Source organism: Taudactylus pleione, unplaced genomic scaffold (assembly GCF_031769625.1).
Source record: "Taudactylus pleione unplaced genomic scaffold, aTauple2 ptg000838l, whole genome shotgun sequence".
Taxonomy (NCBI): domain Eukaryota; kingdom Metazoa; phylum Chordata; class Amphibia; order Anura; family Myobatrachidae; genus Taudactylus; species Taudactylus pleione.
The window spans coordinates 742,349-886,527 of NW_028285240.1; the positions used below are offsets into that span (position 1 = coordinate 742,349).

Sequence of the window (144,179 nt, forward strand, 5' to 3'; positions counted from 1 at the left end):
TCACCACATAACTGACCCTAAGGATGACAGGTCAGCACATCCCTGTCCTCACCACATAACTGACCCTAAGGGTGACAGGTCAGCACATCCCTGTCCCCACCACATAACTGACCCTAAGGGTGACAGGTCAGCACATCTCTGTCCTCACCACATAACTGACCCTAAGTATGACAGCTAGGCACATCCCTGTCCCCAAGGGTGACAGGTCAGCACAATTTACTTCACTTTACTAAAAAAATTTCTGAATTTCTCAATAGCAAACTTTTGGCTTAGGGGTGCCGTGAAAATTATGCTGACACTCTGGGGGCCATGATTCCAAAAAGTTTGGGAACCACTGAATTCCTGGCAGCCCGTGAATGCTCGGTATGAGAATGTGATGGCAGAGCATATTATTGCAGTTACCGGCATTAATTTGTAATCAGTACCGTATAGTAGGAAAGACCCTGGAAATTCACATCCCTGTAATCACTGCGTTCTTTTGTGATGTAACGTCACAAAGATGTCACCTAACTGTAGGAAGTCGCAGTTACAAGGTCCATGTGCGGCACACCTGCAGATTAAGGGGCTATTTACTAAGCCTTGGATGGAGATAAAGTGAATGGAGATAAAGTACCAACCAACCAGCTCCTGTCATTTTTCAAATGCAGCCTGTGACACGGCAGTTAGGAGCTGATCGGTTGGGTCTTTATTTCCATGAAAGGCTTAGTAAATAGACCCCTAGGTTCTGTATATGCCGTGGGCTTGATCACACGTCAAGGCACTCTAGGAGCAAGCCGGTATAGTAGTTACACGAGCCGGGTAACAGGGACTACATCCAGCTGTGCCGCTGGTAGAAGCCAGCTGTGTCCTGTAAGCAATAGTCTGCCGTCAGCTCCCAGAGCACAGACCTAGTAATAGTACAATACCGTGTCTCCGTTGTAGATGCTACTTAGTTGCAAGACACAGGAACAATAGCAGCCTCTTTGTGCATAAGCTGCCACTTGTTCACATTGCACAGAAGTCGGGGCAGCAACGCGTTTCACCACTACCGTGGACTTTATCAATCTGTCAGCTCCACTGGGGCAGGGACTGATGTGAATGACTAAATAGTCTCTGGAAAGTGCTGCAGAATATGGACTCTACCAGTGGCATCTCCAGCACAGTACAAAATTCAAATAGGGGAGCCACCCCAACTGCCAGTGAGTCCTGGCCGGCAATGTTTGGCAGCATTTGGGGTGGCAGTTGGTGTGGCTCCCCTATGGGAATTTTAGGCCGTGCAGCACCCTCACCTCTGGAAACGCCACTGGACTCTACTATAAATAAATGTTAGTAATAATCTTTCTGATCAGATCTGTTTCTAGAGAGACTCCTTCAATCAATACCGAGAGCAAATGATAGTAAATGGGCCGCAGAACCCGGCATTTGTGAAACCATTAAGCTGCTGTCTGGAGTATGGAGGTGGCTCTATTTCTGTCTGCCTGTGCCTGAGACAAAACTCCAAGGACTAAGACTAATTCCTAGGATTAATTGTGGATTGAGGGGCTGATTCAGCAGTGCCCGCTAGTCCCGATGTTCAGGAATCTGCGCAGGCACCTGAACGGTACATTTTGCCCATAGACTCCGTATTTATTTATTGACGTTTATGTAGCGCGCACATATTCTGCAGCACTGTACACAGGGCCTGATTCAGCAAGGAACGCTGGTACTTATACGCACGGCCGATTGTTGCGTTCTGCGCATGCATACGCAATGCGTGTGCGCAAACTAGCGACAGCCATGACTGCGATCGCACAGGCTATGCAGACCCATCTCAGAGTGATTGAGAGGAAGCGCCATTTGTGGGTGGTGACGGGGGAGTGGGGGTCGGGCAAACAGGCGCAATAGTGCATTTCAACGGCATGCATAAATTATCCACTGCAATACCATACGCAGCCGAGGACTCACAGCGTGCGATGAAGTAAGCAATCCTGAGTAAGGTCTGACCTGCCTTAGCTGGTACGCAATTGTACCGATGATTTTGCAGTTTTGCTAAACATTACGGATGTGCGTGTAGGTGAAGTGGGTGTCCTTACGTAGAGCTGCGGCACCATTGCGATCGCTATGGATTAGCATACATTGGTAGTAAAACCGCGTGCGTATTCTATATTGTGTTCCTTGCTCAATCAGGGTCCGTTACACCTCCTCTGTGCAGGACGCTCGCAGTCGCTTCACTTTTCTGGGAGTTTTCTTTATCTTCAGGTCTATATTATCTGACGCCACAAATAAAATGTGTTACATTATTAACATTATTATTTATTAACAGTTATTTATATAGCGCACACGTATTCCGCAGCGCTTTACAGAGAGAATATTTGGCCATTCACATCAGTCCCTGCCCCAGTGGAGCTTACACTCTATATTCCCTATCACATGCACACACACCTACACACACAGGTTAATTTTTGTGGGGAACCAATTAACCTACCAGTATATTTTTGGAATGTGGGAGGAAACCGGAGTACCCGGAGGAAACCCACGCAAGCACAGGGAGAATATACAAACTCCACACAGTTAGGGCCATGGTGGGAATTGAACCCATGACCTCATTGCTGTGAGGCAGTAACGCTAACCATTACACCGTCTGTGCTGCCCACATAAAAACAAAACACCCCGATCATCTGGTTTATGATCAATGAAAATCTCGCAGTCACATGGCTCCTCTAATAGCAGCAAGTCCATGACCTCTGGTACTTTCTTGACTCATAGTGTCGTGTACAAGAGCTTTCCACGTGTGTAAGCCGGGGGGGTCGCCAGCCCTCTCATCCGCCAATACAGTCAAATTGAATATAAATTGATAGATGCGCTTATTAAGGATATCTTCAACTGCCAAACAGGCAAATCTGACAGGTGTGGGAGTGGGGTGCGTCTGGGGGACCGGTGCCGCGGGTAGAGTGGTTTGCACAGAATTGCATCCACAAACTACTGTATGTGCCTGAAGATACGCTCAAAACATGGCAAGGAACACTCAGCATGGAATCACTATTCGGGCACATGGAGCGTGTCCTGTCACCCTTTTTAGAAAGTCGGAGGGGTTACATTATGGGTGCCAGCAGTTCTAAGCTGACCCCTTGCACACATCCACTAGAACAGCGGTGGGGAACCTCAGGCCCCCGCAATCATTTGGTCTGGCCCTCGGAGCTTTTTTCTCCTAGCCTCATCTGTTTATCAGGGTGCCTAGAATGTCCCCTGCAGCCAGAATCTAGGCAGCAGTGTCACCTGGAGCGTCCTTAGGACGCTTCAGACGGTCACACCGCTGCCCTTACAGCTCCCGGGAGCATCCTCAGGATACTCCGAGCATTGCTGCAATCACCGGCGAATGTGGCCCCGTCCCCGTGTGACCTCACACAGAGGGGGCGTGGCCTGCACCAGGCCCGGGAAAAATATTATATATATCAAAATGGCCCTCGGCAGAAAAAAGGTTCCCCACCCCTGCACTAGAAGATATAAATGAACGATTAGGACATTGTAAACGTTCAACCGCTCATTAATCATTCACAGATCGCGCACTATAATGTCAGAAACTACCAGCGATGCACGCTCCCGCTGGTCGTTTCCGACATCAATCATCGGCTGAACATGATGATAATGACAGATTGGCCATGTTCAGGGATGAGGGAAGGTTCCTACAATGATCATATCACTCAGTGTAGGCACATGGGGGATGAGGAATGACTGTATGATTACAATGTAATCAGTGGCAGAACTAGCGGCGGTGCAGCCGGTGGCTTGCACCGGGGCCAGCTGTGGTGCAAGGGCCCATAGCCGCCGCTGCACCCGCCGCTAGTGTCCCCCGGCCCCCCCTAAGCAGGGCCGGTTCTAGGGGTGTTCGATCTGAGCGGTCAAACATGGGCCCCACCCATAGAGGGCGCACCCTTCCCCAGCATCCCGATTTCAGCGGGACAGTAGTGTCCCGCTGTTCCACCCGTGGGCCGAATTGGCCCGCGGGTGGTCAAATCGGGGGGGTTGGGGACCCCCACCGCGCTGCATCCATCCAATGCCGTGAGACTTGACCAAACAGGAAAGCCCAATATTGCATCCACACATCGGCGGCGGCGCCCTGTCTGACCAACTCAGGATACGTAACACCACAGCGGGGCATCAGGATTCATGCCAGGGCCACCCAGAGGTTTGTCCTACCTGACAATAATCGGGGCTGTTTGTTCTGTCCCCTACTCACAGGCAGAAGCTACAGAGGGGATAAAGGCCTCATCTGCTCCCCAAGGAAACCAGGCCGAGCGCTCCCAGGAAGGCGCCGCGGTGACACAGCTGGGCGGCCCAATAATACATCTTACACTTAGGAAGAGGCCGATCACTTTACATCCCTGAGTCTTCACATTGTGCCAAATTAAAATTCAGCCCTTTGTGTCCCCAGAGACAGGTTGGGGATGTAGACCGGAGAGCGTTGGAGGACATATTATATATTAGGTTTAATTATATTTCTTTACCAATTTCTGCCCATTACTGGATCCAAATGAGTGTAACAAATTCTGAAGGAGACTATGGGGCCCATTTATAATTGTATATTTGAGGTACAACGTGTGTATTTGTGGGTTAACCCCAAATACTAAGTACCCCCCCCCGTATGTATTAAGGAGAGACGGCAGCAGATATCTCCGATACCTGCTGTGATCCCCCCATTACCGCTGGCAGCCCTGTATCCTATAGGTTTATATGGGGGAAGCGATGCCGCCAATTTTATCAACATCCAGAATCCGATGCATCCAGGAGAATGGCCCCCACAGCTACCGCCATCTGAACATGAGGTTAGTCGCTGTAGCCTATGGGCTACACTGCGCATAAATAGCCAGAACCTTCCCCGGCAATGGCGGCGTATCTATAATGGGTGCAGGCCACATGGGCCCCCGGGGACCAGGGGGGCCCCGCACCACACACCCTGCACCCATATTATCTAAAACTCACCTATCCGTGGTCCCGCTTTGGGTGTCAGCGCTGCACAGGACACGGGAAAATGGCCGCCATTTTTCCGGCGTTCTGCACATGCGCAGTAGACTCTGGGCACACTCTAGTGCCCAGAGTCTACTGATTCTGCAGTGGCCAGCCGCCAGGCAGAGATGAGGGGGCCTTGCATGGGGAATGCTCACGGGCCCCCTCCTCTCTTAAGACGTCCATGCTCCTGCCCTATCCCCCTCCTCTGACTCTCCTGCCCTATACCCCCCTAACTCTCCTGCCCTATCCCCCCTAACTCTCCTGCCCTATCCCCCCTCTCACTCTCCTACCTTATTCCCTCCCCCTCACTCTCCTGCCCTATCCACACCCCTCACTCTCCTGCCCTATCCCCCCACTCACTCTCCTGCCCTATCCCCCCTCTCACTCTCCTGCCCTATTCCCTCCCCCTCTCTCTCCTGCCCTATCCCCCCTCTCACTCTCCCTCCCTATTCACCCCTCTCACTCCTGCCGTATCCATCACTCTCACTCTCCTGCCCTATCCCCTCCTCTCTCTCCTGCCCTATCCATCACTCTCACTCTCCTGCCCTATCCCCCCCCTCACTCTCCTGCCCTATCCCCCCCCTCACTCTCCTGCCCTATTCCCCCTCTCACTCTCCTGCCTAACCCCCCCTCTCTCTCCTGCCCTATCCCTCTCTCTCTCTCTCTCTCTCCTGCCTTATTCCCCCCCTCTCTCTCTCCTGCCCTATCCCCCTCTCTCTCTCTCCTGCCCTATTCCCCCTCTCTCTCTCTCCTGCCCTATTCCCCCTCTCTCTCTCTCCTGCCCGATCCCCCCCCTTTCTCCCCTGCCCTATTCCCCTCTCTCTCTCCTGCCCTATTCCCCCCCTCTCTCTCTCCTGCCCTATTCCCCCTCTCTCTCCTGCCCTATCCCCCCTCTCTCTCTCCTGCCCGATCCCCCCCTCTCTCCTGCCCTATTCCCCCTCTCTCTCTCCTGCCCGATCCCCCCCTCTCTCCTGCCCTATTCCCCCCTCTCTCTCTCTTGCCCTATTCCCCTCTCTCTCCTGCCCTATCCCCCCTCTCTCTCTCCTGCCCGATCCCCCTCTCTCTCCTGCCCTATCCCCCTCTCTCTCCTCCCCTATCCCCCTCTCTCTCACTCTCCTGCCCTATCCCCCCTCTCTCTCCTGCCCTATCCCCCCCTCTCTCTCTCCTGCCCTATCCCCCCCTCTCTCTCTCCTGCCCTATCCCCCCTCTCTCTCTCCTGCCCTATCCCCCCTCTCTCTCTCCTGCCCTATCCCCCCTCTCTCTCTCCTGCCCTATCCCCCTCTCTCTCTCCTCCCCTATCCCCCTCTCTCTCTCCTCCCCTATCCCCCTCTCTCTCACTCTCCTGCCCTATCCCCCCTCTCTCTCCTGCCCTATCCCCCCCTCTCTCTCTCCTGCCCTATCCCCCCCTCTCTCTCTCCTGCCCTATCCCCCCTCTCTCTCTCCTGCCCTATTCCCCCTCTCTCTCTCCTGCCATATTCCCCCTCTCTCTCTCCTGCCCTATCCCCCCTCTCTCTCCTGCCCGATCCCCCCCCTCTCTCTCTCTTCTGCCCTATCCCCCCCCTCTCTCTCTCCTGCCCTATCCCCCCTCTCTCTCCTGCCCTATTCCCCCTCTCTCTCTCTCTCCTGCCCCATCCCCCATCTCTCTCTCTCCTGCCCTCTGTGTCTCTCCTATTGCTGCTTCTTTTCTCCCTTCTCTCTTTCAGACTTCAGCATCTTTGCTATTGTACTGTTTGGGACGTCCTCACTGTTTATTCTTCCTGTGTCCCCGTCCCCGATGCTTTTTTTCCTTCTATACTCTTAAGCCCCCATTTATTAATGATCACAATTGCAATGCAATAACATTACCACCCATGATCGCATTGCAATATGCCATCAAAGCACCCGGATGTATCATCCAACACATACAATGTCCCCAGAGAGCTGCCGGGGCAGCTGCCTTTGCGCAGTCACGCTGACTTTACCAGGGAGAGTTCTGGAGGATCCCTCCGCCAGCTGATTATGTGCCGTATAGCCCATAGGCTACAGCAGCTAACACCATCTTCAGTTGGCGTTAGCTGCGGGGCCAACCTCCGGGATGCATCGGCGTGTACTGCTACATCTGAGAGGCATGTCATACATGTGATAGGCATGTACTGCTCCATCTGAGAGGTGTGTCATACATGTGATAGGCGTGTACTGCTCCATCTGAGAGGTGTCATACATGTGACAGGCATGTACTGCTACATCTAAGAGGTGTGTTATACATATGACAGGTGTGTACTGCTACATCTGAGAGGAGTGTCAAACATATGAGAGGCATGTCATACATGTGATAGGCGTGTACTGCTACATCTGAGAGGCATGTCATACATGTGATAGGCGTGTACTGCTACATCTGAGAGGTGTGTCATACATCAGAGAGGCATGTCATAGGCGTGTACTGCTACATCTGAGAGGCGTGTCATACATGTGATAGGCATGTATTGCTTGTTCTGAGGCGTGTCATACATGTGATAGGTGTGTACTGTACTGCTACATATGAGAGGCATGTCATACATGTGATAGGTGTGTACTGCTACATCTGAGAGGCGTGTCATACATATGAGAGAGGTGTGTCATACATGTGATAGGCGTGTACTGCTACATCTGAGAGGCATGTCATACATGTGATAGGCGTGTACTGCTACATCTAATTGGCGTGTCATATATGTGATAGGCATGTACTGCTACTTCTGAGGTGTCATACATGTGATAGGAGTGTACTGCTACATCTGAGAGGCATGTCATACATGTGATAGGTGTGTACTGCTACATCTAAGAGGCGTGCTATACATGTGATAGGCATGTACTGCTACATCTGAGAGGCGTGTCATACATGCGATAGGAGTGTAGTGCTACATCTGACAGGCATGTCATACATGTGATTGGCGTGTACTGCTACATCTGAGAGGCGTATCATACATGTGATAGGCGTGTACTGCTACATCTGAGAGGCGTGTCATCCATGTGATAGGCGTGTACTGCTACATCTGAGAGGGATGTCATATTACGGACTTAAATACAAATGTAAATGAGCCCTATTTAGTGATGAAAACACACGGATACTTATCAGAGAATACATGTAGCCATAGGGATCATTGTGCCTTATAACCAATGCAGGGAAATTATACTAATGATCCCATTTGAATGTAAATATCTGTTATTTTTTAATATAGCAGCTAAATAATGGGGGTAAGGTGCAATCAGGGAGATTGTTACTATTTCAGGGAGTCTTCCTGACAATCAGGGAGAATTGGCCAGTATGTCCCCATACTGGTTAGTAATATGCAGGGCCATCTATCTCTTCCATTGGGCTTGTTGGGCAGTTGCCCAAAGCTTGTAGGGGCCCGCCAACCCGCCCCCCTGCAGCTGCGGCCAGTTGGTAAGTTTGTAATATTTTTATAAGCCAGCCGCCGGCGCACTGTATTCTGACCGAACCCCGCCTCCCCCGCCTGGCGTTAGCAGCGTCTCATGGGACCTGGCGGCTCTCTCACACCAGGCATGGTGCGCTGCCTGGCGTATTGAGGATAGATGTAGGACACATCTGTATGTCCCTAGTCTGTAGCAGGATAGCGCGGTAATGACGTGGACGACGATCTTACCACTCTCCGTAACACTGTACCTTCTCATTCTAAATCCACAGCCACTGTGAGCGTAAAACTAGACTATCTCGAAAATCATATTCGTCATAATAATTTACATTTTATGAGAGTCCCTGGAAGTGCTGAAGATGAGACCACTTACATGTGCGTTATTGGGGGCATTGGGCTTATCAAGTGTCATCAAATGGGTGTATCACCTGGACTAGGACCAGACCGTCCAAATAGTTTGTGGTGTCCCAGACTTGCGATTGTGACATTTCTTAGCGTTAGGGCGGCTATCATGCATGCATAACGCAGGTCTTATACAGGGTATTAACATTTTGGAGCTTAGTTTTCCACCTCGGAGAGAGCAGAGGAGCAGCCCTCAAACACCTGTGCGCTCCAGCCTGACTCTGAGCCCTGCTGCTGGAGGGACGCAGGGGGAGTTGAGTTGCTGGAGGGGCATAATGTGTAAGGAGCATTACTGTGTGGCGTGATATGCTATAAGGGGCATTAGTGTGTGACATAAGTGAATCCCTATATTCAGTTGACATTTATACATTGATATGTCCAAGTGGCATTTATACACCAATATGGTCAGAAAAGTATTAGGTGAAGTTTGACACTTGTCCATCCACCCAAAGTGTATTCAGCAATGATGGTCAGTGTAACATATTGAGACATAGATAAAATTAGTAATATATTCAGAATTCCAGCCATCTGTCAGTCATTGTTCTCTTGGATATTTCTAGATCATTGAATTTATGACTCTGGGCACCACTGGTAGACTAGGATTCTACCCCTTATCTGAGGATTCCACATAGGGATTTTCCTAGTTTATACAGTATTGATACTTAGGGCAAAATTTACTAAGCAGCGGGTTCTGGGTTCTGTTCTAAACCCCAGGGTTTGGTGGCAGTTTTGCAGCGGTTTCTAAATGACAGCCATGTTCTATTCTATTCTAAAATGTGTTTTGATGGCGGTTTTGGCCTTAGTAAATCTGCAGATAGCAAAACCGTCGCCAAAACACATTTTAGAATAGGGCTGTCATTTAGAAAGCTCTACAAAACCACCACAAAACCCCCGGGGTTTAGAACAGAATAGAACCCACCGTCAAACCACCAGGGTTTAGAACCCTCCGCTTAGTAAATTTTGCCCTTAGTTTACAATCACTACCAGTCTACAAAAAAACAGTAAACATTAATCAATTCTCTATTTCTATACACTAATATTCTTATACTAACATCTGTGCAACTAGGGCCCCCCTCCTTTTCTTGTGTGGCATAATGTGTAAGGGACATTACTGTGCAGCATAATGCATATTAGGGGCATTACTGTGCGGCATAATGTTATAAGGGGCACTACTGTGTGGCATAATGCATATAAGGGCACTACTGTGTGGCATTCCACATACGGATTTTCCTAGTTTATACAGTATTGATACCTAGTTTACAATCACTACCAGTCTATAAAAAAACCCGGTAAACATCAATTCTCTATTTCTATACACTAATATTCTTATACTAACATCTGTGCAACCTGTGCGGCTAGGGCCCCCCCTCTTTTTCACGTGTGGCATAATGTGTAAGGGACATTACTGTGTGGCATAATGTGGCACTGTGTGTCATAATGCATATTAGGGGCATTACTGTGTGGTATAATTTGTATAAGGGGCACTACTGTGTGGGAAAATGTGTATATGGGGCACTACTGTGTGGCATAACATGTAAGTGGCATTACTGTGTCACAAAACCACACACCCTTTTTGGGAGAGCTCGTACAGAGGAGGGATCCCTTTGTTATATCCTCAAATTGCTGTCTCGCCCCAGGTGACAAAAATCTTAGTGTTGGCCCTGGCTTAAATGACCCTGTGAAGCAGAATGGAGTGCTCTACCATCTCAAAATACTTAAGGCTGGCATCAATTTTTTGCAGGAGACTCGGGTGATTGCTTTCCTGTTGGTCGTATAGATTCATGGTGAGCGTGACAATCCTGGCCTGATTATGGCAGATGGCAGCGGTCTCCTCCGAGAGCGCATTGCTGGTATAGCGTCTGTCATACGGGCGCCGCATCAGCATTTGCAACTGGGGGGAAGACTCTCAGCCCCTGAGCTTTCCCTACAGGTCAGAGTATTGCGGTACTCCGTCCCCGGGAAGACACCTCTACCCTGGGGCATCTAGTACGCCAGCTAACCCATAACCAGCGGGACGCAGCGGGTTTTCATTAGGACTGAGGAAGGAACTGCTCATTAATAACAGTACAGTCAATTCCAAACATACTCTGGAGGCAATTTAACAAAGGATTCAGACATCACTCACAAGGACCTGTACACCAGAACAAATTCTGCATACCAAGTGGTAGTGTGCTACATAGAAGACTCTTCCTGCTGATCAGGTCATTCTAATGGAGCATATACACGGTCAGATGAACGATTGAACGATTTTGACCAATGATTTGAACTATGAACGATTTTTGACTGCATTAAAATTACTGAAATCGTCCAAGTCTGACTGCAAACACATCAGATGTCAGATATCGTTATCTGACCATCGGGAACGCGCATCGTTCATACGTGTCAGATGTGTCAGATTTTCCTTCAGATATGAACGATTTTTTAAATAGTTATCGTTCAGATCTGAAGAAAAATCTGACCGTGTGTATGCACCATTATCTGACCGTGTGTACGCACCATTATCTGACCGTGTGTACGCACCATTATCTGACCGTGTGTACGCACCATTATCTGACCCTGTGTGTGCACCATTATCTGACCGTGAGTGTGCACCATTATCTGACCGTGTGTACGCACCATTATCTGACCGTGTGTACGCACCATTATCTGACCGTGTGTACGCACCATTATCTGACCGTGTGTACGCACCATTATCTGACCGTGTGTACGCACCATTATCTGACCGTGTGTACGCACCATTATCTGACCGTGTGTACGCACCATTATCTGACCGTGTGTACGCACCATTATCTGACCGTGTGTACGCACCATTATCTGACCGCGTGTATGCACCATTATCTGACCGCGTGTACGCACCATTATCTGACCGCGTGTACGCACCATTATCTGACCGCGTGTATGCACCATAAACTAGAGCAGAGACTTGTGATATTTAATGACAGTTATACGGTGCATGTTTTATATACCTCTTTATAATATGGACAAGTTGTTTTTTGTTGTTTTTTTTAGACATTACGTTGCTTTCTGTTTTCATACACAGGTCTGACGCTGCATTTAGGCTGAGCGCAGTAACACACATACATATATATAATTCTGTTTATGGTTTTCTTTATACAACAAATTTACTGCATGGAAATCTCTTGATACATATTTTGCAGTTGATAAAATGTATATTGTGCCTGGCTGATATCATACTGTGCGACGCCCGGTACAGCCTTATACATCAGGTTATTATTAGATGTTTGTAAACGCAGTTGAATAATGACCACTAGCTGCCTGGGGGATGCTGCAAGAGATAGCAGATACATTCAGAATATCTAGGCAAGGGGCGGATTTAGGGGTCACGTCTACCTTAGGCAATACAGTAATAGCCAACTCCCACCACCCAATTTTATTATTTATATATTTGGTTACAAGTCCTCGTTTGGCGTATTTCAGTTTAATATAATAATAAAACAAGCTACAGTATGACCTATTACATTTTGTTTTATTTTTAATTATGCATGTATACATATGTACTAAGGAGGATGGCTAACAGAGGCAGCCTGCACATGTGCTATGTGACAGCGCTCCTCGTAGGTGGTGTACGGTACTGCAGAGGGGAAAAATGTTGTAGTTACTGGTAAACTACACACATGGCTGATGGGAAATTTACCGCTGTATCTAGGGGCGAAGCTCTGTCCTCAAGGGCCCCTAACAGTTAATGTTTTCCAGATCTCCTAGCTGGTGTATTCATTGCTAGCTCATATTTTAAAAGATGCACAGGGTGGTCTGGAAAATCTGTACGGTTAGGGGTCCTACAGGTCTGAATGTAATCGCCACCTCTATGGAGACTGCCAACAATTGCATATTATATTCTCAAAAGTGACAGTGTACAAGCCCTAGCTACTGGCATCATTGGAGCTAGCTTATGCAAGTAAAATAGTTCTCTTTAGAGCATCCAAACATGGGGCCTGATTCAGACCCACTCGCGAGCGGCTGTCCGCTCGCAAGTGGGTCGGTGTTATGGACTGAGCATGCGCACGACGGAGGGAGCTCCGTCGTGCGCATGCGCCAGACGCGACGAGCGAAGGAAAGTCCTTCGCTCGTTGTGTCCGATCAAATGTTGATTGACAGCACGCCCCCTTTGGTAGGCGTTCCGGGGGCGTGCCTCCCTGACGGGGGCGTTCCCACGGGAACGCCTCCCGTCAGAAGCCGGTCCACTGACATCACTAGTGATGTCAGTGGGAGTGATTTTGGCTCTGATAGAGCCAAAATCACTCCGGCTCGCAATTTCGATGGTCGCGATGGTCTCGACCATCGCGGCCATCACAAAGCACGCTCGTATAGCCTGTGGGTGGTGACCCACAGCTATACGAGCGTCCAGGAGGATGCTCCATGAAAATGGAGCCCGGCCCTCATTCAGAGCGTGCGCTCTGCTCAGAGCGTACGGCTCTGAATGAGGGCCATGGTCCACTGGGCACCCATGCATTTCGCAACTTTAGTCACACGTTCCTCCAACACCATATCACACAAATGTGAATTCTTGTTTGAAACTAGATCAGAAATTATCATACATGTTCTCGCAAGTGCAAATTCTAAATAGATGATCCGTAGCAGAGAAACCAGGGTGTGCAGAAACCACCTGGTCCCCAGACCCAGTTATCGTTTTACAATATGCACTTAAAGTCTCAGAAAGCTGTAAATCACTGACAATATACCAGATGACATTGTGTGTTGGGAGTATTTAATTCAACAGATATTGTTTGTTGTGTATATTATATTACTATTATATGTTAGGTTTAGAGTCAGACGGCTTGGGGCAAACGCGTTTCACATAGTCCTTGCAGGTCACCATTTGTTGAATTGGTCTCTTCCATAGGATGACATCATAAGAAAGTGGAGATGTTCTGATGTCAGAGACCTGCGGACCTCTACTTTCCGGACTATTCGTGATTTTACATGGATGGGATTTCTGATGTAAGAGGAGACTAGATGGTGACTGGAAATTCTCCTTGCAATGTGAACAGGAGTAATGGAGCCAACCCGCAGAAACGTCTGTATGCGGTTTCTGGCGCTGATTTGTGGATGAATGTCCGTCAGCACTTGGCTTCCAGGCTTCATGTGTTGTTTGGTGCAGATGAAGCAGCGATTTGAGGCTGAAGCTTTTCGCGCAATGCCTACATTGGTAGGGCCTATTCGTTTGGTGCTGAAACCGGTGGATGAAAAGTTGAATCAGTTTTTTAAACATCTGACCGCACTCGTGACATATGAAGACGGTGAGGTGGGATTTCCGGTGTCTCATTAGTGACTCGTGATGTCTGAAGTGGCTTCTGCACTTCTTACACCTGAAGAGTCTCTCAGATTCAATGCTGTTAATGTGACGTACGGGAGGAGGCCGTTTCCAGAGCGCTGGTTTCCTGTCTGGGCCCATTTGAGTGTTCGCTTTGAGCAGAAGATTGCAGTTGGGGGGCTCTTCTGAGTTTTTGTTTGGTGTTGGGCCACTCATCACTATGGCGTCTTTAGAAGGTTTTTGCTCGGTCTTGGCTTGAACAGACGAACGCTTTCCATCTGCACCAGGTTTATCGGTCACACCGAGGCGAATCTTGGACTCCCCGTCATGTGGTTTGTTGCTGCTCGGTCTTTGTACTGAGTGGGCCGTCAGGTGTTTGAGCAGACAGGATAGTCTCCTGTAAACCTTCAGGCACTTGTTACACTTGTATATCTGGTCCCTCGAGTGCTCTCGCTGGTGGCTTACAAAGTCTACCTTGTTCCTGAAGGTCTCATTGCATAGAGCGCATTCGTGGACTTTCTTGTGCCCTTTGCGGTGTGAGGCCAGTTCCAGGAGGTTCGGAAAAAGCGCGCCACATTTGAAACACTTAAATTCCCTCCGTTTCTGGTGCGTCTTCTTGTGCTGAAAGAACTCCGTCCTGTTGTAGAAGGTAACCTGGCATTTCTCGCATTTGTATTCGGTAACTAGGTGGGTTCTCTGGTGCTTAACGAGATGCTGTGGTTTCCGGAATCGCTTCTCACACAAGGAGCACTTATAGGGTCCTTCTTGCAAGTGAGACCTTTGGTGCAGAAGGAGCTTGGACTCCAGCCGGTATCCTTTGCCGCAGTCAATGCAGTGGAAGTTTTTCTTACTGCTCCTCTTTGATATATTGCAATAGCAGTTATAAATGCCGTTACACTTGACGCATTTTTGCGGAAGAGGACCAATGAATTTCTGGCGAATGAGCGTTTCATCTTCGCTCTTATTCTGCGGCTCCGGTTTCCACTGGAAGTGGCTTAGATTGGAGAGTCCACCTCCTACAATAGACAGAGTTTCCATGAAATATAGATTATATAATATAATATACACACACGCACCTCCCGAGGGTGAAGAGTATATCACAGGGCGCCATAGATGTACTGAGCGGCATCGCATGAGCAGGCGCAACTCATATAATGATGTATGTTCAGGAAGCAACAGCAAATAAGGCCGATGGCTCACATCACACAATGGCACGCGGCTGGAGGGGACCGTACGTAATAACACGTTACCGATGTCACTTGCGGCATCGCTGTGATGGGGTGGCGGATTGGGAGAGGGGCGAGTAATGTGGGAGAAAGCACGTCTGCCTTCGCAGGACAGTTTTTGTCAGGAAACTAAATTCCCAGAGTTCCCTTCCCATACAAGAGGCTGAGAAGAACTTAGGACCTCATTCAGAGTCGGTCGAAGCGGCCGCATGGTCGTACACCACCGATGTTCGCTATACTGCGCATGCGTAAAGTTCGCAATGCGCGTGCGCAAACTAGCCGCTACGTTCAGAAATTTCTCTCTCCTTGAACACAGCCAGGTCGGTAGTTTGAGTGACAGGATGAGGCGTTTGTGGGTGGTAACAGGGGAAGGTGCTTGAAAACGGGGGAGTGGAGATCCGAACGCAGGCGTGCCTAATTATGCGGACGGCGTTTTATGGGAGTGCATACGGTTTATGGGAGTGCATAATTAACAAAGTAGCGTCATGGCACATGTGACATGGGAGGTTTTTACACTGACATTATCGTACAGCTTAAGAGAGGGTATGGTAAACCTTAAGCTCTACGACCAGTTCCGATGGTTCCCGATGGTCTCGATTAATCCTTATATGCCCGTAGATGACGTGCAATGCGTACGAGAAGGGGGCGTATTTCTTTGTCTTCCGACCGCTTCCTCCCGTTGGCCGGCCAACTACCGATCCGAACTTAGGGACGCAACTTGCGAGGGAATCATTTGAATATCCGGCCCCTTTTTCTGTACGACCGTGCGGCCGCTTCGACCGACTCTGAATGAGGCCCTTAATCCCGTCCATAATGGTCAAATGTACAACGACCCACCCACCCAATACCTACACCAACTTCACCAGGCCAAGGTCTCCCATGGTAACATGACAGGGCAAACCCCCAACTCACCATTACCCCCCATTCTCCGCTGCCCGACCCCCTGATATCACCGTAGATATTGGAGCAGATTACATTCCATGTGTGTTAGTTACTTACTAGATAATAAATATTCCTTTGTATCTTTCACAGACAGTTTGTCCAGACGTTCTATTTCCCGCAATATGTCGGGTTTGGCGCTCAGTGTCCCTGTAACAGACATGTTATATATCAGGCTATGAATACGTAACGCACATGGATTCTTCACTGCGAGAACGGCGATACTGGGAGAACTTGGCAGCATAACCAGAAATCCTCCGGGCACTACTGTACCTGTCTGCACGGCAGCGCTGGGGGCCTCATGTTCTCTGGCGCATTGGCCCGGTGGTTTCTCCCACTGTTCAATCTCATGGAATAAGTCCGGTTTTGCGATGTTAAGTCCTGAAATAAAAGAGACAGTGATTTGTGTCTGTGTTCCAGCTGTATTCACAGACACATGCACAAATCTGTAGTTACTGGCTGTTGTAGGTAGCCGGTCACAGCTGCTGACACGCCAACAACATGCCAACATAACACTGACGCACATACGGCTAAAATGTACAGAATGTTCATGAACCTCTGCAGCGATTTAGGGCACTCTCTAACCATAACTCTGTATTACACGTGTCCCGAGAGTGAGGAGATAACAGACAGTCCCAGTGTCCCCTCACTCTGAGGACACATGTAATACAGACAGTCCCAGTGTCCCCTCACTCTCAGGACACATGTAATACAGACAGTCCCAGTGTCCCCTCACTCTCAGGACACATGTAATACAGACAGTCCCAGTGTCCCCTCACTCTCAGGACACATGAAATACAGACAGTCCCGGTGTCCCCTCACACTCAGGACACATGTAATACAGACAGTCCCAGTGTCCCCTCACTCTCAGGACACATGTAATACAGACAGTCCCAGTGTCCCCTCACTCTCAGGACACATGTAATACAGACAGTCCCAGTGTCCCCTCACTCTCAGGACACATGTAATACAGACAGTCCCAGTGTCCCCTCACTCTCAGGACACATGAAATACAGACAGTCCCGGTGTCCCCTCACACTCAGGACACATATAATACAGACAGTCCCGGTGTCCCCTCACTCTCAGGACACATGTAATACAGACAGTCCCGGTGTCCCCTCACTCTCAGGACACATGTAATACAGACAGTCCCGGTGTCCCCTCACTCTCAGGACACGTGTAATACAGACAGTCCCGGTGTCCCCTCACTCTCAGGACACGTGTAATACAGACAGTCCCGGTGTCCCCTCACTCTCAGGACACGTGTAATACAGACAGTCCCGGTGTCCCCTCACTCTCAGGACACGTGTAATACAGACAGTCCCGGTGTCCCCTCACTCTCAGGACACGTGTAATACAGACAGTCCCGGTGTCCCCTCACTCTCAGGACACGTGTAATACAGACAGTCCCGGTGTCCCCTCACTCTCAGGACACGTGTAATACAGACAGTCCCGGTGTCCCCTCACTCTCAGGACACGTGTAATACAGACAGTCCCGGTGTCCCCTCACTCTCAGGACACGTGTAATACAGACAGTCCCGGTGTCCCCTCACTCTCAGGACACGTGTAATACAGACAGTCCCGGTGTCCCCTCACTCTCAGGACACGTGTAATACAGACAGTCCCGGTGTCCCCTCACTCTCAGGACACGTGTAATACAGACAGTCCCAGTGTCCCCTCACTCTCAGGACACGTGTAATACAGACAGTCCCGGTGTCCCCTCACTCTCAGGACACGTGTAATACAGACAGTCCCGGTGTCCCCTCACTCTCAGGACACATGTAATACAGACAGTCCCGGTGTCCCCTCACTCTCAGGACACATGTAATACAGACAGTCCCAGTGTCCCCTCACTCTCAGGACACATGAAATACAGACAGTCCCGGTGTCCCCTCACACTCAGGACACATGTAATACAGACAGTCCCAGTGTCCCCTCACTCTCAGGACACATGTAATACAGACAGTCCCAGTGTCCCCTCACTCTCAGGACACATGTAATACAGACAGTCCCAGTGTCCCCTCACTCTCAGGACACATGAAATACAGACAGTCCCGGTGTCCCCTCACTCTCAGGACACATGTAATACAGACAGTCCCAGTGTCCCCTCACTCTCAGGACACATGTAATACAGACAGTCCCAGTGTCCCCTCACTCTCAGGACACGTGTAATACAGACAGTCCCGGTGTCCCCTCACTCTCAGGACACATGTAATACAGACAGTCCCGGTGTCCCCTCACTCTCAGGACACGTGTAATACAGACAGTCCCGGTGTCCCCTCACTCTCAGGACACGTGTAATACAGACAGTCCCGATGTCCCCTCACTCTCAGGACACGTGTAATACAGACAGTCCCGATGTCCCCTCACTCTCAGGACACGTGTAATACAGACAGTCCCGGTGTCCCCTCACTCTCAGGACACGTGTAATACAGACAGTCCCGATGTCCCCTCACTCTCAGGACACATGTAATACAGACAGTCCCGGTGTCCCCTCACTCTCAGGACACATGTAATACAGACAGTCCCGGTGTCCCCTCACTCTCAGGACACGTGTAATACAGACAGTCCCGGTGTCCCCTCACTCTCAGGACACGTGTAATACAGACAGTCCCGATGTCCCCTCACTCTCAGGACACGTGTAATACAGACAGTCCCGGTGTCCCCTCACTCTCAGGACACGTGTAATACAGACAGTCCCGGTGTCCCCTCACTCTCAGGACACGTGTAATACAGACAGTCCCGATGTCCCCTCACTCTCAGGACACGTGTAATACAGACAGTCCCGGTGTCCCCTCACTCTCAGGACACGTGTAATACAGACAGTCCCGGTGTCCCCTCACTCTCAGGACACGTGTAATACAGACAGTCCCGGTGTCCCCTCACTCTCAGGACACGTGTAATACAGACAGTCCCGGTGTCCCCTCACTCTCAGGACACGTGTAATACAGACAGTCCCGGTGTCCCCTCACTCTCAGGACACGTGTAATACAGACAGTCCCGGTGTCCCCTCACTCTCAGGACACGTGTAATACAGACAGTCCCGGTGTCCCCTCACTCTCAGGACACGTGTAATACAGACAGTCCCGGTGTCCCCTCACTCTCAGGACACGTGTAATACAGACAGTCCCGGTGTCCCCTCACTCTCAGGACACATGTAATACAGACAGTCCCGGTGTCCCCTCACTCTCAGGACACATGTAATACAGACAGTCCCGGTGTCCCCTCACTCTCAGGACACATGTAATACAGACAGTCCCGATGTCCCCTCACTCTCAGGACACATGTAATACAGACAGTCCCGGTGTCCCCTCACTCTCAGGACACATGTAATACAGACAGTGAATGCTGTAAAATGTCACAAAGTAACCTACAACCACTTTATAATACACATAATTACTTTGTTATTGTAAAGTTCTTCTTCATTTAGTCCCATGTAGGACCTAGATTAGCCATGTGGGTGATGGGACGTCAGATCTTTATGACGTGGCATTTCTGTGTGTCAGTCTCTATATATGAGATAAGTGCCCCTGTAATGTGATTTTCTGTAGAGGTGAAGGTGAACCAGAAGGTGCAGAATGCATCATATAATAACAGAGGAGGCCTAACCTCCGGCACCTCGTGGGGATTAATCCTTTTGTCGGGAGAACAATGCAGATTGTAGTCACCCAGACGGCCCGGTGCACCCCTATAACTGGCTCCACACTCCTTCGTATATAAACAATCTCCTCACAAACCCTTTACATGTATTACATGCGTCCTCAGGGTAAAACTAGGTACAGACAATTTTGCGAGCAGTTCTGGCTAAAAAATAACCCAGTGACGTGGTCAATGACGCTGCTGTATTAATTATGCACACCCATAAAACGCCCGTTTTGACCTTTAAGCACGCCTGCGATCGGATCTCCACTCCCCGTTTTCAAGCACCTTCCCCCGTTACCACCCACATACGCCTCCTCCTGTCACTCAAATTATCAGGCATTCGCTATTTTGCGAGCACATGAATTTCGGCCGCACTGACTGGTTTGCGCATGCGTATTACGATCTGTACGCATGCGCAGTTGGACAAACATCGCTCGGAGCGAACGAGCGGCCGCTTACGAGCGGCTCTGTATCAGGCCCATTTTGTCTAACCCACACTCAGCATCACCAATATGCCGACTGCTTCCATTGCACTCTGCCGACAGCGCCATCGCGGCCAGCATACACCCTACAATACTGGGTACATTTGCGCACAAAAGAGCATTTCTGCAGTGGTTGGACGCTGGCTTGTGTCCCTGATGGTGAGAAGAGATTTATTACCCAGAGAGAGGAGGTTTTCATAGTTCTCGGTCATGACGTCCTTGTACATCTCCTGCTGACGCTGGCCTAGGTGCCTCCATTCCTCCTCTGAGAAGGACACGGCCACATCACTGAACTTCAGGTGCACCTACAGAGGGGACAATAGCAAATAAGAGATTAATACAGAATATGAACTGGGCGCTAGAAAGTAATGGTGTCCAACCAATAACATACTAGAAATAGATATCAATCTATAGCATTACGCTGCCGCTCATCTCAATCACTGCAGAGAGAAGTACCAATGGGCTTTCAGCTATAGCTTTAGAACAGATTAAGAACACCTCTATTTGCAGTGAATGGGATTGTATTCCCGGGGTGCCCTAAACCAAATCTCCCCCCCCCCCCCCCCCCGTGGCTAAGAGGAAGGGCCCACATCGTTCTGCATTCCTGCGACGGAATTATGGCAGGTGTCAGTATCTTGACGCATGTCATAAATCCCTAGCCGGCAGCGGGATTGTGACCGGCGGCCCCATAACTACATCCCAATTGGGGTGATCGGTTTAGTCTATGATGCAGGAGGGAAGCCTTCTGGATATTCGAGTTAGATACACTAGCCCCTCAGTCTCAATAATACCCCTTTTACACCAGAGCAAAAACCTGGGTTTTTTCTGGGTCTACCCGGGTCGCAGTTCAGTGTAAAAGGGTCCCTGAAAAATAAGTGACCCAGCAATCCAACCCAGGTAGCTACCAGGGTTGGACCCAGGATGGACCCGGGTAATGGTGCAGTGTAAACGGTGCAACCCGGGTTATCTGACCTGGGTCATGCCTAAAATGAGCTGATTGGTGGTTGTGGAGCATTCACCTCCCACTTTTTATGACCTCACAGGTTTAGCAGGGCAGACCTGAGTTCAGTGTGATCAGGGCTGACCTGGGAGTAACCCAGATCAAAGGTGCAGTGTAAATGGGTCTGACCTGGGTCTGACCAGGGTTGGAAACATGTCCAAAAACCCAGGTCGGACCTGGGTTTTTGGTGGAAAAGAGGTATAATACTGTAGAACTCAACCATTTTTAGGCACCCTGGTTTTCCATGGGTCCCCCATCCTGCCTGCCCGGTCCGACGGTGACACTTTGGGTCGAATATTGGCCACTGTTGGACTTGTTTAGACAGGTTGGGGGCTCAGGCCGTGCCTCGTCCATCCCCCTCTCTCTTTTTATAGAGCTTGTTCACGGTTTCATCTGACATAACACATTCTGTAACGGCCCCCATCCCTCTGTATTGTGTTCTCACCTTATTATTATTGTCATTTATTTATTATTTATTCATTTTTAAATAATATTCCTTTTAATGTTTACTATATATTATATACCCAATATGTATCAAGATAACCAGCATATGGGTTTATGACAGGAATTGCTATCAAAGAAACTAATATATTATTGTGATTATATGTTCATTTATGCATTGGGGCCAATTAAGGGTCCTAAATGTACCAATCTAATGCAGCCTAACCTGATTATCAGCATATTAGATTTTAATAAATGAATATGATTATTAGCATCCTGTGTGTATCGCCATCCAACCATATATTTACTTATGTACTCATTCATTTTTGTGCATATGATACATTCTTAATTGCAGATATCACGATGAACCATGTCTTATTAATTACCAATTACCTGCGGGTATAAATATCCTATACCATGAGAACACAAAGCACCTCTGATGAAACGGCCCCCCCTATTGGCCGGGAAACACGTTAGGTGACTTGCCATTGTGACCTCAGGCCAGGAAGCTGCTGATCAGATAGGGACCACAGCAGCTATAGCACTCCGGTACAGCACAATTCCCCTTCAGCCTGAGGACCTGGAAGTGACGTGCAGTGAGGGCGGAAGTGCGATTCCCTGCACATAAAGACCACCTAGAGAAGAAACTTGTCCGCTCGCCACAAGGCGATATTCCCCCTCTATGCCCACGTGGATGGTAGGGAATGACGTTGGACAGTAGCTGATGATATCAGGGTCCTCTCCGCAAAGGGCATCTAGACACTACCGTACGCCACTCCGCCCATCAGCACGAGGATACCAACTGCGAGCCCAGCAAGTAACCTGGGACCTCGGAGCTGCTGCGGCGCTGGGAGACATAGGGAGCTCAGCCAGCTAATACCGCGGGCCGGGACGCCAGTAGACACGTGGAAGTATTGCTGTGCAGAGGTCACACCCGTCGGCTGACTTTGATGTGGATTCATGTTATGTTCCTACTGTTTAACCCATTAATCTCCCATGCCGACTGCACTTACTAACAGCTAACATGCTAGGACAGACTTCTATCACTGCATCCTTGCACAACCACTTCACACATGGACAGATTTAACCATTGCATTACTGCACAGCTATTTAGTCTGACCATGTGCTCATTGGTTTAATACCGCGATCTGAGACACAAATGGACTCTCCTATATTGGCGTTATTGTACTGTATAATTCATTTATGCATTTACATGATATAGTGTGATTGGGCATTTTTTGTATTCTGATTATTAAAGGCCATCTCCCTTTACCCAGCGCTCGCTCACATTTATTTTTATTAAATAAGAGATTAGAGGTCCCAAATGTCTGTACTAGCTGCATCAGCTGGATTGTGATTCTCTTATTCATTCATCTATACCAGGGCAGGGTTGCCTACCTTTAACATTCTCTTCCCGGGAGAAGCCCGGGTAAGAGATGCAGCAGGGGGCTGACGGGGGCGGGGCTTGACGATTTGCGTAATTAAGCCCCGCCCCCGCGCGGTAAAATTGCCGCGATTTGGCACAATTTACATAGGGGGCGGGGCCAAATGCTGTGATTCATGCAGAATCACAGCTTAAGCCCCGCCCCTTCACGGAGACCCGCGATTGCCGCCGGTATTCTCCTAATTCTGCCCACTTCAGTAGGAAGTGGGCAGAATGCGGGAGAAATGCCTACCCTACCGGGGGTGCGGGGGGGTTACCCGAAAAATCGGGAGCCTCCCGCGAAAACCGGGAGGGTAGGCATGTATGTACCAGGGGTGGGCAGACATTTGGACTCTGTGATCTACTTTTAAAACTAAAAACCTTTTGTGATCTGCCGATCCTGAAAAAGGGGGCACAACCTCGCAGCAAGGAAGGAACAATACACAGTAGTGCCCCTTATGCACAATGCCCACAGTAGTAGTGCCCCTTATGCAATTCCCCCTGTAGTAGGGCCCCTAGTAGTGCCCCTCATGCAATATTCCCAGTAGCGTCTCTTATACGGTGCCCCTTATCCAATGCCCCCAGTAGTGCCCCTTATGCAATGTTCCCAGTAGTGCCCCTTATACAGTGCCCCCAGTAGTAGTGCCCCTTATGCAATACCCCCAGTAGTAGTGCCCTCAGTGGTGCCCCTTATACAGTGCCTCCAGTAGTACTGCCCCTTATGCAGTGCCCCCAGTAGTAGTGCCCCTTATGCAGTGCACCCATTAGTAGTGCCCCTTATGCAATGTTCCCAGTAGCGCCTCTTATACAGTGTCCCCAGTAGTAGTGCCCCTTATGCAGTGCCCCCAGTATTGTAGTGTTCCCACTAGGCTGCCCTCACCGCACCACTAAGACGGCCTGTGGGTGCCATCTTCACCCGCAGGTCACACAGTGTCCCACGGTTGGGGAAATGTGCGGTGACCCGGTCACTGCCAGTGAATAGACGCTTGGCGCATGCGCCCGGCATCTATTCTACATGTCACCAGCGCTTGGGGGCTGCCCGGCGTGTCCGTAAGTGCCGAGCACGTCCCCAAGAGTAATGAAAAGGTTTCGAGTCTTATAGACTTATAGTCGCACCCCTTTTTCGGGTAACGCGCGGAAGTGCCCTCTCTAGCTCTGGTGCCCTGCCTGCCGCCGGAGCTAGAGTGAACACTAGTAGTGCCCCTTATGCAGTGCCCTCAGTAGTAATGTCCCTTATACAGTGCCCTCAGTAGTAATGTCCCTTATACAGTGCCCTCAGTAGTAATGTCCCTTACGCAGTGCCCTCAGTAGTAATGTCCCTTACGCAGTGCCCTCAGTAGTAGTGCCCTCAGTAGTAATGTCCCTTACGCAGTGCCCTCAGTAGTAATGTCCCTTACGCAGTGCCCTCAGTATTAGTGCCCTCAGTAGTAATGTCCCTTACACAGTGCCCTCAGTAGTAATGTCCCTTACGCAGTGCCCTCAGTAGTAGTGCCCTCAGTAGTAATGTCCCTTACGCAGTGCCCTCAGTAGTAGTGCCCTCAGTAGTAATGTCCCTTACGCAGTGCCCTCAGTAGTAATGTCCCTTACGCAGTGCCCTCAGTAGTAGTGCCCTCAGTAGTAATGTCCCTTACACAGTGCCCTCAGTATTAGTGCCCTCAGTAGTAATGTCCCTTACACAGTGCCCTCAGTAGTAGTGCCCTCAGTATTAGTGCCCTCAGTAGTAATGTCCCTTACGCAGTGCCCTCAGTAGTAGTGCCCTCAGTAGTAATGTCCCTTACACAGTGCCCTCAGTATTAGTGCCCTCAGTAGTAATGTCCCTTACACAGTGCCCTCAGTAGTAATGTCCCTTACACAGTGCCCTCAGTAGTAATGTCCCTTATGCAGTGCCCGCAGTAGTAATTTCCCTTACGCAGTGCCCGCAGTAGTAATTTCCCTTACGCAGTGCCCGCAGTAGTAATGTCCCTTACGCAGTGCCCGCAGTAGTAATGTCCCTTATACAGTGCCATCAGTAGTAATGTCCCTTACGCAGTGCCCTCAGTAGTAGTGCCCTCAGTAGTAATGTCCCTTACGCAGTGCCCTCAGTAGTAATGTCCCTTATACAGTGCCATCAGTAGTAATGTCCCTTACGCAGTGCCCTCAGTAGTAGTGCCCGCAGTAGTAATGTCCCTTACGCAGTGCCCTCAGTAGTAATGTCCCTTATACAGTGCCATCAGTAGTAATGTCCCTTACGCAGTGCCCTCAGTAGTAGTGCCCGCAGTAGTAATGTCCCTTATGCAGTGCCCTCAGTAGTAATGTCCCTTACGCAGTGCCCTCAGTAGTAGTGCCCTCAGTAGTAATGTTCCTTATGCAGTGCCCGCAGTAGTAATGTCCCTTATGCAGTGCCCGCAGTAGTAATGTCCCTTACGCAGTGCCCTCAGTAGTAATGTCCCTTATACAGTGCCCTCAGTAGTAATGTCCCTTACGCAGTGCCCTCAGTAGTAATGTCCCTTACGCAGTGCCCTCAGTAGTAATGTCCCTTACGCAGTGCCCTCAGTAGTAGTGCCCGCAGTAGTAGTGCCCTCAGTAGTAATGTCCCTTACGCAGTGCCCTCAGTAGTAATGTCCCTTATACAGTGCCATCAGTAGTAATGTCCCTTACGCAGTGCCCTCAGTAGTAGTGCCCGCAGTAGTAATGTCCCTTACGCAGTGCCCTCAGTAGTAATGTCCCTTACGCAGTGCCCTCAGTAGTAATGTCCCTTACGCAGTGCCCTCAGTAGTAATGTCCCTTATACAGTGCCATCAGTAGTAATGTCCCTTACGCAGTGCCCTCAGTAGTAGTGCCCGCAGTAGTAATGTCCCTTACGCAGTGCCCTCAGTAGTAATGTCCCTTACGCAGTGCCCTCAGTAGTAATGTCCCTTACGCAGTGCCCTCAGTAGTAATGTCCCTTATACAGTGCCATCAGTAGTAATGTCCCTTACGCAGTGCCCTCAGTAGTAGTGCCCGCAGTAGTAATGTCCCTTATGCAGTGCCCTCAGTAGTAATGTCCCTTACGCAGTGCCCTCAGTAGTAATGTCCCTTACGCAGTGCCCTCAGTAGTAATGTCCCTTATGCAGTGCCCTCAGTAGTAATGTCCCTTACGCAGTGCCCTCAGTAGTAATGTCCCTTACGCAGTGCCCTCAGTAGTAATGTCCCTTACACAGTGCCCTCAGTAGTAATGTCCCTTACGCAGTGCCCTCAGTAGTAATATCCCTTACGCAGTGCCCTCAGTAGTAATGTCCCTTATGCAGTGCCCTTAGTAGTAGTGCCCGCAGTAGTAATGTCCCTTACGCAGTGCCCTCAGTAGTAGTGCCCGCAGTAATGTCCCTTACGCAGTGCCCTCAGTAGTAATGTCCCTTATACAGTGCCATCAGTAGTAATGTGCCTTACGCAGTGCCCTCAGTAGTAATGTCCCTTACGCAGTGCCCTCAGTAGTAATGTCCCTTACGCAGTGCCCTCAGTAGTAATGTCCCTTACGCAGTGCCCGCAGTAGTAATGTCCCTTACGCAGTGCCCTCAGTAGTAATGTCCCTTACGCAGTGCCCTCAGTAGTAATGTCCCTTATGCAGTGCCCTCAGTAGTAATGTCCCTTATGCAGTGCCCTCAGTAGTAGTGCCCGCAGTAGTAATGTCCCTTACGCAGTGCCCTCAGTAGTAATGTCCCATATACAGTGCCCTCAGTAGTAATGTCCCTTATACAGTGCCCTCAGTAGTAATGTCCCTTATGCAGTGCCCGCAGTAGTAATGTCCCTTATGCAGTGCCATCAGTAGTAATGTCCCTTACGCAGTGCCATCAGTAATAATGTCCCTTACGCAGTGCCCTCAGTAGTAATGTCCCTTATGCAGTGCCCTCAGTAGTAATGTCCCTTACGCAGTGCCCTCAGTAGTAGTGCCCTCAGTAGTAATGTCCCTTATGCAGTGCCCGCAGTAGTAATGTCCCTTACGCAGTGCCCGCAGTAGTAATGTCCCTTACGCAGTGCCCTCAGTAGTAATGTCCCTTACGCAGTGCCCTCAGTAGTAGTGCCCTCAGTAGTAATGTCCCTTATGCAGTGCCCGCAGTAGTAATGTCCCTTACGCAGTGCCCGCAGTAGTAATGTCCCTTACGCAGTGCCCTCAGTAGTAATGTCCCTTATACAGTGCCCTCAGTAGTAATGTCCCTTATACAGTGCCCTCAGTAGTAATGTCCCTTACGCAGTGCCCTCAGTAGTAATGTCCCTTACGCAGTGCCCTCAGTAGTAATGTCCCTTATGCAGTGCCCTCAGTAGTAATGTCCCTTATACAGTGCCCTCAGTAGTAATGTCCCTTATACAGTGCCATCAGTAGTAATGTCCCTTACGCAGTGCCCTCAGTAGTAGTGCCCGCAGTAGTAATGTCCCTTACACATATAAGACAGATACACACACTGGGCCTGATTAATTACGTATTTGCGCTATTGCGATAGCAGCTGCGATTACGCACACAGGTCCACTGCGAAAAAATGCTAATTTTGCAATTGCTATGCCGTCACAGCCTAACATAAGGACGTCCACATCCCCTCACCCACATCCGTCATACTTAGAAAATATCGCAATCATCGGTAACAATCGGGTACTATCGCAGCCTTACAGGTCTGACCTTACTCTGGAATTACTAACCTCATCGCCCTGAGAGAAAAACCAACCTGCGTATAGGAATCGCAGTGGCAAATTAATGCACGCCCCTGTAATGGCGTTCAAACGCACTGACACACCTGCGTTTCTCCTATCACCCCCCGTCCCCATCACCAAATGGTCACTTCCTGTCAATCACTCTGCGATGGGTCTGCGTAGTCACTGTGAGCACAGCGAGCCCATCGCCACTGCAATGCATACGCAGAACGCAACAATCGGCCGTCTGCGCACGTAATCGCAGTTGTGACCGGTAATAAAACAGGCCCACTGTACTTACCCGACTCCTCGCTCCTGCACCCGCCGCCATCCTATTGCTCCTCCCGCTCGGCACTATGGGAGAGAAGACATGATGTCTCTCCCATAGCGCCCACTGCGGGAGCCGGAAGGCGGAGCTCAGGCCGCCTCTGCAGGGAAGACGCTGCCGGGCGCCCGCTGGTAATAAAATATCAGCGGGCTCCAGGCAAATGGAGTAGGCAGCAACGGCGCATCTCCAGCTCAACGCCGACTAAGCGCATTGCGCCGGCCCAGGGTGCAGCAGCCAATATGGATCTGCCTATTGCTACCGGACGTCCACTGAGTGATATTTTGGCCTCCAATGATGACGTTTTGGACTCGCTGCGAGGGAAGCGTGACACCGAAGTAATTCATCATTGCTCCGGCGAGGGGACAACTGCTCCGAAAAGCAGCTGTCTCCATGGAAAGTATCGCAGCTACTTCTGTAGCTGCATTACTGACCTGCTTCCCGTTGTCCCGGCTATACATGCGTGACATTGGCAAAGCCACCGAGAGGGAGTGAGGAGGCGGCGGAGGGATCGGCTCCAATCCCTCTTCGCATCCCCGGAACGCTTTCTAATAAGAAGGAGCGGGGATCCGAGAACAAGCATCGCTTGAAGGTGGCGCTTGTTCTCGGCAGCAAACTTTTAGTTTTCGGAGTTTGCTGAATACCTGTCCGCATGGTTACCACGCCATTTACCGTTTGATGAATAGGCCCCTAAGTCACCTGTGCCCAAACATGGTTATCCTTAAAACCTGGGCCGTTAGGGTGCCTCGAGGACAGAGATTGGGAACCTCCTGTATTATGGAGTTTGCCAGTGTTTTGGGGAATCCCGGTGGTCTTTGTGGGTGGAGGAGTCAGAGCATCAGGCCCACCTTATCTCTTACAGAGGTCGGTGAAGAGAAGGTATATGGGCACAGATGGCCGCCTGCAGTGCGCACACATGGGAAGACTGCGCAGTAGGAGGAGTAATTAGCCAGGACCGCCCATCTCCTAGATATAAATCTCCCTATTTTAGGTCCACTACAGCGATATATCGATCCCAGCAAATGACAGATCAGTGACCATCATCATCCAGCAATTTCTAACAGCCCATATCTAGAGGGTTTCCATGGCCGAGTGGATTTTGATGGAGACCTCCAAATATGTCTGTCACCTGCGTCAGACTGAGGTTTTGGTGAATTACCAAACTGCATTTTACTTAGAAATATCAGGCAGATGTTGCTGCCTTCCCACTGCCATATCTGTGACATCTGTGCCACATCCCATGTTTTCTAAGGAAATTCTTAAGTCATGTTGTCAACCAAAAAACAAGCTCTCCTGTTATATGCAGGGTAACGTCCCACTGTCCACTGTATGTTATAGGCAGCGTAACGTCCCGCTGTCCACCGTATGTTATAGGCAGGGTAACGTCCCGCTGTCCACCGTATGTTATAGGCAGCGTAACGTCCCGCTGTCCACCGTATGTTATAGGCAGCGTAACGTCCCACTGTCCACCGTATGTTATAGGCAGCGTAACGTCCCGCTGTCCACCGTATGTTATAGGCAGCGTAACGTCCCGCTGTCCACCGTATGTTATAGGCAGCGTAACGTCCCGCTGTCCACCGTATGTTATAGGCAGCGTAACGTCCCGCTGTCCACCGTATGTTATAGGCAGCGTAACGTCCCGCTGTCCACCGTATGTTATAGGCAGCGTAACGTCCCGCTGTCCACCGTATGTTATAGGCAGCGTAACGTCCCGCTGTCCACCGTATGTTATAGGCAGCGTAACGTCCCGCTGTCCACCGTATGTTATAGGCAGCGTAACGTCCCGCTGTCCACCGTATGTTATAGGCAGCGTAACGTCCCGCTGTCCACCGTATGTTATAGGCAGCGTAACGTCCCGCTGTCCACCGTATGTTATAGGCAGCGTAACGTCCCGCTGTCCACCGTATGTTATATGCAGCGTAACGTCCCGCTGTCCACCGTATGTTATATGCAGCGTAACGTCCCGCTGTCCACCGTATGTTATATGCAGCGTAACGTCCCGCTGTCCACCGTATGTTATATGCAGCGTAACGTCCCGCTGTCCACCGTATGTTATATGCAGCGTAACGTCCCGCTGTCCACCGTATGTTATATGCAGCGTAACGTCCCGCTGTCCACCGTATGTTATATGCAGCGTAACGTCCCGCTGTCCACCGTATGTTATATGCAGCATAACGTCCCGCTGTCCACCGTATGTTATATGCAGCGTAACGTCCCGCTGTCCACCGTATGTTATAGGCAGCGTAACGTCCCGCTGTCCACCGTATGTTATAGGCAGCGTAACGTCCCGCTGTCCACTGTATGTTATAGGCAGCGTAACGTCCCGCTGTCCACTGTATGTTATATGCAGCGTAACGTCCCGCTGTCCACTGTATGTTATATGCAGCGTAACGTCCCGCTGTCCACTGTATGTTATAGGCAGCGTAACGTCCCGCTGTCCACTGTATGTTATAGGCAGCGTAACGTCCCGCTGTCCACTGTATGTTATAGGCAGCGTAACGTCCCGCTGTCCACTGTATGTTATAGGCAGCGTAACGTCCCGCTGTCCACTGTATGTTATAGGCAGCGTAACGTCCCGCTGTCCACTGTATGTTATATGCAGCGTAACGTCCCGCTGTCCACTGTATGTTATAGGCAGCGTAACGTACCGCTGTCCACTGTATGTTATATGCAACCTAACGTCCCGCTGTCCATTGTAGGTTTTAAATATATATATATATATTTATATTAGGTGATTTTGTGCTAAAAACCAACAGAGCAACAACGGAGCCTCCACAGACCACTCAGCGGATATCGGACAAAGGGAGGAAATTAAATAGCCGCGATAATGTGATAACTTTTGCCTATACACGCTCCTGTGTTTCGCACAATCCAATTCCGAAAGCCGCGTTACCTGTGAAGAGAATAGCTGAAAATGGGGAAGTCTGCCTGTAACCCCCCAAAAAAGGGAAACTGAGATAGGAACACAATATAAAAGTGTATTAGTGACACTAATAAAAGTATTAGGGGTTCTTAAATTGTGTCAAATGGCTGTTACCGCAGAAATGACATATTATTGCCCTTAAATAAGCTAATTACATTTTTTTGGGCTGAATTACTCATTAATGAGGGTGTCCCAGTCGTTCTGAACCAAGGGCCTGATTCAGAGCCGGACGATATTTGCGGTCGTTCGTTCTCAAAATAGGGGTGGCTATTCAAATGAACCGTTCGCTCTTTGCGGTCTGTTCACGCCTCTAGGTCTGAACGAGCGTACAAAACATGCGGTCGTTTTTTTGCAAACTACGCCCCCTGGCCGCTCGCATCCTTCATCATGTCCGCTATTTATTAGATTAATCGAGTACATCGACCAGCGTATGAACTGCTCGCTATTCTTGTGGTTGGTTTTTGCTACCACAATCTTGCGAGCAGTTCTGACTATACAATAACCCAGTGACGTGGTGTCAATGACGCTGCTGTTTTAATTATGCACACCCATAAAACGCCCGTTTTGACCTTTAAGCACGCCTGCGTTCGGATCTCCACTCCCCGTTTTCAAGCACCTTCCCGTTACCACCCGCATACGCCTCCTCCTGTCACTCATATTAGTAGGCATTCGCTATTTAGCGAACAAACGATTTTCGGCCGCACTGACTGGTTCGCGCATGCGTATTACGATACGTACGCATGCGCAGTTGGGCAAACATCGCTCGGAACGAACGAGCGGCTCTGAATCAGGCCCCAAGTCCAAACTTTTTTTTTTTACCCTAAAAAAGGGCTTTTGCACAACCCATAACCTTCCCAAGGGGTGCGATGTACACTTTTCGGATAAATTTGCAGATGCAAAAATTGAGGCGAATAGGATCACCCGATAAGTACAAATTCACACGATAAGCCATTTTACGTTCCAAAAAGCGGCTTATTATGGCTAATTTAATTCCCCCCATAATAGTCGTTATAAATTCTCATTATAATTTTATTCCCAAGATGCAGTTTTGTTGTCATATACTGTATATACAGCGTAAGTGAGGTTCCTGTAATACTGAGACACAGAATCCTTTCCGCTGATCACTTACTGTATGATGGGGTCTCTACACCTGCAGGTACACTCACCATTTCCCATATGGGAATAGCCCCCGCTCCTGTAATTATCCTGAGGTGCCAGCAGTCCTGACACCCCCAATGTACCAAACAGCCCCCAACTGCCACTAACTGACCTTCCCACATGTAACAGCCCTGACACCCCCAATGTACTCACAGCTGTATATTGCACAGAGCTGTGTATATGTGTGCTGTGTGTAGTGTAGCACTGCATAGTACTGGGTGTGAGTATATAGTGTATATTGCACAGAGCTGTGTATATGTGTGCTGTGTGTAGTGTAGCACTGCATAGTACTGGGTGTGAGTATATAGTGTATATTGCACAGAGCTGTGTATATGTGTGCTGTGTGTAGTGTAGCACTGCCTAGTACTAGGTGTGAGTATATAGTGTATATTGTACAGTACTGTGTATATGTGTGCTGTGTGTAGTGTAGCACTGCATAGTACTGGGTGTGAGTATATAGTGTATATTGCACAGTACTGTGTATATGTGTGCTGTGTGTAGTGTAGCACTGCATAGTACTGGGTGTGAGTATATAGTATATATTGTACAGTGGTGTGTATATGTGCTGTGTGTAGTGTAGCACTGCATAGTACTGGGTGTGAGTATATAGTGTATATTGCACAGTGCTGTGTATATGTGCTGTGTATAGTGTAGCACTGCCTAGTACTAGGTGTGAGTATATAGTGTATATTGCACAGTACTGTGTATATGTGTGCTGTGTATAGTGTAGCACTGCCTAGTACTAGGTGTGAGTATATAGTGTATATTGCACAGTACTGTGTATATGTGTGCTGTGTGTAGTGTAGCACTGCATAGTACTAGGTGTAAGTATATAGTATATATTGCACAGTACTGTGTATATGTGCTGTGTGTAGTGTAGCACTGCATAGTACTAGGTGTGAGTATATAGTGTATATTGCACAGTACTGTGTATATGTGCTGTGTGTAGTGTAGCACTGCATAGTACTAGGTGTGAGTATATAGTGTATATTGTACAGTGCTGTGTATATGTGCTGTGTGTAGTGTAGCACTGCCTAGTACTAGGTGTGAGTATATAGTGTATATTGCACAGTACTGTGTATATGTGTGCTGTGTGTAGTGTAGCACTGCATAGTACTAGGTGTGAGTATATAGTGTATATTGCACAGTACTGTGTATATGTGCTGTGTGTAGTGTAGCACTGCATAGTACTAGGTGTGAGTATATAGTGTATATTGTACAGTGCTGTGTATATGTGCTGTGTGTAGTGTAGCACTGCCTAGTACTAGGTGTGAGTATATAGTGTATATTGTACAGTGCTGTGTATATGTGCTGTGTGTAGTGTAGCACTGCATAGTACTGGGTGTGAGTATATAGTGTATATTGCACAGTGCTGTGTATATGTGTGCTGTGTGTAGTGTAGCACCGCATAGTACTGGGTGTGAGTATATAGTGTATATTGCACAGTACTGTGTATATGTGTGCTGTGTGTAGTGTAGCACCGCATAGTACTGGGTGAGAGTATATAGTGTATATTGTACAGTACTGTGTATAATGTGTGCTGTGTGTAGTGTAGCACTGCATAGTACTGGGTGTGAGTATATAGTGTATATTGCACAGTACTGTGTATATGTGTGCTGTGTGTAGTGTAGCACTGCATAGTACTGGGTGTGAGTATATAGTGTATATTGTACAGTACTGTGTATATGTGTGCTGTGTGTAGTGTAGCACTGCATAGTACTAGGTGTGAGTATATAGTGTATATTGCACAGTATTGTGTATATGTGTGCTGTGTGTAGTGTAGCACTGCATAGTACTGGGTGTGAGTATATAGTGTATATTGCACAGTATTGTGTATATGTGTGCTGTGTGTAGTGTAGCACTGCATAGTACTGGGTGTGAGTATATAGTGTATATTGTACAGTACTGTGTATATGTGCTGTGTGTAGTGTAGCACTGCATAGTACTAGGTGTGAGTATATAGTGTATATTGCACAGTACTGTGTATATGTGTGCTGTGTGTAGTGTAGCACTGTATAGTACTAGGTGTGAGTATATAGTGTATATTGTACAGTACTGTGTATATGTGTGCTGTGTGTAGTGTAGCACTGCATAGTACTGGGTGTGAGTATATAGTGTATATTGCACAGTACTGTGTATATGTGTGCTGTGTGTAGTGTAGCACTGTATAGTACTGGGTGTGAGTATATAGTGTATATTGCACAGTACTGTGTATATGTGTGCTGTGTGTAGTGTAGCACTGCATAGTACTGGGTGTGAGTATATAGTGTATATTGCACAGTACTGTGTATATGTGTGCTGTGTGTAGTGTAGCACTGCATAGTACTAGGTGTGAGTATATAGTGTATATTGTACAGTACTGTGTATGTGTGCTGTGTGTAGTGTAGCACTGCATAGTACTGGGTTTGATCTATAGTGTATATTGCAGAGAGCTGTAAAATGTGCATAGTGCTGAGTATAGTGTATACTGCAAAGTGCAGGGTATGCGAGCTCTGTATAATATATATTGCACAGTTTAAGGTATACAGTATGTGATCTCTATGTAGTGGATATTGCACAGTGCTAGTGTCCACTGTGCAATATACACTATAGATCACACCTAGTACTAGGCAGTGCTACACTACACACAGCACACATATACACAGTACTGTGCAATATACACTATATACTCACACCCAGTACTATGCAGTGCTACACTACACACAGCACACATATACACAGTACTGTACAATATACACTATAGATCACACCTAGTACTATGCAGTGCTACACTACACACAGCACACATATACACAGTGCTACACATATACACAGCACTGTGCAATATACACTATAGATCACACCTAGTACTATGCAGTGCTACACTACACACAGCACACATACACAGTACTGTACAATATACACTAGATACTCACACCCAGTACTATGCAGTGCTACACTACACACAGCACACATACACAGTACTGTGCAATATACACTATAGATCACACCTAGTACTATGCAGTGCTACACTACACACAGCACATATACACAGTACTGTGCAATATACACTATATACTCACACCTAGTACTATGCAGTGCTACACTACACACAGCACACATATACACAGCACTGTGCAATATACACTATATACTCACACCCAGCACTATGCAGTGCTACACTACACACAGCACACATATACACAGTACTGTGCAATATACACTATATACTCACACCCAGTACTATGCAGTGCTACACTACACACAGCACATATACACAGTACTGTGCAATATACACTATATACTCACACCTAGTACTATGCAGTGCTACACTATACACAGTACTGTGCAATATACACTATATACTCCCACCTAGTACTATGCAGTGCTACACTACACACAGCACACATATACACAGCACTGTGCAATATACACTATATACTCACACCTAGTACTATGCAGTGCTACACCACACACAGCACATATACACAGCACTGTGCAATATACACTATATACTCACACCTAGTACTATGCAGTGCTACACTACACACAGCACATATACACAGCACTGTGCAATATACACTATATACTCACACCTAGTACTATGCAGTGCTACACTACACACAGCACATATACACAGCACTGTGCAATATACACTATATACTCACACCCAGTACTATGCAGTGCTACACTACACACAGCACATATACACAGCACTGTGCAATATACACTATATACTCACACCCAGTACTATGCAGTGCTACACTACACACAGCACATATACACAGCACTGTGCAATATACACTATATACTCACACCCAGTACTATGCAGTGCTACACATATACACAGCACACATATACACAGCACTGTGCAGTATACACTATATACTCACACCCAGTACTATGCAGTGCTACACTACACACAGCACACATATACACAGCACTGTGCAATATACACTATATACTCACACCTAGTACTAGGCAGTGCTACACTACACACAGCACACATATACACAGTACTGAGCAATATACACTATATACTCACACCTAGTACTATACAGTGCTACACTACACACAGCACACATATACACAGTACTGTGCAATATACACTATATACTCCCACCTAGTACTATGCAGTGCTACACTACACACAGCACACACATACACAGTACAATATACACTATATACTCACACCTATTACTATGCAGTGCTACACTACACACAGCACACACATACACAGTACTGTGTAATATACACTATATACTCACACCTAGTACTATGCAGTGCTACACTACACACAGCACACATATACACAGCACTGTACAATATACACTATATACTCACACCTAGTACTATACAATGCTACACTACACACAGCACACATATACACAGTACTGTGCAATATACACTATATACTCACACCCTGTACTATGCAGTGCTACACTACACACAGCACACATATACACAGCACTGTGCAATATAAACAATATACTCACACCCTGTACTATGCAGTGCTACACTACACACAGCACACATATACACAGCACTGTACAATATACACTATATACTCACACCTAGTACTATACAATGCTACACTACACACAGCACACATATACACAGTACTGTGCAATATACACTATATACTCACACCTAGTACTATGCAGTGCTACACTACACACAGCACACATATACACAGTACTGTGCAATATACACTATATACTCACACCTAGTACTATGCAGTGCTACACTACACACAGCACATATACACAGTACTGTGCAATATACACTATATACTCACACCTAGTACTATGCAGTGCTACACTACACACAGCACATATACACAGTACTGTGCAATATACACTATATACTCACACCCAGTACTGTGCAGTGCTACACTACACACAGCACACACATACACAGTACAATATACACTATATACTCACACCTAGTACTATGCAGTGCTACACTACACACAGCACACATATACACAGCACTGTACAATATACACTATATACTCACACCTAGTACTATACAGTGCTACACTACACACAGCACACATATACACAGCACTGTACAATATACACTATATACTCACACCTAGTACTATGCAGTGCTACACTACACACAGCACATATACACAGTACTGTGCAATATACACTATATACTCACACCCTGTACTATGCAGTGCTACACTACACACAGCACACATACACATTACTGTGCAATATACACTATATACTCACACCCAGTACTGTGCAGTGCTACACTACACACAGCACACATATACACAGTACTGTACAATATACACTATATACTCACACCCAGTACTATGCAGTGCTACACTACACACAGCACATATATACACAGTACTGTGCAATATACACTATATACTCACACCTAGTACTATGCAGTGCTACACTACACACAGCACACATATACACAGCACTGTGCAATATACACTATATACTCACACCCAGTACTATGCAGTGCTACACGACACACAGCACACATATACACAGCTCTGTGCAATATACACTATATACTCACACCTAGTACTATGCAGTGCTACACTACACACAGCACACATATACACAGTACTGTGCAATATACACTATATACTCACACCTAGTACTATGCAGTGCTACACTACACACAGCACACATATACACAGTACTGTACAATATACACTATATACTCACACCCAGTACTATGCAGTGCTACACTACACACAGCACATATATACACAGTACTGTGCAATATACACTATATACTCACACCTAGTACTATGCAGTGCTACACTACACACAGCACACATATACACAGCACTGTGCAATATACACTATATACTCACACCCAGTACTATGCAGTGCTACACGACACACAGCACACATATACACAGCTCTGTGCAATATACACTATATACTCACACCTAGTACTATGCAGTGCTACACTACACACAGCACACATATACACAGTACTGTACAATATACACTATATACTCACACCTAGTACTATGCAGTGCTACACTACACAGCACATATACACAGTACTGTACAATATACACTATATACTCACACCTAGTACTATGCAGTGCTACACTACACACAGCACACATATACACAGCACTGTGCAATATACACTATATACTCACACCTAGTACTAGGCAGTGCTACACTACACACAGCACACATACACAGTACTGTGCAATATACACTATATACTCACACCTAGTACTATGCAGTGCTACACTACACACAGCACATATATACACAGCACTGTGCAATATACACTATATACACACACCTAGTACTATGCAGTGCTACACTACACACAGCACATATACACAGTACTGTGCAATATACACTATATACTCCCACCTAGTACTATGCAGTGCTACACTGCACACATACACACAGCACACATATACACAGTACTGAGCAATATACACTATATACTCACACCTAGTACTATACAGTGCTACACTACACACAGCACATATACACAGCACTGTGCAATATACACTATATACTCACACCTAGTACTATGCAGTGCTACACTACACACAGCACACATACACAGTACTGTGCAATATATACTATATACTCACACCTAGTACTATGCAGTGCTACACTACACACAGCACATATACACAGCACTGTACAATATACACTATATACTCACACCTAGTACTATGCAGTGCTACACTACACACAGCACATATACACAGTACTGTGCAATATACACTATATACTCACACCTAGTACTATGCGGTGCTACACTACACACAGCACAAATATACACAGTCCTGTGCAATATACACTATATAATCACACCTAGTACTATACAGTGCTACACTACACACAGCACACATATACACAGTACTGAGCAATATACACTATATACTCACACCTAGTACTATGCAGTGCTACACTACACACAGCACACATATACACAGTACTGTACAATATACACTATATACTCACACCTAGTACTATGCAGTGCTACACTACACACAGCACATATACACAGCACTGTGCAATATACACTATATACTCACACTTAGTACTATGCAGTGCTACACCACACACAGCACATATACACAGCACTGTGCAATATACACTATATACTCACACCCAGTACTATGCAGTGCTACACTACACACAGCACATATACACAGCACTGTGCAATATACACTATATACTCACACCCAGTACTAGGCAGTGCTACACTACACACAGCACATATACACAGCACTGTGCAATATACACTATATACTCACACCCAGTACTAGGCAGTGCTACACTACACACAGCACACATACACAGTACTGTGCAATATACACTAGATACTCACACCTAGTACTATGCAGTGCTACACTACACACAGTACTGTGCAATATACACTATATACTCCCACCTAGTACTATACAGTGCTACACTACACACAGCACATATACACAGCACTGTGCAATATACACTATATACTCACACCCAGTACTAGGCAGTGCTACACTACACACAGCACACATACACAGTACTGTGCAATATACACTAGATACTCACACCTAGTACTATGCAGTGCTACACTACACACAGTACTGTGCAATATACACTATATACTCCCACCTAGTACTATACAGTGCTACACTACACACAGCACATATACACAGCACTGTGCAATATACACTATATACTCACACCCAGTACTATGCAGTGCTACACTACACACAGCACACATATACACAGTACTGTGCAATATATACTATATACTCACACCTAGTACTAGGCAGTGCTACACTACACACAGCACATATACACAGTACTGTGCAATATACACTAGATACTCACACCTAGTACTATGCAGTGCTACACTACACACAGTACTGTGCAATATACACTATATACTCCCACCTAGTACTATACAGTGCTACACTACACACAGCACATATACACAGCACTGTGCAATATACACTATATACTCACACCCAGTACTATGCAGTGCTACACTACACACAGCACACATATACACAGTACTGTGCAATATATACTATATACTCACACCTAGTACTATGCAGTGCTACACTACACACAGCACACATATACACAGCACTGTGCAATATACACTATATACTCACACCTAGTACTATGCAGTGCTACACTACACACAGCACATATACAGTACTGTATAACACTATATACTCACACTACACATGTCAATATACAATATTTAACTTAACTAACTCCTCCCAATTGGCTTAAACATCATGAAGCTGTCAGAGGGATCCATGGAGACTGTAATGGCTCTTCCCAGCCCTTCATCCCTGCTCCGCGTCTCTGAAATGAAGAGGAGGATCTAAGGTAATGGGCTCTATTTATCAACATTATTTTTAGTAAAATAAAGTGAAAAAGGCTGTTTTGTGTTGTCACACCCTTGTCACATTATGTTAGTATCACCTATAGTTATTACAGGGCAATTGGAGTAGAATTCGTAAAATTCTACTCCAACCCCTAGTATCACTTATTTTTAGTAAAGCAGATCGCATTTCCCATAACTGTAATGGGAAATGTGATCCGACCAGAGTTACTAAAAATAAATATCGGGGGAAGCCCTGTGATAATAATGCCACCTGGAGGTGGCGTTATCCAGGGTCTCCCCCAGTTACCGGACTCCTGGCCTGCTCTAACGGGGAGAGCAGAGTCGGGTGTCAGTCCCAGTAATCAGCTGTGTGGTCTAAACAGACCGCAAGCTGATTACTGTAAAAAAAAAGAAAAAAAAAAAAAAAGAAAAAATTTACTTACCTGACTCCAGGGACCGGTGATCGGGCCTCCGGTGATGACTCCCCTCCATTCAGCTGGTCTCCCACAGTGCACTGCTGCCCGGTCATCAGGTGATCGGGCAGCAGTGCAGTATGGGAGATCATCTGACCGAAGGAATGGAGAACATCACCGGAGGCCTGCAGCATGGTAAGTATAAGTAAGGGAGAGGGGGGTGGCGGGGGGAAAGGGGGGTCCGCGATCGCGGGGGGCAGGGCTTAGCACCGGGGGGTGGGGCTTAGCACCGGAGGGGGGTAGCAGCAGCGACCGGTCAGCGCATGCGCGGGCACTTACTCACGGTATTTTTTGTGAAAATACCGTGATAAGGCTCCGAAGGGGATTAGCAGGAACAGAGCTTTATCGCAAGCTCTTTCCCTGCAAGGGATTTGTAGTAAATCCCTGTGATATTACCTGAATTCGCAATGCGAATTCACTCAGTAATATCACACTACAATCTGCATTACCAGTGCGGATTGTAGTAAATAGAGTCCAGTGAGAGAACAGGCCAAAGGATGGGCGGGTACCACCGGGGTGAATGATAGGGATGGGTCATCGAAAGAAAACATTGAATACAAAACATTATTTAGCTATAAACATTGGTTCTCTGGAACCGATGTTTTTGTTTTTTTAAAGCAAACGCTATACTTAAACATATAACAGACTAATACACTTTTAAAATAATTCTTAGACTAGGTCTATCTTCATGGAGGCAAACAGTAATATACACACACACACACAGAACACACATATATACACACACACACACACACAGAACACACATATATACACACACACACAGAACACACATATATACACACACACACACAGAACACACATATATACACACACACACAGAACACACATATATACACACACACACAGAACACACACACATATATATACACACACACACACACACGGTGCAAAAATGCTGCAGTTTTAGAAGTAAAGTAAAACCAGTTTTGTGGTAAATGTAACGTATTATTGAAGGTGTCTTATGGGGCCTATCCGTTTGCCGACTTTCTGCACAATGCGACCAAAACCAGGAGGTTTTGCTTTTTTTTTTTCTGGGAAGGGGGCATGGCCATGCCTCCTGCGATTAGGCCACGCCCCCTATTACCCGGGCACGCCGCAGCTCACAGCAGGCCTGCGCGTGCACGCTGGGTCCTTGCCGACCCCGACTATCTATCGAACATGCCCGTCAACTTGACGACGGTGGTCAGGTTCGGCATGTTAACCACTTGCCTGGCATGGTGGTATCAGATACGACCATACCAGACTGGGCTTTCCCTGACATGGCAGTATCTGATACGACCAATCAGAGGCGCCCAATGGGCGGCTTGCTGAAAGTTAAATTCCAGCAGCCGCCGATCTCAGAGGGACCTCCCGGTGACTCTGCTCCCTTGATCCTACCCCTGCGCCAATCACTGCTGGAAGCAGTGCTCAGGCAGCCCCATGCCAGCGGCCCCCCTCAACCGGCAGCTGTAGAGGAGCCGCTGGTCAAATGCACAAAGGCTGTCCTCCTCCTTTCCCCCCTCCTCCTCAGCCACCAGCAGCTGCTCTAGCCAATGGATATGGGTCCCACTCCCACTGGGCAGCAAGCACGGTGCTGTCCCTCCCACCCATGTATATACACAGAAGAGCCCTGCATATTTATATATATATATTTTACATTTTTATATTGGTATTATAGGCAATTTTGTTTTGATTATGGCGGTCCTGTATCGATCAAGACTCGATACAGGGCCTCCGATTAGGGATGGCCACTGACCATCAATGAATTACAAACTATCGATGGTCTATGACCAATAACAAGTTGTTGTACCATTGCTGCTGGTCACCAATACTGTACCATCAATGGCACCCGAACCGATGTTAAGGAAGCATCGGTGGCTGCGATCTAACACAAGCGATGATTTTTTTATTGATGGTTGCCACTCGAAATATAATCATCGATTGTTTGAAACTGCAGTCACCGATGTTTCCTTAACATCGGTTGGGGCTATCATCAATGGTGCAGCTGTCAATAACCATCACTATAGTATACCATAAATTGTGCTATTTTTTGGTATACTGTGTTTAAAAAAACAAAAATGAATTCATAAAATAGTGATGGATAAGTTCTAAAAAGATGTTCTTGACCTAATTCAGCCATAAAAAACACCCGAAAATTTTGGAGCGTTTTTTGGAAACAAAATTCGTCAGGTAAGTGGTTAATAGATAGGGAGGTTGGGCTCCTGCACTGAAGACGTACAGTGAACGTCTTTCAGTGTGGTCCCCGCACCTCAGCGACATGAAAGTCTGAACGCTGGACTTCAGACTTTCAGGTTGTTACATGGATAGGCCCCTTCACAGTCTCACTCTTCTTTCTCAATGTAATTTCTCTTGTTGTCCAATCTTCCAGACGTCACTGTCAGCCTGAGCCTCCTCTTTCATTTTGTTCTCTCTGGGCCTGATTCAGAGCCGGACGCTCTGACAGAACGCTCGCTCTGAATCAGGGCCGGCCCTCTGGTTTTTCAGAAGGGCCTCCTGGCCGCTCGCATAGCTGTGGGCGAGCGGCCATGATGACGGTCGTGATGGTCAAGACCATCGCGACCATCGGACTTGCGACGAGACCTTTGTGGTAGGGTCTCGTCGCCGCAAGCCCAAGAGTGCTTTCGGCTCTAACAGAGCCAAAATCACTCCCACTGATATCACTAGTGATGTCAGTGGAGCCGGCCCCAAACGGTAGGCGTTCCCATGGGAACGCCTCTGTCTGGGCAGCCACGCCCCGGCCCGCCCACCAAAGGGGGCGTGCTGGCACTCAACATCGACAGCACACCCCCTTTGGTACGTGACCCGGAGCGACGGTTTGCCTGCCGCTATCCGGGTCTCGCGCATGCGCACTGGGCCACCATCAACCCATTTGCGAGCGGGTCTGAATCAGGCCCACTGTCTTCTCCACTCTCAGCTTTAGGGCAGAAGTTACAAATCAGCGGCTTCCCGGCGTCTTGCAGGTGAATATTTTAAACGACACTCGAGTGTCAGTGTAAAGCACGCCGGTTTATATATGTACCTGCAAGCCGCTGCTTCGTAAATTCTGCCCTAAGTCTGTCTATATCAGTGTTGGCTAACCTTGACACTCCAGCTGTTGTGGAACTATATATCCCAGCATGCCCTGCCACAGTTTTAGCATGCCCTAACAGCAAAACTGTAGCAGTGCTTGCTGGGTTATGTAGTTTCATAACAGCTGGAGTTTCAAGGTTAGCCAACACTGTTCTATATCATCACACACACTCACTCTCTGTCTGGAGTGACACCATTGGTGAGGAGCTGAGAGAGACAGACACTGAGGCACTGCTGGGTCTCTCCTGCACATGCACAGAGTGCCTGACAGTGACACTGTGACTGACAGCTCAGTTACCAATAGCTACAGCAGCCAGACACTCCAGCAGCCAACCAGTGTTCACCGAGAGCAGCACCAGTGACAGTGAGCCAGGGGGTGGGACTGTCCTATGTGCTGCAGCCGATTGGCTGTCCAGAGTGTCTGTCACTCTGTCAGCCACCTCCCCCAGCAGCAGCAGCAGTAATGGTTATATTTACCCCTATGCCCACTTGGATTGTAGGGACGTTGGACACTGCTGATGACGTCATGATCAATCTACAGAAGGGGATCTAGCTGTTACCGCAGCAGTAGCCCCCTGCTTCACAATACCAGTAATCCCTGCATTGTATAGCGAGACCGCAATGACGCCATCACACCCCCACACCGTCTGCTGGTGCCACCACCACGCCTCCCTGCCGCACAGACCTGGAGGGAGCTGCCAGAAATTCTGTATGTATGGACCAATGTCATTTTATTTTTATTATTTTACCCCCCCCCCCTCCCCTACAGAGACTGTGGCACCACTGCAGGGGGTCCGGGCAGTCTGAGGTGGAGAATGGATCTCCTCTTCTAAAGCCGGGGCACGCAACATGGCGTCGCGGTCACATGTGATGCGACCTTGCCAGCTGAAGCACTTCTGGCTGCGAACGCATCACGTAATGCGACGTCGCCAGGTCAGTGGTTAGGAATACGGCCCGTCAGGTCATGTGAACAGAATTTTTAAAATACTGTTGAATAAATGTGAAGTTATCATAGCCGTGAGAAGGAGCGCACGGAAGGAGAACTACATCTGACAGGCTGACAAAAAGAATCCAAAGACCATATGGAAAGAACAAATTAAAGCCGAACACTGGAGATAAAGGTAGAATGTAGCATTATGTATGAATATAACGGCAGTGTTAGACGTCCTCTTGTCATATTAAGCAGATCATTAATTCATGAATGACAGATCCAGGATGTAACCAGTGGGTTAAATCATTAATTTCTACATATAAGTTATAACACACACAGCCGGGGTTAGGCCCCATTGAGGTTTGAATAGGACATTGTATTCATGCAGTTGTAGTCTAGGCATAGAATGGGCAGATTCACCTTTTAAGGTCAAACAAGAGAAATTGAGGGGCCAACTTGTACCTGTCACTATCAGATGTGTAATGAGCCATCTATAGCTTATGTGGTGTTATCAGTAGACAGCCACATACCAATATAATGACCATTGTAAGATGTGTAGAGACGCTAAGCATTATGGGTTACTGAGATTCTACACAAAGGGGCTTTGAAACAGAGTTATCTCCAGACATTAGGCTACGTCATTACTGTATTTCTTTGTCTGAGTATATGTTAGTACTTACAGAGCATGTGCAAGAGATAAGAATGGTCCATACTATGTTGTACCAATCAGTGCTTGGTACCCAGTTTGCAACTAATATGGGCTTAATATCCGGAAAGCCAACACCCATATTATGGTTTATAAATCAAGGACCTAGACAAAAGGCTCTTTGGCTCGTGCATGGACCTGAGACTGCAGTATATGGTGCCTGCAATGTATATTGGACTACCTGGGTGTTATTGAAACGAGGGCTCCCCAGATGAAGATGAAGTACATCTTATGTTGAAGATGATGAATTACCGGTGTCATCTGAATACCTAGACAAAAGTTGAGTATACTGTATACTTTGTGTGTTAATTGTTTGTTTGTAAATAAAGTGTATTAATTTGTACTCACTCAAATGGTCACGTGTTTGTAAGTATTCATTTTAATCAGAACAAAACCCACCGTTACACAAAGGAACACAATGCACTGGCTGCAGACTGCCACTAATATCCCCTGCATGCAAAACAATAGGAGGAGTTTATATATTACTTCCCCCTCCATCTCCTTCTTATTCCCAGATGGCCATCTTCCACCACTCACCAACAAGTGTCCCTTACCAGCATAATTTATACTTACCTACTTTTGTAAAAACATGTCAGGGAGAGTGTGAAAGCAGCACCTATGAGCATGGCGGTAAAGTGGCGTGTACCGCTACATCTGAGAGGCGTGTCATACATGTGATAGGTGTGTACCGCCACATCTGAGAGCCGTGTCCTGCTACATTTCAGAGGTGTGTCAAACATGTGATAGGTGTGTACCGCCACATCTGAGAGCCGTGTCCTGCTACATCTCAGAGGTGTGTCATACATGTGATAGGCGTGCACTGCTACATCTGAGAGGAGTGTCATACATGTGATAGGTGTGTACTGCTACATCTGAGAGCCGTGTCCTGCTACATCTGAGAGGTGTGTCATGCATGTGATAGGCGTGTACTGCTACATCTGAGAGGAGTGTCATACATGTGATAGGCGTGTACTGCTACATCTGAGAGGCACGTCATAAAATTGACATACAAATGTAAATGAGCCCCAAAGCAGTTAGTAAGATCTATGTGTTGATGCTGATACTTTTCATTGCTCATGTATTGTGTTTTAAGAGGGCAAAGGCGTAGCTACAGTAGGTGCAGAGTGCCCAGGCTGCCTCTGGTGCCCGACCCTCTCCCTTCACTGAGTACATCTCCTGAGCCCCAGCTTATCCATTCTCACCAGAGTGCTGCTGCATGGCATCTGTGCCCAGAGCTGATCTAAGCTACAGCCATCTCTAGCTGCTGCCTGCATGTATTGTGGTGTCACAGCCCTATATAAAGGATGCCCAGCTACTGGCAGCCATATTGTGATTATAGCCATCTCTAGCTGCTGCCTGCATGTATTGTGATGTCACAGTGCAGGTCACTGCCCTATATAAAGGATGCCCAGCTACTGGCAGCCATATTGTGACTATAGCCATCTCTAGCTGCTGCCTGCATGTATTGTGATGTCACAGTGCCGGTCACAGCCCTATATAAAGGATACCCAGCTACTGGCAGCCATATTGTGACTATAGCCATCTCTAGCTGCTGCCTGCATGTATTGTGGTGTCACAGCCCTATATAAAGGACGCCCAGCTACTGGCAGCCATATTGTGGCTATAGCCATCTCTAGCTGCTGCCTGCATGTAATGTGATGCCACAGTGCAGGTCACAGCCCTATATAAAGGATACCCAGCTACTGGCAGCCATTTTGTGACTATAGCCATCTCTAGCTGCTGCCTGCATGTATTGTGGTGTCACAGCCCTATATAAAGGACGCCCAGCTACTGGCAGCCATATTGTGACTATAGCCATCTCTAGCTGCTGCCTGCATGTATTGTGGTGTCACAGCCCTATATAAAGGACGCCCAGCTACTGGCAGCCATATTGTGACTATAGCCATCTCTAGCTGCTGCCTGCATGTATTGTGGTGTCACAGCCCTATATAAAGGACGCCCAGCTACTGGCAGCCATATTGTGGCTACAGCCATCTCTAGCTGCTGCCTGCATGTATTGTGATGTCACAGTGCAGGTCACAGCCCTATATAAAGGATACCCAGCTACTGGCAGCCATTTTGTGACTATAGCCATCTCTAGCTGCTGCCTGCATGTATTGTGGTGTCACAGCCCTATATAAAGGACGCCCAGCTACTGGCAGCCATATTGTGACTATAGCCATCTCTAGCTGCTGCCTGCATGTATTGTGGTGTCACAGCCCTATATAAAGGACGCCCAGCTACTGGCAGCCATATTGTGACTATAGCCATCTCTAGCTGCTGCCTGCATGTATTGTGGTGTCACAGCCCTATATAAAGGACGCCCAGCTACTGGCAGCCATATTGTGACTATAGCCATCTCTAGCTGCTGCCTGCATGTATTGTGGTGTCACAGCCCTATATAAAGGACGCCCAGCTACTGGCAGCCATATTGTGGCTACAGCCATCTCTAGCTGCTGCCTGCATGTATTGTGATGTCACAGTGCAGGTCACAGCCCTATATAAAGGATACCCAGCTACTGGCAGCCATTTTGTGACTATAGCCATCTCTAGCTGCTGCCTGCATGTATTGTGGTGTCACAGCCCTATATAAAGGACGCCCAGCTACTGGCAGCCATATTGTGACTATAGCCATCTCTAGCTGCTGCCTGCATGTATTGTGGTGTCACAGCCCTATATAAAGGACGCCCAGCTACTGGCAGCCATATTGTGACTATAGCCATCTCTAGCTGCTGCCTGCATGTATTGTGGTGTCACAGCCCTATATAAAGGACGCCCAGCTACTGGCAGCCATATTGTGGCTACAGCCATCTCTAGCTGCTGCCTGCATGTATTGTGATGTCACAGTGCAGGTCACAGCCCTATATAAAGGATGCCCAGCTACTGGCAGCCATATTGTGGCTATAGCCATCTCTAGCTGCTGCCTGCATGTATTGTGGTGTCACAGCCCTATATAAAGGACGCCCAGCTACTGGCAGCCATATTGTGGCTATAGCCATCTCTAGCTGCTGCCTGCATGTAATGTGATGCCACAGTGCAGGTCACAGCCCTATATAAAGGATACCCAGCTACTGGCAGCCATTTTGTGACTATAGCCATCTCTAGCTGCTGCCTGCATGTATTGTGATATCACAATGCAGGTCACAGCCCTATATAAAGGATACCCAGCTACTGGCAGCCATATTGTGACTATAGCCATCTCTAGCTGCTGCCTGCATGTATTGTGGTGTCACAGCCCTATATAAAGGACGCCCAGCTACTGGCAGCCATATTGTGGCTACAGCCATCTCTAGCTGCTGCCTGCATGTATTGTGATGTCACAGTGCAGGTCACAGCCCTATATAAAGGATGCCCAGCTACTGGCAGCCATATTGTGGCTATAGCCATCTCTAGCTGCTGCCTGCATGTATTGTGGTGTCACAGCCCTATATAAAGGACGCCCAGCTACTGGCAGCCATATTGTGGCTATAGCCATCTCTAGCTGCTGCCTGATTATATGTGATGTCACAGTGCAGGTCACAGCCCTATATAAAGGGATGCCCAGCTACTGGCAGCCATATTGTAGCTATAGCCATCTCTAGCTGCTGCCTGCATGTATTGTGATATCACAATGCAGGTCACAGCCCTATATAAAGGATACCCAGCTACTGGCAGCCATATTGTGACTATAGCCATCTCTAGCTGCTGCCTGCATGTATTGTGGTGTCACAGCCCTATATAAAGGACGCCCAGCTACTGGCAGCCATATTGTGGCTACAGCCATCTCTAGCTGCTGCCTGCATGTATTGTGATGTCACAGTGCAGGTCACAGCCCTATATAAAGGATGCCCAGCTACTGGCAGCCATATTGTGGCTATAGCCATCTCTAGCTGCTGCCTGCATGTATTGTGGTGTCACAGCCCTATATAAAGGACGCCCAGCTACTGGCAGCCATATTGTGGCTATAGCCATCTCTAGCTGCTGCCTGATTATATGTGATGTCACAGTGCAGGTCACAGCCCTATATAAAGGGATGCCCAGCTACTGGCAGCCATATTGTAGCTATAGCCATCTCTAGCTGCTGCCTGCATGTAATGTGATGTCACCATACTTGCCTACTCTCCCGGGACTGTTGGGAGCCTCCTGAAAATCGGGTGCTGCTCCCGACACCCCGCAAGACTAGGCAAGTCCCCCGGAAAGCCCTGCTAACCCCCGAGCCAGCTGCAAAATTGGGCGGTGCGGGGGTGTATTGACGCAATTCGTGCTGAATCGCCTCATCGTAGCCCCGCCCCCTGCCTTATAATGCCAGTAATATTGGCATTATAAGGCGGGGGGCGGGGCCACTATGAAGCGATTGCGTCGGCACGCCCCCACTCTGCCTATTTGACCCGCCTCCATCCTCCCTGCTGGACGGACCTGCCAGCCCCCTCCCGGATTCCCCTGCCGAAATGTCGGCAAGTATGGATGTCACAGTGCAGGTCACAGCCCTATATAAAGGATGCCCAGCTACTGGCAGCCATTTTGTGGCTATAGCCATCTCTAGCTGCTGCCTGCATGTATTGTGAGGTCACAGTGCCAGTCACAGCCCTATATAAAGGATGCCCAGCTACTGGCAGCCAAGTTGTGGCTATAGCCATCTCTAGCTGCTGCCTGCATGTATTGTGAGGTCACAGCCCTATATAAGGGATGCCCAGCTACTGGCAGCCATATTGTGGCTATAGCCATCTCTAGCTGCTGCCTGCATGTATTGTGGTGTCACAGCCCTATATAAAGGACGCCCAGCTACTGGCAGCCATATTGTGGCTATAGCCATCTCTAGCTGCTGCCTGATTATATGTGATGTCACAGTGCAGGTCACAGCCCTATATAAAGGGATGCCCAGCTACTGGCAGCCATATTGTAGCTATAGCCATCTCTAGCTGCTGCCTGCATGTATTGTGATATCACAATGCAGGTCACAGCCCTATATAAAGGATACCCAGCTACTGGCAGCCATATTGTGACTATAGCCATCTCTAGCTGCTGCCTGCATGTATTGTGGTGTCACAGCCCTATATAAAGGACGCCCAGCTACTGGCAGCCATATTGTGGCTACAGCCATCTCTAGCTGCTGCCTGCATGTATTGTGATGTCACAGTGCAGGTCACAGCCCTATATAAAGGATGCCCAGCTACTGGCAGCCATATTGTGGCTATAGCCATCTCTAGCTGCTGCCTGCATGTATTGTGGTGTCACAGCCCTATATAAAGGACGCCCAGCTACTGGCAGCCATATTGTGGCTATAGCCATCTCTAGCTGCTGCCTGATTATATGTGATGTCACAGTGCAGGTCACAGCCCTATATAAAGGGATGCCCAGCTACTGGCAGCCATATTGTAGCTATAGCCATCTCTAGCTGCTGCCTGCATGTAATGTGATGTCACCATACTTGCCTACTCTCCCGGGACTGTTGGGAGCCTCCTGAAAATCGGGTGCTGCTCCCGACACCCCGCAAGACTAGGCAAGTCCCCCGGAAAGCCCTGCTAACCCCCGCGCCAGCTGCAAAATTGGGCGGTGCGGGGGTGTATTGACGCAATTCGTGCTGAATCGCCTCATCGTAGCCCCGCCCCCTGCCTTATAATGCCAGTAATATTGGCATTATAAGGCGGGGGGGGGGGCCACTATGAAGCGATTGCGTCGGCACGCCCCCACTCTGCCTATTTGACCCGCCTCCATCCTCCCTGCTGGACGGACCTGCCAGCCCCCTCCCGGATTCCCCTGCCGAAATGTCGGCAAGTATGGATGTCACAGTGCAGGTCACAGCCCTATATAAAGGATGCCCAGCTACTGGCAGCCATTTTGTGGCTATAGCCATCTCTAGCTGCTGCCTGCATGTATTGTGAGGTCACAGTGCCAGTCACAGCCCTATATAAAGGATGCCCAGCTACTGGCAGCCAAGTTGTGGCTATAGCCATCTCTAGCTGCTGCCTGCATGTATTGTGAGGTCACAGCCCTATATAAGGGATGCCCAGCTACTGGCAGCCATATTGTGGCTATAGCCATCTCTAGCTGCTGCCTGCATGTAATGTGATGTCACAGTGCAGGTCACAGCCCTATATAAAGGATACCCAGCTACTGGCAGCCATATTGTGACTATAGCCATCTCTAGCTGCTGCCTGCATGCAGTGTGATGTCACAGTGCAGGTTACAGCCCTATATAAAGGATGCCCAGCTGCTGGTAGCCATTTTGTGGTGACATTTTGTCCTATATTGATACTCTGAGTAGTTCCTGCTTTATTTAATTGAGTACTGATATTGACTTTGAATTACATCTTCTAATTAGATCCTGAACAGCAACATCTGCAAAAAATAATCTGACCACCACCTTCAGGTAAGGACTGTGGGCTCTATTTCAGACTTGCCTACCCTCCTGATTTGGCCGGGAGCCTCCTGATTATCGGGTGCCTCCCGGCAGTCAGCAACTGTCCCGACCTCCCCCCAGAATAAACAGTGATGCGATTCGCGCTGAGTCGAGTCATCATAGCCCCGTCCCCTTCTTCACAATGCCAAAAATAATAGCATTGTGTAGAGGGGGCAGGGCCATGATGACACAATTGCATAGCCCTGCCCCTGGCTCCACCCCCAATGTGACATCAATTACCGGGCATGCCCACCACTGTTAGCCAACAATTGTCGGCAAGTATGCTCTATTTATTATCATTATTTTTACTAAGATAAAGTCAAAAAGGGTTTTTTCACACCCTTTTCACATTATTTTAGTTTCACCTAAAGTTACTAAAGGGCGATTGGAGTAGAATTCATAAAATTCTACTCCAAGCCCTAATTATAACTTTTTTTTTTAGTAATCAGATCGCATTTCCCATAATTGTAATGGGAAATGCGATCTGCCTGGGAGTTACTAAAAACAAATTGTGAAAAAATACCGGGGAAAGTCCTGTGATGATAACGCCACCAGGGTCTCCCCCGGTTATCGGACTCCTGCTCTGCTCTAACAGGCAGAACAGAGCCGGCCCCAGTGATCAGCTGTGTGGTCTAAACAGACCACATGCTGATCTTTGCTAAAAATAAAATAGTAAAAAAAAAAAAAAATTCACTTACCTGAGTCCAGGGACCGGAGTTCAGGGCTCTGGTGATGTCCTCCATCCGGTCAGCTGATCTCCCATACTGCACTGGGGCCCAGTCGTCAGGTGACTGGGTCCCACCAGTGCAGTATGGGATGTCAGCTGACCGGAGCCATGGAGGACATCACCGGAGCCCCAAATCATTGCAGGTAAGTGCAATTAAGGGATGGAGGTTTGCGATTGTGGGGGGGTGGGGCTTAGCGGCTTGGGGGGTAGCAGCGGCGGCTGGTTGGCACATGTCATGGTATTTTTTGAGAAAATACAGTGATAAGGCTGCGGAGGGGATTCGCAGGGACAGAGCTTGCAAGAAAGCTCTGTCCCTGCAAGGGATTTTTTAGTAAATCCCTGTGATATTGCATGAATTTGCAGTGCGAATTCAGTCGGTAATATCACACTACAATCTGCATTCCCAATGCGGTTTGTAGTAAATAGAGCTCTATGTGCTCTATTTATTAACATTATTTTTACTAAAATAAAGTGATAAAGGCTGTTTTGTATTGTCACACCCTTTTCACATTTTAATATCACCTAAAGTTACTAAAGGGCAATTGGAGTAGAATTCTTAAAATTCTTCTCCAAACTCTAATTATTACTTATTTTAAGTAAGCAGATCGCATTTCCCATAATTGTAATGGGAAATTATATCTGTGTGCAAGTTACTAAAAATACCGGGGAGAGCCCAGTGATAATAACTTCACCTGGAGGTGGCGTTATCCAGGGTCTCCCCTGGTTACCGGACTCCTGCTCCACTCTAACAGGGAGAGCATAGCCCGGAGCCGGCCCCAGTAATCAGCTGTGTGGTCTACACACACTGATCACTCCTACACACACACACACACACCACACGCTGATCACTGCTACACACACACCACACGCTGATCACTGCTACACACACATACACACACACACCACACGCTGATCACTGCTACACACACACCACACGCTGATCACTGCTACACACACATACACACACACACACACCACATGCTGATCACTGCCACACAATCACACGCTGATCACTGCTACACACACCCCGAGCTGATCTCTGCTACACACACCACACGCTGATCACTGCTACACACACCCCGAGCTGATCTCTGCTACACACACCACACGCTGATCACTGCTACACACACCACACGCTGATCACTGCTACACACACCACACGCTGATCACTGCTACACACACCACACGCTGATCTCTGCTACACACACCGCACGCTGATCACTGCTACACACACACCACACGCTGATCACTGCTACACACACCACACGCTGATCACTGCTACACACACCGCACACTGAACTCTGCTACACACACCACACACTGATCTCTGCTACACACACCGCACGCTGATCACTGCTACACACACCCCGAGCTGATCTCTGCTACACACACCACACGCTGATCACTGCTACACACACCACACGCTGATCACTGCTACACACACCACACGCTGATCACTGCTACACACACCCCGAGCTGATCTCTGCTACACACACCACACGCTGATCACTGCTACACACACCACACGCTGATCACTGCTACACACACCACACGCTGATCACTGCTACACACACCACACGCTGATCACTGCTACACACACCACACGCTGATCTCTGCTACACACACCGCACGCTGATCACTGCTACACACACCGCACGCTGATCACTGCTACACACACCACACGCTGATCACTGCTACACACACACCACACGCTGATCACTGCTACACACACATACACACACACACACCACATGCTGATCACTGCCACACACACACACATCACACGCTGATCACTGCTACACACACCCCGAGCTGATCACTGCTACACACCCCGCGCTGATCACTGCTACACACACCACACGCTGATCACTGCTACACTCAGCCACACCACACGCTGATCTCTGCTACACACACCACACGCTGATCACTGCTACACACACACCACACGCTGATCACTGCTACACACACACCACACGCTGATCACTGCTACACACACCACACGCTGATCACTGCTACACACACACCACACACTGATCACTGCTACACACACCACACGCTGATCACTGCTACACACACCACACGCTGATCACTGCTACACACACCACACGCTGATCACTGCTACACACACACCACACGCTGATCACTGCTACACACACACCACACGCTGATCACTGCTACACACACCACACGCTGATCACTGCTACACACACACCACACGCTGATCACTGCTACACACACATACACACACCACATGCTGATCACTGCCACACACACACACATCACACGCTGATCACTGCTACACACACCCCGAGCTGATCACTGCTACACACCCCGCGCTGATCACTGCTACACACACCACACGCTGATCACTGCTACACACACCACACGCTGATCACTGCTACACACACCACACGCTGATCACTGCTACACACACACACACACCACACGCTGATCACTGCCACACACACACACATCACACGCTGATCACTGCCACACACACACACACATCACACGCTGAACACTGCTACACACACCCCGCGCTGATCACTGCTACACACCCCGCGCTGATCACTGCTACACACCCCGCGCTGATCACTGCTACACACACCACACGCTGATCACTGCTACACACACCACACGCTGATCACTGCTACACACACCACACGCTGATCACTGCTACACACACACCACACGCTGATCACTGCTACACACACCACACGCTGATCACTGCTACACAGACCACACGCTGATCACTGCTACACAGACCACACGCTGATCACTGCTACACACACACACACACACACCACACGCTGATCACTGCTACACACACCACACGCTGATCACTGCTACACACACACACACACCACACGCTGATCACTGCCACACACACACACATCACACGCTGATCACTGCTACACACACCACACGCTGATCACTGCTACACACACCACACGCTGATCACTGCTACACACACCACACGCTGATCACTGCTACACACACCACACGCTGATCACTGCTACACACACCACAAGCTGATCACTGCTACACACACATACACACACACACACACCACATGCTGATCACTGCCACACACACACACACCCCGAGCTGATCACTGCTACACACACCCCGAGCTGATCACTGCTACACACACCACAGGCTGATCACTGCTACACACACCACAGGCTGATCACTGTTACACACACACCACACGCTGATCACTGCTACACACACACCACATGCTGATCACTGCTACACACACCACACGCTGATCACTGCTACACACACCACACGCTGATCACTGCTACACACACCACACGCTGATCACTGCTACACACACCACACGCTGATCACTGCTACACACACCACACGCTGATCACTGCTACACACACCACACGCTGATCACTGCTACACACACCACACGCTGATCACTGCTACACTCAGCCACACCACACGGTGATCACTGCTACACACACCACACGCTGATCACTGCTACACACACCACACGCTGATCACTGCTACACTCAGCCACACCACACGGTGATCACTGCTACACACACCACACGCTGATCACTGCTACACACACCACACGCTGATCACTGCTACACACACCACACGCTGATCACTGCTACACACACCACACGCTGATCACTGCTACACACACCACACGCTGATCACTGCTACACACACCACACGCTGATCACTGCTACACACACCACACGCTGATCACTGCTACACACACCACACGCTGATCACTGCTACACTCAGCCACACCACACGGTGATCACTGCTACACACACCACACGCTGATCACTGCTACACACACCACACGCTGATCACTGCTACACACACCACACGCTGATCACTGCTACACTCAGCCACACCACACGGTGATCACTGCTACACACACCACACGCTGATCACTGCTACACACACCACACGCTGATCACTGCTACACACACCACACGCTGATCACTGCTACACACACCACACGCTGATCACTGCTACACACACCACACGCTGATCACTGCTACACACACCACACGCTGATCACTGCTACACACACCACACGCTGATCACTGCTACACACACCACACGCTGATCACTGCTACACACACCACACGCTGATCACTGCTACACACACCACACGCTGATCACTGCTACACACACCACACGCTGATCACTGCTACACTCAGCCACACCACACGGTGATCACTGCTACACACACCACACGCTGATCACTGCTACACACACCACACGCTGATCACTGCTACACTCAGCCACACCACACGCTGATCACTGCTACACACACCACACGCTGATCACTGCTACACACACCACACGCTGATCACTGCTTTAAAAAACAAAACAAAACAAAAAAAAACACCTTACCAGGGATCGGAGATCGGGGCTCCGGTTATGTCCTCCCTCTGGTCAGCCGGTCTTCCATCCTGCACTGGGACCCAGTCAGCTGTCCAGATCCCAGTGCAGGATGGGAGATCAGCTGACTGGAGTCACGGAGGACATCACCGGAGTCCCGTATACCAGAGGTAAGTGTAATTAATGGGGGGTGGGGTGTCAGAATTGTGGGGGGGCGGGGCTTAGGGGCAGCCTGTCGGCGCATGCACGGGCACTTGTCACAGTATTTTTTTCAAAAATACCGTGATAAGTGTGCGAAGGGGATTTGCAGGGTCAGAGCTTTTTTTTAATAAATCCCTGTGATATTGGCTCTTAATATCACACTACAATCTGGATTCAATATGCGGATTGTAGTAAATAGAGCCCTTTATAACAAACTGTTGGTTACCCTTAGCCCATCAAGCACCTCCCTCCATTTTATCTGCAGTTTTTAAATGATGCAGATTCAACACCCAATATATGCTTATTACCTACAGACCTGTCCAATTTCGCAGCAGATCTCAGACAGTATGTGTCATAAAAATGATTTAATCCAAAATGTAAATAAGCCCCAAAGCAGTTAGTAAGATCTATTAGCATGGTTTGTTTGTGGCTGAGTGTCTCACAGCTGGGAGAGAAGGCAGACTAGCCTGTTCAGAGACACTTGGGGCTCTATTTACTACAATCCGCATATTGAATGCGGATTGTAGTGTGATATTACCGAGTGAATTCGCATTGCGAATTCAGGTAATATCACAGGGATTTACTATAAATCCCTTGCAGGGACAGAGCTTGCGATAAAGCTCTGTCCCTGCGGATCCCATCCGCAATCTAGTCGCGGTATTTTCGGAAAAAATACCGCGACTAAGAGCACGCGCATGCGCCGACCGACTACCGCTACTACCCCCCCACCGTCGCTAAGCCCCGCCCCCCGCGATCGCGGACCCCTGCGACCCCCCCTCCCCCCCCCTCTCTTCATTACACTTACCTGCATCCTCCTGGCCTCCAGTGGTCTTCTCCCGGCTTCCCGATCAGGTGATCTCCCATACTGCACTGGGGCCCGATCACCTAATGACCGGGCCCCAGTGCACTGTGGGAGACCAGCTGACCGGAGAGGAGCCATCACCGGAGGCCCGATCACCGGTCCCTGGATTCAGGTAAGTGAAAAAAAAAATGTTTAATTTTTTTTTTCTTTTTTTTACAGCAATCAGCTTGCGGTCTGCTTAGACCACATAGCTGATTACTGGTACCGGCTCCCGCCTCTGCTCTCCCCGTTAGAGCAGAGTGGGAGCCCGGTAACCGGGGGAGACCCTGGATAACGCCACCTCCAGGTGGCGTTATTATCACAGGGCTTCCCCCGGTATTTTTTTACAATTTATTTTTAGTAACTTGCACACAGATCACTAAACTTCCCATCGTCTGAGGATTGACCTGCGTGTGAATCAGTGACAATAACATACTTAATTGAAATAAAGACACGGAGACTTGTATTTGGCAGAATTTGTTAGCTATTTATTTAAAAACATATAATGAATTAGTTACTATATTAATTAAATTAATTTAAATATGGTGGCAAAGAAAGAACGGCTAACAACAGCCCAAGCCTAACACTATAAACACTCCAACCACAACACAATACGCTCAAGCCTTCTATCTTGACTACCCACCCGGTAAGGTGATGATGCTGCCCCCGGCAGGGTGGTCCAGCAGACTTTATGAGTCAACGAAGGTGAGCAAAACAATGAGTAAACAAATATTCACAGTGCTAATAGGTAACCTGCCGTTCTTTCCCGCCTAAAATAGCCAACGAAACAATCACCAAACCCAAATCAAAAAGAGCCCATAAAAATAAACTTTAGGGAGGGAGGGTGGGAAGACAGGAACAAAAGAGGCTGACTCCGCCTCCAACAATCTCTAATATCCCTGCTATAACCTACAACCCTAAAAACCCATTGGCCCTAATTATCACATGATTCCTCACACTGGTCTGCCCCCAGCCTAGGAAGTTTAACCCTCTCCACTCCTATAAAGTCATTTCGTTTATCTAAACTTCCCATCGTCTGAGGATTGACCTGCGTGTGAATCAGTGACAATAACATACTTAATTGAAATAAAGACACGGAGACTTGTATTTGGCAGAATTTGTTAGCTATTTATTTAAAAACATATAATGAATTAGTTACTATATTAATTAAATTAATTTAAATATGGTGGCAAAGAAAGAACGGCTAACAACAGCCCAAGCCTAACACTATAAACACTCCAACCACAACACAATACGCTCAAGCCTTCTATCTTGACTACCCACCCGGTAAGGTGATGATGCTGCCCCCGGCAGGGTGGTCCAGCAGACTTTATGAGTCAACGAAGGTGAGCAAAACAATGAGTAAACAAATATTCACAGTGCTAATAGGTAACCTGCCGTTCTTTCCCGCCAAAAGCAAGGTTCTGCCAAAAGAAACCTTGCACCGCCACCATAGAACTAACGCACAGAAACCACAACCTCAAACAGATCCTCAAGAAAAATAAACATACCTTCCTCCGCTAAATGAACCCCGTCAGACCGAAAAAGGTAAGTATACCGAAATTTTATCCTAGGATGTCTGACCACTGCCCCACCATTTTCCAACACAAATTTTGAAACCGTAAAGTTCACTTTCTTCCGGGCTTCATCAATGGCTCTGCCGTCAACCACACCACGCCAACACAATCTAGGGACCATGAAAGACCAAACTATTGTGCAAGCTGGCCATGCCATTATAATCTGACCCAAATCCTCCACCACCGCATGCCTTAAATCCAGAGATGTCCTCTTGCCCAAATCATTCCCGCCTAGATGAATAACCACGACTCTCGGTAAGCCATACCGCTGAACCTGCTGCAAGAGTTTAGGCTTAAGGCTCTCCCACAACATACCTCTGACCCCTATCCATCTAACTCCACTAGCCCCCGGAAACAACGGCGCGTCCTGCGCCTGCATGAACCTAGCCGCCCAAAAAACAAATGAATGGCCAATTATCCATACAGTACAATCATCAAAAGCCATTCCTATAATGAGGGAAAAACAAAGAAAACATTAAAGTTATTGTAAAATTTTAGCATATTTAATCATGTATATCTAACGGGGAACATATTACTGAGGATCTGCCAAAAAGAAAAAATTTTGATTTGAATCTTTAAAGATCAACAAGCTTCTGTGCCAATTTGAAGCAACATGAAGACATAAGAGGATAAGTTAAAATAAAAAAGAAGGGGGGGGGGGGGGGAGAGCGGGGGGGGGGGGGGGGTTTGGGAGAGATATCGGATAACACAAGTGAACTCGACCAGAGAGAAAACGTAAAACCTGCTGAGGGACATATAATTGTAATTATAAACCAAATAGCCGAATTAAATCCGTCAGATCAGGTAAAAAAATCGTCAAAACTCTCCAGACTCCCACTGAAATCAATGGCGAGTAGCTAGTCCCCGAGTAGGAAAGACAGGGGAAATCAAACAAGACCAGGACCAATGACATTTCGTAAAACATAACAAACCATATGTAACGTGCATGCACAACATTAACCTCAATGATTCGGTCGAATGTAACGCTTATAACTGGCTGATTTCCATCGGCCCAGAGCTTGAATCTGTGACTCTGGAAATCCCGCAGCAGCGGCGGAAGTGGCAGCACCAATTCGAAACGAATGCGTGCCGAACTCCCCTGGTGAGAGGCCCACGCTGCAAAGACATCGCCGCAGCATCCAACTAAACTGAAATTTTGTCAGCGGAAGCCCATCGCCATGCATCAGCCATGAGCCCTCCGCTGAGGGTCTGACAGATGCATAACGAGTGGCCAAGCCGACCGGACAAATTCGACAATCCGCCGAGGGGACCAATGTTATCCAGCGACCCCTGCCTAACTGATCGGTCTTAGAACGACGCAATCTGCACAGCAAGGACCTCTCACCCACCTTCACATCCGAACGCAGCATAGTTGAATCCCTCCACTTGGAGGGAGCAACCAATTCCGACACCCGGAAAGCACCATGAAAAGCCATGGAAAAAGCTAACTTAAACAAAAGCGTTTCGAAACCGGAGGCCGCCACGTCCGCAACCGCTCCTAGAATGGACGGTAACAGATAAATGTCTATAGGCCGTCTTTTATCGGGGTTAACCGGCTCAGCGCGCGCCCAACCTTTCAAGGCCTTTGTGATGACAAAACTCCTTGTAAGGTCAGGGATTCCCTTCAATTTGGAGAAAAACGAAATACCTGCCAGGTACCGTGAAACTACCGCTCTCGATTTGCCAGATACATACAGCTGCCAAATAAAAGCAAGCATCAATTGATGCTGACCCTTACCTCCAAGGCCTTGGCTACGGGAAAAAACTTCCCATTCTTCCCAAGACCGACGGTAAGCCTTGAGGGTACTTGGTACAATGGACAGCTCCGCTAACCCCTCCAGTCCGGCTTGATAACCTGCCAAACATAAGAGGGGCACAGCACACCATCAGTCTCTGCATCAGGAGCCAATGTACGGAACCGACCCCATTGACATCTGGACAGCGCATCGGCAATCCCGTTGTCAACTCCGGGTACGTGTTGAGCTCGAAACAGCACATTATGGCGCAAACAGGCAAGCACCAGCTGCGCTAGCACACGCAAAACCAGCAACGACTTTGCTCGCTGCCCGTTTACCGCATGCACCACGCCCAGATTGTCACATCTGAACAGAATGCTGCGATTGCAGATGCGCTCGCCCCAGACCTCCAAGGCGACCATTATTGGGAACAGTTCTAAGAGCAGCATATCTCTTGTCAAACCTGCACGAATCCACTCCTCTGGCCAAGTTGCGACGCACCAGGATCCCCTCAGGTAGCAACCGAACCCCGAAGATCCTGCTGCATCGGTGAAAAGCTGCAAATCGACATTGCCCACCAGAGGGGATAACCATATCCTGATCCCATTAAAATCTGCCAAAAAGGAAACCCAAACTTCCAGGTCTCTCTTTATTTCTGACGATAAACGGATCAAATGGTGAGGTTTGGAAACCCCCGCTGTGGCCCTCTCTAGCTTTCTGCAAAATACCCTCCCCATCGGTATAACTCTACAGGCAAAGTTCATACAACCCAACAGTGATTGGGCCTGCCTGAGCGAAATATTGCGCGCAACCAAACACTCTGAAATGGAATCTCGCAATTTGTCAATTTTATCGCGCGGCAGCCGACAGGATCCAGCCAAGGTATCAATCTCGATACCTAAAAATGACAAACACGAGAGGGGTCCCTCTGTCTTTTCGTCTGCCACAGGTACTCCAAAATGAAAAAACAGCGCTCTCATGGAACCAAGTAACTCGTTACAACGCTCTGACCCAGCGGGCCCCACGCAGAGGAAGTCATCGAGATAGTGCGCTATCCCATGACCCCCACAAGAAAACTCTACGCACCAATGAAGGAAAGTGCTAAATTTTTCAAAGTATGCGCAGGAAATCGAACACCCCATAGGCAAGCACTTGTCTATGAAGTATTCCCCCCCAATGCGAAAACCCATGAACCTAAACGATTCGGGGTGCAAAGGAAGCAAACGAAAAGCTGACTCCACATCCATCTTAGCCATGAGGGCCCCGCGTCCATATGCCCTAACGATACTGAGAGCATCATCAAAAGACTGATACCTCACTGAACAGAATTCAGGAGGTATAGCGTCATTAACGGAGGACCCCAATGGATAAGACAGATGCTGGATCAGCCGAAATTTTCCTGGAGTTTTCTTAGGCACCACCCCCACTGGGGAAAGAATCAGATTCCCCATTGGAGGATGCGCAAATGGACCCACCATACGTCCTAACTGAACCTCTTTCTCGACTTTTAACTGAAGAACGTCAGGAAAAAGTCGAGCTGATTGTAAATTTCTCGGGGAACCGACTCGAATTTCCCCTATAACTGGTAAACGAAAACCCAACTTGAACCCGAAAAACAAAAACTTAGCGTCCTGCCTATTAGGGTACCACCCTAGCCACCTGGACATAGCATCCAAACGGATAGGGGTTGGTGCCCTATTTAGCGCCTGCGCTACCTCCCGCTTTGGGAATAGCTCCTCCTCCCGACTTGGATACCTGTTGGGCTGACAACCTGAAACAATTAGAGGCGGGGTGCGATCCGTTGCAACGCAAGCAAAGGTGTCGAAAACGGCACCGTTGGCCCTGGGAACAGGAGGCATTATTAAAGGCAAAACATTTACCTTTAAAAGGTGTCTGCGCAGAAAGCCGACCGGGGCCCGTCTGTCGACGCCCCGGGGAGGGATCAGAACTCGGGCGCCACGCCCCAGACCCCCCCTTATGAGTATCCCCGCCTACCCGAGAATCCTCCACTCCACCTTTTGGTGGTTGCGTGACGTCAAGCCACACTTCCACGTCCTTGCACCCAAAATCTAAGCGCTTGGATCCGTCCTGCTTGCGCCTAAATTCCTCATCATATGTTCTCCAGGCGCTGCCCCTGGATTTACGCTGCATCCCATGAATCAGGTGGATATACCTTATTACGTTCAGGTGCTCCCCTGGGCGATCTTTCAAGTAGCATGCTGCGAATACGCAAAACCCAGCAAGCCAGTTATCATAGGAACGAAAAGCTTCCAACCCCACCCCGCCTTTAAGCTTAGCTGCCTTGAAATCTTTTTTGGCTTGCTCAGTTAAAATGAACATGTCCACATAATCGCCCTTCCTGATTTTTTTCTTGCAACAATCGCGCAGACCCCGCAATACTGCTGTATTGTCGCAATGCACCACACCTGGTTGATGCTGACGCTTCTTGGACTTCCGCGCGCTACTACTCTGACGCTGCTGCTTAGCCCGCTTATCCCGCCTATCCGCCTCCTTGCGCGCATATTTAGCAGCCCTCTTCCGCGCCTTTTTCGCGCTGCTGACAGAAGAAGCCAGAGAAGAAGAGGTCGACGACAAGTCAGAGACAGAGGAAGAAGAGGAGGCAGAGTCAGCAACATCATCATCTTCTGAGATCTCACCTGACGATCCGGACTGCTCCCTCCCGGACACGACAGATGATGAAGCCTCCTCGACGCTGAAATCCTGTTCCATAGCTTCGCCCTCAGCAGTATCTGAAATAGACGATGAAGCCGCCCCCTGGGCCGAAACCCTGGGCACGGTCGACACAGCAGGAGAAGACACAGCCGCACCAGCCCCAGACGCCTCTGGTCTTGCCAACTGAGCCGCAGCAGAGGCCATAGCCCTGCAAGCCCGCATGAACTGATCTACCGCTGGCCCTAGAGTAGCAGAAATTGAACGCTGCCTCTGATCCACCCTTTCACTATCTGCTTGGCTAGGAGCCAATGCCGCAACCATGGGAGCAAAAGCAGATGTCATTGATGACATCATGGCCGCAAAAGCTGCAGGGTCAAAGGACTGACTTGCACCCCCACTAGGGACCTGAGTATCCACATAGCCAGAAGCTGCTGCCCCAGACATGGCCCTGTCTGCTGATTGCTGACTAGCCTGCCAATCATCCTCCATCAGCTCTCCCTGTCCTAAAATGGCTGCCTCCCTGACTGACAAAGCCCCTAATGTGCTGCCAGGGCTGTCCATCTCCCCCACCTCGACATTCCCCACTTCATTAACTGTGGGGGAGTCCCCCCTGCCCCTCCGGGCACTAACAGGGCTATTAGCAGCCCTCCTTGCGGTGCGCGTGTGCGCCTGTGACCTTTGAACCCGCGGGGGGGCGAGCGCTCACCGCCCTAATCGCGGCAGCTCTGCCCTCCCGCGGGCTCACTAACTGCCTCTCGCGGCTGCTCAGAGCAGCCGCGCCTTCCCCCCGCCGGCGGCTGTGTCCAGCCGCCCTGACAGCACCTGCTTGACGGCCGCGGGTAAGCGCGGCCGCGCCCGGCCGCCCATGACGCCGCGGGGCTGCGCGACTCGCGCTAGCCCCTTCAGCTCCCTCTTGAGAGGCAGGAGCCTCCCCAGAACTCCCTGGGCCTTCTTCCTGTGCCCGGTAACGGGCGGGGATCCGCGATGAGCGGTGCGGGCGGGGCATGCTACCAATTTGGGGGGGGTCACAGTCCTTATAAGGGTTAGGAGGATTGTTAGAAAATGCAGAGCGCAAAGGTGGGGGAGGGCAGAGAGAGAGAGGGATAGATGAAGAAGGTGAAGAACAAAGATAAGAAGAGGAAAGAAAAACAGAAGGATGGCTATGAAGAAAATATAACAGAGCTCAGGTAAGAGCACTTACCCATTCCCAAGACAGGAACAAAAGAGGCTGACTCCGCCTCCAACAATCTCTAATATCCCTGCTATAACCTACAACCCTAAAAACCCATTGGCCCTAATTATCACATGATTCCTCACACTGGTCTGCCCCCAGCCTAGGAAGTTTAACCCTCTCCACTCCTATAAAGTCATTTCGTTTATCATTTCCCATTACAATTATGGAAAATACGATCTGCTTTACTAAAAATAAGTGATACTGGGGGTTGGAGTAGAATTTTACTAATTCTACGCCAATTGCCCTGTAATAAATACAGGTGAAACTAAAATAATGTGAAAAAGGTGTGAAAACAACCTTTTTCACTTTATTTTAGTAAAAATAATGTTAATAAATAGAGCCCTTGGTCATAATCCTTGTAAGTACTGTGCACGTGTTTTGTTGATGGTGAGGGCAATAGGCCCTACCATTATTATAGAGAGGGAATCTGAGGTGTAGCTAGTGCCCAGCCGGACTAAGATTTATCTTTATGTTTATATTCATTTGGCGCCATTTTCTCACTCGGCTGTGGACAGTGAAGAGGGAGGGTGGGAGTTAGGGCTGTGTAGTGTAGTGTAGTGTAGTGTAGTGCTGCTGTTGTCCACTACTTCAAAGTCCATAGGGGCTGGCTGTGTTGTGCTGTGCTGCTGTTGTTAATAGGGGCTGTGTCCACTACTTCAAAGTCCATAGGGGCTGGCTGGACTGTGTTGTGCAGTCAGTTCTCCATAGGGGCTGTGTCCACTCCAAAGTCCTGTGCAGTGTCCCAGTCCTAAAGGGGTGCTGTAGTGTTGTCCAGGGGGTGCTCTGTCCATCAGGGGTGCTCCCCCCAAGTGCTAAAAAAATAATATATTTTCTGTGTTTGTGAATTGTGTGCGCAGTAGCCGCACGTGCATCAACAAAGTAGTGCCAAGCGTGCGCCTGTCTCATAAGTAAAGGGCCGGCTGGCTTGACCGTTAAAGGGTGCTGTAACCCCCGAAAGTACACTCCAGTCCAAACCAAAAAAAAATTATTTTCTGTGTTTGTGAATTGTGTGCGCAGTAGCCGCACGTGCATCAACAAAGTAGTGCCAAGCGTGCGCCTGTGTCATAAGTAAAGGGCCGGCTGGCTTGACCGTTAAAGGGTGCTGTAACCCCCAAAGTACACTCCAAACCAAAAAAATATATATTTTCTGTGTTTGTGAATTGTGTGCGCTGTGGCTGCACGTGCATCAACAAAGGAGCAGCGCCAAGCGTGCGCCTGTGTCCCATAAGTAAAGAGCCGGCTGGCTCATTTCTTAAAGGGTGGTGTAACCCACAAAGTGCACTACTCTCCAGCAAAAATAAAAAAATATTTTCTGTGTTTGTGTGCACTTTAGCCGCACGTATATATATCAATATAACATAAATGGAGGACCAAACTTTCTCCGATAAAAATAAAATAGGGAAAGATCAAGAACCACTTCCTCCTAGTGCTGTTGCTGCTGCTGGGAGTTGTTCATCATCCCAGAGAGGAAGTAGGAACATCACTACTTTTACTAAACAATTGACCCTCCAACAGTCCCTAGCGATGAGGATGAAGTACGACAGCAGTCATCCTGAAGCAAAACGTATAACTGAGGCCTTGACTGCTATGTTGGTGTTAGACGTGCGTCCGGTATCCGACATTAGTGCAGTGGGATTTAGACAATTGATGGAGGTAGTGTGTCCCCGGTTCCAAATCCCGTCTAGATTCCACCTGCATCCTCAAAGCAGCAGCGACAAGCGTGCGTCTGTCTGTTAAAGGGTGGTGTAACTCTCAAAGTGCTCCAAAAAATAAAAAACTATTTTTTTAATGTGTTTGTGACTTGTGTGCGATGTAGCCGCACTTGCATCCTCAAAGCAGCAGCGACAAGCGTGCGTCTGTCTGTTAAAGGGTGGTGACACCCTCAAAGTGTGCTACACAAACAATAAAAATATTCTTCTTTTTTCTGTCTTTGTGAATTGTGTGGGCTGTAGCCGCACCTGCATCCTTAAAGCAGCAGCGACAAGTGTGCGTCTGTCTGTTAAAGGATTACATCGGTGACAGCATCCAAGTAGGCATGTCAGACAGTCCGTACCTGTACTGGCAGGAAAAAGAAGCAATTTGGAGGTCCCTGTACAAACTGGCTCTATTTTACCTGAGTTGCCCCCCCTCCAGTGTGTACTCCGAAAGAGTGTTTAGTGCAGCCGGGAACCTTGTCAGCGAAAGGCGTAGGAGGTTGCTTCCACAAAATGTGGAGAAGATGATGTTCATAAAATGAATTATCAACTCTTCCAGGGAGACCAGCCTCCAGAAGGTACAGAGGGACCTGTGGTGGTGGATTCAAGTGGGGACGAGTTAATACTTTGTGAGGATGAGGATGTATACACTGAAGAGGGTGAGGAATCGGTGGATGAGGAGGATGAGGATGACATCTTGCCTCCGTAGAGCCAGTTTGTGCAGGGAGAGATAAATTGCCAGCTTGTTTTGTGGGGGCCCAAACGAACCAATCATTTCAGCCACAGTTGTGTGGCAGACCCTGGCGCTGAAATGATTGGTTTGTTAAAGTGTGCATGTCCTGTTTATACAACATAAGGGTGGGTGGGAGGGCCCAAGGACAATTCCATCTTGCACCTCTTTTTTTTCTTTGCATTATGTACAGTTTGGGGCCTAGTTTTTCAAACTGCCATCCTGTCTGCCACTGCAGTATCACGCCTAGATGGGTCACGTGTTTGTGCCGCCCACTCGTGTCGCTTAGCATAGTCATCCAGCTACCTCGGTGCAACCTTTTGGACATAAAAACACTATTGTGAGGTGTGAGGTATTCAGAATCGACTGGAAATGAGTGGAAATTAAGGTTATTGAGGTTAATAATAGCATAGGAGCAGAAAAACCTACAAATTCTGTGATTTTAGCTGTTTTTATGCTTTTTTTAAAAAAAATACAGATCCAAAACACAAAACCCAGAACCCAAAACACGGAAGGGTGGTTTTGGCAAAACCAATCCAGATCCAAAACACGAAGAAAGATCCAGATCCAAAACCAAAACATGAAAAGTGGCCGGTGCACACCCCTAATATATATATATATATATATATATATATATATATATTTATTTTTTCTTATATATATATATACACACACACACACACACACACACACACACACACATGCAGTCAGGTGCATAAATATTGGGACATTGACAGAATTTTCATATTTTGGCCTCTATTCACCACCACAATGGCTTTGAAATGAAACAACAGAGATGTGCTTTACCTGCAGACTTTCAGATTTAATTTGAGGGTAATTACATCCAAATCGGGTGAACGGTGTAGGAATTACAACGGTTTCTATATGTGCCTCCCACTTTTTAAGGGGCCAAAAGTAATGGGACTATCAACTCAAAAGCTATTTCATGGACAGGTGTGGGCTATTCCCTCGTTATTTCATTATCACACTAGGTGTGACATTTGCATTTGGAATCAGTTGCTGTCGACTCTCAATATGAGAACCAAAGAGCTGTCACTATCAGTGAAACAAGCCATCATTAGGCTGAAAAATCAAAACAAACCCATCAGAGAGATAGCAAAAACATTAGGTGTGGCCAAATCAACTGTTTGGAACATTCTTAAAAAGAAAGAACGCACCGGAGAGCTCAGCAACACCAAAAGATCCGGAAGACCACGGAAAACAACTGTGGTGGATGACAGTAGAATTATTTCCTTGGTGAAGAAAAACCCTTTCACAACAGTTGGCCGAATCAAGAACACTCTCCAGGAGGTAGGTGTATATATGTCAAAGTCAACAATCAAGAGAAGACTTCACAAGAGTGAATATAGAGGGTTCACCACAAGATGTAAACCATTGGTGAGCCACAAAAACAGGAAGACCAGATTAGAGTTTGCCAAACAACATCTAAAAAAGCAATTACAGTTCTGGAACAACATCCTATGGACAGATGAGACAAAGATCAACTTGTACCAGAGTGATGGGAAGAGAAGAGTATGGAGAAGGAAAGGAACTGCTCATGATCCAAAACATACCACCTCATCAGTGAAGCATGGTGGTGGTAGTGTCATGGCGTGGGCATGTATGGCTGCCAATGGAACTGGTTCCCTTGTATTTATTGATGATGTGACTGCTGACAAAAGCAGGAGAATGAATTCTGAAGTGTTTTGGGCAATATTATATGCTCATATTCAGTCAAAGGCTTCAGAACTCATTGGACGGCGCTTCACAGTGCAGATGGACAATGACCCGAAGCATACTGCAAAAGCAACCAAAGAGTTTTTTAAGGCTAAAAAGTGGAACGTTATGCAATGGCCAAGTCAATCCCCTGACCTGAATCTGATTGAGCATGCATTTCACTTGATGAAGACAAAACTGAAGGGAAAATGCCGCAAGAACAAGCAGGAACTGAAGACATTTGCAGTAGAGGCCTGGCAGAGCATCACCAGGGATGAAACCCAGCATCTGGTGATGTCTATGCGTTCCAGACTTCAGACTGTAATTGCCTGCAAAGGATTTGCAACAAAGTATTAAAAAGTGAAAGTTAGATTTAGGATTGTTTAGTTTGTTCCATTACTTTTGTCCCATTAAAAAGTGGGAGGCACATATAGAAACGGTTGTAATTCCTACACCGTTCACCTGATTTGGATGTAATTACCCTCAAATTAAATCTGAAAGTCTGCAGGTAAAGCACATCTTTTTTGTTTCATTTCAAAGCCATTGTGGTGGTGACTAGAGGCCAAAATATGAAAATTCTGTCAATGTCCCAATATTTATGCACCTGACTAATATATATATATATATATATATATATATATATATATATATATATATATATATTATATGTATGTCCAGTATGAAGGGCATAAAAACCCAAATGAGGGCACTCACCGCAATATCAGAAGAAAAAAGCAAAGAGATTTATTGTTCAAATATCAAAGTCGACGTTTCGGCCCCGGAGGATCTTTGTCGAGACAAGTCACACAGGATCATCAATCCAGCTTGATAACAAACAGCATACTGGCTGAAGCTCTTGGGGGCCTATTCATTAACACATAAAATTCGATGGAGGTAATTAGGTTTAGAACTCGCATGGAGTTCTACCTAATACCGGAGGATCCATCATTCCTCCTCTCCATAACCATCAATTCCGAAAAGCTGTCATTTTTGCGATACATTCAGAAAACCAGCGCATGTGCAGCACTACTTAGAGCTGCGGTAATTTTGTGTACCCCCCAACCCCCCCTCCCCCCTCTGCTCACCTCTCCCCGTCCCGCACTTACCTGTCCACGCAGCAGCCTCCGGCTCCGTCGTGCTGGTCTGTCAAATGGTCTCCCAGCACACCACAGTACAGATTAGAAAAAAAATAAACATTTCTCTAATCTTTATTGTGTTCTGCTGGGAAAACAGTGTCCGACCAGCCTCCGGAGCCAGAGGACACACCAGAGCGCCGGAGGAAGACGTCGGGGGACCTGTCCAGCTGTAAGCAGGTAAGTTTCACCTGCTATTCGCCACCACAGTGGCGGATAATACCTTCATCAAATTCCGAAAATTCATAATTTTCGGAATTTGATGAATACCATAATTTCCACATCCCCATACTAATGTACTAATATACTAATGTACTAATGTATGGGGAGTGTGGAAATGAATGCAGGGGAACTTAACCAGGAGATATCAGTGATATCTCCTGCGTTAAGATTCTTCATGAATACTAAAATAACTTTATTTAAGGAAAATGTCCTTAAAAACGTTAATTTAGTGTTGATGAATAGGCCTCTTGGTCTCCCTTATATAGCACACCAATTAGAACCATCACAAATACATAAGCATAATTGAAACACGTGTTTCTCATCAGCCCTAAACCACTGACATCCGGGCTCTGCAATTAGAATCATATTGTAATGGGACTGATAACAGTATATGTAAGAAAATAGCTTGTAAGCTAAAAGTGGCAGAATACTTACTGTGCACGACATGATGTTTAACAGCAATGTCTGTACAAAACGGCACTATGCACGTCACATATATACTGACGCAATATCCTGTTCAAGCCACTGACAACAGGAACTGTAACTAAGAGATGAGGGTTTGCGTTCCACGTACCGGAAACCGTTCATACCAATAGGCAGGCAGGCACAGAATCGGAGCCAATAGATCCCAAACCACGATATAGTGACAGCGTACGAATTGGTGTTGCTACAAAGGAACTCCAGGAGTGACCAAAACATAGAAGCTAATACATAATACAATCATAATATAAACACTTATAAACATTAATATAACACTATTAGTAAATACTTCAATATATTATTATTTTTATAGTCGATCCTAGCTAATATCACCCACACCAAAGTGAAGGTCCAGAAACTCAGTTAAAAATGGTGGTATGTTAAGACTATACATGCATGTTGGTGAGCCCGTGGACCGCCTGCCTGATCTTGAGTGCAGGAGAGAAGTCTTTGCCGTTGAATGACCACCCTACTCTGGTAAAAGCCAGGGAGAATGTCAAGGTGATCAATGGTAAACCCATAGACCCCGATAGTCCTTTGTCATATCCTCACATGGCAGTATGTCAAGATTTGTTGTATCAGGTTACTAAGAAGGGGGAAGTTATTGTGGAACAATTAATAGTTCCCAAAGCATACAGAAGAACAGTATTAGATCTGGTCCATGGTCATATAACGGCAGGCCACCTAGGGGTACAGAAAACTACTGAGCTAATTGTGCAGAGGTTTTTTTGGCCCCGGGGTCCATAAAGAGGTATCTGACTATTGTGCATCCTGCCCTGAATGTCAGTATCATGCTCCAAGGCCACATTTCAAAAGTCCCCTGGTTCCATTACCCATTATTGAGGTTCTGTTTGAAAGAATAGCTATGGATTTGGTTGGGCCATTAATGAAATCTGCCCGGGGCCATCAATATATTCTGGTGATAATAGATCACGCTACCTGGTACCCGGAAGCGATACCATTACGCAATATGTCAACCAAGATCATTGCTAGAGAATTAGTCCATGTCTTTAGCAGGTTGGGAATACCTAAGGAGATCCTGACTGACCAAAAGGTACCCCATTTATGTCAAAAGTCATGAAGGAGATATGCCGCCTGTTTAAAATTGACCAATTAAGAACCTCTGTGTACCGTCCCCAGACCGATGGGTTAGTGGAGAGGTTTAATAAAACTTTTAAAAAAAAAACACATGCTAAGGAAAGTAGTGGACAAAGATGGTAGAGATTGGGATTACTTGTTACCATATTTGCGGTTGGCCATAAGAGGAGGTTCCCCAATCTGCCACAGGGTTTTCCCCTTTTGGTTTACTGTTCGGGAGACATACAAGGGGGTTACTTGACATTGCCAAAAAGACATGGGAGGGGCAGTCCAGTCCGTATAAAAAAAGTTATTGAGCATGTTTCTCAAATGCAAGAAAGAATTGCTGCTGAAAGAAGAGCACTTGGAACAGGCCCAACAGAGGGTGTACAACAGCAATGCTCGCTTACGCAACTTTGCTCCTGGGGACAGAGTGTTGATGTCGGTTCCCACAGTAGAAAGTAAACTTTTGGCTAAATGACAAGGACCCTTTGAAATCCTAGAAAAAGTGGGGCAGGTCAATTATAAAGTTTACCAGCCGGGGAAGAGAAAGCCAGAACAGATATATCATGTAAATCTTAAACTCTGGAAGGATAGAGCAGCACTGTCAGCCATCCGAGCCCCTCCACTAAACCCAGGGCCCATGGTACCCGAAGTGACAGTGGCAAAAACCCTGTCAGCCAGTCAACAGCAGGAAGTTAAGGGTTTTCTGATCTACCAGGGAAAACCAAGGTCAAACATGACATAATCACTGACCCAGGGGTTAAGGTTAACCTAAAACCCTATAGGTTACCAGAAGCCCAAAGAGAATCAGTGTCGACGGAAATTAAAAAAATGTTAGAGTTGTGTGTAATTGAAGAATCGCATAGTGAGTGGTCAAGTCCCGTTGTACTCATTCCAAAGCCCAATGGGAGTGTGCAATTCTGCAATGACTTCCGGAAATTGAACAGTGTCTCAAAGTTCGATGCCTACCCAATGCCTAGGGTGGATGAACTAATTGAAAGGCTGGGGACAGCCAGATATTGAACTACTCTCGACTTAAAGGGTATTGGCAAGTGCCATTAACTGAGAATGCCAAAGAAAAGATAGCTTTTTCTGCACCAGAGGGGTTGTTCCAATACAAGATGTTGCCCTTTGGGCTACATGGGGCACCTGCTACCTTCCAAAGAATGATGAATAGGATTCTAAGGCCCCATAGGCAGTATGCTGCTGCTTATCTGGATGATGTGGTCATTCATAGTCCTGATTGGCAGTCTCACTTGCCCAGAGTACAAGCAGTGTTAGACTCCATCTTTAAGGCAGGTCTGACAGCCAACCCAAAAAAAGTGTTGTCTGGGGTTGGAAGAAGTAATTGTCTTGGGTACACCATTGGCAGAGGTTTGATAAAACCACAGCTTAATAAGATTGAGGCAATACAGAACTGGCCACGACCCCTGAATAAAAAGCAGGTGAGGGCCTTCTTAGGGATCACTGGGTATTATAGGAGGTTTATACCCAATTTTGCCACCATTGCAGTCTCACTGACTGACCTTACCAAAGGCAAACAGAAAGTCATGGTGGAATGGGATCCTGAAGCAGAGAAGGCTTTCCAGGAGTTAAAAATATCATTATGTACCCAACCAGTTCTGATGACCCCTGATTTTGACAGAGTTTGTTGTACAAACTAATGCATCAGATGTAGGCATCGGAGCGGTCCTGTCCCAAAGCAAAGAGGGTGAAGAACACCAGATTTTCTTCGTAAGTCGAAAATTAAATGTACATGAAAGAAACTATGCTATGGTCGAGAAAGTAGCATTGGCCATAAAGTGGGCGTTAGAGACTCTCAGGTACTACTTGGTGGGAAGAAAGTTCAGATTGATCACTGACCATGCCCCTCTGAAGTGAATGTCAGAAAACAAGGACAGTAATGCGAGAATAACGAGATGGTTCTTGGCATTACAAACCTTTAAATTTACGGTAGAACACAGGCCAGGAAGCCAGCTGGCCAATGCAGATGCTTTATCATGTGTCCATTGTTTGGGGGCTGCAGTTGTTCAAAACAAGGGGGGGGGGAATATGTGATAGAAGCACTGGAGAAGTGTGGAATGGCTTCTATGTATGTTCTAGGTTCCTGTCATATGTGTTCTGAAACCCCCAGGAGAAGTCTGTTTGGGAAAAACAGACTAGAAATGTCGGCTTTAGGGAAAAGCCGGAATGGGTCCTGGGAGTGTGGATGTGAGGAGAGGGAGGGCTCCATCCACAGGCCACTCCAGGTTTTGGGCCTTTCAGCCTAGTAACAGGCTCATTAGGGCTTGCAGCTGAAAATGGCTAATATAAGCTAGGTTTGTGAGTGTCACAGCTGGGACAGAAGGCAGACTAGCCTGTTCAAGGACACTTGGTGATAATCCTTGTAAGTACTGTGCACGTGTTTTGTTGATGGTGAGGGCAATAGGCCCTACCATTATTATAGAGAGGGAATCTCCTGTGTAGCTAATGCCCAGCCGGGCTAGGACTTATCTTTAAGTTTATAGTCTTTTGGCTCAATAAAGACTGGCGCCTACCAGTTTGTACGAGAACCCCTGACTTGTGTCCTGTTTCTACAGCTGCTTTGTACGCAAAGAGGGAGTCCATCTACCCCCAGGAGAGGGACCCCTATCCTGACTGACACATTTTATATATATATATATATATATATATATATATAATAAAAAATAGAGAGAGAAACAAAAAAAGGACAGTACTCCGACTGGAACATGCAATCAAAGGATCCCAATGTTGCTCAAAAATGAGTTAATAAAAAAGAATTGTTCTCATTTAGACCACCTAGAATGAGAGTGTTAAGTCTATAGATCCAGCGGGCTTCCAATTTTTTAAGCATCAATTCTCCATCGCCACCTCTCATCAGTTTGGGCACATAAATCGATCAACATACATCTTAAGGTCGATACTTTGTGTCCAAAGCTCAAAAAATGCTTTGCAACGGGTTTGTCAGTGTCTCCGGTATTGAGTGCTGCTCTAATCGAGGCACGATGGTTCGCCATAGGGGCTCTTAATGATCTAGTAGTCATCCCGATATAGTAGAGACCGCATGGACAAGTAAAAAAAATATATTACAAATTTCATAGTACAGACCAATTTATGTCTGATGGGGATCTTTTTCCCACTATGTGGAAACGTCTCACCACAAAGCATGGACCGGCACGTCACACATGCATTGCACTTAAAGCAACCAGTTTTACTGCTATTCAGCCAAAAGGCACCCTGTTTTTAGGTTGTAATGTGGGGTGCATTAACAATTGACTCAAATCAGGTGCTCTCTTATAGGCATTCATTGGTGGTCGGACCCTCCCCAATTTAAGCACTGGATCAGAGGCAACCAGAGGCCAATATTTCTTGTATATCTGGCCTGATATATTGGCAGTGTGGTCATAAGTGCTAGCATGAATCATACGGCCTTCGATACTGTTCAAGTATTTATCAGGTCCAGTTGATTTAGACTTCTGACATGCTTTAGCAATACATCGATCAATTCCTTTTGCCACTTGTGCATGCCACTGGGAGCTATATTAGAGATACTTCTGATTTCCTCGATAAAATTAAAAGCTTTTTTCCTGTTTTCTCTGATGATTGGTTGGAGACTCTCGACATGCAGTCATTATACACGATTATCCCGCATACACAGGGGATTAAGGTAATTTGTGATAGTCTGTTACAAGCAAGTTGTAGCCAACCCCCTATTGATTTTCTAGTGTCTTTGATCAAACTTATTTTGACAAATTATTTTTTGTATGGTTCTGATTATTATGTCCAAATCAATGGCACCGTGATGGGCTCGAATATCGCAAATTTGTATATGGCTGATTATGAGCAGCGGTACATGCTCAGCAATTATAGGGAGATATGGTCTGGTACTAAGGTTGAGTTTACTGATATGATTGATCATTTGAATGCGCTAGATGAACCAGTCAAATATACTTACAGTATTGACTGGCAATGAATGGATTTGATGTTTGATGTTACTCTGTTCAAAGATGGTGATACCATCGGCTCCACATAGTTTAGGAAGCCGACTGACCATAACACATTACTGAGGGCTAATAGTCAACACCCTACTACTCTCTAAGAAAGTCTTCCTATATCGCTGTTCCTCAGGGGTCTCTGGATTAATTCTTCAGCAGATCGTGCCAAGATACAAATTGGTCCAGCATGACCATTTTTATGTTTTCAAGCTCTCATGGTGCATCGGAAACATCGCTAAATGCTAAATAAATAAAACAATAAAAAACAAAAACAAATTGTAGCATCAAAATCAGAGAGCCAGGGCATCTTTATAGATAAATATATATACCACATACTGTATACAGAACCCCCCCCCATTAAAATCCTGCGTTTACCCCTGCCCCCTTCCACACACGGACTTGTCCCTGTCTGCTCACCCTCCCTCACCCCCCATACTACTGTATGCCACTGCTTCTGCCTGTGTTACTGATTCATGCCCAGCACCACCACTTCATGTTCATTGCTCGCACACACTGTTACACACCCTGATCGGGATTCATTCCGATACAAACTGAACATCAGGGACATCATATTCGCAGCTGGTCGCTAAATACCTGCTGACTCTCAGCTCCAACCTTCCCGCTTCCATGGTGGGGGGCGTGGGGGTGGAGCATGGGGTGTTACAGCACGATAGCGTCATTGTGACTCCACCCCTATTCACAATGAAATGTGAACGGCACTGTGAAGCAGAAGGCAGCGCATCACCGATTCTAGTGTTACTGCAGGGGGGAGGGGGGAGTTGGGAGTTTTGGCAGCTGCCGGGACCCTTGCCTGCCTTCCCGGGGGGCCGGGAGCAGCACCTGATTTTCGGGAGGCTCCCGGCTGCATCAGGGTTGTAGGCAGGTATGACTATAGTGTAATTCTAATGCTAAATATACAGCTATACTATTCACGGTCTGCTCATCCTGTTAGTCATTATAGTTTTCCATTGTATATTTGGCTATTTTATATTGTGTCATTAGTCTTCGGTACCTTTATCCGGTTTATTTCTGTGCCTCCACAACATACATTCTCCCACCAGCCACCACCGACATGTAGCCATTACTGCAGGGGAGCGCTTGGGTCACATGTTATTGGAGCGCTTGGGTCACATGTTATTGGAGCATCGCAGGAGTGCTTTTGGACTCAGGGCCTGATTCAGACCTGCTCGCAAGCGGGTCGATGGCCAGGCAGTGCCATAGAAATCACTCGCTCCGGTGCTCGCATTGAAAAGGGGTGGCTGTCGATGTTGATCGACAGCTCGCCCCGTTTGGTAGGCGGGCCGGGGGAGGGTGGCTGGCCAAATGGAGGCGTTCCCAAAGGAACGCCTGCCGTTTGGGGGTGTTCCCTCTCACGATGTCAGTGATGAGCTTCCGGCTCTATCGCTGGGGCTTGCGACGGCCGAGACCCTACCACAAGGGTCTCGGTCGCGACCATCGGGCTTGCAAACATCATCTGGCCGCTCGCTAAAGCTGTGGGTGGTCACCCACAGCTTAGCAAACGGCCAGGAGGTGGAACATGCGGCCACCCTAATTCAGAGCGAGTGCCCCTGAATCAGGCCCTCAGTCATTTAACTGCACATTGGTGTCCGTAGAGCGGCAGTGATTCCACACATCGCATAGAGCTGGTGATAGCCCCGGTGGACTGATCGCTGCAGTACACAACCCTGACTGCTGATAGCAGAGCTGCCTACCTTTAATGGGAGATGTCCGGGTAGGAGAAGCAGGAGACTTGTGATGGGGGCGGGGCCTGATGGTTTGCGTCATTAAGCCCAGCCCCCCTTGCAATAAATAGCCGCATAGTTACATAGGGGCGGGGCTAAATGTCCCTGTCTGCTCACCCTCCCTCACCCCCCATACTACTGTATGCCACTGCTTCTGCCTGTGTTACTGATTCATGCCCAGCACCACCACTTCATGTTCATTGCTCGCACACACTGTTACACACCCTGATCGGGATTCATTCCGATACAAACTGAACATCAGGGACATCATATTCGCAGCTGGTCGCTAAATACCTGCTGACTCTCAGCTCCAACCTTCCCGCTTCCATGGTGGGGGGCGTGGGGGTGGAGCATGGGGTGTTACAGCACGATAGCGTCATTGTGACTCCACCCCTATTCACAATGAAATGTGAACGGCACTGTGAAGCAGAAGGCAGCGCATCACCGATTCTAGTGTTACTGCAGGGGGGAGGGGGGAGTTGGGAGTTTTGGCAGCTGCCGGGACCCTTGCCTGCCTTCCCGGGGGGCCGGGAGCAGCACCTGATTTTCGGGAGGCTCCCGGCTGCATCAGGGTTGTAGGCGGGTATGACTATAGTGTAATTCTAATGCTAAATATACAGCTATACTATTCACGGTCTGCTCATCCTGTTAGTCATTATAGTTTTCCATTGTATATTTGGCTATTTTATATTGTGTCATTAGTCTTCGGTACCTTTATCCGGTTTATTTCTGTGCCTCCACAACATACATTCTCCCACCAGCCACCACCGACATGTAGCCATTACTGCAGGGGAGCGCTTGGGTCACATGTTATTGGAGCGCTTGGGTCACATGTTATTGGAGCATCGCAGGAGTGCTTTTGGACTCAGGGCCTGATTCAGACCTGCTCGCAAGCGGGTCGATGGCCAGGCAGTGCCATAGAAATCACTCGCTCCGGTGCTCGCATTGAAAAGGGGTGGCTGTCGATGTTGATCGACAGCTCGCCCCGTTTGGTAGGCGGGCCGGGGGAGGGTGGCTGGCCAAATGGAGGCGTTCCCAAAGGAACGCCTGCCGTTTGGGGGTGTTCCCTCTCACGATGTCAGTGATGAGCTTCCGGCTCTATCGCTGGGGCTTGCGACGGCCGAGACCCTACCACAAGGGTCTCGGTCGCGACCATCGGGCTTGCAAACATCATCTGGCCGCTCGCTAAAGCTGTGGGTGGTCACCCACAGCTTAGCAAACGGCCAGGAGGTGGAACATGCGGCCACCCTAATTCAGAGCGAGTGCCCCTGAATCAAGCCCTCAGTCATTTAACTGCACATTGGTGTCCGTAGAGCGGCAGTGATTCCACACATCGCATAGAGCTGGTGATAGCCCCGGTGGACTGATCGCTGCAGTACACAACCCTGACTGCTGATAGCAGAGCTGCCTACCTTTAATGGGAGATGTCCGGGTAGGAGAAGCAGGAGACTTGTGATGGGGGCGGGGCCTGATGGTTTGCGTCATTAAGCCCAGCCCCCCTTGCAATAAATAGCCGCATAGTTACATAGGGGCGGGGCTAAATGACGCGATTTGTGAAGAATCGCATCATTAAGCCCCGCCCCCTACACGCCGTCCCACAATCGCCGCAGAAATTCTCCCAGCTCTGCCCACTTCACTAGGAAGTGGGCAGTATACGGGAGAAGTGCCTATTCTTCCGGGGGTGCGGGGGGGGGGGGTTATCCGAAAAATCGGGAGCCTCCAGCAAAAACCGGGAAGGTAGGCATGTATGGCTAATAGATGCGCCCATGGGTGAAGCTAGAAAATCCCTATGGATGGAGCATGGAAACCCCCCTCGTCAGCGCAACGCGCTTCACATGGCGCATACTACTACAACCAACCATAATCTCCCTGATATCTTCAACAGCAGGAATCCCCTGTGTGTGCTCTATGATATATTATCACATACTGCCATCATACTGCCCAACACTCCTTGATATAGTAGCGATCTCCCCGATTACACCTTACGCCATTATGTAGCGGTTATAGTAAAAGAATATAAAAAAAAAAAAAAAAAACGACATGTATACATTCAAATGGGATCATTAGTATAATTTCCCTGCATTGGGTATAAGGCACAATGATCCCTATGGCTACATGTATTCTCTGATAAGTATCAGTGTTATCACCACCAAATAGATCTTACTAACTGCTTTGGGGCTCATTTACATTTGGATGTAAGTCAGTATTATGACACGTCTCTCAGATGTAGCAGTACAGGCCTATCACATGTATGACACGCCTCTCAGATGTAGCAGTGCACTCCTACCACATGTATGACAATGACACGCCTCTCAGATGTAGCAGTACACGCCTATCACATGTATGACACGCCTCTCAGATGTAGAAGTACACGCCTATCACATGTATGACACGCCTCTCAGACGTAGCAGTGCTCTCTTATCACATGTATGACACGCTTCTCAGACATAGCAGTACACGCCTATCACATGTATGACACGCCTCAGACGTAGCAGTGCACTCCTATCACATGTATGACACGCCTCTCAGACGTAGAAGTACACGCCTATCACATGTATGACACGCCTCTCAGACGTAGCAGTGCACTCCTATCACATGTATGACACGCCTCTCAGACGTAGCACTGCACTCCTATCACATGTATGATGCCTCTCAGACATAGCAGTACACGCCTATCACATGTATGACACGCCTCTCAGATGTAGCAGTACACGCCTATCACATGTATGACACGCCTCTCAGATGTAGCAGTACACTCCTATCACATGTATGATGCCTCTCAGATGTAGCAGTACACTCCTATCACATGTATGACACGCCTCTCAGATGTAGCAGTACACTATTATCACATGTATGACACGCCTCTCAGATGTAGCAGTGCACTCCTATCACATGTATGATGTCTCTCAGATGTAGCAGTACACACCTATCACATGTATGACACGCCTCTCAGATGTAGCAATACACTCCTATCACATGTATGACACGCCTCTCAGATGTAGCAGTGCACACCTACCACATGTATGACACGCCTCTCAGATGTAGCAGTACACTCCTATCACATGTATGACACGCCTCTCAGATGTAGCAGTGCACGCCTATCACATGTATGACAATGACACGCCTCTCAGATGTAGCAGTACACGCCTATCACATGTATGACACGCCTCTCAGATGTAGAAGTACATGCCTATCACATGTATGACACGCCTCTCAGACGTAGCAGTACACTCCTATCACATGTATGAACTGCCCCTCAGATGTAGCAGTACACGCCCATCACATGTATGACACGCCTCTCAGATGTAGCACTGCACTCCTATCACATGTATGACACGCCTCTCAGACGTAGCAGTACACTCCTATCACATGTATGAACTGCCCCTCAGATGTAGCAGTACACGCCCATCACATGTATGACACGCCTCTCAGATGTAGCACTGCACTCCTATCACATGTATGACACGCCTCTCAGATGTAGCACTGCACTCCTATCACATGTATGACACGCCTCTCAGATGTAGCAGGACACGCCCACTTTACCGCCGCGCTCATAGGTGCTGCTTTCACACTCTCCCTGAAATGCTTTTGAAAAAGTAGGCACGTTGTGATGTAATGTGGTAATATCATGCCCAGATCGCACTGAGAACGTGATTATTGATACATGGGCCCCGGTGTGTATGAGGGAGCTCGTGTACAGTTGAGACCGGGAGATGTTGAGGCGCAGAGCGGGGGGAGCTGCTGTGAGAGACAGCAAAGTGTTATTGCTGGTATGTGGTGAAAGAAGCCGCTGAGTACCCGCTGGCTGTGCGCTGAGTGACCGCCGCAGAAGCACCAGCTGAGACAGCTAGCCGGAGACAACGTCAGCCATACTTGCTTACTTTATTACTTTCCTCTCAGAAAAGAGATGCAGGTGGGTAGTGATGGGGGTGAGCAATTTGTGTCATTAGGCCCAGTCGTCTCCTCATGGTAAAATACAGCTAATTAGTTGCTATATGGGGGGGAATGGGGATTGCCCGTACATTATCATACTACAGGTCACTAGCGATATCACTACATCAAACCTAGTGACCATTGCTAGCGACCGCGGGAGCGATTTGACATTACGAAGCTGAAGAGGGGGGACCCTGACTTGGGCGAGAGGCTGAGGGCCTGGTTCAGAGATGTACGGAAACCTGATGGTTTGTGCACATCTGATATTTTGGGGTCTTTGCATGCTCATGGCCTGTACTGTGCATGTGCAGAATGGGTCCTGTGATTTCACTCGCAGACCCCCCCCCATAGCAGCAGTATGATTGACATGCTGCAGTATTTGAAGGGCGGAGCAGGGGCGGGGCTGGCCAGTGTTGTCTGAAATGGAGGCACTGTCAATATTTTCCGTAAGGGAAGAGACCAGGGTCTGCATCGGTGGATGCAGATTTCCTGGACTTGGCCGGACTGCGGTAACCTTCAGCTGCCATAACCTGGCCAAAAGGAGCAGCCATCATGACTTATGTTTGTGATGGTGATCTGGAGATGCAGCACTCAGATCGCAGATGCACGGGTGTATCTAGGGGTCCGAGCGCCCCTGGCAAAGTAAGGGACTGGTTCCCCTTCCGCCCCCCATATTTCTTAGAATAATTACATGCTGTACTTCTAGAGTTGACAACTAAAAAAAAAAAAAAACTTAATATAGAGATTTAATATAGAAGGGGAAAAAAAAAAAAAAAAAAAGTACCCACCTCCACTCACTAGTTTCTGCCTAAGGGGGCAGGGCACACTGAATGACGTCAGTAGCTGCCCTGCCCCAGGGTGCCCCTGCTTGCTGAGATGAGCTGTGCCCGCAAGTCACCCAATAGTCATCACAAACAGCACACTTTGCTGCCCGGTCTGTCTCGCTGTCATTGTGTGTCACGCAAAAGTTGTGAACCTGGTAGACTGTGTAAGAGACTGTACCAGCTTCTGCTGGGATCACCGCGGTTCGAGTTGCAAAGCTTTTCAGTAATATACACACTTAGGGTTCCTCATCCCTCACTGTGCTCCCCATCTCCTTCCACATCCTACACTGTGCTCCCCATCCTCATCCCAGTGCTCCCCTTTCCCATGCCACACTGTGCTCCCCTTCCCCATCACCATGCCACACTGTGCTCCCCTTCTCCCTCCACATCCCACACTGTGCTCCCCTTCTCCCTCCACATCCTACACTATGCTCTCTATCCTCATCCCACAGTGCTCCCCTTCCCCCATGCCACACTGTGCTCCCCTTCTCCTTCCACATCCCAAGCTCTGCTCCCCATCCCACTGTGCTCCCCTTCCCCCATCACCATCCCACACTGTGCTCCCCTTCTCCCTCCACCATCCCACACTGTGCTCTCCTTCTCCCTCCACCATCCCACACTGTGCTCTCCTTCTCCCTCCATCCCACACTGTGCTCCCCTTCTCCCTCCACCATCCCACACTGTGCTCCCCTTCTCCCTCCACCATCCCACACTGTGCTCCCCTTCTCCCTCCACCATCCCACACTGTGCTCCCCATCCACATCCCACACTGTGCTACCCTTCTCCCTCCGCATATCACACTGTGCTCCCCATCCCACACTGTGCTCCCCTTCTCCCTCCGCATCCCACACTGTGCTCCCCATCCCACACTGTGCTCCCCTTCTCCCTCCGCATCCCACACTGTGCTCCCCATCCCACACTGTGCTCCCCTTCTCCCTCCAAATCCCACACTGTGCTCCCCATCCACATCCCACTGTGCCCCCCATCCACATCCCAGACTGTGCTCCCCATCACCCTCCACATCCCACACTGTGCTCCCCATCACCATCCCAGACTGTGCTCCCCATCACCCTCCACATCCCACACTGTGCTCAACATCCACATCCCACACTGTGCTCCCCATCCACATCCCACATTGTGCTCCCCTTCTCCCTCCACATCCCACACTGTGCTCCCCTTCTCCCTCCACATACCACACTGTGCTCCCCATCCCACACTGTGCTCCCCTTCTCCCTCCACATCCTACACTGTGCTCCCCTTCTCCCTCCACATCCCACAATGTGCTTCCCTTCTCCCTCCCCATCTCCTTAACCATCCCAAACTGTGCTCCCCTTCTCCCTCCAAATGCAACTCTGCTCCCCATCCACATCCCACTGTGCTCCCCATCACCATCCCAGACTGCGCTCCCCATCACCCTCCACATCCCACACTGTGCTCCGCATCACCATCCCCCACTGTGCTCCCCTTCTCCCTCCACATCCCCCACTGTGCTCCCCTTCTCCCTCCACATCCCCCACTGTGCTCCCCTTCTCCCTCCCCATGCCACACAGTGCTCCCCTTCTCCCTCCCCATCCCACACAGTGCTCCCCTTCTCCCTCCCCATCCCACACAGTGCTCTCCTTCCCCCCCTCCCCATCCCACACTGTGCTCCCCTTCCCCCCCTCCCCATCCCACACTGTGCTCCCCTTCCCCCCCTCCCCATCCCACACTGTGCTCCCCTTCCCCCCCTCCCCATCCCACACTGTGCTCCCCTTCCCCCCCTCCCCATCCCACACTGTGCTCCCCTTCCCCCCCTCCCCATCCCACACTGTGCTCCCCTTCCCCCCCTCCCCATCCCACACTGTGCTCCCCTTCCCCCCCTCCCCATCCCACACTGTGCTCCCCTTCCCCCCCCTCCCCATCCCACACTGTGCTCCCCTTCCCCCCCTCCCCATCCCACACTGTGCTCCCCTTCCCCCCCCTCCCCATCCCACACTGTGCTCCCCTTCCCCCCCTCCCCATCCCACACTGTGCTCCCCTTCCCCCCCTCCCCATCCCACACTGTGCTCCCCTTCCCCCCCTCCCCACCCCACACTGTGCTCCCCTTCCCCCCCTCCCCATCCCACACTGTGCTCTCCTTCCCCCCCTCCCCATCCCACACTGTGCTCTCCTTCCCCCCTCCACATCCGGAAGGGACAGCTGTCCACAGCAGAGGCCGGCTGTCTGCGGTGTTACTTTCTGTAGCTTTGTTACTTTCTGTAGCTTAGTTACTTTCCACAGGGACAACTGCTTTTCGGAGCAAGTTCCCCTGCTGCAAGTTGGATACTAAAGTAACCCTCGCAGCGAGATCTAAACATCATCGAAGGCAATATGGCCTTTGATGATGAATAGGCCCCCATGTAATACCGTCCATCTCTAAATCAGGCCCTAAGTTTGAGTAAACTGCGCGATATTCTTCTTGTTTAAACTACTAGAGAAACTGTGTCTATGTTTTGTGTTAATGTCTATTTAAAAGTATGGTATAATGAGACAACTGAGATATTGGCCTTTTCCCTAGTTCTAGCCAAAGAGGTGCTGAAGATGACCAGAGAGTTATGGTCTATTCACTACTGAATTGCTAACGAGTGGGTTAAATTGCCAAATCACTTTCCATGCAGCAATCTCCTGTAATCCATATATGGCGATCAGGGCCATAACAGTGTACTAATGCGCCCTGGGCTGGCCAAGTCCCCTGACCACGTGACATCATTAGGATGTGCACATGGAAACATGATGTCACAAAAGGGACGGGGCCAGCAGCACCAGTAAGTACTTTGTAAGGCGCTGCGGAACACTTGTGGCGTCATAAATAAACGATAATAATAATAATAATAATAATAAGTGTGGCACTGAATGTCCTTTGAAAGCCTGGTCAGCTGTACAGGTTACAGTGCCCCCGTCTGAAGCATCCACAGCACTGCACAAGTAATCCTGGCTGCAGGGTGCCATTCCGGGCACACGGGCCACACCTCTAGTCACAGTCTTGTTGGTGATAACCAATTTCATACAGTGCCCTGCTACAGCCTGAGGTGGGCAAAGCTGGTGGAGACACTGCCAAAAGAGAAGAACTACTGCTGGAGCTGCTGTAGGTTACCATCTACACCTAACTGATCTGTGCCCACACCAACACCCAGGGTACCACCTACAACACCCAGGGTACCACCTACAACACCCAGGGTACCACCTACAAGACCCGGAGCGTCACACATACATATTACACACATGTGTTTTTGCACTTCTCATGTGAGTGCTGCCGGAGTGTAACTCACCAGCATGTGCTGGATAACGCTGGGGACGTCAGTCATTGGGGACGCACATCTCACGCCCGGCCCCGGCTCGCTGTATTTATAGCTGTGCATCACAGTCTGCCACTTCCTGCCCTCAGCAATGGAGTATGCGTCATAGGTCTGACTTCCTCCCCTGATACAGACATCTGTTACTACAAGGGGCATCTTCCCAGTACCAGTTATCCTGGAGGTGTAATGTGATCTCCTTCCTTCCACAGAGAGAGGGTCCTATAAGCCTGTGCTCCCCCCCTTCCCCCCTGAGGGATAGAATGGAATGTAGGACTGGCCAGACATACTCCATTGTTACCTCACTGTGCAGTGTCCCCCCACACTCCAGCCCACCACACTCCTCACACAGGCGGCAGTGCCCAGCTGGTGCATATACCCATGTTATGCTGCTATAATCTTACATCATCAGGATGTAAATATATAACCAGGGGAGGTTCTAGAGAGGAGGGGGCCCATGTGCAGTCTCCATCACGGGCCCACTCCTGTCTGTCCGACGGCCGGCACCGCACTTATAGACTCTGGGCACTAGACTGTGCCCAGAGTCTATACCGCATGTGCAGGTCACCGGGTAAATGGCCACGGTGGCTATTTTTCCTGTACTGCTCATACAACAGGCGCAGACTCCGGAGAGGTAAGTATAATATGGGTGCAGGGTGTGTGGTGTGGGCCCCTATGGACCCAGGGGCCCATGTGCACTGCACTCCCTGCACCCATTATAAATACGCCCCTATATATAACAGATGCTGACATGACTCAGAAGCTAAAGGTGCCCAGTCTACGGGCACTTACTGTACATTCCAAGACAGACAGGGCCTTAAAGGGCTTAACCGTGTGCATGCCGCCATGTCGTCGCGCATATGGGTGGGTCCGCCACACTAGGAAGTGCAGCAGTGCTTGGGGTGTCTTAAAGATGCTCCGGACAGCTGTACACAAGTCAGGGTACCCGCTAGTAGCGCCAAGAGCGACAGGGCGCTGTGAGCCCCATGAGCCTAGCACATACCCAGAGGGGGGTGCGAACAGTCAGTGTGATCGATCCCCCCACAGGCCTAGGAGCCTGCTGCAGCCTCTACTTAGTGCCGCAAACAGTCTCAGTGCAGCCCAGCACACAGCAGCGTGATGAAAGAGGGAGGGGGCGCTGGGTCCCTCCAGGAAGCCCGGGCCTGGGTAATTAGTAGCACACTGGTAACACCTCACCCCGAGTACTGTGTATAAGAAGAGGGAGGTTATATTACCACTATATAGGACACTGGTAATACCTCACCCCGAGTACTGTGTATAGGAAGAGGTATTAGTAGCAGGAAGAGGGAGGTTATATTACCACTATATAATATACAGGTAACACCTCACCCCGAGTACTGTGTATAGGAAGAGGGAGGTTATATTACCACTATATAATATACAGGTAACACCTCACCCCGAGTACTGTGTATAAGAAGAGGTATTAGTAGCAGGAAGAGGGAGGTTATATTACCACTATATAATATACAGGTAACACCTCACCCCGAGTACTGTGTATAGGAAGAGGGAGGTTATATTACCACTATATAATATACAGGTAACACCTCACCCCGAGTACTGTGTATAGGAAGAGGGAGGTTATATTACCACTATATAATATACAGGTAACACCTCACCCCGAGTACTGTGTATAGGAAGAGGTATTAGTAGCAGGAAGAGGGAGGTTATATTACCACTATATAATATACAGGTAACACCTCACCCCGAGTACTGTGTATAGGAAGAGGGAGGTTATATTACCACTATATAATATACAGGTAACACCTCACCCCGAGTACTGTGTATAGGAAGAGGGAGGTTATATTACCACTATATAATATACAGGTAACACCTCACCCCGAGTACTGTGTATAGGAAGAGGTATTAGTAGCAGGAAGAGGGAGGTTATATTACCACTATATAATATACAGGTAACACCTCACCCCGAGTACTGTGTATAGGAAGAGGGAGGTTATATTACCACTATATAATATACAGGTAACACCTCACCCCGAGTACTGTGTATAAGAAGAGGTATTAGTAGCAGGAAGAGGGAGGTTATATTACCACTATATAGGACACTGGTAACACCTCACCCCGAGTACTGTGTATAAGAAGAGGTATTAGTAGCAGGAATAGGGAGGTTATATTACCACTATATAATATACAGGTAACACCTCACCCCGAGTACTGTGTATAGGAAAAGGTATTAGTAGCAGGAAGAGGGAGGTTATATTACCACTATATAGGACACTGGTAACACCTCACCCCGAGTACTGTGTATAGGAAGAGGTATTAGTAGCAGGAAGAGGGAGGTTATATTACCACTATATAATATACAGGTAACACCTCACCCCGAGTACTGTGTATAGGAAGAGGTATTAGTAGCAAGAAGAGGGAGGTTATATTACCACTATATAATATACAGGTAACACCTCACCCCGAGTACTGTGTATAAGAAGAGGTATTAGTAGCAGGAAGAGGGAGGTTATATTACCACTATATAGGACACTGGTAACATCTCACCCAGAGTACTGTGTATAGGAAGAGGTATTAGTAGCAAGAAGAGGGAGGTTATATTACCACTATATAGGACACTGGTAACATCTCACCCCGAGTACTGTGTATAGGAAGAGGTATTAGTAGCAGGAATAGGGAGGTTATATTACCACTATATAGGACACTGGTAACACCTCACCCCGAGTACTGTGTATAGGAAGAGGTAGCAGGAAGAGGGAGGTTATACTGTGTATAGGAAGAGGGAGGTTATATTACCACTATATAATATACAGGTAACACCTCACCCCGAGTACTGTGTATAAGAAGAGGTATTAGTAGCAAGAAGAGGGAGGTTATATTACCACTATATAATATACAGGTAACACCTCACCCCGAGTACTGTGTATAGGAAGAGGTATTAGTAGCAAGAAGAGGGAGGTTATATTACCACTATATAATATACAGGTAACACCTCACCCCGAGTACTGTGTATAGGAAGAGGTATTAGTAGCAGGAAGAGGGAGGTTATATTACCACTATATAGGACACTGGTAACACCTCACCCAGAGTACTGTGTATAAGAAGAGGTATTAGTAGCAGGAAGAGGGAGGTTATATTACCACTATATAGGACACTGGTAACACCTCACCCCGAGTACTGTGTATAAGAAGAGGTATTAGTAGCAGGAAGAGGGAGGTTATATTACCACTATATAGGACACTGGTAACACCTCACCCCGAGTACTGTGTATAAGAAGAGGTATTAGTAGCAGGAATAGGGAGGTTATATTACCACTATATAATATACAGGTAACACCTCACCCCGAGTACTGTGTATAGGAAAAGGTATTAGTAGCAGGAAGAGGGAGGTTATATTACCACTATATAGGACACTGGTAACACCTCACCCCGAGTACTGTGTATAGGAAGAGGTATTAGTAGCAGGAAGAGGGAGGTTATATTACCACTATATAATATACAGGTAACACCTCACCCCGAGTACTGTGTATAGGAAGAGGTATTAGTAGCAAGAAGAGGGAGGTTATATTACCACTATATAATATACAGGTAACACCTCACCCCGAGTACTGTGTATAAGAAGAGGTATTAGTAGCAGGAAGAGGGAGGTTATATTACCACTATATAGGACACTGGTAACATCTCACCCAGAGTACTGTGTATAGGAAGAGGTATTAGTAGCAAGAAGAGGGAGGTTATATTACCACTATATAGGACACTGGTAACATCTCACCCCGAGTACTGTGTATAGGAAGAGGTATTAGTAGCAGGAATAGGGAGGTTATATTACCACTATATAGGACACTGGTAACACCTCACCCCGAGTACTGTGTATAGGAAGAGGTATTAGTAGCAGGAATAGGGAGGTTATATTACCACTATATAGGACACTGGTAACACCTCACCCAGAGTACTGTGTATAGGAAGAGGTATTAGTAGCAGGAAGAGGGAGGTTATATTACCACTATATAATATACAGGTAACACCTCACCCCGAGTACTGTGTATAAGAAGAGGTATTAGTAGCAGGTAGATGGAGGTTATATTACCACTATATAATATACAGGTAACACCTCACCCCGAGTACTGTGTATAAGAAGAGGTATTAGTAGCAGGAAGAGGGAGGTTATATTACCACTATATAATATACAGGTAACATCTCACCCCGAGTACTGTGTATAGGAAGAGGTATTAGTAGCAGGAAGATGGAGGTTATATTACCACTATATAATATACAGGTAACACCTCACCCCGAGTACTGTGTATAAGAAGAGGTATTAGTAGCAGGAAGATGGAGGTTATATTACCACTATATAATATACAGGTAACACCTCACCCCGAGTACTGTGTATAAGAAGAGGTATTAGTAGCAGGAAGAGGGAGGTTATATTACCACTATATAGGGCACTGGTAACATCTCACCCCGAGTACTGTGTATAAGAAGAGGTATTAGTAGCAGGAATAGGGAGGTTATATTACCACTATATAGTATACTGGTAACACCTCACCCCGAGTACTGTGTATAAGAAGAGGTATTAGTAGCAGGAAGAGGGAGGTTATATTACCACTATATAGGTCACTGGTAACACCTCACCCAGAGTACTGTGTATAAGAAGAGGTATTAGTAGCAGGAAGAGGGAGGTTATATTACCACTATATAATATACAGGTAACACCTCATCCCGAGTACTGTGTATAAGAAGAGGTATTAGTAGCAGGAAGAGGGAGGTTATATTACCACTATATAATATACAGGTAACACCTCACCCCGAGTACTGTGTATAGGAAGAGGTATTAGTAGCAAGAAGAGGGAGGTTATATTACCACTATATAATATACAGGTAACACCTCACCCCGAGTACTGTGTATAAGAAGAGGTATTAGTAGCAGGAAGAGGGAGGTTATATTACCACTATATAATATACAGGTAACACCTCACCCCGAGTACTGTGTATAGGAAGAGGTATTAGTAGCAGGAAGAGGGAGGTTATATTACCACTATATAGGTCACTGGTAACACCTCACCCAGAGTACTGTGTATAGGAAGAGGTATTAGTAGCAGGAATAGGGAGGTTATATTACCACTATATAGGACACTGGTAACACCTCACCCCGAGTACTGTGTATAAGAAGAGGTATTAGTAGCAGGAATAGGGAGGTTATATTACCACTATATAATATACAGGTAACACCTCACCCCGAGTACTGTGTATAAGAAGAGGTATTAGTAGCAGGAAGAGGGAGGTTATATTACCACTATATAATATACAGGTAACACCTCACCCCGAGTACTGTGTATAGGAAGAGGTATTAGTAGCAAGAAGAGGGAGGTTATATTACCACTATATAATATACAGGTAACACCTCACCCCGAGTACTGTGTATAGGAAGAGGTATTAGTAGCAAGAAGAGGGAGGTTATATTACCACTATATAATATACAGGTAACATCTCACCCCGAGTACTGTGTATAGGAAGAGGTATTAGTAGCAGGAAGAGGGAGGTTATATTACCACTATATAGGACACTGGTAACACCTCACCCAGAGTACTGTGTATAAGAAGAGGTATTAGTAGCAGGAAGAGGGAGGTTATATTACCACTATATAGGACACTGGTAACACCTCACCCCGAGTACTGTGTATAAGAAGAGGTATTAGTAGCAGGAAGAGGGAGGTTATATTACCACTATATAGGACACTGGTAACACCTCAACCCGAGTACTGTGTATAAGAAGAGGTATTAGTAGCAGGAAGAGGGAAGTTATATTACCACTATATAGGACACTGGTAACACCTCACCCCGAGTACTGTGTATAAGAAGAGGTATTAGTAGCAGGAAGAGGGAGGTTATATTACCACTATATAGGGCACTGGTAACACCTCACCCCGAGTACTTTGTATAGGAAGAGGTATTAGTAGCAGGAAGAGGGAGGTTATATTACAACTATATAATATACTGGTAACACCTCACCCCGAGTACCGTGTATAAGAAGAGGTAATAGTAGCAGGAAGAGGGAAGTTATATTACCACTATATAGGACACTGGTAACATCTCACCCCGAGTACTGTGTATAAGAAGAGGTATTAGTAGCAGGAAGAGGGAGGTTATATTACCACTATATAATATACTGGTAACACCTCACCCCGAGTACCGTGTATAAGAAGAGGTATTAGTAGCAGGAAGAGGGAAGTTATATTACCACTATATAGGACACTGGTAACATCTCACCCCGAGTACTGTGTATAGGAAGAGGTATTAGTAGCAGGAAGAGGGAGGTTATATTACCACTATATAGGGCACTGGTAACACCTCACCCCGAGTACTGTGTATAGGAAGAGGTAGCAGGAAGAGGGAGGTTATATTACCACTATATAATATACAGGTAACACCTCACCCAGAGTACTGTGTATAGGAAGAGGTATTAGTAGCAGGAAGAGGGAGGTTATATTACCACTATATATGTCACTGGTAACCTCTCACTCCAAGTACTGTGTATAGGAAGAGGTATTAGTAGCTGGAAGTGTGTGTGTGTGTGTCTCAAGCACAGAAAACATCTGTTAACATTTGTATTAGGTTTTGTACTAGCTCTTAAGAAATCGCACTCGGTACAGCTCCGGATGCAACTCCGCAAGGTTCTGCCACCATTCGCAGCTCCACGTGCGCACTTTTACTGTACTCCATCTGCATTTGCACGCCTCTTCAATCCGTTCCACCTCTCTAAGTGAGCGCAGGGGCAGGGCCGCAACTAGGGGGGGGCTGGAGGTGCACGTGCACCGGGTGAGCCGCTGTACCTGGTGCCAGTGACCTCCAGCCCGGCGCTGCAGAGAGGCTCCAAGCCGGACGTCCGCTGGTAATATTTATTACCAGCGGGCGCCCGGCTCCTTCTCTGCAGCGACGCGGTGTAGCCGTAGCCGGAGGCTGGAGTTCTCTCCCGAACTCCAGCTTCCAGCTCTCCCCACGGGCACTATGGGGGAGACGTCATGACATCTCCCCCATAGTTCCAAGGAGCAGCCGGCGGACCGGACGCGACGCTGGATGCAGGAGCGGGGTTCAAGGTAAGTATTTTTTTTTTTTAAATAAGCTGCACTACAGGGGCATTATTATGGGGGCAGGGGCATTACCACAGGGGCATTACTATGGGGGCATAGGCAATAAGGGGCATTACTAATGGGGCATGGGCACTACAGGGGCATTACTATTGGGGCATGGGCACTACAGGGGCATTACCACAGGGGCATTACTGTGGGGGCATGAGCACTACAGGGGCATTACTGTAAGGGCACTACAGGGATATTACTATGGGGCATGGGCAATACAGGGGCATTACTATGAGAGCATGGGCACTACAGGGGCATTACTATGAAAGCATGGGCACTACAGGGGCATTAATATGGGAGCATGGGCACTACAGGGGCATTACTGTATGGTGGGCACTACAGGGGCATTACTATGGGGGTATTAACATATGGGCATTACTATGGGGGCATTACAATATGGGCACTACTGCAGGGGGAATTACATGGGGGGCGCCAAATTACTGTCTTGCCCCTGGTGACAAAAATCCTAGTTTCGGCCCTGGCAGGGGCAATTACCAAACCTGCATTACAGATACCATTGTGTTCCAGTTTTATGCTGGATGCACCACAGAACTAATTTGTTTGACGCTACACAAACAGGCGCACGTGCAACTCGCACAGAGTATAATCAGTAACACTACACGCTAGACATAAACAGTTTTATCGATGGCATAGCGTAAACCAACGATGGTTCATCACTTTATGGCCGGCAACCAAAAATATATAACACATGCACAATGTACATAAACCTCATATATTACATCAGCTGAGTATTAATGTGAATACAGATACAGTTTTTCAGCCACTACAGAATAAGCTGGAGATACAGCAGACCCCTTACCTGTACTGGGAGTGTTCTAGACATCTTATTCCACAGAGGCTCCTGTAGCAAACGGCATGTAATAGGCTGGTGCAGTCTCTGTATCACCTGCAGCCTGGCTGAGAGCCGCCCTCAGGTGTATTGCTGCTGCTGCTGCTGGCTGATGGGGAGCCTGCAGGGTGGGGTGAGGGGGACTTACAGCCTCGGCTCTATAATCAAAACCCAATCATTATGCAGATTGCATGGGACGGGTCCTAGTTACTTCCACATAGACTTATATATATAGATACAGGCACTTCTCCAACCTAGACCAACATTCTCCATTTATGTAGATAGTCGGTTGGAACAGCTGCCGGTCTTCTGGGATTCTATGTTGTTAATTGCTGTACACTGATAATTATGTTTTCCTCTCTGTGAGGTAATTAACATGACAAGCTGCATGAGGAGCTGATAAATGGGGAAAAGACTTATGCTGGCCATACACGCTACAATTATCGGGGCGATCCGCCTGATATCGGCGGATCGGCCCGATAATTGTAGCGTGTGTGCAGGCGACCGAGGGTTAAATATTGCTCGGTCGGGCATGCAGGATTGTCCAGCATGCCCGTCCGATGCGATATTTACCCGGTAACTGTCGGCCGCATCGGGCAGTGTATGCCCAGCGCGGCCGACAGACAGACATTTCCTGTGTTCCTTCCTACGGAAGGAACAGGGAAATGTCTCCTCCCCCGGGGGCGGAGCGCGGATGTCGGGCTATACACTGTGAGATTTCTCTCACAGTGAATGCGGCGGACATCTGTGGCTGGCAGCCGGCCAGATAAAATGTCTGTCGGTCTGACAGACATTTTATCTGGCTGTGTATGCCCAGCATTATTTATAAGTTACAGATCTTAAGCAGCGTACACACTGGGCGATAAGGAAAGACAGTACGATGACGACATCATAATTGTACAGTCATCCCCATCCCCTGAAGTGCCTGCACAGAACAATATATCGTTCAGTGCAGGCTTCCTCCCGCATCCCTGAACATGGCAAATCTCTCGCTATCGGCAGATTGACCGGCATATTCAGGCGATGATAGATGTCGTAAACGACCAGCGGGAGTGCGCATCGCTGGTCGTTTCCGACATCACAGTGCACGATAAATAACCGATTGAACGATTCCGATGTCGTACTCTTTCAATCGCTCATTAATATTGCTGTGTATAAGCTGTTTAAGGGCCTGATTCATTACTGATCGCAATTGCGATTACGCACACAATCAGACGATTGTAGAGTATAGCACATGTGTATGCATCGCATTGCGCGAACTGGCCACTGTATTCAGGACTGCGCTCACAGTGACTACACAGACCCATCGCAGAGTGATTGAGAGGTAGTGCCGTTTGTGGGGGGTGATGGGGGCTGGTCGGAGAAACACAGGTGTGCCAGTGCGTTTGAACAGGGGCATGCATAAATTATCCACTGAGATGCCATACACAGGCTGAGGCCTCATATCGTGTGCGATGAGGTTAGTAATTCCTGAGTAAGGTCAGAGCCTGTGTAAGTGTGTGTGAGGCTGTGATGGTACTCCATGTTACTGATGGTATCTCAGTCTTGTGTAGTCACTGTGTGTGATGAGGTTAGTAATTCCTGAGTAAGGTCAGAGCCTGTGTAAGTGTGTGTGAGGATGTGATGGTACTCCATGTTACTGATGGTGTCTCAGTCTTGTGTAATCACAGTGTGTGATGAGGTTAGTAATTCCTGAGTAAGGTCAGAGCCTGTGTAAGTGTGTGTGAGGCTGTGATGGTACTGCATGTTACTGATGGATTCTCAGTCTTGTGTAGTCACTGTGTGTGATGAGGTTAGTAATTCCTGAGTAAGGTCAGAGCCTGTGTAAGTGTGTGTGAGGCTGTGATGGTACTCCATGTTACTGATGGTTTCTCAGTCTTGTGTAATCACTGTGTGTGATAAGGTTAGTAATTCCTGAGTAAGGTCAGAACCTGTGTAAGTGTGTGTGAGGATGTGATGGTACTCCATGTTACTGATGGTGTCTCAGTCTTGTGTAATCACTGCGTGTGATGAGGTTAGTAATTCCTGAGTAAGGTCAGAGCCTGTGTAAGTGTGTGTGAGGATGTGATGGTACTCCATGTTACTGATGGTGTCTCAGTCTTGTGTAGTCACTGTGTGCGATGAGGTTAGTAATTCCTGAGTAAGGTCAGAGCCTGTGTAAGTGTGTGTGAGGCTGTGATGGTACTCCATGTTACTGATGGTATCTCAGTCTTGTGTAATCACTGTGTGCGATGAGGTTAGTAATTCCTGAGTAAGGTCAGAGCCTGTGTAAGTGTGTGTGAGGCTGTGATGGTACTCCATGTTACTGATGGTATCTCAGTCTTGTGAAATCACTGCGTGTGATGAGGTTAGTAATTCCTGAGTAAGGCCAGAGCCTGTGTAAGTGTGTGTGAGGCTGTGATGGTACTCCATGTTACTGATGGTATCTCAGTCTTGTGTAATCACTGCGTGTGATGAGGTTAGTAATTCCTGAGTAAGGTCAGAGCTTGTGTAAGTGTGTGTGAGGATGTGATGGTACTCCATGTTACTGATGGTATCTCAGTCTTGTGTAGTCACTGTGTGTGATGAGGTTAGTAATTCCTGAGTAAGGTCAGAGCCTGTGTAAGTGTGTGTGAGGCTGTGATGGCACTCCATGTTACTGTTGGTCTCTCAGTCTTGTGTAATCACTGTGGGTGATGAGGTTAGTAATTCCTGAGTAAGGTCAGAGCCTGTGTAAGTGTGTGTGAGGTTGTGATGGTACTCCATGTTACAGATGGTCTCTCAGTCTTGTGTACTCACTGCGTGTGATGAGGTTAGTAATTTCTGAGTAAGGTCAGAGCCTGTGTAAGTGTGTGTGAGGATGTGATGGTACTCCATGTTACTGATGGTTTCTCAGTCTTGTGTAGTCACTGTGTGTGATGAGGTTAGTAATTCCTGAGTAAGGTCAGAGCCTGTGTAAGTGTGTGAGGATGTGATGGTACTCCATGTTGCTGATGTTGTCTAAGTCTTGTGTAATCACTGTGTGCGATGAGGTTAGCAATTCCTGAGGAAAGTCAGAGCCTATGTAAGTGTGTGTGAGGAGGTCATGGTACTCCATGTTACTGATGGTGTCTCAGTCTTGTGTAGTCACTGTGTACGATGAGGTTAGTAATTCCTGAGTAAGGTCAGAGCCTGTGCAAGTGTGTGTGAGGATGTGATGGTACTCCATGTTACTGATGGTGTTTCAGTCTTGTGTAATCACTGTGTGTGATGAGGTTAATAATTCCTGAGTAAGGTCAGAGCCTGTGTAAGTGTGTGTGAGGATGTGATGGTACTCCATGTTACTGATGGTATCTCAGTCTTGTGTAGTCACTGTGTGTGATGAGGTTAGTAATTCCTGAGTAAGGTCAGAGCCTGTGTAAGTGTGTGTGAGGCTGTGATGGTACTCCATGTTACTGATGGTTTCTCAGTCTTGTGTAGTCACTGTGTGTGATGAGGTTAGTGATTCCTGAGTAAGGTCAGAGCCTGTGTAAGTCTGTGTGAGGCTGTGATGGTACTCCATGTTACTGATGGTTTCTCAGTCTTGTGTAATCACTGTGTGTGATGAGGTTAGTGATTCCTGAGTAAGGTCAGAGCCTGTGTAAGTGTGTGTGAGGCTGTGATGGTACTCCATGTTACTGATGTTGTCTCTCAGTCTTATGTAATCTCTGTGTGTGATGAGGTTAGTAATTCCTGAGTTGGTCAGAGCCTGTGTAAGTGTGTGTGAAGATATGATGGTACTCCATGTTACTGATGGTTTCTCAGTCTTGTGTAATCACTGTGTGTGATGAGGTTAGTAATTCCTGAGTAAGGTCAGAGCCTGTGTAAGTGTGTGTGAGGCTGTGATGGTACTCCATGTTACTGATGGTTTCTCAGTCTTGTGTAGTCACTGTGTACGATGAGGTTAGTAATTCCTGAGTAAGGTCAGAGCCTGTGTAAGTCTGTGTGAGGCTGTGATGGTACTCCATGTTGCTGATGGTTTCTCAGTCTTGTGTAGTCACTGCGTGTGATGAGGTTAGTGATTCCTGAGTAAGGTCAGAGCCTGTGTAAGTGTGTGTGAGGCTGTGATGGTACTCCATGTTACTGATGGTCTCTCAGTCTTATGTAATCACTGTGTGTGATGAGGTTAGTAATTCCTGAGTTGGTCAGAGCCTGTGTAAGTGTGTGTGAGGCTGTGATGGTACTCCATGTTACTGATGTTGTCTCTCAGTCTTATGTAATCTCTGTGTGTGATGAGGTTAGTAATTCCTGAGTTGGTCAGAGCCTGTGTAAGTGTGTGTGAAGATATGATGGTACTCCATGTTACTGATGGTTTCTCAGTCTTGTGTAATCACTGTGTGTGATGAGGTTAGTAATTCCTGAGTAAGGTCAGAGCCTGTGTAAGTGTGTGTGAGGCTGTGATGGTACTCCATGTTACTGATGGTTTCTCAGTCTTGTGTAGTCACTGTGTACGATGAGGTTAGTAATTCCTGAGTAAGGTCAGAGCCTGTGTAAGTCTGTGTGAGGCTGTGATGGTACTCCATGTTGCTGATGGTTTCTCAGTCTTGTGTAGTCACTGCGTGTGATGAGGTTAGTAATTCCTGAGTAAGGTCAGAGCCTGTGTAAGTGTGTGTGAGGCTGTGATGGTACTCCATGTTACTGATGGTCTCTCAGTCTTATGTAATCACTGTGTGTGATGAGGTTAGTAATTCCTGAGTTGGTCAGAGCCTGTGTAAGTGTGTGTGAGGCTGTGATGGTACTCCATGTTACTGATGTTGTCTCTCAGTCTTATGTAATCTCTGTGTGTGATGAGGTTAGTAATTCCTGAGTTGGTCAGAGCCTGTGTAAGTGTGTGTGAGGATGTGATGGTACTCCATGTTGCTGATGGTTTCTCAGTCTTGTGTAGTCACTGCGTGTGATGAGGTTAGTGATTCCTGAGTAAGGTCAGAGCCTGTGTAAGTGTGTGTGAGGCTGTGATGGTACTCCATGTTACTGATGGTTTCTCAGTCTTGCTGTCACACCCACAGGATCATCACTCAGCACAGGGAACACACAGTACTATTATAGTGATTATTACAGGACCCTTCTAATGCTGTCACACCCACAGGATCGTCACTCAGCACAGGGAACACACAGTACTATTATAGTGATTATTACAGGACCCTTCTAAATTAATGCTGTCACACCCACAGGATCGTCACTCAGCACAGGGAACACACATTACTATTATAGTGATTATTACAGGAACCTTCTAATGCTGTCACACCCACAGGATCGTCACTCAGCACAGGGAACACACAGTACTATTATAGTGATTATTACAGGACCCTTCTAATGCTGTCACACCCACAGGATCGTCACTCAGCACAGGAAACACACATTACTATTATAGTGATTATTACAGGAACCTTCTAATGCTGTCACACCCACAGGATTGTCACTCAGCACAGGGAACACACATTACTATTATAGTGATTATTACAGGACCCTTCTAATGCTGTCACACCCACAGGATCGTCACTCAGCACAGGAAACACACATTACTATTATAGTGATTATTACAGGAACCTTCTAATGCTGTCACACCCACAGGATGGTCACTCAGCACAGGGAACACACATTACTATTATAGTGATTATTACAGGAACCTTCTAATGCTGTCACACCCACAGGATTGTCACTCAGCACAGGGAACACACATTACTATTATAGTGATTATTACAGGACCCTTCTAATGCTGTCACACCCACAGGATCGTCACTCAGCACAGGAAACACACATTACTATTATAGTGATTATTACAGGAACCTTCTAATGCTGTCACACCCACAGGATGGTCACTCAGCACAGGGAACACACATTACTATTATAGTGATTATTACAGGAACCTTCTAATGCTGTCACACCCACAGGATGGTCACTCAGCACAGGGAACACACATTACTATTATAGTGATTATTACAGGAACCTTCTAATGCTGTCACACCCACAGGATGGTCACTCAGCACAGGGAACACACATTACTATTATAGTGATTATTACAGGAACCTTTTAATGCTGTCACACCCACAGGATGGTCACTCAGCACAGGGAACACACATTACTATTATAGTGATTATTACAGGACCCTTCTAATGCTGTCACACCCACAGGATGGTCACTCAGCACAGGGAACACACATTACTATTATAGTGATTATTACAGGACCCTTCTAATGCTGTCACACCCACAGGATCGTCACTCAGCACAGGGAACACACATTACTATTATAGTGATTATTACAGGAACCTTCTAATGCTGTCACACCCACAGGATCGTCACTCAGCACAGGGAACACACATTACTATTATAGTGATTATTACAGGAACCTTCTAATGCTGTCACACCCACAGGATCGTCACTCAGCACAGGGAACACACATTACTATTATAGTGATTATGACAGGAACCTTCTAATGCTTTCACACCCACAGGATCGTCACTCAGCACAGGGAACACACATTACTATTATAGTGATTATGACAGGAACCTTCTAATGCTGTCACACCCACAGGATGATCACTCAGCACAGGGAACACACATTACTATTATAGTGATTATGACAGGAACCTTCTAATGCTGTCACACCCACAGGATGGTCACTCAGCACAGGGAACACACATTACTATTATAGTGATTTACATTATTTTCTACACTTCTTTCCTCATTCCTCCATTGTCTTCCTGCTTCTTACAGTACATTAAGGACCCATTTATCAATGATCACATACTCTGTACGATCTGGCTGGTGGACAGCAGCGCACTGAGCTGTGCGTAGCCATTTTCCAGTCATTTTTACACCAGAACCCCGCGCCGATGTTGGACTCCGGAGTGGTAAGTAATACTATGGGTGCAGGGTGTGCGGTGGGGGGCCACTGGGCCAAATGTATTAAAGAGAACCCGCAGGGAAAGGGGCTCCGGACGGATCCTATCCGTGCTATGCGCTTGGAGAGAAGTGGCCACGTCAGCGGTCTCTTCACTCCTGTGTCGGGTCTCCAGCGCAACCATTGCACGGTAATAATTGCAATGTGTAGTCCATAGGCTACAGCTGCTTACGCCATCTTTAGCTGCGTGCCCGAGCTCGGCGCACATCACATTCCTGAGTATCTGACAGCATCGCATCCCCCATAGATATCTGCGGCAATCCCTCTATAATACATCTGGGGGATACTAGTACATCTCCTGACACCACCTACACAGTCCCATAACTAATCACTGCAAACCATCTACATGCAAAGCATCTGCAGAAGAAGTGCCTGACCCCAGCGTCTCTAATACACACACAGGGGCGGAAGCAGAGATTAATGGATGTCTCTGTGCGCAGCGTATTTTGTGTCTTTTCTCTCCCTGTGTTGGAAATGAGAATAATAAGTATGGGTGAGGTAGAGATGGGAGTAAGTCAGTTGCATCTCCCCTTTGTGACTGAACTGGGCTGTCATGTAGGCTACACTGAGAGGGGACACATCGATGGAACTGCTGTCTGTGCTGAGATGTGCGGTATCAGGTGGATCATTGGCTCCAGGGCTCCAGGGATCTGGCTGCTGATAGTGATAGGACAGCATGGTTGGTGTAAAAAAATTGGGTGGTGAGGGTGTAGAAGTAGTTTGGTGGGAGGCGGTGAATGGAGTAATATTTTGGTAAGAGGAGGTGGCTGGGGGAGTTGTTTGGAAAGAGGAGGTGGGTGGGGGAGCAGGATGGCAGGAGGAGATGAGGTTGGTAGGAGGAGATGGGTGGGGGCTGAGTTGTTTGGAAGGAGGAGGTGGTTGGGGGAGTAGGATGGTAGGTGGAGGTGGGTGGGGGATGAGGTTGGTAGGAGGAGGTGGGTGGGGGCTGAGTTGTTTGGAAGGAGGAGGTGGTTGTGAGAGCAGGAAGGTAGGTGGAGGTGGGTGGGGTATGAAGTTGGTAGGAGGAGGTGGGTGGGGGCTGAGTTGTTTGGAAGGAGGAGGTGGTTGGGGGAGCATGAAGGTAGGTGGAGGTGGGTGGGGGATGAGGTTGGTATGAGGAGGTGGTTGTGAGAGCAGGAAGGTAGGTGGAACTGGGTGGGGAATGAGGTTGGTAGGAGGAGGTGGTTGGGGGAGCAGGATGGTAGGTGGAGGTGGGTGGGGGATGAGGTTGGTAGGAGGAGGTGGGTGGGAGCTGAGTTTGGAAGGTGGAGGTGGGTGGGGTATCAGGAGGGTAGTGTGGGTAGTTTGCCATTGGTGGATGGTATGTTTGGGATGAATAGTAGGTGGGTGTTGCCGTGTTGAGTGTAGGGGGGGTTGGAACTACTGGCAGGGTAATAATGGCAGTGTCTGATGTCAGTAGACATGGCCTTGCTTTAAATATGAGGTCAGACGTCAGTCTTTCAAATTGTATTCTTTGGTCCTGGACCATTCCTCGCACCGCTGCACTGACATAAACCGCAAAGTTGTCATATTCATCGAGTGGTTTCAATAAGGCCTCTCTGGCCTGGCGAAGTAGTGGGTCTTCTTCATTTTCTTTATTTTTGTTTTTCCGCCTTTGTTTTTTTGAAATTGGTGGGGTGGGGTTTGTAGTCACAACACTATCTTCTCCACTGTGTAGGTCCGGGTTGCTGGGGATATCTGAAGTCTGTAAATAGAGAAAAAAAAATTTAATTTCATATTTTCATTTTGTTTTCAATTTCTTTCACAGTTCCCTTCAAGCACGGAAGAGTGGATAGCCATTGGGGATGAGTATGAGTCGTTGGCAGTTCCCTAACTGCGGAGGAGCTATCGGCAGCAAGCATATTAGGATTAACCCACCTGCCAACACTGGGTCCTACTACTATAACTATAAGGGGTACTTCAGTGTTGTTCTGATGGCTGTGGTGAACGCAAACTATGAGTTCCTGTTTGTAGATGTGGGGAAGAACAGCCGTTCTTCCGACTGTGGTTCCTTTCAGAAGATGGCATTCTACAAGAGGCTCACCACTAACACCCTTTATTTGCCATCCAGAGAGGCTACGAATCATGGGCTGAATTTTGTTTTTGTGGCTGATGAGGCTTTCACCCTTCATGAAAATGTCATGAAGCCATTCCCTCAGAGGGCCTTGACTCATGAGAAGCGTGTGTCAATTACCGCCTATTTTGTGCAAGGCGTATTGTGGAGACCGCATTTGAGATCTTGAGCAACCTATTCTGGATTTTGCATAAATTTAAAGGTGGAGAAGATTGACTGGGTGGTGACGGCTTGCTGTATCCTGCACAACTTCTTGTGCAAGAAAGCCACCCAGCAAAGGTTTATTGGGCACACCTGCTGTTGAACTTATCTGGCCAAAAAGGTCAGAGAGGAATATATGGCCTATTTTATTGGGGACGGTGCAGTGCCGTGGCAAGAGAAGTGTATCTGAAAATGTTGGAGCTTACCATAGATGACTCTGCCAATTCACCAACATCCTCTTCCAGCAGGCTGCACTCCTCTGACTAAGTAATCACCTGTACAGAAGCTTTCACGGGATCCTGCTGCACCAGGAACATCATCAGGTCATAATACCAGAGCGTGGGTTTGAATATGCTCTCAGTCCCGGCTCCCAAACATTTTGAATCCTCCACCTTCTTGTGCTGTTTGATGAAGGTTGTACACAGATTTTGTATCGTATTGCACACCCACACTAGGGACAATGCATCATCGTGATATGGCTTACTATACTCTGACAACTCCTTTAAGGCCTGGCTACGCTTCTGTCTGTTGCTGTACATTTTGGACTTGGTACGCCAAAGACAGTCATGGTGCCTGTATAGCTCGATAAAGCCAGTTATGAATTCTGGTTCATGATCCAGAGACATTCCTATGGGGAAAATAAAACCATAATAAAGTAAAAAGGACATATTAATTTGATGGTTTTTAATATGGCCACCCCCATGTGTAAATGGGGCCCCCCAAGTGGACTTATATTCTGGCCACCCCCATCAGTGGGGGTGGCCATTGAACTGTATAAATGGGGCCCCCAAAATGGTGTATTGAACACTTTTGGTGGAATTGTTGTTTTGTTATTAATAAAGTTGTAGTGTAAATTATTTGAGATGCATATAATTGTCTATGGGGTGGGGGATAAATCCAATCCATTATCCCTTATGTGCTTTCCATGATTACATTGATAAAATATGGTGGGTGGGGTGGCCGATGGGCTTTTGGTTCAAAAACATAGGTGGACGGTGGGCAATGGGCATTGCTGGGCCAACAGGGGTGGGCGTTGCTGGGCAAACAGAGGTGGGCAGTGTGTGCAAGGCTCAAACCAATGCCCACTATGCATATGCTAAACATTGGTGGCCAGTGGGCTTTGTATGAATAACAAGTGGCCAGAAAATACTATACAATACCTGCACAATCATGTCTGTGACGTTTAATATGTGCTGCACATCTGATCATACGATCCAATTTAGGAACTGCGGGAGCACGCATCGGATTGTAACCGAGTTAGAAAATGGACGATTTCTACAGGATTGATCATACGACGCGTCAAAAATCGTGGAATCGGGCAGAAATCTCGTAGGTGTATGGCTAGCATTATTGCTCCTCTGTGAAGGCTCTTTCTGTGACCAATGCAGACTTTTTTCAACTGCTCATGGTTTGCAAAACTTAAATACTTACTGCAAAGAGCATCCTCCAATCACATTTGCACCTTACTCTTATTATATAGCTGTTATATATTGATAAATAAGAATAATCAGAGCTGTTTTATATACACACTGCCATAGCAGCAGTGCCCCCAATTCATAATATACCACATCAGTGCCCCAATTCATAATATACCACATCAGAGCCCCTAATTCATACTATTCCACACCCGTGCCCCCAATTCATAATATACCACATCAGTGCCCCAATTCATAATATACCACGTCAGTGCCCCAATTCATACTATACCACACCTGTGCCCCCAATTCATAATATACCACAGCAGTGCCCCAATTCATAATATACCACACCAGTGCCCCAATTCATAACATACCATAGCAGTTCCCGAATTCATAATATACCACACCCGTGCCCCCAATTCATAACATACCACAGCAGTGCCCAAATTCATAATATACCACATCAGTGCCCCAATTCATAATATACCACATCAGTGCCCTCAATTCATAACATACCACAGCAGTGCCCCAATTCTTAATATACCACAACAGTGCCCCCAATTCATAATACACCACATCAGTGCCCCATTTCATTATATACCATAGCAGTGACCCAATTCATAATATACCACATCAGTGCCCCTATTCATAATATACCACATCAGTACCCCCAATTCATCATACACCACAGCAGTGCCCCCAATTCATAATACACCACAGCAGTGCCCCTATTCATAATATACCACATCAGTACCCCCAATTAATCATACACCACAGCAGTGCCCCCAATTCATAATACACCATAGCAGTGCCCCCAATTCATAATATACCACCTCAGTGCCCCAATTTAACATTCCTCACACCAGTGCTCCAATTCATAATATGCCTCACATCAGTGCCTCCAATTCATAATATGTCTCACATCAGTGCCTCCAATTCATAATATGCCTCACCTCAGTGCCCATAATTCATCATATACTTCACATCAGTGCCCCCAATTCATAATATGCCTCACATAAGTGCCCCCAATTCATAAGATACCTCACATCAGTGCCCCCAATTCAACATATACCTCACATCAGTGCCCCCAATTCATCATATACCTCACATCAGTGCCCATAATTCATTATATACCTCACATCAGTGCCCACAATTCATAATATGCCTCACATCAGTGCCCCAATTCATCATAAACCTCACATCAGTGTCCATAATTCATCATATACCTCACATCAGTGCCCCCAATTCATAATATGTCTCACATAAGTGCCCCCAATTCGGTATGCGTTTGGCATCCCGGCAGTCTGGATGCCAAGAATTACCTTACAAGCACCAAAATACAGATGCTAGTCAGAATTCCGGTGCTGGCATCCTGACCGCCTGGATGCTGAAGGTAAGTAGCGGGGTCGGGGGGTAACAGTTAGGTTTAAGAGTTAGGGTTAGGCACTAGGGGGAGGGTTAAGCACTAAGTGGGAGGGTTAGGTTTAGGGTGTGGGGAGGGGGAGGTTAGGTTTAGGCACCAGGGAGGGTTAGGGTAGGGACAGGGGGAGGGTTAGCAAAACAACCACCAAATGTCGGTATGTTAACCCTGTCTGGATCCCATTTGTTGGTATTACATACAGAGTACCCCAATTCATCATATGCCTCACTTCAGTGCCCCCAATTCATCATATGCCTCACTTTAGTGCCCCCAATTCATCATATGCCTCACATCAGTTCCCCAATTCATCATATGCCTCACATTAGTGCCCCCAATTCATCATATGCCTCACATCAGTGCCCCAATTCATCATATGCCTCACATCAGTGCCCCCAATTCATCATATGCCTCACTTTAGTGCCCCCAATTCATCATATGACTCACATCAGTGCCCCAATTCATCATATGCCTCACATCAGTGCCCCCAATTCATTATATACATCACATCAGTGCCCCAATTCATCATATGCCTCACATTAGTGCCCCTAATTCATCATATGCATCACATCTGTGCCCCAATTCATCATATGCCTCATATTAGTGCCCCCAATCCATCAAATGCCTTACATCAGTGCCCCCAATTTATCATATGCTTCACATCAGTGCCCCCAATTCATCATATGCCTCCCTTCAGTGCCCCCAATTCATCATATGCCTCACTTCAGTGCCCCAATTCATTATGTGCCTCACTTCAGTGCCCCCAATTCATCATATGCCTCACATCAGTGCCCCAATTCATCATATGCCTCCCTTCAGTGCCCCCAATTCATCATATGTCTCACTTCAGTGCCCCCAATTCATCATATGCCTCACATCAGTGCCCCCAATTCATCATATGCCTCACTTCAGTGCCCCAATTCATTATATGCCTCACTTCAGTGCCCCCAATTCATCATATGCCTCTCTTCAGTGCCCCCAATTCATCATATGCCTCACTTCAGTGCCCCCAATTCATCATATGCCTCACATCAGTGCCCCCAATTCATCATATGCCTCCCTTCAGTGCCCCCAATTCATCATATACCTCACATTAGTGCCCCCAATTCATCATATGCCTCACATTAGTGCCCCCAATTCATCATATGCCTCACTTCAGTGCCCCAATTCATTATATGCCTCACTTCAGTGCCCCCAATTCTTCATATGCCTCACATCAGTGCCCCAATTCATCATATGCCTCCCTTCAGTGACCCCAATTCATCATATGTCTCACTTCAGTGCCCAAAATTCATCATATGCCTCACATCAGTGCCCCCATTTCATCATATGCCTCACTTCAGGGCCCCAATTCATTATATGCCTCACTTCAGTGACCCCAATTCATCATATCCCTCCCTTCAGTGCCCCCAATTCATCATATGCCTCCCTTCAGTGCCCCCAATTCAACACATGCCTCACTTCAGTGCCCCCAATTCATCATATGCCTCACATCAGTGCCCCCAATTCATCATATGCCTCACTTCAGTGCCCCCAATTCATCATATACCTCACATTAGTGCCCCCAATTCATCATTTGCCTCACATTAGTGCCCCCAATTCATCATATGCCTCACATCAGTGCCCCAATTCATTATATGCCTCACTTCAGTGCCCCAATTCATTATATGCCTCACTTCAGTGCCCCCAATTCATCATATGCCTCACATCAGTGCCCCAATTCATCATATGCCTCCCTTCAGTGCCCCCAATTCATCATATGTCTCACTTCAGTGCCCCCAATTCATCACATGCCTCCCATCAGTGCCCCCAATTCATCACATGCCTCCCTTCAGTGCCCCCAATTCATCATATGCCTCACATTAGTGCCCCAATTCATCATATGCCTCACATTAGTGCCCCCAATTCATCATATGCCTCACTTCAGTGCCCCCAATTCATCATATGCCTCACATCAGTGCCCCCAATTCATCACATGCCTCCCTTCAGTGCCCCCAATTCATCATATGCCTCACATTAGTGCCCCCAATTCATCATATGCCTCACATTAGTGCCCCCAATTCATCATATGCCTCACATCAGTGCCCCCAATTCACCATATGCCTCACTTCAGTGCCCCAATTCATTATATGCCTCACTTCAGTGCCCCCAATTCTTCATATGCCTCACATCAGTGCCCCAATTCATCATATGCCTCCCTTCAGTGACCCCAATTCATCATATGTCTCACTTCAGTGCCCAAAATTCATCATATGCCTCACATCAGTGCCCCCAATTCATCATATGCCTCACTTCAGGGCCCCAATTCATTATATGCCTCACTTCAGTGACCCCAATTCATCATATCCCTCCCTTCAGTGCCCCCAATTCATCATATGCCTCCCTTCAGTGCCCACAATTCAACACATGCCTCACTTCAGTGCCCCCAATTCATCATATGCCTCACATCAGTGCCCCCAATTCATCATATGCCTCACTTCAGTGCCCCCAATTCATCATATACCTCACATTAGTGCCCCCAATTCATCATATGCCTCACATCAGTGCCCCCAATTCATCATATGCCTCACATCAGTGCCCCAATTCATTATATGCCTCACTTCAGTGCCCCAATTCATTATATGCCTCACTTCAGTGCCCCCAATTCATCATATGCCTCACATCAGTGCCCCAATTCATCATATGCCTCCCTTCAGTGCCCCCAATTCATCATATGTCTCACTTCAGTGCCCCCAATTCATCATATGCCTCACATCAGTGCCCCCAATTCATCACATGCCTCCCTTCAGTGCCCCCAATTCATCATATGCCTCACATTAGTGCCCCCAATTCATCATATGCCTCACATTAGTGCCCCCAATTCATCATATGCCTCACATCAGTGCCCCCAATTCACCATATGCCTCACTTCAGTGCCCCAATTCATTATATACCTCACTTCAGTGCCCCCAATTCATCATATGCCTCACATCAGTGCCCCAATTCAGAAATAAATCTGCCACAAAGTAAGAACACCTGGAATGTTTCCCACCTTTGCCGCATTGTGATGTGAAGAGAAGACAACAATTTCTGAGAAGGTAACCAGGATTAAGGCTGCCTCCAATCATAAACATCCCAGGGTGAGAATAGGGGAGTGAATAGGACAATGATCAGTGATAAAACTCTGATAGCTACAGTACACTATAATTACACAGCGGAGATACCATATTAGTACTCAGGGTCTCTGCTATTGTTATATGGCCCAGACCACAATGGGCCTGTTTCAGAGGTGCACGCTATTGCAGATGTGACTGCGTCTTTATGCTAGTTCTGCAACCAATGGGATTTGTGCTGAGATGCCCTCCAGGTGGCGATGCTAATCCACAGCTGTGCGCATTTAGATGCACTATCAGAGATTGTAACAGCCCTATGGAGGCACAGAGTCTCCATCTGAACATGGCAGCTGGTATCAGTGCAATGGCGGCAAAAGACACAGTCACTGTCCACAACACACCTGCGTCTGAATAACCACCCCCCTGTTACTACCCAGAAACATCTAATGAAATTGCATCTCTCTGCATCTAAATTTTTTCTGCGGCTTCCGGTGGTAACCATTGGGATGCATGAGCACTGCGGGTCAGAGGCATGAGCAGTGTGGGTCAGAATAACCCTAACCTCCCCTCCCATAGCCTAACTCTAACCCGGCCCTACTGTAGCCTAACCCTAACCTCCCCTTCCCTAGTCTAACCCTTACCTCCCATCATATAGCCTAACCTTAACTCCTCACTTCTCATATCCTTACTCCAAACCCATGCTCTAATGTCTAAGCTCCCTTCCTGTAGCCTAACCCTCCCCATAGTGCCTAACCCTAGCCTCCCCCTACTGCCTAACAGTAACCATCCACCTAGTGCCTAACCTTACCTGTTCCCTCACATACAGTAACCTGACCTTAAACCTAGGAAGACAGAACTGAGATACATATGATTCTCATAGGATAAGCACCACCCCTTTACAGTTTTGTGACCACCAAATGAAACTGAGAGCATTTTTGTGACTTCCATATAATGCAGAGAGCATGTTAATGATTGCCATATATTACAGAGAGAATGTGAATAAGCATATAAAAAAGAGAGCATGTGCATGACTGCCATATAATACAGAGAGCATGTGAGTGACCACTATATAACACAGATAGCATGTGAATGGTCTCTATATAGTACAGAGCAGATGAATGACCTCCACATAATACAGATAAGATGTGAATGACCTCCATATAATACAGAGAGCATGTGAATGACCGCCACATATTACAGAGAGCAAGTGAATGACCTCCATATAATACAGAGAGCATGTGAATGACCACCATATATTACAGAGAGCAAGTGAATGACCTCCATATAATACAGAGAGCATGTACATGACACCATATATTACAGTGAGCAAATGAATGACCTCCATATAACACAGATAGCATGTTAATGACCACAATATAAATAATACAGAGAGCATTTGAATGACCTCCATATAATGCAGAGAACATGTGAATGACCTCCTATCCTCCATATGACACAGGGAGCATATGAATGACATCCATATAACACAGAGAGCATGTGAGTGACGACCATATAAATAATACAGAGAGCATATGAATTACCTCCATATAATACAGACAGCATGAGAATGACTGCCATATAAATAATGCACAGATCATGTGAATGACCTCCATATAATAGAGAGAGCATGTGAATGACCTCCATATAAATAATACAGAGAGCATGTGAATGACCTCTATATAAATAATACAGAGAGCATGTGAATGACCTCCATATAATACAAAGATCATGTTAATGACCTGCATATAATACAGAGAGTATGTGAATGATCGCCCTATAAATAATACAGAGAGCATGTGAATGACCTTCTGTTACGATCTTCAGTGACCACTGAAGTGGTGTAACCCCGTCCTGACTGGGTAACCTGCTCGAATGAGACAAGTCGTGACTGCGTCTTGTAACACTGCCATATAATACAGAGAGCATGTGAATGACCGCCATATAATACAGAGAGCATGTGAATGATCGCCATATAAATAATAGAGAGAGCGTGTGAATGACCTCCTGTTATGATCTTCAGTGACCACTCCTAGTAAGCCATCTAGAACTCAGGCTACGAGGTCTTGCACCATTAACAACCACCCGTTGTTCCCTTAGAGAGGAATAGCTCACCGGTACTTAGGCGGCTGCCTAGACTTACTACTCGGAGTAGTAGCAGCTTACAGGAGTGTCGACTGTAACCCTGAGTTGAAAGGAAAGAGTTTTGTACAGGAAATTGCCAATGATATGGATGGAAAGAAGTGGCTTAGGAGCTGATGGTGTGAAGTTTGCCAATAGTTCGGCTACTGTGCCGATGGTGTGGCAAATGTGCCGATGATGCGGCTTGTCTGCCAATGGTGCGGCAATAGCCGGTGATAGAGGAGTAGGTAGTCGGTGCTGCGGGTTGGAGAGCCGATGGCAGCGGGGTAGTATAGATGCGGCTAAGAAGCCGTATGGAGGCTGGAGAGCCGGAGACAGCACAGAAGCCACTTTGGGAAGGCCAGAATCTGCACCACGAGGAGGAATAGAATGTAGATGATGCAGCCAAGATACGCTATAGTCGGTGAGGCGGGAAAAGTCCAGTGTGTACAAATAGGAGAAACCACCAATCACATTGCACTGTGGATGACACGTCACTTCCTAAGGCATGCCGATCGCCTAGCAACAGGAGAAAGTGGAGTAACCCCGTCCTGACTGGGTAACCTGCTTGAAGGAGACAAGTTGTGACCGCGTCTTGTAACACTGCCATATAATAGAGAGAGCATGTGCATGACTGCCATATAAATAATACAGAGAGCATGTGAATAACCTCCATATAATACAGAGAGCATGTGAATGACCGCCATATAAATAATACAGAGAGCATGTGAATAACCTCCATATAATACAGAGAGCACGTGAATGACCGCCATATAATACAGACAGCATGTGAATGACCACCATATAAATAATACAGAGAGCATGTGAATAACCTTCATATAATACAGAGAGCATGTGAATAACCTCTATATAATCCAGGGAGCATGTGAATGACCGCCATATAATACAGAGCATGTGAATGACCACCATATAATACAGAGAGCATGTGAATGACCGTCATATAACACAGAGAGCATGTGAACGACCGCCATATAATACAGAGAGCATGTGAATGACCACTATACAACACACAGTAGTAGTATAGCCGATCCATTCCCCATAACTGACCACCCCTTATATAAACAGTCCCTTATCCATTCACAGTCATTACTGTACCTTCTCTGTCTAATAAAACCCTTCATGTTAATTAACCCCCAAAAGAGCAACCCCTTCATTAAAACTGACCCATATAATAAACCCCCCACAACTTATTAATAAACTGTCCTCAACTATACCAGTTACCCCCCACCCCTTCTTCCCCCAGCTCCACTCACCTGTTGCTGTTCTGTTCTCACTGTGACTCTCCCCTGAGGCTGCTGCTGATCTCCACGGAGCAGAGGAGCATGTTATGGGATCCTCCAATCAGAGAGCAGCACATGCTCCTCTGACCCCTATGTAGTGCCTCATGGGATTTACCCAGTACTGAAGCACCACTCCCACTGTGTCCCTGCCCCTGGGGCCTGTCTATGGGTGACACAATCAGACTCTACAGCTGCTCACAGTCACCCCCTCCCCCACTCGTGGCTGCCTCTCCCCCACTTTTCATTGGACCCTCTCTCCCTCAATTGCGGCTGAGCCCCCCCCTACTGGAACCTAGGCAGCCGCCTGTATCGCCGTGTGCATAATCCATCTTTGCCACATTAGCTGCACTGAGTCACATCACTGACGTACTGTAATGTATGCAGCTAGCGCCCACCCCGATTCTCTCCTTCCCATCCTGGCAGGAGTGCAATGCCTGTATGCGTCTCAGGCCAGCATGATGCTCTCCTTTACCCTCATTGTGGGTCCTGCTGCCGCCCCTTACAGACAGCATGATACCCCAGACCGTATTGTCACCATATTTGGCCAGTGCAGCTGTGCCTCCTTGAAATGAACATCTAGAGGTGAGCAGGCTGGGGATCTGCAAGTCTGGGGTGCCAACTACCTGTGCCTATCCAGCAGTACTGGTACTATAAGGCCCAGCACACCTTGGCCCTGATTCAGACCAGCTCGCTGCCGCAGGCAGCTCGCAGGGTCTGTGGCCGTGGTTTTTTTTGTCTGGCTACTCACAAAGCTGTGGGTGACCTTCCCAGCTTGTGCGAGCGGCCAGGAGGCTGTCGCGATATTCGCGACCATCGCCCTTGTGACGAGACCCTGTGGTAGGGTCTCGGCTACCGCAAGGCCGAGTGGACTTCCTGCTCTAATAGAGCAGGACGTCCACTACTGCCATCAATAGTGATGTCAGTAGGGCCGCCCACAAACGGCAGGCGTTCCTAAGGGAACGCCTGCGTTTGTGTAGCCACCCCCCCTCCCCATCTACGAAACGGGGTGAGATGTCACTCACCATCAACAGCCGCCTTGTCTTGTAGCGAGCCCCATAGCGACTGAGCTGCAGTCGCTGGACGGGGCTCATGCACGCCGGACATGGCGCCTGCGTAGTGGGGGATCATTGAGCTGCTTGCGAGTGCTGTGCACTAGCGAGTGGCTCTAAATCAGGCCCCTTGTCGCATGTGTTGGTGATTTACTTTTCAAAAAAAATTAAAAAATTATATATATTTTTTTTAACGTTTTTTTCATATGTGTGCAATACTTTCCCCTTGTTTTTAATGAATACATTGTTCATTATATATGTTACTCTATGATGTACACTATGCCATCTTTTATGAGTTGCAGTATTGCAAAGAAATGGAAGAGTCCAGGCAATTTGCAGTGAAGACCTTATAGAATAGTGTTTATATTTATTCATTTATATTTATTATGTTCATATCATTCACACTTGGAGGCACTATACTATAAATATATATCAGTGGTTCCCAAACTTTTTTGAATCATGGCACCCTAGAGTATCAGTATTGTTTTCATGGCACCCCTGAGTTTGTTTGTTATTGAGAAATTCAGAAAAAAATTTGTAAAGTGAAGAAAATTGTCCTTGGGCTCAGTTATGTGGTGGTGGACAGGTTTGTGCTTCTGTTTGTCCACATATTTACATTGCATTGACCATAAAGAATTTGATTTGGTGCTGGACCACCAACCTGAGGTACCCCTGCAAGTGTCCCGAGGCACCCCAGGGTGCCACAGTGCACAGTTTGGGAACCACTGATATATACATATATATATATATATATATATATATATATAATGCACTCTATGGGCCTGAATCACACCCGCTTGCAAGCGCACAGCGCTCGCAAGTGGGTTGATGTTTGACCCCTGCGCATGCACCGCCATTGGAATGCTGACTGTGCTGTATGGTAGTCATTGGAATGCTGACTGTGCTGTATGGTGGTCACTGGAATGCTGACTGTGCTGTATGGTGGTCATTGGAATGCTGACTGTGCTGTATGGTGGTCATTGGAATGCTGACTGTGCTGTATGGTGGTCATTGGAATGCTGTCTGTGCTGTATAGTGGTCACTGGAATGCTGACTGTGCTGTATGGTGGTCATTAGAATGCTAACTGTGCTGTATGGTGGTCACTGGAATGCTGACTGTGCTGTATGGTGGTCATTGGAATGCTGACTGTGCTGTATGGTGGTCACTGGAATGCTGTCTGTGCTGTATGGTGGTCACTGGAATGCTGACTGTGCTGTATGGTGGTCACTGGAATGCTGTATGTGCTGTATGGTGGTCATTGGAATGCTGTCTGTGCTGTATGGTGGTCACTGGAATGCTGTCTGTGCTGTATTGTGGTCATTGGAATGCTGACTGTGCTGTATTGTGGTCATTGGAATGCTGACTGTGCTGTATGGTGGTCACTGGAATGCTGTCTGTGCTGTATGATGGTCATTGGAATGCTGACTGTGCTGTATGGTGGTCATTAGAATATCTGACAGATTGTGCTCTGACAACACATCATATGGTGGTCATTGGAATGCTGTCTGTGCTGTATGGTGGTTACTGGAATGCTGACTGTGCTGTATGGTGGTCATTAGAATATCTGACAGATTGTGCTCTGACAACACATCATATGGTGGTCATTGGAATGCTGTCTGTTCTGTATGGTGGTCACTGGAATGCTGACTGTGCTGTATCATGGTCATTATAATGCTGACTGTGCTGTATCAAGGTCATTATAATGCTGACAGATTGTGCGCTGACAACACATCATATGGTGGTCATTGGAATGCTGTCTGTGCTGTGTGGTGGTCATTGGAATGCTGACTGTGCTGTATGGTGGTCATTGGAATGCTGTCTGTGCTGTATGGTGGTCACTGGAATGCTGACTGTGCTGTATGATGGTCATTGGAATGCTGACTGTTCTGTATGGTGGTCATTGGAATGCTGTCTGTTCTGTATGGTGGTCACTCTAATGCTGACTGTGTTGTATGTGGTCATTGGAATGCTGTCTGTGCTGTATGATGGTCACTGGAATGCTGACTGTGCTGTATGGTGGTCATTGGAATTCTGTCTGTGCTGTGTGGCAGTCACTGTAATGTATTTACATGTGTGTTTGGTCTGCTGGAAGTTCCTAGGTGATATCATCACTACATAACAAGTTGGTGGTGAATCATCCATCGGGTGTGTACACTATACGTAATATACTGTAAGTGTCGGGTGTGTACACTATACATAATATACTGTAAGTGTCGGGTGTGTACACTATACATAATATGCTGTAAGTGTCGGATGTGTACACTGTACACAATATAAGTATCGGGAGCTTGTGACAGAACTTCAGCATTTTCCGTTCCCCATCTGGAGCTGTGGTCACAATGCGGAGCCTGGTTCTCCTGATGCTGGCGATCGCGGCAGTGACGGCTCTGGTGAGGCTCCCAGCGCAGCCGGAGTTGGACAAAGCTGAAGGGATGATGTGTTGTCAGAGCTCAATCTGTAGAGGCTGCAGATGTCGCAGTGCAAACTTTATGGTGAGTTTTATGCAGGAATTTCTTACTTATTTACCTACAGTCGGTTCAGGATTACAAATCTCAGGACGTATTCATGCTGCTGATTCCATGCACTATAATACATTAGATGTATCGTAGCTGGTGTTAGATCAATGGTGATGATGCTGCTACAAATATTGTGGCATATACCGTAATAAGTCACTGCGGCGCTGTAGCAGAGTGGCGCGCAGTGTCGGTTTTGTGGACGGATCCTGCGTGTTTTCACACTGCGCACGCTTCGGTATCTGTAGGCCATGCAGAGCACAGGGCTGGTGTTAGTACACACTGGTAATGATGCCGGATATGACATAACGTGTACAGATAGGAGCGACCACAGCGTACGGACAAATATGCGCATTTAGGGCCTGATTCATAGGTGGACGCAGTTCATGCACAGTTGCGATTTCTTACAGACTCACAATAGTGAATATATGGAAATGCCGGTCTCAGTATTCAGCTTCTGTAACAGCGAGCAACGCGCTGAGTAACCCTGAGACGCCCACTTCCATTGTCTGAGCGCGGTACAACCGATGCACCATTGGCCCATCGCGCACCCTATCGGTCACGCAGTGCATCCATCTCAAACAGGTCGGGTACGAAATACTGGCAGTTGGGATGCCAGCCCTCAGAATACCAACAGCGGTATCCTGACACTCAGCAGGGGGTGCGTAAGTATGTGAACCCTCCCCCCTTCTGCCTCTAACCCTAACCCTCCCTTCCTGTACCCTAACCCTCCCCACCTTGCACCCCAACCCCCCCTGTTAGAGCCTAAACCTAACCCCCCCGTCCGTAGCCTAACCCTACCCCCCCTTCTGGAGCCTAACCCCCCCGTGGCAAACACTTAATCCAGCCCCAGTATACTCACGTTTGGGACGCCAGCTGTCGGGATTCCGGTGTCGGTATCTAAACTAGCGTTGGAATTTAGGGGCCTATGTTTCCAATGGCGGGATTTCAACAGCCGGCATCCCGTCCGTCGGCAACGTCATTACATCCCCTCAACAAATGGCCTCTGTGGCTGCGATGCAAAGAAAGGGAGCGCAGCCGCAGGCATTCACACAACGCACACAATGCGTCCTCTCTTTACGCTCACTTCAGGTCACCTCCCAGAGACGCTCACGATTCGCAGTGGCCTTTTCTGATGATACTAATCTCGAATGTAACTGCGACAGCTATCGCACAGTCAGGTTCGCGTTGCACACTATGGGTTCCTCAGACCTTTCGTACATGCGCAGTAATAAAACATCGTTGTGCTGTGCAAAGACCGTCACCGCGTCCACTTCTGAAGGTGCCCCTTAGTTCTGTGCACCAATCCCAGGGTGCAGAATCGCAGTCTGTATCGGCGCCTGTGAGGGTTGAAGCATTTTACGTAACACCCAGAAACACAGTAATTAGCCAGAGTAGTGCGTCGCGGATTTGCCCGACTCTCGTCTAAATACTCGGAAGCTAAATGACCCACCATGGTGGCGATATCACACGTCTTGTGCTGTTTAATGTAATAATAATAGTTATAATATTATAAAGGGTTATACTTATGAATGAATTGGGGAAGTGCATTTCCTGTGTAACTCTCCCCCTGTAATAAAACTTTCCCTTTGTATAATAACATATATATGAAATGATTTATTGGAGAATACATATTTTGTTTTAAATAAATGAATTACCCAAAGACTGACCACGGTGCTGAGGGCTCACAGCTTACGTAACTTGTCCAGTCATTTTCCCGCAGTTATTTATTACCAGCGCACACCGCGGCGCTTTACAGAGAGTATATCAGTCATTCACACCGTCCCTGCCCCAGTGAATCTATGGCCCTGATTCAGAGGCGCTCGCGATTTGCAAGCGCTCGCTCTGAATCAGGGCTGGCCATTTTTTTTTACCCCGGCCTCTAGGCCGCTCGCTAAGCTGTGGGTGACCACCCACAGCTTTAGTGGGCGGCCTGGCGATGGTCGCGATTATCGCGACCATCGGGCTTGCAACGAGACCCTTGTGGTAGGGTCTCGTCCACCGCAAGCCCCAGTGAACATCCTGCTCTAATAGAGCAGGAAGATCACTACTGACATCACGTGTGATGTCAGTAGGGCCGCCCACAAATGGCAGGCGTTCCTAAGGGAACGCCTCCGTTTGTGCAGCCACCCCCCCCCCCGACCCGCCTACAAAATGGGGTGAGCTATCGATCAACATCGATAGCCGCCCTGTCTTGTAGCGAGCCCCGGAGCGAGTGATTTCTCACTCGCTCCGGGGCTCGCGTGCGCACTGCCCGGCCATCGACCCGCTTGCGAGCACTATGCGCTCATGAGCGGGTCTGAATCAGGCCCTATATTCCCTACCACATATACACAGACACACTAAGGTTACTAGGGTTAATTCATGTCAGAAGTTAGTTTCCCTACCAGTATACTGTTAGAGAGTGGGCAGAAACCGGAGCCTCCGGAGGAAACATACATAAACATGGGGAGAACATATAAACTCCACACACACAGGGTCCTGCTTGAATCAAACCATAATCATAGAGCTGTGAGACCATAATGCTAACCACAGTGCCACTGTGCTTCCCCAATGAAATAGTGAAAAGCTCATAACTAAATATGAACAGAACCATGGTGACATTTCATACAATTGGAATTATCGGCATCAGGTCACTTTGTGTGAACACTAGTGCAGCTATTTTATATGTGAGTGACAAATGATCCATGAGGGAAATTGTTTCTCTATAGCCCTGTCACAGACGGACCGTGTGCATTACATGTGGATATATATTATAATACTATATATACAGGTGACTAGGATTACAGTGTGTCTTATATGAATGTCTCTGCCATCTGCCGCACCTGGGAAGGTTCAGCCCGTATTACTCACCTGTCTGGGTAATTTTGCTGTCAGAGCAGTGATACTGAGCTACCTGAGTACTGAGTACAGCTGTGGAGCAATGGTTACAGTAATATAATTAGGGTAACGTGTGTCTTCTCGCCCCGTCACAGGAAACAAGACAGCAATTTAGGTCAGAGGAAATAATTATAAAGGAAAGTTAAATATGCTCTCTATGGTTATGGGATCAGTGCACTGTACTCTATGGTTATGGGGTCAGTGCACTGTACTCTATGGTCATGGTGTCAGTACTCTATGGTCACGGTATCAGTGCACTGTGCTCTATGGTTATGGGGTCAGTGCACTGTACTCTATGGTCACGGTGTCAGTGCACTGTACTCTATGGTTATGGGGTCACTGCACTGTACTCTATGGTTATGGGGTCAGTGCACTGTACTCTATGGTCACGGTGTCAGTGCACTGTACTCTGTGGTCACGGTGTCAGTGCACTGTACTCTGTGGTCACGGTGTCAGTGCACAGAACTCTATGGTCATGGTGTCAGTGCACTGTACTCTATGGTCACGGTGTCAGTGCACTGTACTCTATGGTTATGGGTCAGTGCATTGTACTCTATGGTCACAGTGTCAGTGCACTGTATTCTATGGTCACGGTGTCAGTGCACTGTACTTTATGGTCACGGTGCCAGTGCACTGTACTCTGTGATCACGGTGTCAGTGAATTGTACTCTATGGTCACGGTGTCAGTGCACTGTACTCTATGGTCACGGTGTCAGTGTACTGTACTCTATGGTCACGGTGTCAGTGCACAGAACTCTATGGTCATGGTGTCAGTGCACTTTAATCTATGGTCACGTTGTCAATGCACTGTGCTCTATGGTCACGGTGTCAGTGCACTGTACTCTATGGTCATGGTGTCAGTGCACTTTAATCTATGGTCACGGTGCATTGTACTCTATGGTCACAGTGTCAGTGCACTGTGCTCTATGGTTATGGGGTCAGTGCACTGTACTCTATGGTCACGGGGTCAGTGCACTGTACTCTATGGTTATGGGGTCACTGCACTGTACTCTATGGTTATGGGGTCAGTGCACTGTACTCTGTGGTCACGGTGTCAGTGCACTGTACTCTGTGGTCACGGTGTCAGTGCACTGTACTCTGTGGTCACGGTGTCAGTGCACAGAACTCTATGGTCATGGTGTCAGTGCACTGTACTCTATGGTCACGGTGTCAGTGCACTGTACTCTATGGTTATGGGTCAGTGCATTGTACTCTATGGTCACAGTGTCAGTGCACTGTATTCTATGGTCACGGTGTCAGTGCACTGTACTTTATGGTCACGGTGCCAGTGCACTGTACTCTGTGATCACGGTGTCAGTGAATTGTACTCTATGGTCACGGTGTCAGTGCACTGTACTCTATGGTCACGGTGTCAGTGTACTGTACTCTATGGTCACGGTGTCAGTGCACAGAACTCTATGGTCATGGTGTCAGTGCACTTTAATCTATGGTCACGTTGTCAATGCACTGTGCTCTATGGTCACGGTGTCAGTGCACTGTACTCTATGGTCATGGTGTCAGTGCACTTTAATCTATGGTCACGGTGCATTGTACTCTATGGTCACAGTGTCAGTGCACTGTATTCTATGGTCATGGTGTCAGTGCACTGTACTCTATGGTCACGGTGTCAGTGCACTGTACTCTGTGGTCACGGTGTCAGTGCATTGTACTCTATGGTCACGGTGTCAGTGCACTGTACTCTATGGTCACGGTGTCAGTGCACTGTACTCTATGGTCACGGTGTCAGTGCACAGAACTCTATGGTCATGGTGTCAGTGCACTTTAATCTATGGTCACGTTGTCAGTGCACTGTGCTCTATGGTCATGGTGTCAGTGCACTTTAATCTATGGTCACGGTGTCAGTGCACTGTGCTCTATTGTCACGGTGTCAGTGCACTGTACTCTATGGTCATGGTGTCAGTGCACTTTAATCTATGGTCACGTTGTCAGTGCACTGTGCTCTATGGTCACGTTGTCAGTGCACTGTGCTCTATGGTCACGTTGTCAGTGCACTGTGCTCTATGGTCACGGTGTCAGTGCACTGTACTCTATGGTCACGTTGTCAGTGCACTGTACTCTGTAGTCACGGTGTCAGTGCATTGTACTCTATGGTCACGGTGTCAGTGCACTGTACTCTATGGTCACGGTGTCAGTGCACTGTACTCTATGGTCATGGTGTCAGTGCACAGAACTCTATGGTCATGGTGTCAGTGCACTTTAATCTATGGTCACGTTGTCAGTGCACTGTGCTCTATGGTCACGGTCAGAGTTGTCTTAACAGCATTGTGGGCCCTGGGCAAAGCAATGCACTGGGGCCCCTACCCACCGATTCATGGGAAAAAAATGTAAATGGTCAATAAAATTAAACCCTCCTGCATGCCCATCAGACCTCCCACACATGCAGTGAGACTATGTCTGACTGGTTTGAAGCCGGCGGATGAAGTGAAACTGGGACTGAGGTGAGTACTAATCACGGGGTGGGGGAGGTTAGATCAGAATACAGTGCACCGGCGGCTGGCTTATAAAAATATCACAAATTTGCCAACTGGCCGCAGCTGCAGGGGGGCGGGTTGGAGGGCCCCTACAAGCTTTAGGCCCTTGGGCACCTGCCCAACAAGCCCAATGGAAGAGATGGCCCTGGTCACAGTGTCAGTGCACTGTATTCTATGGTCACGGTGTCAGTGCACTGTACTCTATGGTCACGGTGTCAGTGCACTGTGCTCTATGGTCACGGTGTCAGTGCACTATACTCTATGGTCACAGTGTCAGTGCGCTGTGCTCTATGGTCACGGTGTCAGTGCGCTGTACTCTATGGTCACAGTGTCAGTGCGCTGTACTCTATGGTCACAGTGTCAGTGCGCTGTACTCTATGGTCACGGTGTCAGTGCACTATACTCTATGGTCACAGTGTCAGTGCGCTGTACTCTATGGTCACGGTGTCAGTGCGCTGTGCTCTATGGTCACGGTGTCAGTGCACTATACTCTATGGTCACATTGTCAGTGCACTGTACTCTATGGTCACGGTGTCAGTGCACTTTAATCTATGATCACGGTGTCAGTGCACTTTAATCTATGGTCACGGTGTCAGTGCACTGTGCTCTATGGTCACGGTGTCAGTGCACTGTGCTCTATGGTCACGGTGTCAGTGCACTGTACTCTACGGTCATGGTAAGTGCACTCTGCTCTATGGTCATGGTGTCAGTGTACTGTACTCTATTGTCATGGTGTCAGTGCACTGTACTCTATGGTCACGGTGTCAGTGCACTGTACTCTATGGTCACGGTGTCAGTGCACTGTGCTCTGTGGTCACGATGGCAGTGCACTGTACTCTATGGTCATGGTAAGTGCACTCTGCTCTATGGTCATGGTGTCAGTACTCTATAGTCATGGTGTCAGTGCACTCTGCTATATGGTCATGTGTCAGTGCACTCTGCTATGTGGTCTGGTCATGATGTCAGTACTCTTTGGCCATGGTGTCAGTGCACTCTTTTCTATGGTCATGGTGTTAGTGCACTGTGCTCTGTGGTCATGGTGTTAGTGCACTGTGCTCTATGGTCATGGAATCAGTGCACTGTGCTCTATGGTTATGGTGTCAGTACTCTATGGTCATGGTGTCAGTACTCTATGGCCAGGGTGTAAGTGCACTGTGCTCTATGGTCATGGTGTTAGTACTCTATGGTCATGGTGTTAGTACTCTATGGTCATGTGTCAGTACTTTATGGTCATGGTGTCAGTGCTCTATGGTCATGGTGTCAGTACTCTATGGTCATGGTGTCAGTACTCTATGGTCATGTGTCAGTACTCTATGGTCATGGTGTCAGTGCTCTATGGTCATGGTGTCAGTACTCTATGGTCATGGTGTCAGTGCTCTATGGTCATGGTGTCAGTACTCTATGGTCATGTGTCAGTACTCTATGGTCATGGTGTCAGTACTCTATGGTCATGTGTCAGTACTCTATGGTCATGTGTCAGTACTCTATGGTCATGGTGTCAGTGCTCTATGGTCATGGTGTCAGTACTCTATGGTCATGGTGTCAGTACTCTATGGTCATGGTGTCAGTACTCTATGGTCATGGTGTCAGTACTCTATGGTCATGTGTCAGTACTCTATGGTCATGGTGTCAGTACTCTATGGTCATGGTGTCAGTACTCTATGGTCATGGTGTCAGTACACTGTGCTCTATGGCCATAGTTTCTCTGGAACAAACAAGGTATTCGGGGGCAGATGGGGTTATTGTGTGTTCATTATTAGGGGTGGGAGCAGTCAGTCTGTTCTTCTACCTACAATTGTTAGACCTGAGCTCATTGTAGCAGAACCACCATAGGCGACATCATTACTCAACATATATTTACTGTCTTCACTAAACCGCACAGCGCCTTTTCCAGCTGCCGCATTTACTGACGCTGAGCGATTATTATTACTGTAACGGGTCTAATTTCCGCTTCTCTCCTCATTATTTACAGGATTTTGAAGAAGAATTCAGAAGATATTCAGAAGCAGAAGATAATAATGACAACAACATTAATAATAATAATGACCATCAGCAGAATATAAGATTTAACACAAATTCAGCGACTAGCCAAATATACTGTATGTTATGTAAAATGCATCAGTGTTAAATTAGAGAATAGAAAAGTTTATATTAAAAAAAAAAAAACATTATGTGACCTGCAAGAAAAAAGGGGGTAATATTATAATGTGAGGCACTGAAATGAGCCGTAGCTCCTAAAATGTAACCTGTATTACAGTAATTAAAAGCGAATGATAAAAACAGAATGTAAAGTGATATGTAACATGTGTGTAGTGCATATTGTCAGTTACAAACCGGACACCTCAAATATAGGGTATTATACCCCAGTCCTTAGAGTGTGGGCCTGCAGCTAGAATGCAGGTAATGGGGGTGTATTATTATCCAGGTCAGTTTATTGGTGTTTACCTGTCCAATCCCTGTACCCCTGACAATGCACTCCTATTTGCTAGTGGCTCTTACATATTCTAGCTGGATACTAGAATGAAACTATCATGTAACTACACATTGTAACTATTTCTTCAGTTACAAAGTTGCTGCTCTCTCTGCAGCTGGAATCATTGGACCTCATTCAGAGTCTTTCGCTAGATGCGCTCGCTCGCCCCCAGCGTATGCAAATTTGTCAAAGTGACGCCACGGGAAGCGATCGCTCGCCAAGGCATAAGCACGCCCACCATGTCTTAGCGAGCGGCCAGCGTACGCCCAATCGCACAGGCAGAGCCGCCCACCAGCAACACGTCATCTCCAGGAAGTGTATTAAAACATTGGTGCATTGAGGACAATCGGAAGCGATCGCAGCGCTTGGGGTTGCCTTACTCTACCGCAAGTACTGCGAGTGTAAAAATCAAGCATGTGACGTGTACTATGACGCTGCGTGTTAATTATGCACGCCTCTAAAACAGCGTGGAAACGCTCAGGCGCGCCTGCGTTCTCACCTCTACTCCCCCGTTATTAGTGTCCTGCCCCTGTTACCACCCACAAATGGCGTCTCCTGTCACTCATTTCACTGGGCTGTCTTTGCTGGGAGAGCGAGCGGCCTGCTATCGCACAGAGTAGTTCATGCACGCTCAGAACGAAGTGTGCGCATGCGCATATGCAAACCATCGGACCGCTTGCGAGCGCACAGCGCTAGCGAGAGACTCTGAATGATGTCCAGTCTCCTCTGTCGGTCATTCTGCTGATCTCAGCAGTGAATCATCTGTTACCCAAAAAGGTTAAATCAATTGTCTTATTCAGCCCTCTCTGTGTAGGCACCTATAGGGTATATCAGCCTGCAGTGTCCTTCTAATAATAACCAGTAACTCCTGTGTAATTCCCCGTGTGTTTTTCATTAATCTGTGTTATAGAAACCAGCCACAGATCTGGCACACACTGTAAAGGTGCGTACACACACGGTACGATATCTATGAACGATAATTATATCGTTCATAGATATATCATTTAATGCAGTGAACAACCAACGATGCGCGTTCCAACATGAACGATAACGATATCAATGATCGTCCGTACATGAGGTCAACTTGCATGATATCGTCACCTTTGCCTGGTCAGAGATGTGGCAGGATGACATCACTGAGAGATCGCTGATGGTGCTTACACACGGTATGATCTCTACCACCAACGACTTGAAAGATATCTGTCAGTAAAATCATCCTGAGGGATCAGTATGAGATCCCGACACCAGAAGACCGCAGCAGTGAAGATCCCGACAGGTAAGTAAACTAAATATACCTAACCCTCTCCCTCCCCCTAACCCTCCCTTAGGGGTGCATAACCCTAACCTCCCCCCTAGTGCCTAACACTAACCCCCCTGTAAGTGCACTAAACCTAACCCCCCCGTCCCCGCAGCCTAAACCTAACCCTCCCGGGATGGTGCCTAACCCTAACTGCCCCCCCGGAGTGCCTAACCCTAACCTCCCCTTCCCCTAGCCTAAACCTAACCCTCCCGGGGGGGGGGTGCCTGATCCCAAGTCCCCCCCAGGAGCCCCTAACCTAACCCTTCTCCCCCCATTGACCTTTCTTTGATATGCAAGGTGGCGGGCTCCTGTCGTAGGGATAATGATGGGCATCAGGATTTCAACACCTATCATTAGTTCCCTGTCGGGATTGCGCAGTCGGGAAGCCGGCGATCGGCATTTCGATCGTCGGATTCCTGACTGCATACCATCCTGCAACATCGAGGATATCGTCCAAGTTGGCCTGTATGCATGGATGATGAAATATATCGTTATCATTCATATGGGAACGCGCATCGTTGGGTCAGGTTAGTGACTGCAAAACAGTGAACGGTATCGATATGAACGATATCGTTATCATTCATGAAAGTCATACCGTGTGTACGCACCAAAAGCTGTAGAGTTTCTCCAGCTGAGATGCAAGGGTAAATGTAATAGCCTGCGATTGTAAACACTGGGGCGCTCCCAGCGAGTGTACCCAATGTTTTAAAGGTGCAATCATTTAAAAAGCAAAACCCATGTGGCAGACTCTCGGGGAACTGGCGGACACACACAAGTCACAGACTATTACATTTACCCTTCAGTTGGTTTGTTCATAAATAGCTATAACTGAAGTACACACAAATGTGGCTGTATCTGCTGGATATCTGTACATGAGACTAGCCGCAGTGCTCCCCCCATGCTCTGTATCCTCTTACAGTACATGAGACTAGCCGCAGTGCTCTCACTACGCTTTGTATCCTCTTACTGTACATGAGACTAGACGCAGTGCTCCCCCCATGCTTTGTATCCTCTTGCTGTACATGAGACTAGCTGCAGTGCTCCCCCAACGCTTTGTATCCTCTTACTGTACATGAGACTAGCCGCAGAGCTCCCCCCACGCTTTGAATCCTCTTACTGAACATGATACTAGCCGCAGTGCTCCCCCCACGCTTTGAATCCTCTTACTGTACATGAGACTAGTCGCAGTGCTCCACCCACACTTTGGATCCTCTTACTGTACATGAGACTAGCCGCAGTGCTCCCCCCATGCTTTGAATCCTCTTACTGTACATGTTAATAGCCGCAGTGCTCCCCCCACGCTTTGAATCCTCTTACTGTACATGAGACTAGTCGCAGTGCTCCACCCACGCTTTGTATCCTCTTACTGTACATGAGACTAGCCGCAGTGCTCCACCCACGCTTTGTATCCTCTTACTGTACATGAGACTAGCCGCAGTGCTCCCCCCACGCTTTGTATCCTCTTACTGTACATGAGACTAGCCGCAGTGCTCCCCTCACGCTTTGTATTCTCTTACTGTACATGAGACTAGCCGCAGTGCTCCCCCCACGCTTTGTATCCTCTTACTGTACATGAGACTAGTCGCAGTGCTCCCCCCACGCTTTGTATCCTCTAACTGTACATGAGACAAGCCGCAGTGCTCCACCTATGCTTTGTATCCTCTTACTGTACATGAGACTAGCCGCAGTGCTCCACCCACGCTTTGTATCCTCTTACTGTACATGAGACTAGCCGCAGTGCTCCCCCCACGCTTTGAATCCACTTACTTTACATGATACGAGCCGCAGTGCTCCACACATGCTTTGTAACCTCTTACTGTACATGATACGAGCCGCAGTGCTCCACACATGCTTTGTATGCTCTTACTGTACATGAGACTAGCCGCAGTGCTCCACCCACGCTTTGTATCCTCTTACTGTACATGAGACTAGCTGCAGTGCTCCCCCATGCTTTGTATCCTCTTTCTGTACATGAGGCAAGCCGCAGTGCTCCACCCACTCTTTGAATCCTCTTACTGTACATGAGACTAGCCGCAGTGCTCCCATCATGCTTTGTATCCTCTTACTGTACATGAGACTAGCCGCAGTGCTCCCCCCATGCTTTGTATCCTCTTACTGTACATGAGACTAGCCGCAGTGCTCCCCTCACGCTTTGTATCCTCTTACTGTACATGAGACTAGCCGCAGTGCTCCCCCCATGCTTTGTATCCTCTTACTGTACATGAGACTAGCTGCAGTGCTCCACCCACGCTTTGTATCCTCTTACTGTACATGAGACTAGCCGCAGTGCTCCCCCCACGCTTTGTATCCTCTTACTGTACATGAGACTAGCCGCAGTGCTCCCCCCATGCTTTGTATCCTCTTACTGTACATGAGACTAACGGCAGTGGTCCCCCTACGCTTTGTATCCTCTTACTGTACATGAGACTAGCCGCAGTGCTCCCCCCACACTTTGTATCCGCTTACTGTACATGAGACTAGCTGCAGTGCTCCCCCCACGCTTTGTATCCTCTTACTGTATATGATACTAGCCGCAGTGCTCCCCTCATGCGTTGTATGCTCTTACTGTACATGAGACTAGCCGCAGTGCTCCACCCATACTTTGTATCCTCTTACTGTACATGAGACTAGCCGCAATGCTCCCCCCACGCTTTGTATCCGCTTACTGTACATGAGACTAGCTGCAGTGCTCCCCACACGCATTGTATCCTCTTACTGTACATGAGACAAGCCGCAGTGCTGCCCCCATGCTTTGTGTCCTCTTACTGTAAATATGACTAGCCGCAGTGCTCCCCCCACGCTTTGTATCCTCTTACTGTACATGAGACTAGCCGCAGTGCTCCCCCCACGCTTTGTATCCTCTTACTAAACATGAGATTTGCCACAGTGCTCCCCCCACGCTTTGTATCCTCTTTCAGTACATGAGACTACCTGCAGTGCTCCCCCAATGCTTTGTATCCTCTTACTGTACATGAGACTAGCCGCAGTGCTCCCTCCACGTTGTTTTGTATCCTCTTACTGTACATGAGACTAGCCGCAGTGCTCCCCCAACACTTTGTATCCTCTTACTGTACATGAGACTAGCCGCAGTGCTCCCCCCAAGCTTTGTATCCTCTTATTGTACATGAGACTAGATGCAGTGCTCCAACGCTTAGTATCCTCTTACTGTAGATGAAACTATCTGCAGTGCTCCCCCCACGCTTTGTATCCTCTTACTGGTCATGAAACTAGCCGCAGTGCTCCCCCCACGCTTTGTATCCTCTTACTGTACATAAGACTAGCCGCAGTGCTCCCCCCTCGCTTTGCATCCTCTTACTGTACAAGAGACTAGTCGCAGTGCTCCACCCACGCTTTGTATCCTCTTACTGTACATGATACTAGCCGCAGAGCTCCCCCCACGCTTTCTATCCTCTTATTGTACATGAGACTAGCAGCAGTGCTCCCCGCCATACTTTGTATCCTCTTACTGTACATGAGACTAGCCACAGTGCTCCACCCTTGATTTGAATCCTTTTACTTTACATGTGACTAGTCGCAGTGCTCTCCCCACGCTTCGTATGCTCTTACTGTAAATGAGACAAGCCCCAGTGCTCCCCCCAACGCTTTGTATCCTCTTACTCAACATGAGACTAGCTGCAGTGCTCCCCCCATGCTTTGTATCCTCTTACTGTACATGAGACTAGCCGCAGTGCTCCCCCCATGCTTTGTATCCTCTTACTGTACATGAAACTAGCCGCTGTGCTCCCCCCACGGTTTGCATCCTCTTACTGTACATGAGACTAGCCGCAGGACTCCCCCCACACTTTATATCCTCTTACTGTACATGAGAGTAGCCGCAGTGCTCCCCCCATGCTTTGTATCCTCTCTCTGTACATGAGACTAGCTGCAGTGCTCCCCCACGCTCTGCATCCTCTTACTGTACATGAGACTAGCCGCAGTGCTCTCCCCACGCTTTGTATCCTCTTACTGTACATGAGACTAACAGCAGTGGTCCCCCTACGCTTTGTATCCTCTTACTGTACATGAGAATAGCCGCAGTGCTCCCTCCACGCTCTGTATCCTTTTACTGTACATGAGGCTAGACGTAGTGCTTCCCCCATGCTTTGTATCCTCTTACTGTACATGAGACAAGCCGCAGTGCTGCCCCCACGCTTTGTATCCTCTTACTATACATGAGATTAGCCACAGTGCTCACCCCATGCTTTGTATCCTCTTTCAGTACATGAGACTAGCTGCAGTGCTCCCTCCACGTTTTGTATCCTCTTACTGTACATGAGCCTAGCTGCAGTGCTCCCCCAACGCTTTGTTTCCTCTTACTGTACATGAGACTAGCCGCAGTACTCCCCCCACGCTTTGTATGCTTTTACTGTACATGAGACTAGCCGCAGTACTCCCCCCATGCTTTGTATCCTCTTATTTTACATGAGACTAGCCGCACTGCTCCCCACATGCTTTGTATCCTCTTACTGTACATGAAACTAGCCGCAGTGCTCCCCCCACGCTTTGTATCCTCTTACTGTACATGAGACTAGCCGCAGAGCTCCCCCCTTGCTTTGTATCCTCTTTCTGTACATAAAACTAGCCACAGTGCTCCCCCCACGCTTTGTATCCTCTTACTGTACATGAGACTAGCCGCAGTGCTCCCCCCTCGCTTTGTATCCTCTTACTGTACATGAGACTAGCCGCAGTGCTCCCCCCCACGCTTTGTATCCTCTTACTATACATGAGACTAGCCGCACTCCTCTCCCCAAGCTTTGTATCCTCTTACTTACATGATTCTAGCCGCAGTGCTCCCCCCACGCTTTCTATCCTCTTATTGTACATGAGACTAGCCGTAGTGCTCCCCGCCATACTTTGTATCCTCTTACTGCACATGAGACTAGCCGTAGTGCTCACCCCTTGCTTTGTATCCTATTACTGTACATGAGACTAGCCACAGTGCTCCACCGTTGCTTTGTATCCTCTTACATTACATGTGACTAGTCGCAGTGCTCTCCCCACGCTTTGTATGCTCTTACTGTAAATGAGACAAGCCGCAGTGCTCCCCCCTTGCTTTGAATCCTTTTCCTGTACATGAGACTAGCCGCAGTGCTCCCCCCATGCTTTGTTTCCGCTTACGGTAAATGAGACTAGCCGCAGTGCTCCCCCCATGGTGTGTATCCTCTTACTGTACATGAGATTAGCCGCAGTGCTCCCCCCAAGCTTTGTATCCTCTTACTCTACATGAGACTAGCTGCAGTGCTCCCCCCATGCTTTGTATCCTCTTACTGTACATGAGAATAGCCGCAGTGCTCCCCCACGCTTGTATCCTCTTACTGTACATGAAACTAGCCGCAGTGCTCCCCCCACGCTGTGCATCCTCTTACTGTACATGAGACTAGCCGCAGGACTCCCCCCACGCTTTATATCCTCTTACTGTACTTGAGACTAGCCGCAGTGCTCCCCCCATGCTTTGTATCCTCTCTCTGTACATGAGACTAGCTGCAGTGCTCCCCCCACGCTCTGCATCCTCTTACTGTACATGAAACTAGCCGCAGTGCTCTCCCCACGCTTTGTATCCTCTTACTGTACATGAGACTAACCGCAGTGGTCCCCCTACGCTTTGTATCCTCTTACTGTACATGAGAATAGCCGCAGTGCTCCCTTCACGCTCGGTATCCTTTTACTGTACATGAGACTAGCCGTAGTGCTTCCCCCACGCTTTGTATCCTCTTACTGTACATGAGACTAGCCGCAGTGCTCCCCCCACGCTTTGTATCCTCTTACTGTACATGAAACTAGCCGCAGTGCTCCCCCCACGCTTTGTATCCTCTTACTGTACATGAGACTAGCCGCAGTGCTCCCAACACGCTTTGTATCCTCTTACTGTACATGAGACTAGCCGGAGAGCTCCCCCCTTGCTTTGTATTCTCTTTCTGTACATGAAACTAGCCGCAGTGCTCCCCCACGCTTTGCATCCTCTTACTGTACATGAGACTAGCCGCAGTGCTCTCCCCACGCTTTGTATCCTCTTACTGTACATGAAACTAACTGCAGTGCTCCCCCCACACTTTGTATCCTCTTACTGTACATGAGACTAGCCGCAGTGCTCCCCCCACGCTTTGTATCCTCTTACTGTACATGAGACTAGCTGCAGTGCTCCCCCCTCGCTTTGTATCATCTTACTGTACATGAGACTAGCCGCAGTGCTCCCCCCCATGCTTTGTATCCTCTTACTGGACTTGAGACTAGCTGCACTCCTCTCCCCATGCTTTGTATCCTCGTACTGTACATGATACAAGCCACAGTGCTCCCCCCACGCTTTCTATCCTCTTATTGTACATGAGATGAGCCGTAGTGCTCCCCGCCATACTTTGTATCCTCTTACTGCACATGAGACTAGCCGTAGTGCTCCACCCTTGCTTTGTATCCTCTTACTTTACATGTGACTCGTCGCAGTGCTCTCCCCACGCTTTGTATGCTCTTACTGTAAATGAGACAAGCCGCAGTGCTCCCCCCATGCTTTGAATCCTTTTACTGTACATGAGACTAGCCGCAGTGCTCCCCCCATGCTTTGTATCCTCTTACTGTACATAAGACTAGCCACAGATCTCCCCCCATGCTTTGTTTCCTCTGACTGTAAATGAGACTAGCCGCAGTGCTCCCCCCAAGCTTTGTATCCTCTTACTCTACATGAGACTAGCTGCAGTGCTCCCCCACGCTTGTATCCTCTTACTGTACATGAAACTAGCCGCAGTGCTCCCCCCAAGCTTTGTATCCTCTTACTGTACATGAGACTAGCTGCAGTGCTCCCCCACGCTGTGTATCCTCTTACTGTACATGAAACTAGCCGCAGTGCTCCCCCCACTCTTTGCATCCTCTTACTGTACATGAGACTAGCCGCAGGACTCCCCCCATGCTTTATATCCTCTTACTGTACATGTTACTAGCCGCAGTGCTCCCCCCATGCTTTGTATCCTCTCTCTGTACATGAGACTAGCTGCAGTGCTCCCCCCACGCTCTGCATCCTCTTACTGTACATGAGACTAGCCGCAGTGCTCTCCCCACACTTTGTATCCTCTTACTGTACATGAGACTAGCTGCAGTGCTCCCCACACGCTTTGTATCCTCTTACTGTACATGAGACTAGCCACAGTGCTCCCACACGCTTTGTATCCTCTTACTGTACATGAGACTAGCCGCAGTGCTCCCCCCACACTTTGTATCCTCTTACTGTACATGAGACTAGCTGCAGTGCTCCCCCCACGCTTTGTATCCTTTTACTGTATATGATACTAGCCGCAGTGCTCCCCACATGCGTTGTATGCTCTTACTGTACATGAGACAAGCAGCAGTGCTCCCCTCACACATGGTAGCCACTTACTGTGTATGAGACTAGCCGCAGTGCTCCCTTCACGCTTTGTATCCTCTTACTGTACATGAGACTAGCCGCAGTGCTCCACCCATACTTTGTATCCTCTTCCTGTACATGAGACTAGCAGCAATGCTCCCCCCACGCTTTGTATCCTCTTACTGTACATGAGACTAGCTGCAGTGCTCCCCACACGCTTTGTATCCTCTTACTGTACATGAGACTAGCCACAGTGCTCCCCCCACGCTTTGTATCCTCTTACTGTACATGAGACTAGCTGCACTGCTCCCCACACGCTTTGTACCCTCTTATTGTACATGAGACTACCCGCAGTGCTCCCCCCATGCTTTGTATCCTCTTACTGTACATGAGACTAGCCGCAGTGCTCCCCTCATGCTTTGTATCCTCTTACTGTACATGAGACTAGCCGCAGTGCTCCCCCCATGCTTTGTATCCTCCTACTGAACATGAGGCTAGCCGCAGTGCTCCCCCACACTTTGTATCCTCTTACTGTACATGAAACTAGCCGCAGTGCTCCCCCCACACTTTGTATTTTCTTACTGTACATGAGACTAGCTGCCGTGCTCCCCCACGCTTTGTATCCTCTTACTGCACATGAGATTAGCCGCAGTGCTCCCCCCATGCTTTGTATCCTCTTACTGTACATGAGACTAGCCACAGTGCTCCCCCCATACTTTGAATCCTCTTACTGTACATGAGACTAGCCGCAGTGCTCCCCCCATACTTTGTATCCTTTTACTGTACATGAGACTAGCTGCAGTGCTCCCCCCACGCTTTGTATCATCTTACTGCACATGAAACTAGCCGCAGTGCTCGTTCCATGCTTTGTATCCTCTTACTGTACATGAGACTAGCTGCAGTGCTCCTCCCATGCTTTGTATCCTCTTACTGTACATGAGACTAGCTGCACTGCTCCCCCACGCTTTTTATCCTCTTTCTGTACATGAGACTAGCTGCAGTGCTCCCCCATGCTTTGTATCCTCTTTCTGTACATGAGACTAGCTGCAGTGCTCCCCCCACACTTTGTATCCTCTTACTGTACATGAGACAAGCCGCAGTGCTCCCCCCAAGCTTTGTATCCTCTTATTGTACATGAGACTAGCTGCAGTGCTCCAACGCTTTGTATCCTCTTACTGTAGATGAGACTAGTCGCAGTGCTCCCCCCACGGTTTGTATCCTCTTACTGTACATGAGACTAGCTGCAGTGCTACCCCATACTTTGTATCCTCTTACTGTACATGAGACTAGCCGCAGTTCTCCCCCATGCTTTGTATCCTCTTACTGCATATGAGACTAGCCTCAGTGCTCCCCCCACGCTTTGTATCCTCTTACTGTACATGAGACTAGCCGCAGTGCTCCCCCCCACGCTTTGTATCCTCTTACTGTACATGAGACTAGCCGCACTCCTCCCCCCATGCTTTGTATACTCTTACTGTACATGATACTAGCCGCAGAGCTCCCCCCACGCTTTCTATCCTCTTATTGTACATGAGACTAGCAGCAGTGCTCCCCGCCATACTTTGTATCCTCTTACTGTACATGAGACTAGCCACAGTGCTCCACCCTTGATTTGAATCCTTTTACTTTACATGTGACTAGTCGCAGTGCTCTCCCCACGCTTCGTATGCTCTTACTGTAAATGAGACAAGCCCCAGTGCTCCCCCCAACGCTTTGTATCCTCTTACTCAACATGAGACTAGCTGCAGTGCTCCCCCCATGCTTTGTATCCTCTTACTGTACATGAGACTAGCCGCAGTGCTCCCCCCATGCTTTGTATCCTCTTACTGTACATGAAACTAGCCGCTGTGCTCCCCCCACGGTTTGCATCCTCTTACTGTACATGAGACTAGCCGCAGGACTCCCCCCACGCTTTATATCCTCTTACTGTACATGAAACTAGCCGCTGTGCTCCCCCCTTGCTTTGTATCCTCTCTCTGTACATGAGACTAGCTGCAGTGCTCCCCCACGCTCTGCATCCTCTTACTGTACATGAGACTAGCCGCAGTGCTCCCTCCACGGTCTGTATCCTTTTATTGTACATGAGGCTAGACGTAGTGCTTCCCCCATGCTTTGTATCCTCTTACTGTACATGAGACTAACAGCAGTGGTCCCCCTACGCTTTGTATCCTCTTACTGTACATGAGAATAGCCGCAGTGCTCCCTCCACGCTCTGTATCCTTTTACTGTACATGAGGCTAGACGTAGTGCTTCCCCCATGCTTTGTATCCTCTTACTGTACATGAGACAAGCCGCAGTGCTGCCCCCACGCTTTGAATCCTCTTACTGTACATGAGACTAGCCGCAGTGCTCCCCCCACGCTTTGTATCCTCTTACTATACATGAGATTAGCCACAGTGCTCACCCCATGCTTTGTATCCTCTTTCAGTACATGAGACTAACCGCAGTGCTCCCCCAATGCTTTGTATCCTCTTACTGTACATGAGACTAGCCGCAGTGCTCCCTCCACGTTTTGTATCCTCTTACTGTACATGAACCTAGCTGCAGTGCTCCCCCAACGCTTTGTTTCCTCTTACTGTACATGAGACTAGCCGCAGTACTCCCCCCACACTTTGTATGCTTTTACTGTACATGAGACTAGCCGCAGTACTCCCCCCATGCTTTGTATCCTCTTATTTTACATGAGACTAGCCGCACTGCTCCCCACATGCTTTCTATCCTCTTACTGTACATGAAACTAGCCGCAGTGCTCCCCCCACGCTTTCTATCCTCTTACTGTACATGAGACTAGCCGCAGAGCTCCCCCCTTGCTTTGTATCCTCTTTCTGTACATGAAACTAGCCACAGTGCTCCCCCCACGCTTTGTATCCTCTTACTGTACATGAGACTAGCCGCAGTACTCCCCCCTCGCTTTGTATCCTCTTACTGTACATGAGACTAGCCGCAGAGCTCCCCCCCATGCTTTGTATCCTCTTACTATACATGACACTAGCCGCACTCCTCTCCCCAAGCTTTGTATCCTCTTACTTACATGATTCTAGCCGCAGTGCTCCCCCCACGCTTTCTATCCTCTTATTGTACATGAGACTAGCCGTAGTGCTCCCCGCCATACTTTGTATCCTCTTACTGCACATGAGACTAGCCGTAGTGCTCACCCCTTGCTTTGTATCCTATTACTGTACATGAGACTAGCCACAGTGCTCCACCCTTGCTTTGTATCCTCTTACATTACATGTGACTAGTCGCAGTGCTCTCCCCATGCTTTGTATGCTCTTACTGTAAATGAGACAAGCCGCAGTGCTCCCCCCTTGCTTTGAATCCTTTTCCTGTACATGAGACTAGCCGCAGTGCTCCCCCCATGGTGTGTATCCTCTTACTGTACATGAGATTAGCCGCAGTGCTCCCCCCAAGCTTTGTATCCTCTTACTCTACATGAGATTAGCTGCAGTGCTCCCCCCATGCTTTGTATCCTCTTACTGTACATGAGAATAGCCACAGTGCTCCCCCACGCTTGTATCCTCTTACTGTACATGAGACTAGCCGCAGTGCTCCCCCCACGCTGTGCATCCTCTTACTGTACATGAGACTAGCCGCAGGACTCCCCCCACGCTTTATATCCTCTTACTGTACTTGAGACTAGCCGCAGTGCTCCCCCCATGCTTTGTATCCTCTCTCTGTACATGAGACTAGCTGCAGTGCTCCCCCCACGCTCTGCATCCTCTTACTGTACATGAGACTAGCCGCAGTGCTCTCCCCACACTTTGTATCCTCTTACTGTACATGAGACTAACCGCAGTGGTCCCCCTACGCTTTGTATCCTCTTACTGTACATGAGAATAGCCGCAGTGCTCCCTTCACGCTCTGTATCCTTTTACTGTACATGAGACTAGCCGTAGTGCTTCCCCCACGCTTTGTATCCTCTTACTGTACATGAGACTAGCCGCAGTGCTCCCCCCACGCTTTGTATCCTCTTACTGTACATGAAACTAGCCGCAGTGCTACCCCCACGCTTTGTATCCTCTTACTGTACATGAGACTAGCCGCAGTGCTCCCAACACGCTTTGTATCCTCTTACTGTACATGAGACTAGCCGCAGAGCTCCCCCCTTGCTTTGTATTCTCTTTCTGTACATGAAACTAGCCGCAGTGCTCCCCCCACGCTTTGCATCCTCTTACTGTACATGAGACTAGCCGCAGTGCTCTCCCCACGCTTTGTATCCTCTTACTGTACATGAAACTAACTGCAGTGCTCCCCCCACACTTTGTATCCTCTTACTGTACATGAGACTAGCCGCAGTGCTCCCCCCACGCTTTGTATCCTCTTACTGTACATGAGACTAGCTGCAGTGCTCCCCCCTCGCTTTGTATCCTCTTACTGTACATGAGACTAGCCGCAGTGCTCCCCCCCATGCTTTGTATCCTCTTACTGGACTTGAGACTAGCTGCACTCCTCTCCCCATGCTTTGTATCCTCGTACTGTACATGATACAAGCCGCAGTGCTCCCCCCACGCTTTCTATCCTCTTATTGTACATGAGATGAGCCGTAGTGCTCCCCGCCATACTTTGTATCCTCTTACTGCACATGAGACTAGCCGTAGTGCTCCCCCCATGCTTTGTATCCTCTTACTGTACATGAGACTAGCTGCAGTGCTACCCCATACTTTGTATCCTCTTACTGTACATGAGACTAGCCGCAGTTCTCCCCCATGCTTTGTATCCTCTTACTGCATATGAGACTAGCCTCAGTGCTCCCCCCACGCTTTGTATCCTCTTACTGTACATGAGACTAGCCGCAGTGCTCCCCCCCACGCTTTGTATCCTCTTACTGTACATGAGACTAGCCGCACTCCTCCCCCCATGCTTTGTATCCTCTTACTGTACATGAAACTAGCTGCAGAGCTCCCCCCACGCTTTCTATCCTCTTATTGTACATGAGACTAGCAGCAGTGCTCCCCGCCATACTTTGTATCCTCTTACTGTACATGAGACTAGCCACAGTGCTCCACCCTTGATTTGAATCCTTTTACTTTACATGTGACTAGTCGCAGTGCTCTCACCACGCTTCGTATGCTCTTACTGTAAATGAGACAAGCCCCAGTGCTCCCCCCAACGCTTTGTATCCTCTTACTCAACATGAGACTAGCTGCAGTGCTCCCCCCATGCTTTGTATCCTCTTACTGTACATGAGACTAGCCGCAGTGCTCCCCCCATGCTTTGTATCCTCTTACTGTACATGAAACTAGCCGCTGTGCTCCCCCCACGGTTTGCATCCTCTTACTGTACATGAGACTAGCCGCAGGACTCCCCCCACGCTTTATATCCTCTTACTGTACATGAAACTAGCCGCTGTGCTCCCCCCTTGCTTTGTATCCTCTCTCTGTACATGAGACTAGCTGCAGTGCTCCCCCACGCTCTGCATCCTCTTACTGTACATGAGACTAGCCGCAGTGCTCCCTCCACGCTCTGTATCCTTTTATTGTAAATGAGGCTAGACGTAGTGCTTCCCCCATGCTTTGTATCCTCTTACTGTACATGAGACTAACAGCTGTGGTCCCCCTACGCTTTGTATCCTCTTACTGTACATGAGAATAGCCGCAGTGCTCCCTCCACGCTCTGTATCCTTTTACTGTACATGAGGCTAGACGTAGTGCTTCCCCCATGCTTTGTATCCTCTTACTGTACATGAGACAAGCCGCAGTGCTGCCCCCACGCTTTGAATCCTCTTACTGTACATGAGACTAGCCGCAGTGCTCCCCCCACGCTTTGTATCCTCTTACTATACATGAGATTAGCCACAGTGCTCACCCCATGCTTTGTATCCTCTTTCAGTACATGAGACTAACCGCAGTGCTCCCCCAATGCTTTGTATCCTCTTACTGTACATGAGACTAGCCGCAGTGCTCCCTCCACGTTTTGTATCCTCTTACTGTACATGAGCCTAGCTGCAGTGCTCCCCCAACGCTTTGTTTCCTCTTACTGTACATGAGACTAGCCGCAGTACTCCCCCCACGCTTTGTATGCTTTTACTGTACATGAGACTAGCCGCAGTACTCCCCCCATGCTTTGTATCCTCTTATTTTACATGAGACTAGCCGCACTGCTCCCCACATGCTTTGTATCCTCTTACTGTACATGAAACTAGCCGCAGTGCTCCCCCCACGCTTTCTATCCTCTTACTGTACATGAGACTAGCCGCAGAGCTCCCCCCTTGCTTTGTATCCTCTTTCTGTATATGAAACTAGCCACAGTGCTCCCCCCACGCTTTGTATCCTCTTACTGTACATGAGACTAGCCGCAGTGCTCCCCCCTCGCTTTGTATCCTCTTACTGTACATGAGACTAGCCGCAGTGCTCCCCCCCCATGCTTTGTATCCTCTTACTATACATGAGACTAGCCGCACTCCTCTCCCCAAGCTTTGTATCCTCTTACTTACATGATTCTAGCCGCAGTGCTCCCCCCACGCTTTCTATCCTCTTATTGTACATGAGTCTAGCCGTAGTGCTCCCCGCCATACTTTGTATCCTCTTACTGCACATGAGACTAGCCGTAGTGCTCACCCCTTGCTTTGTATCTATTACTGTACATGAGACTAGCCACAGTGCTCCACCCTTGCTTTGTATCCTCTTACATTACATGTGACTAGTCACAGTGCTCTCCCCATGCTTTGTATGCTCTTACTGTAAATGAGACAAGCCGCAGTGCTCCCCCCTTGCTTTGAATCCTTTTCCTGTACATGAGACTAGCCGCAGTGCTCCCCCCATGGTGTGTATCCTCTTACTGTACATGAGATTAGCCGCAGTGCTCCCCCCAAGCTTTGTATCCTCTTACTCTACATGAGACTAGCTGCAGTGCTCCCCCCATGCTTTGTATCCTCTTACTGTACATGAGAATAGCCGCAGTGCTCCCCCACGCTTGTATCCTCTTACTGTACATGAGACTAGCCGCAGTGCTCCCCCCACGCTGTGCATCCTCTTACTGTACATGAGACTAGCCGCAGGACTCCCCCCACGCTTTATATCCTCTTACTGTACTTGAGACTAGCCGCAGTGCTCCCCCCATGCTTTGTATCCTCTCTCTGTACATGAGACTAGCTGCAGTGCTCCCCCCACGCTCTGCATCCTCTTACTGTACATGAGACTAGCCGCAGTGCTCTCCCCACGCTTTGTATCCTCTTACTGTACATGAGACTAACCGCAGTGGTCCCCCTACGCTTTGTATCCTCTTACTGTACATGAGAATAGCCGCAGTGCTCCCTTCACGCTCTGTATCCTTTTACTGTACATGAGACTAGCCGTAGTGCTTCCCCCACGCTTTGTATCCTCTTACTTTACATGAAACTAGCCGCAGTGCTCCCCCCACGCTTTGTATCCTCTTACTGTACATGAAACTAGCCGCAGTGCTCCCCCCACGCTTTGTATCCTCTTACTGTACATGAGACTAGCCGCAGTGCTCCCAACACGCTTTGTATCCTCTTACTGTACATGAGACTAGCCGCAGAGCTCCCCCCTTGCTTTGTATTCTCTTTCTGTACATGAAACTAGCCGCAGTGCTCCCCCCACGCTTTGCATCCTCTTACTGTACATGAGACTAGCCGCAGTGCTCTCCCCACGCTTTGTATCCTCTTACTGTACATGAAACTAACTGCAGTGCTCCCCCCACACTTTGTATCCTCTTACTGTACATGAGACTAGCCGCAGTGCTCCCCCCACGCTTTGTATCCTCTTACTGTACATGAGACTAGCTGCAGTGCTCCCCCCTCGCTTTGTATCCTCTTACTGTACATGAGACTAGCCGCAGTGCTCCCCCCCATGCTTTGTATCCTCTTACTGGACTTGAGACTAGCTGCACTCCTCTCCCCATGCTTTGTATCCTCGTACTGTACATGATACAAGCCGCAGTGCTCCCCCCACGCTTTCTATCCTCTTATTGTACATGAGATGAGCCGTAGTGCTCCCCGCCATACTTTGTATCCTCTTACTGCACATGAGACTAGCCGTAGTGCTCCCCCCATGCTTTGTATCCTCTTACTGTACATGAGACTAGCTGCAGTGCTACCCCATACTTTGTATCCTCTTACTGTACATGAGACTAGCCGCAGTTCTCCCTCATGCTTTGTATCCTCTTACTGCATATGAGACTAGCCTCAGTGCTCCCCCCACGCTTTGTATCCTCTTACTGTACATGAGACTAGCCGCAGTGCTCCCCCCCTCGCTTTGTATCCTCTTACTGTACATGAGACTAGCCGCACTCCTCCCCCCATGCTTTGTATCCTTACTGTACATGATACTAGCCGCAGAGCTCCCCCCACGCTTTCTATCCTCTTATTGTACATGAGACTAGCAGCAGTGCTCCCCGCCATACTTTGTATCCTCTTACTGTACATGAGACTAGCCACAGTGCTCCACCCTTGATTTGAATCCTTTTACTTTACATGTGACTAGTCGCAGTGCTCTCCCCACGCTTCGTATGCTCTTACTGTAAATGAGACAAGCCCCAGTGCTCCCCCCAACGCTTTGTATCCTCTTACTCAACATGAGACTAGCTGCAGTGCTCCCCCCATGCTTTGTATCCTCTTACTGTACATGAGACTAGCCGCAGTGCTCCCCCCATGCTTTGTATCCTCTTACTGTACATGAAACTAGCCGCTGTGCTCCCCCACGGTTTGCATCCTCTTACTGTACATGAGACTAGCCGCAGGACTCCCCCCACGCTTTATATCCTCTTACTGTACATGAAACTAGCCGCTGTGCTCCCCCCTTGCTTTGTATCCTCTCTCTGTACATGAGACTAGCTGCAGTGCTCCCCCACGCTCTGCATCCTCTTACTGTACATGAGACTAGCCGCAGTGCTCCCTCCACGCTCTGTATCCTTTTATTGTACATGAGGCTAGACATAGTGCTTCCCCCATGCTTTGTATCCTCTTACTGTACATGAGACTAACAGCAGTGGTCCCCCTACGCTTTGCATCCTCTTACTGTACATGAGACTAGCCGCAGTGCTCCCTCCACGCTCTGTATCCTTTTATTGTACATGAGGCTAGACATAGTGCTTCCCCCATGCTTTGTATCCTCTTACTGTACATGAGACAAGCCGCAGTGCTGCCCCCACGCTTTGAATCCTCTTACTGTACATGAGACTAGCCGCAGTGCTCCCCCCACGCTTTGTATCCTCTTACTATACATGAGATTAGCCACAGTGCTCACCCCATGCTTTGTATCCTCTTTCAGTACATGAGACTAACCGCAGTGCTCCCCCAATGCTTTGTATCCTCTTACTGTACATGAGACTAGCCGCAGTGCTCCCTCCACGTTTTGTATCCTCTTACTGTACATGAGCCTAGCTGCAGTGCTCCCCCAACGCTTTGTTTCCTCTTACTGTACATGAGACTAGCCGCAGTACTCCCCCCATGCTTTGTATGCTTTTACTGTACATGAGACTAGCCGCAGTACTCCCCCCATGCTTTGTATCCTCTTATTTTACATGAGACTAGCCGCACTGCTCCCCACATGCTTTGTATCCTCTTACTGTACATGAAACTAGCCGCAGTGCTCCCCCCACGCTTTCTATCCTCTTACTGTACATGAGACTAGCCGCAGAGCTCCCCCCTTGCTTTGTATCCTCTTTCTGTACATGAAACTAGCCACAGTGCTCCCCCCACGCTTTGTATCCTCTTACTGTACATGAGACTAGCCGCAGTGCTCCCCCCCTCGCTTTGTATCCTCTTACTGTACATGAGACTAGCCGCAGTGCTCCCCCCCATGCTTTGTATCCTCTTACTATACATGAGACTAGCCGCACTCCTCTCCCCAAGCTTTGTATCCTCTTACTTACATGATTCTAGCCGCAGTGCTCCCCCCACGCTTTCTATCCTCTTATTGTACATGAGACTAGCCGTAGTGCTCCCCGCCATACTTTGTATCCTCTTACTGCACATGAGACTAGCCGTAGTGCTCACCCCTTGCTTTGTATCCTATTACTGTACATGAGACTAGCCACAGTGCTCCACCCTTGCTTTGTATCCCCTTACATTACATGTGACTAGTCGCAGTGCTCTCCCCATGCTTTGTATGCTCTTACTGTAAATGAGACAAGCCGCAGTGCTCCCCCCTTGCTTTGAATCCTTTTCCTGTACATGAGACTAGCCGCAGTGCTCCCCCCATGGTGTGTATCCTCTTACTGTACATGAGATTAGCCGCAGTGCTCCCCCCAAGCTTTGTATCCTCTTACTCTACATGAGACTAGCTGCAGTGCTCCCCCCATGCTTTGTATCCTCTTACTGTACATGAGAATAGCCGCAGTGCTCCCCCACGCTTGTATCCTCTTACTGTACATGAGACTAGCCGCAGTGCTCCCCCCACGCTGTGCATCCTCTTACTGTACATGAGACTAGCCGCAGGACTCCCCCCACGCTTTATATCCTCTTACTGTACTTGAGACTAGCCGCAGTGCTCCCCCCATGCTTTGTATCCTCTCTCTGTACATGAGACTAGCTGCAGTGCTCCCCCCACGCTCTGCATCCTCTTACTGTACATGAGACTAGCCGCAGTGCTCTCCCCACGCTTTGTATCCTCTTACTGTACATGAGACTAACCGCAGTGGTCCCCCTATGCTTTGTATCCTCTTACTGTACATGAGAATAGCCGCAGTGCTCCCTTCACGCTCTGTATCCTTTAACTGTACATGAGACTAGCCGTAGTGCTTCCCCCACGCTTTGTATCCTCTTACTGTACATGAAACTAGCCGCAGTGCTCCCCCCACGCTTTGTATCCTCTTACTGTACATGAAACTAGCCGCAGTGCTCCCCCCACGCTTTGTATCCTCTTACTGTACATGAGACTAGCCGCAGTGCTCCCAACACGCTTTGTATCCTCTTACTGTACATGAGACTAGCCGCAGAGCTCCCCCCTTGCTTTGTATTCTCTTTCTGTACATGAAACTAGCCGCAGTGCTCCCCCCACGCTTTGCATCCTCTTACTGTACATGAGACTAGCCGCAGTGCTCTCCCCACGCTTTGTATCCTCTTACTGTACATGAAACTAACTGCAGTGCTCCCCCCACACTTTGTATCCTCTTACTGTACATGAGACTAGCCGCAGTGCTCCCCCCACGCTTTGTATCCTCTTACTGTACATGAGACTAGCTGCAGTGCTCCCCCCTCGCTTTGTATCCTCTTACTGTACATGAGACTAGCCGCAGTGCTCCCCCCCCCCTGCTTTGTATCCTCTTTCTGGACTTGAGACTAGCTGCACTCCTCTCCCCATGCTTTGTATCCTCGTACTGTACATGATACAAG

At 48.1% G+C, this 144,179-nt stretch overlaps 1 protein-coding gene across 1 annotated transcript; it reads right to left on the reverse strand.

Annotated features, from left to right (window-relative positions):
• Positions 1–13,475: 13,475 nt before the first annotated feature.
• LOC148474519 (uncharacterized) lies at positions 13,476–94,537 on the reverse strand. Its single transcript, XM_088458496.1, has 5 exons — positions 94,301–94,537; positions 20,496–20,622; positions 16,467–16,574; positions 16,254–16,343; positions 13,476–15,044 (listed from the first exon to the last, which is right to left on the reverse strand). Exons 1-5 carry the CDS (start codon positions 94,322–94,324, stop codon positions 13,525–13,527), a joined length of 1,869 nt encoding a protein of 622 aa, XP_088314622.1. The 5' UTR covers positions 94,325–94,537; the 3' UTR covers positions 13,476–13,524.
• Between the last annotated feature and the right edge of the window lie 49,642 nt (positions 94,538–144,179).

Excerpts from the sequence above, each read along its gene's own strand:
- LOC148474519 (XM_088458496.1), bottom strand. The coding sequence starts at position 94,324 with ATGTCTAGAACACTCCCAGTACAG. Across the intron at positions 20,623-94,300 it reads CTAGAACACTCCCAGTACAG|GTGCACCTGAAGTTCAGTGA; the intron begins GTAAGGGGTCTG and ends TCCCCTCTGTAG. Across the intron at positions 15,045-16,253 it reads AAAGGAATATTTATTATCTA|GAGGTGGACTCTCCAATCTA; the intron begins GTAAGTAACTAA and ends TGTCTATTGTAG.